This window comes from Melospiza georgiana, chromosome 6 (assembly GCF_028018845.1).
Source record: "Melospiza georgiana isolate bMelGeo1 chromosome 6, bMelGeo1.pri, whole genome shotgun sequence".
Lineage (NCBI taxonomy): Eukaryota > Metazoa > Chordata > Aves > Passeriformes > Passerellidae > Melospiza > Melospiza georgiana.
The window spans coordinates 26,163,181-26,307,359 of NC_080435.1; the positions used below are offsets into that span (position 1 = coordinate 26,163,181).

At 44.0% G+C, this 144,179-nt stretch overlaps 1 protein-coding gene across 2 annotated transcripts; it reads right to left on the reverse strand.

Annotated features, from left to right (window-relative positions):
- Window positions 1-13,520: 13,520 nt before the first annotated feature.
- TEAD1 (TEA domain transcription factor 1) lies at window positions 13,521-114,371 on the reverse strand. Of its 2 annotated transcripts, XM_058025807.1 has the most exons (11): window positions 114,360-114,371; window positions 58,506-58,566; window positions 55,497-55,559; window positions 44,998-45,132; window positions 44,771-44,817; window positions 44,268-44,329; window positions 42,160-42,284; window positions 32,918-33,091; window positions 21,590-21,730; window positions 20,344-20,496; window positions 13,521-19,311 (listed from the first exon to the last, which is right to left on the reverse strand). In XM_058025807.1, exons 4-11 carry the CDS (start codon window positions 45,097-45,099, stop codon window positions 19,198-19,200), a joined length of 918 nt encoding a protein of 305 aa, XP_057881790.1. In that variant the 5' UTR covers window positions 45,100-45,132; window positions 55,497-55,559; window positions 58,506-58,566; window positions 114,360-114,371; the 3' UTR covers window positions 13,521-19,197. The 2 variants fall into 2 exon arrangements, with proteins under 2 accessions (XP_057881790.1, XP_057881789.1); XM_058025806.1 differs by lacking the exons at window positions 55,497-55,559; window positions 58,506-58,566; window positions 114,360-114,371 and adding an exon at window positions 46,324-46,680.
- Between the last annotated feature and the right edge of the window lie 29,808 nt (window positions 114,372-144,179).

The following is a 144,179-nucleotide window of genomic DNA, read 5'->3' on the forward strand; positions in this document are numbered from 1 at the left end:
GGTAAAGCTCTTCCTCCTTTCCCTGGCTGGTTGTTCTCAATGTCACAGAAACTACTGAAAATCTAGTTTCCCCTGAAACTGTGTGTCTTTTTCCCCACCCAACTGTTTTGCAGGCCGAATTAGGAGGCTGAGGCTGTTTGTGTGGGATTTTGCAGTGAAGGAGGGGGTGAAACAGCAGTTTTGAGTGATGAGCCAGTCAGCCAGACGTATTGGCTGAGCTCTGCAATGTAAGCACCAGCACACAGTGCAGGTCCAGAGGGTCTGGAGCAGCTTTGGCTGGGTTCGACAGTTGCTGCACAGATGGCTGGAGCTGGCCCAGCACGATGGAGTCAGAGCTACTCAGACCTACCGCGTGTGCTCGACCCTCCGAGGGCAAATGCAGCAACTCAGAGACCCACGAGGGCCACAGTGGCTGGTTAGTTTGGGATCCCAGAGCCAGCACAGCTCAGCCCTCTGGGCAGCCCCCTGGTTTCTGCTTTGCTTCTTCCTCTACAACATGGTGGCAGCAACTTGCTTTGTGTCCCTTGACTTCGGGCTGGCTGCTCCACAGCCCCAGTCTGGGGCAATGTGTTTGCTTTGCTAGCTCTAAAAGAGCAAAAGGAGCAGTGTCCTGGTTTATGGCAAATTTGGTAGAGAATTTCCAAAGGAGGGCCCTTCCAGAAAGCAAACCCACACGGCCCCTTCCCCCAACCGGTTCGGGAAGAATTCCTCAGAGAGAAGTGGAAAGAACCTGTTTGTTTAACAGGCACAGCAACCCCTAGCACACAGAATGAACAATACCAGGTGACACCACTCTGTCACCGCTCTGAAAAAGATGACAAATTCAGAAAGTCTCTCTTGGGGTGGTTGCTCTGTTATCAGTCTCTCCGGTGCTGGGGCGGCTGCAGCCCAGAGTAGGCCCCACTAGGCCACACGGTACAAACTCTCGGTGTTCCCAGGGCCCAGTCCGGAGCAGGCTCGAGATGGTAGAAAAAAAGAAAGGAGAAAGAGTCCAGGAAGAATTTGGACTGTTTAGCTAAACTAGCTAATAAGCAGAAGCAAAAGCAAGCAGAAGCAGAGTAGAAGTGAGAGCAAGATAGCAAAGCAAAAAGCAAAAGCAGCGAAAGCAAAAGCTGCAGTCTCTGTGTCCCAGCCAGGCTGATAAGAAAACCAAAACAAAACTTTCACTCTTCAGATCCAGTCTTAAAGGTACAGAACATAATATCCAACATTAACAGAACACATGAATGGAGATACAAGCATCATAATGTCACCCTAGGACAAGCAGAAAGCAGAGAAAACTGCTCTCAGCTGGGCTGCTCTCAAGCTGCTCTCCTGGGGGTGGTGGTGGCTGCCAGCTCCATGTCCCAGTTCTGCATCATGGGCTCTGCTCAAGCAGAAACCTGTGCAGGGCAAGAGTCTGTACCAGGTCCCAGCCCATGGCACAAAGCAGAGCTTAGTTTTCCTCTGGCTTTGGCTGCTTGGCCCCTGGCTGTATGTCTGTTGTGCAAAGTGTTTTCAGTCCATGTGGGCTCAGATTCCTCTTCACCATGGAAACACATAAAATGACAAGTGAGCAAAGACTGATAGTGCCAGCAAGAGGGAATAAAATGCAAAGATTTTGTCCTCACCTTGGAGGATGCTGTTCCTGTTTGGTGAGGCTCCTGTGGCCCACGTGGAATGAGTCAGTGTTGTAAGGTCATGGTCTGCCCCACAGCCAGCAGCCCTTTGCAAACTGTGCACATGTCTTTATTTCATGTTGGGCTGAAGGGATTTCTGTGGCAGAGATAAGAGCAGATCTCTGTATCTCAGCCCCAGCCCTGTGCTGGAGTTCCCAGAGTGTGTTTTTCTCATGGCTCTGCACAGGTGAGTGCAGCTGCGACCCATGCTGGCATTTCAAAACCTTCCTTCATGTTTTTCCTGCACAAGCAAGCTGATAGAACCTCTTTTCCATTTTGTCTTAGTCCCACGGCCAGGAAATCATCATTTTGTGTTGCTCTTTTTAACCTCAGCTTAAACTTTTGCTTAAAAGGGTTGAGAAAATAATATACATGTTACTATTTATCACCATCTAGTTTTCTCTTTATATCATTAATAGCAAGAAACTATTGACAACAAAGCTTTTAATGGAAAAGCAAACATTTTAGGAGTAGTTTGTTTCAAGCTGTGGTATTTTATATATATGTGTTGCTCTAGAGCATGACATGGCACAAAGCACCAAGACTTCATCAGAAAGGTGCATAAGAGAGATTTATTATAGCAACATGTTGCCTTTATAGTTTTTCAAGATGTTTACATTTACTTAACAGACACGCTCACTGCCCATTGGTCATAAGAAAGAAACAAGGTTTTCAATAGGTGGACAAGGAGCCACGTCACTCTGTGAGCCAGCTAAAGTCCATATCTTTTAACTTGCTCTCTTCCATCACATTGTCATGGGGATAGCCTTGGTGTCTTCCTCCATAGAGATCTGGGGCTTCCCTTATCTTTAGGAAGCCTTCCCTGGCTCACAGGAACAGCACAAAATGCCTTTCCTACATATATGTGAATAGAAAACCAAATGCAAAGGAGTTGAAACAGGAGTGCACCTTGGGCTCATTGCTAAATGTTTCATTTTCCCTGTGTGTTTCCTTTTTACTTAGAGTTGTAGTTCAGTTAATAAAGTGGGGTTTTTTTTCTTTATTTCTGAGTGGGAGCCTGCTTTGCTTATTCCTGGTCACATCTCACAGCAGACACCAGGGAGAAGGTATTTTCATGGGGCCACTGGCATTGCTCCAGCGTCAAACCATGCCAAACACCAATCACTTGTTTTTAAAATTTTAAAAGTTTAATAGTAATAAAATGGTTATAATAATAGTAATACAATTACAGTAATCAAAATTTGGACAATTTGGATTAGGACAAAATGAGACAACAGAAACAAAGAGTTATTGATGATGCAGGTACATTTTTCTGGGCAAAATAAGTCCAAAAAAGGACCCACGTTAACAGAGGATTAACCATTAAAGGCAACAGCCTGTTGCATATTCATACACTTCATCCATGATGCATAAATTCCATTCAAACACAGGATTCTGTCTGGGCAGTGTCAGCTTCTTCCTCATAATCCTGACAGTGTCTTCAGGGCTGAGTGAGGCAGGAAGAAGTTCATTTCTTCTGCTAATGGAGCAATAAATTCTCTTTCTCTGAAAGATTCAGGTGTCCTGTGGCTGCTATCTCAGTGTGAATCCTTTCTTTAAAAAAAAAAAAAAGTATTTTACATAGCACAGTTTCTATTTTAACATTATGTTATAGCCTAAAACTATATTTAACACACTACTTAAGGCAATTAATACAGCATCACTTTCTAACACAACACATATAATACTCATTTCAACATTTGCGAACAGCCAATCATAGAACGCGCATTTTTCCCACTAAATGAAGCCCATTTCTCAGCTCCGAGGACAGCAGCGGCTCCCGGGGCCGGGTGGGGAGCGCTGCTGGCAGCCGCGCCGCTGGACCCGCTCCGGGCCAGACAAAGCGCCCCGGCATCTGCGCCGGGCGGGCGGTCACCAATTGCCATATGTCGCTGTGCTCCGCACATGTTCGGGGGCGCGGCGCTCCCTGCGGCTCGCTGTCCCGCACAAAGGCTGCGCTCCGCCAGCCCCGAGCCCAGCCCCGAGCAGCCCGGCACGGCCCGGCCCGGATTGCGCAGCCCCGAAAGGACCGGGAGGGACCGGGACCGCGCTCAGAGCGAGCAAACTGCGCGCTACAGCCTCAGCCCGCGGGAAAAATGCCTATTTTATGATTGGCTTTTCGCAAATATTAAAATGAATATTTTATGTGTTGTGTTAGAAAGTGATGCTGTATTAATTTTCTTAAGTAATGTGTCCAATATAGTTTTAGGTTATAACAAAATGTTAAAATAGAATCTATGCTATGTAAGATACTTTTTTAAAAGAGAGGACTCGCAGTGAGGTAGCAGCCACAGGACACCTGAATCTTTCAGAGAAAGAGAATTTATTGCTCCTTTATCAGAAGAAATGAACTTCTTCCAGCCTCACTCAGCCCTGAAGATGCTGTGAGGATTCAGAAGAAGCTGGCACTGGCCACACAGAATCCTGTGTTTGAATGGAATTTATGCATCATGTATGAGGTGTATGAATATGCAACAGGCTGTTGCTTTTAATGGTTAATCCTCTGTTAACGTGGGTCCTTTTTCAGTACCCGGACTGTCCGTAACTCTTTGTTTCTAATGTCTCATATTGTCCTAATCCAAATTGTCCAAAATTTTTATTACTCTAATTATATTGCTGTTTTATGACCATTTTATTACTATTAAACTTTTAAAATTTTCAAAACAAGTGATTGGCATTTTTCACAGCCCATCACTAATCCTGCCATGGCCTCGAGGAGCTCTGTCTGTGTTTGCTTTGTGCATCACCAGCTGAGAGTCACTCGGACTTCCAAAATGGGAAGGAATGGGGTATTGCCTTAAGTCACGTGAATCACATCCTATGCAAACAGCTGATATAGGTGAGGTGAAGAGTGGTGCAATATTTTTCCCAAAAATAGGGCTCACTGCAAGACTTCCTTTAGAAATCCTTCAGTTCAAGCCTAGGAGGCATTGAAATTGCCTGCACTGTGAATTTCTCTCCTGCAAGCCTTGGAGTGGCACTTGCCACTTGGTGGACAGGCCACCAAGCCCTGCTGGGGATTGCTGCTGCTCAGAGGAGCCCCAGGAAAATAAACACCTGCTCCTGAAGGACTCACATCCCACAAAGGCCTGCTCACCATACAGTAAAGGGCACCAGGGCCACCTGCTGAGCAGTGAGGATGTGATGAAGTACTGAAGTTCTGTGCCTTCAGATGCCACCAACCCCACCAGCATCCCTTGGGAGACTGTAGAACAGTGTGTGTGCACATGGAACTGAAATTAAATGAGGGTAGGGAGTTTTATTTTAGTATTTATTTAATTCTCTATTTACTTTTTTTAATATAGGTAAAACTGGGTGCTGGTTTCACAGGCTGTAATTCCTTATGCTAACTTCTCTCAATGCAAAGCACTTGGCCCTCTGGCCTGAAGTGTCTTTTGACATACAACTTGTACAAAGCCATAAAAAACCCTGATGTAGCAGCTTAATTTTATAACATTCAAACATCTGTTTCCAGTGATGGCTTTGAAGCCAAATAAAATGGCTTAGTTAGAAAAGAAAAGAGGGAAAAAAACCTCCACCATGTTTGTAGAAATATGACTAATGCCCAGACCTGCCTGTACTTGTTAAAATGTGCTAGAATGACAATGTTAACAGCTTGGCCCAACATCAGAAAATCACTGCTTCATCTGATGCTATTAGCTGAGTTGTTCAGTAAAGGCGGAGCTGGAAAAACAGTGATGCTTCCCTGGGCCTCAGGGTGGAGTGGCAGAGATCTCCCACTGGTGACAGAGATGTGGCAGGAGCCTGACCCTGCACAGGCTGCCCATGCTGCTGCCCCCTGCTCTGAGTGGCCTGCAAGGCTTCCTGCCCCACTGAGTCAGGAATTTGGGAGATGTGCACACGAGGGGCCCTTCCTGGATGGCACCCCAAAAAGAGCCAAAATGACAAAAACTTTATATTTTGCTGTGAGGCCATCTTGGGGCTGCACGAGCTACGCCCAGTGTGAGTTGCCAGCCGCTGCAAATGAGCTGCATGCCTGATAATCTTCAAATCTTTCAATCTTATCATGCCTGATAATCTTCAAATCTTTCAATCTTATCATGCCTGATAATCTTTCAATCTTTCCAATGCCCCACTTCCCTGAGGGTGGGATTGTTTTCGTAAGTCCCCATAAGATTCTGTGGTTTAACCCGGACAGTTTTATTTCTGCAGCATTGACACCAACAGTGGGATCTGTCTCTTTGGTGTTTATCTTTGCACACCTTTGGGAGCTGAAGGAATTGATATTTGGATTTGTGCCTCACAGTTGTGCTCTGCCTTCAGGTGACAGGCTCTGCCATGCTGTCTTCCAGTGCCTGGCTGAGAGAAGGGACATCCACTGGGCTGTGCTCATGGTAAATCCTGCCCACCCAAGTGTCATCTCCTGAGCAAAAAGTGGCACAGCAGAGGGGATCTGTGGTAAAACCGGAGGTGCTCTGCACTGCAGTTTCACCTGCCCTGGAAATGGCTCTAGGAATAAAGGATACTGCTTCAAACAGCCCTTGCTGCAGGCATGTAATTCATTATGCTCTTCATGCAAGGACGCATTGAAACTGAGTTCAAAGAGAAAGCCCTTCTGCACGAAGCAGAGATTAGATTATTTGGTAAGCACAAAAACCTTTTGAGTAATAACATTTCTGTGGAGAGTGAGATGGTTTCTGTATGCTTGGCAGTCCTGGTTTCCCTTGAACTGTGTAATTCAATTGAGGTGCCTCACTCAGCTGTTAAACCATCTCATGCACAGCTGTATTCCCAGGCTGGCAAAGCCACTGGAGCGTCTCTTGCAGAGCCAGTGTCTGTGGCACTTGGCCTTGATCTTGGAGGGGTACAAGGGCAGTCTGGCTCAAATTTGTGTCAGTCTCCTGCAGTGACCTGCCTTCACCAGCAGCTGGGAGTAAAATTGGCGCTTTAAATTTCTTTCTATTCATAGAGGTCTCCAGGAGAGGCAGAGCCTCTGTCATTTTATTTGCACAGGGTATCACACAGGCCAGGTGGCAGAGGACTCAGATTGCTGTACTGGCAGTGAAGAAACACAGAGAGAAAAGCAACTGACCTGAAATAGAATCAGCAGAAGTCAAGATGTTATGGTAACTGGTACAGTTTTCCCTCTTTTCAGCAGAGCTGAATGTTTCATTGATTTAGCAACTGAAAGTGACAGGGAGGGTGCTGATGGTGCAGAGGAGAGTTTTGCAAGAGGATGGAAAAGACAATGTATTGCATTTACTTATATTGGTATCTTCCTAAAAATATATATAGACTGGGGTACCAGATACAAGCTGTTCCCAAGTACCAAACTGAGTTTCTGAGCCAGATGACAGCAAGAAAGGGGAGTACAAGCAGGCTTTTTTGTACTTTTTGTTTAGGTGAATCAAATCATTCCAATCTTGGGGATTGGAATGGATGGATGAATTTCTACTTTGTGTATTCAGACTGTGCACCAGAGAAGACTGAGAAGTCCAAAAATCTTAAAAAAAATTGTACCAAATCCTTTTTGTCCAGAGTCCTGCTTGATATTCTCTTAATTAAGCAGGGAGGGGTAAGTCCCTCTCCAAAGGAGACTCAGCAGGGGCTGCTGTGCACAGTTATCCATGATAAATGCTGCAGCTCTTCTTCCTGAGCACAGATCTGAGAGGAGAAGGGAGACAAACGTCCAGGTTTGCAGCAGATCAAAGGGAGGTCAGTGGCTGGCAGGAGTGTGGGAGGGGGGAAGAAAGGTGAGAATTTTGGAATCTCTTAAAAACCAGTGACTGCCTCTGCCTACCGGTCACAAGCATCTCTAAATTAGTAGTTCTTTTCTCTTCTGCTAATTACTAGTGGCTACAGTGGAAGTGCATATTCTGTCAGCCTGAATTTATATAGCTGAGAAGGTAGACTGTGCCTTTTAGGTATTCTTTTTAGGGTAAACTCTTCCTATTGGACATGCTTTATTGTCTTGGGACCCAATGACTTTGATATTGTGGCAAATTTCCTGTGTCCCAGCTGAGATCACAAGTGTGCCCAGAAAAGCCTATTGCTTTCCAGGATATCCCAGCACTGAGGGCACACTGAACAGATGGGTCATGACTTGTTTGTACAATTTATATGTCCTATATATCTCTATGCCTCTTATTTATCTTTATATATATTTATTAATTCAAAGACCATTTACAACGATTCCCTTTATTTAAGCCTCCTCTGGATTCTATCTGCTTGTTTGTGCCTCCAGGAAAATCGATCTGTGTGGGGTGGTGAGCACAGCTGCAATAAAGGAGAAAGAAATAAAGCAGACAGTGAAATATGACGTGTTCTCTCCAGAAGGGAAGGAGAAGCCTCAAGCCAAAGTCCAAAGGTTACACATGGTGGTAATGCTCCAGTCTAACCTGGTTATACCTGCTGCTTGCAGGTAAATGGATTGAGCCATTCTGAAATGAGCACAGCAGGGCCTGATGAGCCTCAGTGCCACTCCGTGCCCCCCCTGACACAGAGCACACAGCACAGTCCTTGGGGCACAGCTGCTCATCCTGTCCTTGGGCATCCCCAAATATCTGCGCTTCTTCAGTGGAAGGGCTGAGGAGAAAATGTGGAGCCTTCTGGGCTCCTCAGATGTTCAGATCACAAGCTGGTGTGTGATGCTGTTCACAGGGGTCTGAGGATGAGGGAAGAGATGAGGATCTGACTCCATGTTTCAGAAGGCTGATTTATTATTTTATGATATATATTATATTAAAACTATACTAAAAGAATAGAAGAAATGATTTCATCAGAAGGCTACCTAAGAATAGAAAATGAATGATAACAAAGGCTCTGTCTCGGACAGAGAGCCCGAGCCAGCTGACTGTGATTGGCCATTAATTACAAACAACCCCATGAGACCAATCCCAGATGCACCTGTTGCATTCCACAGCAGCAGATAATCAATGTTTACATTCTGTTCCTGAGGCCTCTCATCTTCTCAGCAGGAAAACTCCTAAGGAAAGGATTTTTCATAAAATATGTCTGTGGTACTGGTACTTCATAAAAACACAAACCTTGACTTGGTTATCACATGGAGAGACAGATCCAGGTGTTACAGAGATTGATACAATCTTGAAATGGAAGGATGGAAGAATGGATGTTTCTTTTAAAGACATTTTGGCTTGTTTCTTGGTCTGACTTTCAAGCTTTTTCATTCACTTGCTGGCAGAGAAGTTTCTACTCCTTCGGCTCTTGCCAAGGCCTCTCTATGCTTAGTATTTCCTATACTATATTTTCTTACATATTTCCCATATTTTCCCTGGTGTGGGGCTGTGCACTCTCTCAACACCAGGGCTGTTTCCTAGTTTTCAGCAGAGCTGAGCAGCACATGCTCAGAGTCCAGAGTTCCAGCTTCTCCTTGGGTACTTTTCTAATGGCTGAACAGCACCTTTGTGTTTCACCTTTGAACAAAAAAAGCTTAAATATTATACAGAATTCCTCTATTTCTATTTGTTAAAGAAGCTGGGCACATCCACCCCCTCCCAGACCTCTCTTATCTGTACATCTGTCTACTGCTGCATCCACAGCTTTCCCATGCACAGACACACCCACCAAAGCCCAATTTGTGCAGAGAGTTGTGGTGTTGGCAGTGGTCACTTGCAAGGATCCACCTGCCCACACCCAGAGAGCTCTGCACCTGTTCTCTCAGCATTTCAGGTGTTCTCTGATGTTCTTCTCCCCTTGCACCACTCAGTGGTTGCCTAACAGCTCCTTGGCCATACACATGTTAATTCATAACAATGAGCACCCTTGTACTCTTTCCTCTGGGTTCATTCCTCTTTCTCAGATACATTTCCAGCTGACCAATACTGACTTTGGCTCTGCCTTTTCATGCCTCTGACCAGAAGTGGTGGAAAACACTTCTCTGCAGCTCCCTGGAACAGCCTTTACCCTATCTCCTGCTTCATCACCTTCATCTTCAGAGCATGGCTAATCCCTATGGCTAATTCTTCCTTCCCATTACTGCTCCAGTACCTTCAAGCCAATTTCCTCCATTGTGCTTGCACTTATTCCCTGGATGCTGCAGGTTGCAGGGGTAGAGGGCTCTCCTTCCACCTCCTCCCCAGCTGAGAAACCACACTGGCCCAGAGCAGGACACATGGGGAGCCTTCCTGGCCACCTGTGTGGCTCCTCCTGAGCCCTTGGCCTTGCTCTCTCGGAGTTCCTGTCACCTTTGTACCATTTCCAGCACTGATGTTCTTCATGGGAAGTTGTTTTGTTTGCAGGGGATAAAAGAAATGCTGAGCTGATGGCACAGCTCTGTCTGAGTGCTCTGCAAGCACTGCAGCGCAGAGGAACTGTGGAGCCTGGTGCTCAAGGAACAGCCTTGCAGAGAAGGGCCCAAGCTGCAGAGGAAGATTCTGCAAGAATGAGGTGGGGCTGTCTAAGGTCTCAAGACACCCCTCTCATGTAATTCCTGCTCACAGGACACTGTGTCCTTTGTCATCTGGGAAATGTGTGAAAGCAGGCCAGAAAAACAAGGGTTTGGAGGAAGTTTGGTGATCATTCCTGCCCCACCATTTCCCCCTTTACCCAGAGCCTGTGCCTGGGAGTCTGGGGCACCTCCCAGGTATTGCTCAGCACCTCCTCCTTCCAGCAGGAGATCACTGCAGGAGATAGGCAGAGTGAGCCCTGCTGAGACTGCTGCTCTGTCTCCCAACTTACTGCTAGGAGAAGTTTCCACCCACCGTGGTGTTCTGGCAATAAACCCTTTTGATATTAATCAAAAATATCGTGTAATCATAGTAAAACCAATACAGATATTTCACAAAGAAGCCATCAGGTTCTCTGTGCTGTGGAATGCTGTGATGTGTGTGCTGTGTCTGAGTTTTTAGTGTGGGTTCATGTTAAACCTAATGGAAGGGCCAAACAATAAGAAGATCATATTCCTCCCCTCATCTCCTCCAGTCAACATAAAGCTGTGTCAAAAAGGAAGTGGTTATAACCTGGATGCTGTTCTTGTCCATTTTGCCAAGCAGAAACATTTGCACACTAGAAAGTCCAACATCACAGGTGAAAGGATGAGAAAAGACAAGTATCCTGGAAAAAAAATTACATCTCTGATAACCCTGCAGAGAATATATGATTTAAGCTGAAAGGAATTTTTAGAAGCCGAGAAAAAAACCCACCTTATTCTTTGGTCTCTGCCAACAGAAAAAAAAATGGAGAAGTACCTTTAAATGTGGCTAATAAATTTAGTGCTTGGGGCAGGAAAAAGAATCAGTTTGCAGTTCGTCAGGCCCCTGCACAGTCAGCTGCTCATGCAGCTCAGAGCTCTGGTTTGAAGCTGCTGCCAGAGCCTGTCTGCTCTGCACTGAGGGGCACTGCAAGGCAAGGACTAATCCTCTCACTGACCTGTACAAGTAAGAGCAATCAAAAGGGACTCACATATCAATCACAGCTCCTGCACCTTTTTCTTTGTTGGCCCCAACCACTATCCATAGTGGGACACTGCCTTTAACAGAGCTGGGAGACAGCCATGATGCCAAACCAGTGTGTGTGGACACCTTTTAAAGCTGATAAAGAGGTTTAAAGGCAGATTTATGAAAAAAACATTTGTTTTTTGGCTTACTGCTTCCATTTGATAACATCAAAGTTACACTTTTATGCTCAGCTCTAGGATAGTGAGGGGGATGGGAAACAGTATTTTTGAAATTCATCAACCTAAACCTGTAATGGGCTCTGTGCATGCACCCAAATCCACACATCTGTGGGAAGAAGGTGGCTTGAGAAATCCCCAGTGATGGGTAAATTGGGAGTACTCACTTTCACTTGTGTCTTTGTTTCAGATACTCTTCTGGCCATTGCTCATTTTGCTCTTTCTCTCTCCCCAAAATTGAGATGACAGCTGTTTGTCTGTCAGGGAGGCTACAGGGTACCTTGCAGAGCTTTTTGGGCTTTATTGAATCTCTCCAGTGAAGCACACACAAATGGAGTCTCCAGCACCCCTTTCCCTTAAGCTTAAAGAGGACATGTCCCAAATTAGAAAAGGCTGATAATAAAAAGTAACACAGGAGGGGAGGGGAACCCAAACCAAAAAGCAGCAAATTATTTTTACCTAGGTGGATGTTTATCTGTTTTATTGTAGCTTTTATTTTACTCAGGTTCTCCTGCCTTCTTCTGATGGACAGTGGTAGTCTCTAAATTATCCTTTTCCTCCTATTTTTTGCTGTCTTCAGCTTTGCATTTTCTTTGAAAAGCAATGCCCTGCTATTCATTTTCTCACAGTCACTTGCACTCTGGTTTTGTATAATTTTCATTTTCCTGCCTTTCCCACCTTCCAGTGTCCCCAGCGGAGCTCCAGCTCTGAGGGAACCTCAGAAATCACAGGACAATAATTCACAGCCATTAACCAGTTCAGTGCCACACCTCCCTACAAGGCAGGGAATTATTTATGAGCATTTTGGAGCTGCCTCTGCTCAGGGTAACAGATTGTTCAGCTGCTCCTGCTCAAGGGGCCCCCCACAACAATAGTGAGGCTGCAAAAGGTCAGGGCTGGGATGAACAGCCAGAGCTGGGAGTGGGGACTGCAGACATCTGCTAACACATTGCTGAGCTCTGAGCCCTCCTTTTAGGGTCTGTCAGCATGAAATGCCTCCTGGATCTGCGGGGTCAAACAGGCTGGATGTTCAAGAAAAACTAAAACCCACCGGAAAGTCCACGGAGCACACATGGATTCTGTGCTCCATAAAAAGGCACAGGGTGACTGCCTGGCCTCCTTGTTCCCAGCCCAAGCAAACCAGCCCAGCCCCACGCTCTGCCAGGGAGGGGCCATGGCTCCCACTGACACCAGCCCTTCAGTAAACTGATGGGGACACTGCTGGGGACACCCAGCCCGAAATGCGCGTGGCATCTTCCCAAAGGTGCAAGATTTATGGGCTCAAGCTAAATTAATTAAGAAGCAGAACCTTAATTAAGAAGCAGGTTGCTTCTGAAACAGCCAGCACACTTCAAAGGGCTGAAGCCATACACGTAATGGGAACAAAGAAGAGAAAACAGGGTCAAAACAGACCATATCTGAGCCTTGTTCTCACCCCATTCATCTTGCACACAGGGGGTGCTCTGCTGACATTTTAAAAAGAGCAGTGGAACATCTGCCACCCAAAGGAGAATTGGAGAGTGTGGGAGGGGCATATGTTCATTCAAAAAATAAATTCTGCTCCCCCATAGAAGCAGAAGATGAGCCAGATGTACTTTTTTTCCCTCTACTAAGTCCTGGTCTTTTTCCCATTGATTTCATTTGATCCAGGATATCCCTTTTATTTTTTTTTTCCCCTAGCTAGGTGGTTTCAGTTTGTGAATGCCAGAGGCAAATTGATCCTGTTCCACCCTCCCACCATACCAGGTACAGCTGTCAGCGAGGGGCAGGTGGTTTAAGAAAAACAAGAAGTGAGTCTTTTGAAAACACGGCACAGTTTTAGGACCTCAGTTCCCCCAGAGCTCAGTGTCCTGGAATAAACAACCTCAGCTGACTCCCATGTTCATCACTCAGTTAATGATGTCTTTGTACCATTTATTCTGTCACATATTGAACAGGTCATTCCTGCTTCTGCAATTCAGAGAGATGGGTGGCTTTTCCCACTGTCATGGTGTAGTTTAAAGGGTGTTTCACAAAAATCCACCACCTTTTTTTTAGGAAGACACACAGGCAAGGATTAGGATGATGGAACACCAGATGTGTTCTTCCAGATGTGCCAGCCTCGAGTGCCAGCCCTCCAGGCCTCTGTAGATCCTGCTGGAGCTCCCTCACTCCTTGAGGAAGGTGCACAGGCATCTCTGCAAGCCTGTGCTATTTTGGAAAAAGGTTCTGAAAGCTACACCCAACATTAAGAAGAGACTGAGGTAAGAGATTACGACAAATGCACAAAACACTTTCATTTTCTTTATTTTCAATTGATACTGTATGAATACAAAGTTTCTAGAAAGCTACAAAAATTCTACCACTTTATCAAGAAGGCATCAAAATGTGTCACTTTGCAAAGACATGAAAACACCTGCAGTAACCGACACAAAAATAGCATTTTTAGAGTGATGAAATAATTGCACTTAACTGTCATGGATATTAAAGTTATCACACATATGTACCGCGAAAGCTAGAATACATTTTTTTTTTTTACAAAGCACTTTATAAAAAAATTCTCTGCACACAAAACCTATAATTTTCATATTACTATCATACTAAAGATAAATTCACTTTAAAGCCAACACTTAAAACATTTTAAACAAAAAAAAAAGGTACCAGTACCTACACACAGACAATAACAAATACAAGAATAGTGTACTGCCAAGAGGTTTGACTGAAACTCCTTTTGAAAGCTTCTGCAAATATGTTAAGAAAACATTGGAGAACATTCAGTTTTTTCCAAGAGCCTTCCCTCACTGTCTAACCTAGAGGTACTTTATCATCAAAAGGCAAGTTCTACATCAAAAGTTACCAGCAGCAGTACAATATTAAAGTAACCACTGACCATATATGAATATGCTTAAGTCACAAACCCATTTTATACACATTACACAAATAAACATAAAGTGAGAATTCCATTAAGTCATTTACAAATGTGAACAAATGCACATGGCAAAAAAACCCCAAAACAAAACAAAAACCCAACCTGTTTTACATAAAATGTACTGAAGAATTAAAGGCTATTCAGGTTTTCAATGTTATAAAATTCTTTTGTCTTTTTTTTTTTCAGGCACATATTGTATTTTTTGTCTGCAGTCATGAGCCTGAATCAGAGGCCCATAAAACAAAACAAAACAAAAACAAAAACACATATTCTGTAAGGAGGTAACAGGGATCCATCTCCTTTTAGTCAACTGAGTGCATTTAAGATTTAATTCATACACTAAAACTAATTACATGACCTCAGCAAGAATGACCTGAAAAGTTAAAAGATGAAGATGTCCAGAGTGTTTCTTGTACTTTGACTTATCCAGCCTCAATCTTTCTTGGGGGAGGGGGAGGGGGGGGGCTAAACATCTGGTTATGAAAGATAAGAGGGGAAAGGAGATCATCCTGAGCAAAGGACCAAGCCGGGCTCCGCTCCTCACGCCCGCCTGTGCCCGGGCACACGTATCCTCACGGGAAAGGAAAGGGGGGACAGCCCCAGGGCTCTCAGTGGGACTGACTGAGGCCTCCAGGAAACCCCCAGGGCTGCTGCTTCGGGCTGCAGGCACGCCCCGGGACTCGCAGTGGGAAAATAAATAGCTATGGGTTAGCACATCAAACGTCCTATCTGCCTTGGACTGGCCGGTTCCTTACATTCAACAGTAATGTACACCCTTCATTAGGCCCAGGAGCCCATCCCGTGGGGGCCCCGTGGGACAAGCCACTGCCACGCTGAGCTGCAGCTGTGGTGGAGAGGGAAAGAGAGAAATGGGCATTGGATCTGCGATTCCTTCAAAATAGTGGTGCAGTACCTAAACAAAATCAGTTTGGAATTCAAGTAAGTAAAACTACATTTGTTAGTAGCAATTTTTAACAGCCCCTAATGGTACCATTATGCTTGTTTGAGTGAGACAGAGGAGTAGCTTGTCACAAACATTGACTAGTAGAGCCAAAATGTTTGGCAATGACTGAAAAAGTATGTTCTGCTTGTCTCTGTTCTTTGCCCCACCTCAGTCTCATTGAGTTCAACAGGATTATTTGTCTTATAGAGGTAAGTGAGATTTAGACCTTGAAGGAATAACAAAAATAATATTTTAGAGAAAGGGAATTTGAATTATCACAATATTTACCACACAGTGTCACAATATTTCTCTATATAAAAAGTTAATCTTAGTTTTCATCAAATACTTTAAAAATCAAGTTAACAATGTATTCACAACTATATAATCCCTCTGACAGCTTTTGGTTTTGCTGATATTTGTTCTTTCTAAAATGTTGCTCCTCTTCCCATTGATTTCAGTTGTGGTGGAGATATGGCCCCCGTTCACAGAAGGTATCAAAAACAGACACATTATTAAGAGGAGCTAATTTTTCTTTTCCCCCCAAGACATCAACTGGGAGGAGAACAAAACAAAACAACCCTGTGTTTGAGTTGTGCTGGCCAGAGTTTCCCCAGCAGCACCTTCATGCACAATGCTCACCCTCAACATTCCAATGCTTGAACCCACACCATCGCATTCACCCTCGCTTGCTCAGCTCTCCTGCTCCTCTTGTTCTGTGCATCTGACCTCCAGCATGCACAACTTTGTAAACAAAATCTGCTGTCTGAGCAAAGCATCTCCACAGACACCAAAATATTGTTAGAGGAGGTCAACGAAGCCATGCTTGTCCACTGGAATTCTGTAGGATATGGATCTCTCATTATGCAGATGCGTGACTGGATGAAGAGAATATAAATGGGAATATTTTCATTTTTATATCACAGACGAATCAGTTGCTGGTTTGCAATGCTGTCAGAAATGGCAAACAGTAGATTTTTCTTCAGCAGGCTGATCATTAGCAAAATCCCTTTGCTATGAATGGTGCTCTTTTGTGAATGGAGGCCTGTAGATTGAACTTATTCCAATAAACCAAAGGCATTACGGTGATAACTAAATATTTTTGGTCTCTCTACAAATTGTCATTATTATGGCAGCACTTTTCTAAGCTGGAATTTCAAACCAAAGGCACTTTCATGCTAGAGTGCAGAAGAGTCATAATTAATTATTTGGTCATGAAATTTAAAAAGGCAGCATTCATTAATACAATTCACTTTTCACGGAGAACCAGGGATCTGTAACCTTTCCTTTTGGTATAGGCATCTCACTGCAATGGGACTGACTTGTACAGACAGCTGGTTCACACCAAGCAGTCAAAGAGCATTTTCTGCAGGGAAAAATACGGATATTTTAAAAATGGAACCAATTAAGAAAACAATGTATAAAATTTAATGTTAAGAGGCTAAAAGTTACTTCTAATATAATGCTAAGGCACTGCATATTGTAATGCTTTGGCAGCTCTCAATTAAAAGGTTCCTACAAAAAAGTAACAGTAACAAGATAAGTACTTCCAGCTTACAAAAGAGCTCACAGTTTACAGGCAGCCTGTTGGACTACACACCCCACACTCAACAGTTGAAGGATTAAGGCTTTTAAGAATTAACATATACAGGGTATGGATCATTTACAGAATTGTAAAGAAAAGACGATGGAAGTAGTTTCCCTAACGTTACATATGTGAACACCAATAAACATTGTGACTGTTTATACCCTATAGTTATGGCATATGTAGTGTGCCAGATCCTACTAAAAAAAAAACCAAACTGTACCTGGATTTGCAAATTGACTTACATACTTTATATGCCTTAAAGAGTTTGCTTGTTATTAAAAAAAAAATAAAAATCACCAAACCCACAATTCAAACCCTAAATAAAAGACAACTTTAGAACAAAAACCAAAAAGTAGTTTTTGACTTGTAACACCAAGTGCTTAGAATAAAGGGCTACCGTTAGGCTGTTACAATGCAGTGCTTTTCCTGATGTGATTGTTAGTGTTAAAAATGAGCGTTAAAAGAGACCTTGCCATGGACACGTTCCTCTGTTCACAGAGTATCAACTGAAAGATCATCAGCCCTAATATCCACAAGCAGGTGACAGCTAGGCATCACAGCAACCATCCAAAGTGTGCACCTCATGCAGCCAGACCAGGCTGAGGGGTTGAAGCAGTCTCCCTTCCCCTGGGTGATGTTGGAGCCCCAGAGCTCCCCAGCCTTAGGGATGGTCCTGCTCTGACCTCACCTAGGCTCCAGTCTAGTCCAGACATTCCAGCAGTGGGCCATTCTAACAGAATGGACTATGCAGGAATATATAATTTAAAGAAAAGGAATAGAGTTGCTTGTTTACTGGGCCTGGGAGTGAATTTGATGCTTAGACTGTGCATGAGAACTGTGCTGGTTACAGGAACAAATACCAAGGGGTAGGGAGGAGGGGCCTGCTAAGCCTGACCTTTGAGTCAGGACTGCAGAAAACTCCCCCAAGAACCCTCTTTGCTGTTAACTCATCACTGCTCCCTAAGGTGGCTTGTGCTTGGCCAGGCAGCCCTCAGCCTTTCAGACAGATGTTCTGCCTGAGAAGCCTCTGCTGGCCCAGCACCTGCCCAAACAACTCCGGCTTGGGCAGCGAGGGGCAGCAGGAGGAGAGGAGCTGAGCAACACGCCCAGTCCTGAGCGGGAGGGCTGAGGCTGCTGCTCTCACCTGTGCACACCCCAGACAAACGCTCACAGGCCTTACAGCGTTAAATATCTCCAGCTGTGCTTCACTGCCTGGAGTCTTCCCTGAATTTGTCAGAAGGATGAACGCTACCACCTGGACGAACGCTTTCCAAGAGGACAGCAGACCCCACGTGGTAGATGCGTGTTTGTTTCAGATAAGGTCTTTGCCAGACCTGGAGACACAACTGGGAGAGGTGTAAGAGCACCATGATTAAGAGGAAAAGGAGGAAAAAAATTAAATTCTCCACTTTCCAACCTTCTTTGCCTGATGCTGGTTGTGATTCTCTAGCGTCTCACAGATATTAAAGCTGCTGATCCTTTCAGAGGTGTACACACTCTTCTTTCAAACACATCAGTGTTTTGCTCTCTGTTTTGAGTGACTCGATGCTGTTGCAATGTCAGCTGTTTCCATTCATCTCTTGATTTCAGAGTTGCAAGTTTTTTGCTCAACTTATTAGAAAACATAGTTGTCCATATAAAATATAACCGCACACACAAGACTACATATAATGCAAGTCTAAATCTTCAGTATTTACCTACTTATTGCAAAATGAGCCATCTTTTTCATTAAATAATCAAATTTTCATATTAGTACAATACAACTTTATACTCTTTTAAAATACACTAGATATGTTAAGGGTAAGGGGTGATGTTTTCTTTCTCTGCAATACCTGTTTGAAAGTTTAATGGATTAGAAGATTAGTTTTAGCGTTGAGAAAAAAATACAAAATTTGCCTAATTTTAGGACCTGTCTGTTTCTATCAGGCATTTCTTAAGGCTATATTTTTCATTTGGTTTCAAACAGAAAAATGTTTCATTTTAAAAAATAATTTAGTGAATTACATTCGTCCATATCTTCCACCCTAATTAGTTACAAAGATAATTCTATAAAGATTATTAACTTTGTGTACTCATTTACAGTTATAGCTAAAGATTTGTTTCAATTTCACTTGCATTGTAAAACAAGTATTTCATGTTGGAAAAAAACCCAAAATAAATTCTTATAAATGCTGTCAGTTTTTCCCCATGGCAAATGCTCTGTCATACATTTTTCTATCAGAATTAAAAATAGGCCTCCACAGACAGAGGCATTAGGTTCTTAAATACAGTCTTCCCAAAGAACTGTGGTTTACAAATTTGAAGAACACTTAGTTTTAGAAATAATTTTTACAACTGTACCAGAATTTCACAGCTACAATTATATATGAACACATTAAAAATGACTTCACTAAAACAGGATTTAGAAAAATGTGGGTGAAAGTTGGGCCAGAGGCACTGCCACTTAGTGTTGAGGTTTACAGTCTGTGTTTTGATAAAGAAGTGAAATGAAGTGTATATATAAATAACTGCTCAGTCCTTTACAAGCCTGTAGATGTGATGCTGTGCTCCATGTTCGCTGTTCGACACCTCGAATACACAAGCCATGCAGAGCAGGGTTTCTTGTGTATCCCTGTTTGTTACCACCTGTGTGGGGAAAGGAGAGGCAGACAGAACATCACACACCTGAAAACTGCAGGGCTGTATTGTATTTGCCCCGTGGCAGGTAGGAATGATGAATCTCATCCCATGTTCTCAGAAGGCTAATTTATTATTTTATGATACTATATTATGTTAAAGAATACTATACTATGCTAAAGAATACAGAAAGGATACTTACAGAAGGCTAAAAAGATAATAATGAAAACTCCTGACTCTTTCCAGAGTCCCGACACAGCTTGGCACTGATTGGCCAAAGAGTCAAAACAACTCACATGAAACAATCTCCAAACACATTCCATATAAGCAAAACACAGGAGAAGCAAATGAGATAAGAATTGTTTTCATTTCTCTGAGGCTCCTCAGCTTCCCAGGAGAAAAATCCTGGGCGAAGGGATTTTTTAAGAAAATGTGAGTGCCACAGGTCTGAAGCAAGGAGTGACCCGTGTCACCTCGGTCCTGCCCAAATCCCCTGGCGGCAGCAGCACGTGGCTCTGAGAGCTTGGCTGGGGTGACACCACAGAGCCACAGGGAAAGCAAGCTGGGGCACTGGGTGAAACTGGCTCAAAGGCCACCACGTGGCCCATCCTCTGTGCTTTAGGTCACCTGTTGGGCGTTTGCTGCCTGTTTTCCCTGCCCAAGAACTAATTAATGCCACTAACCCCTGCAGCACTGTAACCCAGCCCCGTACGGACACATTGGATGAACGCAGAGGTTCAAAGTTACTGCCTCAGGCTCTCTGCAAACCCTAGACTCGACTGGAAAAAACAGAAGTAAGCTGAAATTTGTGGAGAATAACAAAGATGTTTGCTCACACTCACAGCCAGCTGAGCCTTTTCATCCTGAGCGTCTTTAGCGCCCAGTTCCAGGAGAATTATTCTGAAGTCAGTGGGATGGTTGCTTTGGTAAGCAGCAATGACTAAGGGATTTGGAAACTGGTTCCCAACACTACCAGCTGAGCAAGCCATACAAAGCCTGAGAGTATCTTAGAAGTGGAAAAATAAAACAGGCAGTCCATACCAATAAAATTGTGAAGTTTTCCAAGACGCTGTTCATCATGTATTTCTCTGGTAAATGCTTCAGCTTGTGTATGAAGTTGATCATGTATTCACACATGGGAGAGCGGTTTATCCTGTACACAAACCGGCCATTCTCAAACCTTGCATATTCAGTCTAAAAAACAGAAAAACCATTTAGAATGTGATCATTCAGAGACAGGAAAAACGTGATGGTAAATCTGTTTTTCTTTTTTTTTTTTTCTTTTTTGTGTAGACAGGAAAAAGACAAGAGGCTCAGACACACTCACATGCCTTACCTGTGCTATGCCTTGCTAAAAATGCAAGGCATCTTAATTATCAATAATTATAATATCACTACTTGTTCTCTAAACTGCAAAACAGCAAACTGAATAGATGAGGATTATAAAGTCCCAAACTGACTAGAAATTAATTAAGAACTGAGATAATTCCAGATTTTACAGGAATTTTGAGGCACCTGTCTGCAAAGGGAACAGCAAAAATAAGCAAATATATTTGCACTTAAGTGTGCACATATGTCCTGGGTTTCTCTGCACAGGTTTTGTTTGTCATCTCTTTTGGAGCAGCAAGAGGTTTTATTGTTTAATATTGTTTAGGTTTTATTGTTTAATAAACAGGTTTCTCCCACTTTTCTCCAAGGAGGTATTTTTCCCGCACCAGTTGGGAGGAGGGGCCAAATGAATCTGCTTTCCTAGAGGAGCCCCTTTGGGGGTTCTCTCCCAAATTTTCCCTGAACCAGGACAACATACAAACATAGATATATTATTGCATGACTTAATAGGCAATTTATGAACTAGAGAAAGATGTAGGACTACAGCTGGAAGAAAAGCAGACAGACTTAGACTGCTGAGGGAGGGTAAGGCTGTGACTCTCAGACTTGTGCTGTCCAGCTACCAATCGCTCACATGGTGGTTTCTGAGGATTTTTGGCTTTCTCTAAGCTTGGAACAATAGAAATTATTAAAACCTTTTTTGTTATGGTCAGAAAACATACTTAGTTTAAGAAGGACATAAACAGTGACCAGGACACCTGTAAAAGCTCAACCTTCAGCTCTAGGCTAAAATTCCCCCCCAAACTGTTTTGTACATGACAGATGTGGGTCTGGGGCTTAGCCCTGAGCTGCAACATCACTGTGCACCAAACCAACCAAAGACTGAACACATCCCACAGATCTGTGCATGGGAAAGGCAAGAAATGACTAAAGGCACACATCCCATCTTGACACCCACCTCTACTTTTTCTACTACTTGCTTTCCAAAGGAGCAGACTTTGGTGGAGCAGGTGATTGTCATGTTTTCCGAGCTCTCGTACTGACTGGTGACTCCGTAAAACGCCCCTGTATCATCTTGGATGTTGCAGTTTAAGTCAGCCTGTGGGGAAAAAGGTGAAAATTTGATTTTTTATTTGACAGTGTGAATAGCATAAGCTGTCACTAGCTCACCATTCTTCTCAGAAATAACAGGGGGAGCTCAATGGTGACGACAGTGACAGTGGAAAAAGTCTGTCAGGGAAGTAGCTGCCTAACTGTTGCAGTAAAAAACTTAGGAAATCAACAATTTATTCAAATTTTAGACAATAAAAGATGTCCCAGTATTTCTGTGAGCTACAGGTGACATTCTGGCAGATGGCTGATGAAATCCCTGGAGCAGAGGAATGATCACCTGAGAGGAGCCTGGCCCCTCTGAAGTGAACCTGCCTTCAGATTCAAATTCAGCCCAGCCACCCCACTCCAGAGAGGCCACAGCTCACTTTCTCTTGTCTTAAAGCAATGAAATCCTCATGGCAGAGGAGACAGCTGGGCAATAGAGGATGTGTCTCTGATAAGGCTCTGCCAGGCCATATGGCACTGGTTCAGCAGAGCACTGGGCTCCAGCGAGAGGCTGACACAAGCCCCAGGTTTTTTGTGTGCCATGCCCAGCAAACACTGCTGCAAGGCTCTGCTGGCTCCCAGCATTTCCCTGCAGCCTCAGAAACCATCCAGCTGCCTTTGATAGGCAGCATCAGAGACCAAGGCTCGCAGGATCAAGTGAGGAGCAGCTCTACCTTGAATTATTCATTATCCAAGCCCTGTGCACAGCAGGATTAATTTGGCTACAAAGCAAGCACACAGGTCACCTGCTGAATCCAGCCTCCCTGGGCTGGAGCTGTTCTGCCACTCTGCTCTTTGACATCACAGACCCATTCCTGCTCATTTCAGAGCCCTCCACTTGAAAGCACACTGATATGGGTACAGGCAGACCCTAGGGGTGTGCACAGCTGGATTTGTTGATTCAGGCAATAGCTCCACTGACATCTTCGATGCCCAGGGAGAGAGTGGGCAGGGTTTTCCTTTTATGTGGAAACAGCTGATCAGCTACTGCAGCATGACAGCAAAGAATCACCTGAACTGGAAAGTTAGGCCAAGGTGAGCATTTCAGCAGGGAAATGCACTTCTGCAGCTGCTTCACTTGCAAGTCTAGCTCTGCTTGGTTCTATTCCTAATATAGAAATAATACTTGACAGGTACCTTCATGTTTACCCTCAGACTTTTTAAAAACCTTATTTACAGGTGTGCTTACCTGTGCCCCATCCCTGGAAGTGTTCAAGGCCAGAGGGAATGGGGCTTTGAGTAACCAGGTCTGGTGGAAGGTGTTGGATTTTGGTGACCTCTAAGGTTCCTTATGACCAAACCATTCTACAATTCAAGTGTGGAGTACTCACCACAGTTCAGGTCATTTGTAACTGCTACTTAATTTTTAACTTGGCAACAACTCATTAATCCTCCTTAGTGTCTGCAATCCTCATTTGTGGTGCGGCCTTGTGAGGCAATATTCTGATAACAGCACACACTGAGCTAATCTGTGGTACACAGAAGACACAGGGCTAGGATTACTTGGGGCTGGCTCTGTAAATTAACCAGTGGAGCAACTTCCTGAGGTTTACACACAAGCGGCCCCACAGTCAGGTATTTTGTACAGGAGGAAGAAATCCTATTGCTGTTCCACCTTGCTCCTTGCTCCTGCCTCGTGCCAGGCCAGCAGTTAATGTTTAATGTGCATCTAATGCACCGGGAGCTGAAAGGAACTTGTCACATTTACCATAGCAAATTAGCAATTTGCCATCACAGCTGGCCTGCAATCAAAGCATGGCAAACATCTCAACGTGGAGAAGTGCAGCAGCCACCGCTGCTCCGCCAGAATTCCTGAAGGAGAGGGACTGCTCCTGAAACAGTTGCACTGCTGCAATTATCATTATCATCATCATCATCATCATCATTATTGTTATTAATAATAATAATCATAGCAGTAGTAGTAGTAGAAGTAATCTCTTAGCATGCACTTATTCCTGCTGCTACCACAATTGCAGTTTTACTAGCAATGCCTTTTCTTTCTTTTCAGATATAAGCAAAATATTTGAGAAATCATAACTAAACCACCCCTCACAGTTGTCAAAAACCAACTGCACAGACCTTGCATTTCGAGCTGCACTAGCAAATGTTTACAGGATAACATTTTATCTGCTACCTTCTTTTGATTTTGAAGCCTGCTGAAAAAAACACCGAATTGTTCTATTTACATGCTGACATTTAACCTGGGGAAGTAACACATGTGGCCATCTGTCACCCTGTTGTTCACTCCCACAGCTCCTCCAGCCCTTGCTGAGATCACTGGGAGTTCTGTGTACACAGCACATCCAGGCTGGGGCCTGATGTTGCAGTGAGGAACACTTGAAGCTCTCACTCAGTTTTCATGATTTACCCTTATGCAATCACAACATGGTTGCCAAAGTCCCATGATGATGATCATTTAGATGAGAATTACCTTTATTTACTTGTTTGCTCTAGGATTTTTTTTTCAGTCTAGCACACAGTAAAGGTGTTTTCAAGGAAGGAAAGAATTCTCTTTGTAAACAGTTTTCATATTAATCTAATTACTGAGATTGCTGAGAGCTGAACACTCTTCAAAACAGTCTAATACCAGCATTAAAAAATCATAGGAGTTGGCAAGAAAATGCTTTTAAATGAAGGCTTCACCAAAACCTCTTTTAGTACTATAACAACTTTAAGGACTTAAGAATATTATTATGGCTTAAATAGCAAGGCATTTGTCTAAACATATACATCTGAAAGCTAAATTGTATTTTTAAAACTGATGAAATTAAAGTAAATTTTTTGCTGGTTTTTTTCCCTTCTCCAAAAGGTTATGAGTACCCATGTGGCTGTGAGAGTTGTAGATGTGAGAACAAGGTGATGTGTCATAAATGAATGCCCTGGTATTCAGCTTTAGCTCCTAACTACAGCATTGATTCCAGGCCTCGTGTCTACATTTTAAAAGGGATGTTGGAAAATTGGAAAGTGTTCAGCAAAGAGCTACAAGAATGATTTCAGGTCTGGAAAACATCCTTTGTAGTGAATGACTAGTGAAACTCCATCTACTTACTTTTTCCAAGGGAAGTTTTTCCACAACCTTGTCATAGCCTACAAGTTGCTACATGGGGAAGAGCCTTCTCCTAGATTAAATCTTGCAGAAAAGAGCATTAAAAGGCAGAAAGCTAAAGCTAAGCAAAAGCAAAATGAGAAACAAGGCAGGGGCTGATAACCCTGATGGCCATGGAATGCTGGAATGATTCTCAGATGAGGAGAAATCGCCTTGGGCTCTTTTTTCACCAGCTGAGGATCTGACAGGGATGCTCTGGTTTGAGTAGCTTGGTACTGTCCAAAGGCAAACATTACTTAGAGAGGTTCACTGCTTGAGCCACCTATGGCAGGTAGGGCTACATAAATATAATAACAAAATTGAAATACAGAAGTTTATCTTATTAGTCTTCTCCTTATAATTTCCTGTTTCAATGATCCTTGTGAAAAAGGTGACAACAGCCAAGCCTCTGGAGGGCTGTGACTTCAAATATATTGGTGTGAGTTCAAATACTATGGCATGTCAAACATTATGGGATGATCACATTAATGAGCAGGAGTCCATTTGCTCATTGAGTTTTAAAGATCAATACAGTTTAGGGAGGAAAAAGCCCAAAACCACAAATGGAATTTCTAATTTTTTTTCCCTTTCAAGAGTAAAACTCTAATTCAGATTTATTTCTGGGCACTGAGTTTTATATGAATACACTTGGAGGTAGAAGAGGCACTCAGATTTCTGGCACCCTATCTCCAGTGCAAGAGCATGATTAATTCATTAATAAAGCACAGCTTGTCAATGGGTAGCACTGGAAATATTGCATATTAAGAGCACCAAGCGTTCAACACACTGAATGGAGAAGTCTCTGCCAGTGTGCTGGAGATTGCACCCAAAGAGAGATGGCTGCAACCAAAATAAAGAGTAAAAGTAAATTTAAAATAAATTTAAAAACCCATTCCTTTCCCCAGAGCTCTCAGGCTCTGTGCTACAGGCAGAGTGCTTGTGGAATAATAACTGGTTTGGCTAACACAAAAGCAACTCCAGCAAAAATTGCTGAGAAGAGCCTAACTCCATCCTGCTGAGTAGAAGGAAACCAGCACCAACTGGAAGCAGTGGGAGCTGAGGAGAGCCAGGGCAGTGGCACTCAGCACTCACATGGGGCACATTAATAAGGGTACTAATTACAGCACCTAGGGCTGAGCAGCTGCTCCAAGTGGGCAGGTGGGTTACCCAGCACCCTCCTCCTCTCCAGAGCTCCACCAAAGAGCAGCCATTCCAAACTGTGAAGCAATTTTTTCCAGAGGGAGCATCTGGGCCGTTGGCACACTGCTGTGCAGCTCAGGAATGGTGTCCAGGGCTGGGTTTGTGACGGACAAACCGAGCTCCTCTGATCCTGCCCTTGTCTAGGGCTGCCCCAGGGCTGGGTTTGTGATGGACAAACTGAGCTGCTCTGACCCTGCCCTTTCCGCTGCCACCCTGCTCGGGGTCCTCCTCCCTGTGCCAGGGCTGCTTTCTTCCATATCTCGTTTGTTTTGCATGCATTTGCATGCTGGCCTTGGAGCCATTCTTGTTACAGGCCCCAGTTGTGAGTGCAGATCATTTGGCAGTCATGCTGTGTGTGTGTGTGTGGAGGGAAGTCCCAGATTCTGGATTATGCAATATAAATTACAAGAAAGAAAGGAAAGAAAAGAAGAGAGAAAGAAAAGGAAAGAAAGAAAGCAAGCAAGAAAGAAAGAGAGAAAGAAAGAGCAAAAAGAGAAAGAAAGAAAGAAAGAAGAAAAGAAAGAAAGAAAGAAGGAAAGAAAGAAAGAAAGAAAGAAAGAAAGAAAGAAAGAAAGAAAGAAAGAAAGAAAGAAAGAAAGAAAGAAAGAAAGAAAGAAAGAAAGAAAGAAAGAGAGAAAGAGAGAAAGAAAGAGCAAAAAGAGAAAGAAAGAAAGAAAGAAAGAAGGAAGGAAAGAAAGAAAGAAAGAAAGAAAGAAAGAAAGAAAGAAAGAAAGAAAGAAAGAAAGAAAGAAAGAAAGAAAGAAAGAAAGAAAGAAAGAAAGAAAGAAAGAAAGAAAGAGAAAGAAAGAAAAGAAAGAAAGAAGAAAAGAAAAGAAAAGAAAAGAAAAGAAAAGAAAAGAAAAGAAAAGAAAAGAAAAGAAAAGAAAAGAAAAGAAAAGAAAAGAAAAAAAGAAAAGAAAAGAAAAGAGAAAAAGAGCCCTGATTGTGTGTGTGAATGAAGGGCACAAAGAATCTCTGCACCTTTTAAGATGGCTGGAGGCACATGGGGATAAATTCAGAGGGGGTGGGAGGAGACCACAGGCACAAGCCATTTCTGAACACTGATTACATGGGTAAATTGTTTGTTCCAGTGTATCACAAAGAGAAGGAGCATTATTTTTCATGGCACAGCTGTTTTGAATAAGAATAGGAATAAACTTAACTATCCTCCTCATGTTACTTACCACTAATTATGGCATATATTTACATCTATAAAACAGTGAAATTTTGGGAGACATAATTTAATGCCTCTTTATTGTGTAGATTCCTTTATTTCCATCCCACATTTGAATTTCAAAAATGTTTAGGACTTCAAAGCATCTTTAAAAGCTTGCCCTAATTATAATATGCATTACTTTCTAAAACTCCTAGTTTGCATTGCAGATTCCTGCAAATAGAGGCATTCATTTTAAACATCAATTAATATCATCCACGCATCTTCAGATGAGTTTGGGTCTTGGTTTCAGAGTTGCAGTGAGCTCTGGCTAAGCTTTCCTCAGTTAGAAGAATAGTTCAAGCTACTGCAAACACAAAATTAAGTCAGTGGATGAGATCCATAGAAAGCCTGACAGGCCAACATTAATTTATCAGTTTTTTTCCTATGTCACCAATGAGAGAACAACCATTCTCCTTTCAGACACATTTGCTTCCCAAACCTGCCCCTGTAGCTGCAGAAATCAGAGTTCAGGCTGGCACAGAGCATTTGGCAGAGTGAGAGACACAAAATCCCAGCAGCACTTTATTGCAAGGTGTGCTTACACCAGCACTGAGGATCCCTGTGGAGGCAGGACCCACTGCACAATGCTGCAGGTTACATGGAAAAGTCATGCAAAATTTGCCTCAAAATTTGCACTTGGGGTTGAGGCAAAACCTGAGAGAGAGATAACAAAGTTACAGCAGCACAATTTAGTCTAGGAGGCCTAAGTGTATTGCTTACAATTAGAGAATTTAGGGATAGTAGTGAGCAATCAGTGGGGCTAGCACTAATATGAACATGGATAGAACCAATAAAAGAAACCAGCACAGGCACCCTGTGCTGACTGAGCTTTTAGACAGGCTGACTGGAACTTCAAAGAGCAGAAAACTCTGGGGCTATTCCCAAGTCACAAAAGCAGTTTAAATACAAACTGACCACCAGGAACATTGACCACACTCAGATTAAGGTTAGATGGCACAAATCATTCCTGGTTGTTTTGCACAGATTGGGCCTAGTCCCCTAAGGTGAGAGAAGCAGGATTGTGCAATTAACCTGCGCCCAGGGAAGGGTTTCCTCCACAGATACTCTTCAGCCTTCTCTGAATTCTGCATCAGTGTTCTAGGACAGCTTTTACATTTGTTCAGCCACCTTTATTTTTGTTTTAATTCTATAACCCAGTAATCTCCAGTCTCATACTCCTGTCACACAAACTTCCTGTGCCACACCATCAGGACATTGCTCCTTATTTACAGCACGCCAAGTGAAACTCCCTCATTAGTGTAAAAATCTGTCTCTGTGGCAATTGCCCTGAACTCTGGGGTTCCAGTGGCTCTCTGGGATAAAGCAGAGGAAGAAAGTCACTGCATTCCAGGAGCAAGGCAAGGACCAGGGCATTGCACTGCAGGTTGTTTGAGGTGGTGTAGGAGGAGGAGTCTCTTCCTTTTGTACCTCCTGCACTGCTATGTAGAAAGAGACCCAAAAGTGTGACATCCAGATGTGTCACCAGGGCCAGGAGCTCATCCATTCCCAGCATCAGGCTGTGTTTCCCATGAGATACAATCTGCACTAACCAATAAAGCTCTGCAAAGCAAAGCAAACTTTGCTTTGTACTCCATCCCAGTGCTGCCTGGGTAGGTCAAATCCACAACTGGCAGATGTCTTCTTCCAGGATCTCAGACCTTTCCCTCCCACCTTTTTTGCAGTCAAACCTTATTACTGAAATCAGGACAGCAGGAAAAGCTGTGCTGGTGAGCAGCCTGAAGCAGAACTAAAGGGGAAAGAGCCAGAGGAGTTTTCTTTCCAGCTACCAGAGCTCAGCTGCTTTCTGCCTTAGTCCTCCTCAGCACAAGTACTCATCTGTGGTCTTCCTGCTTCCCCTATTCCAATTCCACAGCACGATTAATGTATAACAAAACACCCTTTGTGCTGCCTCCAGTGGCATGCTGACTCCCCTTAAATCCATTTGCAGGGTCACCATTCCTCCTGGCATCCAATCCTCACCTTCACTTTCAACCTTCTCACTCTCCAGCTCCCCTTCTCTGGTTTGCTTTGACTTCTTTCACTCAGACCCTGCCTTTTGTTCACTGACTCTCCTCAGAGTGCTTTCACACCTGTAATTATGTGCCCAACCAAAATTCACCTTCCTCTTTTGCCCACCCAAACAAGGGGTGCCACGATCACCTGGGATGCAGCAGCTTACAGTGCTGAGCAAATGATTGATGGCTACATGGGAATGAGGGAGGGAGACAGCACAAAGGATGGGAAATGGGAAATAAATGGTGAGACAGAGTATTGGGACTAGGCAATAACCACACATCATGAACTGAAGCAGGGAGGAGATGAACTTACAGAGTAGGAGGAGTAGCAGATGATGAGAGAGTAGATACTAATTCAGAACCAGATACTTAATTCAGCCAAAATTAATCTCTCTCCATATGAATATATTTGAGATTACTTATAGGGTCAAAAACCACTGTCAGCAACCTGTGCCAGCTTTTTCCTGGTAATATTATGACTGGTTAAAAGAGTTTTTTAACACTCCCCACAAAAAAGGGAACAGCATCCTTTTTTCCTGAAGAAATGCCCTGTTGGGGTGAGAGTAATAAAGGACAGTGAGCTGACAGCTTAGGATCTAATTCTCATTACTAGCTATCTTCTGGTTTTCCTGGACATATTCCTACACATGTTTAGGACTGGGGGCCACTGGTGTGAAGTTTTTCCTAGAAGAGCATTCCTTGTGACTCTTGCAACACTCAAACACCACCCCAGGCACCTTCTCTCTGCCTCACTCACTTGATGAGAGAGAAAATCCACTGGTTTATTTTAAGATCATGGCTCAGGAAAATGTTCTCACCACGTTTTTAATGTATAACTCAGAAGGATGTTAGCACTGTATGTTTTTTAATCTCTAAGATAATACAGCACAAAATTGTGTTAAAAGGCCATTATGTTGGAAGGCACGGTGAGGTTAGGAAATGTTGGATTGAAGTTGCCTGCACATCCTGACTGCTGAACTGTGTCATGTCACAGGCTTTAGCTACACAGCTGCACAGCCACCCTGGGAACATCCTCACAACCTTTCTTTGTCTCTGCTGTTCCCTGTGCTGCTTCCTGAGCTCCTCAGGACCCGTGCTGAGCACAGAATGGCACATTCCACAGAGGTTTATTTCACAGCATCACCTCGAGGCCTCACAGCAGCCTGAGTCTGATGTGTCAGTGAGCACTTGGGGAGAAGGGGGGGTGTCAGCCCCCCAGACGTGTCACAGATGTGGGGCTGGGACAGGAGTGTTCAAGGGGAGCACTGCTGGGAGCAGACAGAGCACAGAAGGCTGGCACTGGGATTTCCAAAGTCAGGAGAGCACCACACACCCCAATGACCCAAAGAAGGTCTCTACTGGCTTTAGGTACACCTTTGAGCATTCAGTGTGCCTGAAAAATCAATTTCCACGTGGAGAAAAAGCAGAACATACAATTCCTCAGTTACCATATCATAAATCTCTGCTGCATCCACATCTAGTATAAAGTCTGAGGCTTATCATCCTCTGTGGGAAATGAGAACAGGCATGTGAAGTGACATTCATTTTTGCCAGTGTGCTCTGCAAATATTTATTACATAGAGTGGACTGGTGAAATGATGGCCTCAGCTCAAGCCAAATTTCTCAAGGAAATGTATTTAATGGTCAAAGACCCTTAACTCCCAGCTCTGCTCCACTGCAGCCAGATTTCTCCTGCTGTTATGTTTTTCCTTTTCTCACCTCCCAGAAACTTTCTTTGCTGTTCTTCGTCCCTGTGTTTCCTTATCCCAAATGCTCCCTCTTCCCACTGCCTCCCTCTTTTTGACCCCACATTCTCACCTGCCTGTTCCAGACCACGGGTATCACTGTGTTTCAGCTCCCTCTGCTCTGTTCTTTGCTCTTTCTGGCCTCTTTGCTCAGCCAGCCCTTAAACACTCGGTCTACAGCTCACAGGCCCAGTTTTAAGCCCTGTGAATTTCTCAATGGGTTTCTTCTGCAGTCCAACACAGCTTCTGCTCAGTGGCTTAGTCCTTCTACATCCAGATTTGAGTAAAAAAAGAGTTTCCCTAATTCCAGTTTCCACTCCTAAATCTGGTGCCACAGAAGCTCTTGGAAAGATATGAAGTCTGGGGCATTTATGAGGTGTAGAGTATTTCAAATCCCATAGATAAGCTCAAGGAAATACGATCATAAGCAGTGGTTCCAGATCAACCTCTTCTGGTTTCAGCCTCAACCTGTCCACCCTGTAATTAAACCCTAAATATGCCCCTTTTAGTGAAGTTCTACAAGAAAAAATGTAAATGCTTAGATGCTAACTGCTGCTAGGAAAATGAGCATGCCACAAAAAATACCCCAACAAATTAGTGAGCATAAAAAGCTTTAGTATAAGCATGAGGCTCAGCCTGCAGATTTGCTGATCCTTTTGGATGAACCTTTTAGTAGTTTAGTGGTGGACTTGGCTGATGGTTGAACTCAATGATCTGGGACCTTTTCCAGCCTAAATTATTTTATGACTATGTCACTAACATGATCATTTGCAAATACAATAAGAAAAACCTGGCTTATCAATGAAATTCATCACTACTCGATCAATATGCAGCATCCCAGCTCTCCATTCCAATTATTCTTTCACCCTTGCTCTGAACATGACAAGCTATGGAGCAGAATCCTGTGCCTGACTAACAAAAAGGCAAGGAGAAAGCAGATGTGCTTCAAGAAAGCAGCTCTGAGAGCCTCCCAGGCTCAGAGCTGCCTCAGCTTGGATGCCTCTGCACAAGCAGGGGCTGATGGCAGGGATGACCCTCACACCCTGCACCTGGCAGCAGCTGCACCTCAGAAATACCCAAAGCAGCCTCCATGGACCACTAGATGGCAGTTCCCATCTCCAAACGGGCTCTGGGTACCTGCTGGCTGCTGCCCAGCAGTGCAGGGCCAGGCACAGCTGGGGCACATCTGCCCTGGCTGCTGGGAGCTGCCAGCTCTGTGCCAGGGAAGGGAAAACAGCTCTGCATGGTAACAGAGGGGGAAACACCTCCCACAGCCCTGCTGGGCAGCAGGGTCCTTCCCTCCACGCCTTATGTGAAAAATGCATGTATTTTATGATTGGCTTTTTGCAAATATTGAAATGAATATTATATGTGTTGTGTTAGGAAGTAATGCTGTATTAAGGCTCTTAAGTAGTGTGTTAAATATAGTTTTAGGTTATAAAAAATGTTAAAATAGAAACTGTGCTATGGAAGATACTTTTTTTAAAGAAAGGACTTGCAGTGAGATAGCAGCCACAGGACACCTGAATCTTTCAGAGAAAAAGAATTTATTGCTCCATTATCAGAGGAAATTAACTTCTTCCTGCCTCGAAGATGCTGTGAGGATTCAGAGGAAGAAGCTGACACTGCCCAGACAGAATCCTGTGTTTGAATGGAATTTATGCATTGTGTATGAAGTGTATGAATATGCAACAGGCTGCTGCTTTTAAGGGTTAATCCTCTGTTAATGTGGGTCCTTTTTTGGGCTTATTGTGCCCAGAAAAGGTACCTGGACCATCTATAACTCTTTGTCTCTCTTGTCTCATATTGTCCTAATTCAAATTGTCCAAATTATTATTACCCTAATTGTATTACTATTTTTATAACCATTTTATTACTATTAAAACTTTACAAAACAAGCGCTTGGCGTTTTTCCCAGCGGACTCACCCAGAATTTGACGAGGAAGAAAGCGTTCTGCGGCCCCTTCCCAAAGAGCTCCTTCAGGCCGCCCTTCTTCTCGGGGAATTTGTCGTAGATCTGGCGGATGTCCACCGACTCCAGCAAGGGGTCGCTGTAAGAATGGTTGGCATGTCCGATGTGCACGAAGAGGTGTTTGTTGTACTGCAGGGGAGAAACAGGGAAATCAGCCAGAGGAACAGAGCTGTGCTCCCATGGACTGCATCACTCCCTCCTGGCACTGGGATTTTTGCAGCATGGTTGGCAGGAACAGCTTCACTGATTGTGGCACACACCCTTGTGAACAAGGGTCAACATCAATAAAAACCCCTGTGTCCCCTCTGCAAGCTCCAAAGCCTCTGCAAGGGGGTCATTTACACTGCAAGGCCCAGCGGCAGCACGGTGATAAAGAGCCCTTCACTGAGCATAAAAAGATGAATTGCTCAGGAGGAAAGTTTATTTTTGCTCCTTTAAACAGTGAGTTTTAATGGCCTGTGTCCTCAGAGCCTGAATTTCTGCTGGTGCCACAGAGCCCGCTCCTGCACATTGCAAACCTCTATCTCAACTGAAAAGAGATGGAGGGAATTTCCTTTTGACTGCAGGATGACAAGAAGGCCAGTTTCTCTGCACTGCTGTTCCTACAGACATTGTCCTCGTGTATTTCAACCCATGTAATATTCAAGAGCCCAACTTTTCCCCCCTTCCCTCGGGAGCCAGCTCTGTAGAGGACCATCCCTGCCAAAACACATTCGGCCTCAATTTCCCATTTCTTAACTTCATCCCATCACACCTCACTATAACCACAGCAATCACCTTGGCAGTGCCTCTCCTGCCTGGGGGACAGCCTTGGCCCAGTGAAGTCCACCCCAAAGGAGCACAACATGATCTTTTAGGGGCTGCCATTCCCCCAAGAGAACCTTTCAGCACCCAAAACGAAACTGGAAGGATGAACACCAGGAAAGACCCTCCAGCAGTCAGTCAGCATCTCCCAGGGCCACCAGAGCAGAGTGAAGGAGCTCCAGAATGGCAGGTTTAAACACTGGGGCTTTCCCCACGCAGATCACAAAATATTTTGCTAACTCAGTTAAGGGAAAACTGACATGCAGTCAATGAACACTAGAGAACCCTGTCACACTGAACAGATGCTGTACATAAGGGGCAATTCCCAAAAGCTAGGCACAAATAAAATATTTAAAGCCCCAAAGCAAACCTCATTTAAGCTATTTTGTTTACAATGTACCTGCTGAATGAACAAATTGAAGTGACAAATCTAAATGAATTGGGCAACCACTCAGAGCCTTCCTTCGGTGCGAGCAAAGTCTTCCCTAGCAGATGTCCAAAACTCTGGGGAAAAGGAAATGGACTGGCTGGATTTCTGCACTTAGGAAATGAAATTGAAATCTATTAAAAATCATCTAGCACAGTGAAATCTGAATTTAAAACCAGAGAACACTCATCTGGGTATGGGGCCAAAAACGAGATACAGCCTGAGTTTTCTCGCAGGGTTGTATTTCTTTCTAAATTTTGTAGAAGGAAAAAGGAAAACATAACATCTCATTAAGGCATTTCCACAAGCAAAAAAACCCTGGGGATTGTTTCCTCTCAGTCTTCTCTGCTGGAGTTGTTCCAGGTTGTATAAATAACCACATTTTTATGGAAACAGAATCAAGGGCTCAGATTGTCCTGTAAATTGTCCTCCTCCCCAAAAGGGTGTCTCTCTCCCAGCCCAAAGATGGCTGGGGAGGCAAGGGGGAAGGGAGAGCTGCATTTTACCGTTTGGCCACTGCAAACCCCCAAGACAATTCACACACTGTGCCTTATTCTGCAAGCCAGGCAAATATACAAATTGCTCAGGATCCAAACTTCAGTAAAAGCAAACACATTTATAGGGGCATGGAGCATGAAGTCTTAATACTCTTTAAATATAAAAGCAGAGTTGGAGGCAGCTGCAAAGCTGCCACAGTTGTCTGCAGAGCTCGCCAAAGCACCAGATGCTGCTGCAGCAAAATTTCTGAGCGGGTACAGTAGGACAGATGGTATGACATCACCTGACAACATTCTTAGGACAGAAATGTTTATTTTGATATTGCAATGTGTGATTATTTTCTCCTTATGTTGCTGCAATTCCTATGCTAAGTACAATCATTACTAAGCTAATTAGACACGGCATATTTCTGCAAACTAACAAATGATAACGCAGTACTGGAGCTGGGTAAATGGGTACTGAAATGATCCCTATTGCTTTTAGACAAACACGACAGCAACTGAGGCATGGATAAAGGCAAAGGAGCAAAGTTTTCTGCCTATATTTTTGAGCCCATTAGTGTCTGAAAAGCTTAAAAACATCCTCGTTATATTGATAATTCACTGTTGATTTAGACTGAGTATTCCAGAGTCATTGAAGTGCATTAGTTGCTGAGGAATTTACTCACACCGTAGCATTTAAAGGATTTGCATCTGGCATAGGGGCAATAATGTGCTTTAGATGCCATAAACCAGCACAAGTCAAATCCCATATTTTCTAAGTACACAAGAATAGGAAGAACATTTGCAGCTCTGTCTCCTGTGTCTGCATTACACGACATGCCCTGGAGATGGCCGCCTCTTAAAGCTGAGCTCCTTCCCTTAGAAAAATTCCAACTATCCAAAGAATGCAGTAAAGCCATGAAATATGACTGTTGTCAAATAATACCACGAGAAAAATTATAATCCACTTAGGAATTTAAAAGAACCGAGACAAATTGCCAATGGCAGGGGATGCAAGCATTTAAGCTGGTGCAGAACAAAGACAAACCACCTACACCTGCTCTATCAGCCAGCACGTGTACTTGCAAAAGCTCCTCACCAGTTTTGCCCTTATATCCTGGCACAAGCACACAGATCAGCACATGGGTGGGTGAATGGCTCCCCATGCACAGGGTGATGTAGATGCTGAGCAGGGAGGAAGGCAGGGGGCAGCTGTTTCTGTGGGGATGACCTTGCTCATGGGCACAGCAGCTGAGTGCAAGGGTGCTTTAATGCTTCCAAATCCCACTGGCACACCTGCCCTGGCAGGGACTGTGCTCCTGGGGGGAGCCAGGCACTGGGGTATCAGCAGCCTGTGTGCAGCTCTAACCCAAACCCTGCCCAGCCTCTGCTCTGCTGCTGTATCTCATAAATCTGAAACGCTTTAATTTCCTGCTGATGTAAGAAAATCACTTGGTCTGCCAACAAGTTTTCTTATTTCTACCAAAACACACTAGTAACTGAATATTTAATTCCTGCTGCTGTTGTCCTCCACTGAAGCAGATTGGGAGTTATAAACATGACATTTTAATGCTGTAACTGGAGTTTGTACCAAGTCCTGTTGTTAAGGTTTTTAACACATTCCTGTGAAATGTTAACTGAACTTTCTGTGATGTATGCTACCACACAGCTGCATGGGCAACCTGGTTTTTCATGCACCTCCCTGCATTCAGACTCCTGCCTGGACCTGCTCAGGGATTGAATCAGAAATGTGAAGTAAAAGGGGTTTTTGGGTGACTTTATGGTTGCAGAAGTGGAGAGGTAGGTGATGAGGGAAGGCAGTTCCCTGACACCTCAATGTTGCCCAGCACTTCCCAGTGTGAAATTGGGACTGCCTGCTTGGGCAAGGTGCTTACACAACGTTTCCATCAGCTTTTCTGCAATAGGGAAGATGCATCTTTCAGCTCTGGCCTGCCTGATTTAAGACCCTGCAGCCCCAGTTCCAGAAGTGCTGAGTGCTCAGATGGGAAAATTATGCCTGACTATAGGAAGCTCTCAATAATGTTAAGTATTCTGCAAAATCAAGCTCATGACAAATCAAAGGGGACCCTCAAAATCAGTGGCCCATTCATTCTTTTGCACCTGAACTTCTTGGTTTGTCAATTGTGAGTAATAATGCTCCTTCATCCAAAAAGACTGCACTAGCACATCTGTGAAATGCAAATGGAGGGAATTATTAATTCCATTTGGAAGGGAGGTTAGACAGTGCACAGCGAGCAGGGCACGGGGCCACGCATTTCAACAGCAGAAGAAAACAAACTACTGAATAGTTGCTTATCAGAGAAGGGCCATCTACATCTCCCCTGAATGCAGCAGAGGAACAAATGAGCACGTGAGCATGTCATTATCTGCTCTCTGCAGAGCAGAGCAGAGCAGAGCAGAGCAGGGGATATTGCCCAACTGGTGGGAGCCAGTTTTGGGGTGGGTGCAGGGGAAGCTGTAGGACGAGTTGGGGACATGCAGGGCAGAGGCACAGGCAGCTGCAAAGCCCTTGGGGCGAGCCAGGACAGCTGCTGGGGGCAGGCAGAGTGGGGAATTCACAGCCACAGCCCACCCCACGTGTCCCCTGCAGTTCCAGTTTTGCTGGGAGATCTCCCTGGAAAGGAGGAGAGGCCCATGGAGGCAGCAGGGAAGCAGAGCCAGGTGCCAGCAGCCTTTCCAGCTGAGGGCTGGCTTTGGGGATGAATGGTGCTGGGCTCCCAGCACCCCTGACCCCGCCCTGGCCCCAGGACCCTCCCTGGAGAGCCCATGTCCTGCCACAGCCGGGCTGGGGAGGCTGCCCTGGCATTCCAACAGGCATCCATGGGGTGCCCCAGGAATCCTGCTGGATGGGAAATCTCCTGCCATGCCACAGCTTCACAACTGTGCCATGTGTCAACACTGGACCTCTTCAAAGTGCTTTCTTGGGACTTCTAGCTATGGAGACCCAAAAATGAGCATTTCACAGAGATGAACACTTGCATCCCACGGCCAACGAGCAGCTCTCCAGCACGGCAAAATAAATGAGCCTTGTGCTCAGCAAAACTTTCTGATTCCAGATTAAAATGACCTCCAGTGCAGAGTCTGCAGCTCTTGAGACATTCATCCTAATGTGAGTTTGCTTTCTTGTCCTTTCACATCACAAAGACACTAAACCAAGGACTTCCTTGTGACTGAAATGCTGGACTGCTTTTTCTACTGTTCACAGGGAGTACAGAAAGGATAAACAATCCTTGCAACAATGGATATTGTTCAAGGATGGAGGGCTTCTTTTGAAAAGATCTCATTTATTTTTCATCACTTAGGTGGTTTGATTAACTTTGGTGAGTTTTACTGCATTTGGCTAATGATGGCAGGCTGTTTTTATGGCCCTTGAGCAATTGCTTTCCCTTTCTGGTTCTCAGGCACAATTCTCCCCGGGCTCACAAAGTCTTTTTACAACAACAATAAAACCTGAATTAAAACATAAAGAATGTTTTATTTCTTCACCACTTTTTAAAATACATTTTGAAATTTGGACCTAACACCATCAGTTTGGATGGGTGGACATATACTGAAAATGTCCATCAGCCATGTTCTGTATAGCCCTATATAGATATTTTAAATATAAAGTTGTCTGAAGTGCTCACAATTTAAATAAATGTGACAGCAAGAGCAAGAAGCCTCAAAAAAGAAGAAAGGGCTTTTTTTGTTGGGTGGTGATAGGGCTTTTTTCTCTGATTGAAAATCAAGCTTGACTATGTGTGCATATGTATATATATATAGATATAAAGATTTTGAATTATTTTCATTTCAGTTATAGTCTTTGAATTTTATATCTACTTGTGTAGCAGTCAGTTGCTTAGATCCTTTCTAACTTGCCTGCATGCTCAGTTTATATTTGTTAGGAAACATGGGATTGCTAGGTTTAAGCATTTGTCCTGAACTTTCACAGAACCACTGGAATAAAAATGGAAAGCCTCCATTAAGGAAAACCTGTCTTGGAAGCAACAGATGGGCACAAGAACTGCTCCATCTGCTGAGAACAGAGTTATACAGGACAGGGAATAATCAAAGGTGGCTGAAATGCTGCTGCTTGGGCCTGCAAGGGAAACTCCTATGCACCATTTAGGAATTGTACTTAAGCACAAAATGCCACAAAAACAAAATACAGCTTGACATTTGTAAACAGCATTGATTTTCATGGAAAAGGTGGAGCAATTTTACCCATCCTCACTGCAGAGTCAGTGTTCCAATATTTTGCCATCTTGTGTTTCCCAGACTATCTTCTGCCATGCAGAGTTACAGTGAGGGGTCCTTATTGTTTCCTTTCTATATTTTTCTCTTTTGCAAATGGAATAATTTTGTGTCTAAACAAGGAAAAAGATCAACAGATTAACAGCTGTCCACAAGTGAGAGGACTCTATGGAGCTGATTTCCAACCCTTCAGAATACCCAATCTAAACTAACCTCTGAAAGTGCCTGGCATTGAGCTTATTAGAAAGCTTTTAAACAGCATTTGCCATTGGAAGAGCCACAGAAATGCTGCAGGCCCCACTCCCACCAGGAATTATTCCCTGTGGTTGGACCTTCGTGCCCATGCACAGCCCCACTGCAGGCTGTGGGAGCCACCACAGCTGACAAACCCAAATTTCTCATTTCTGGCCAGGAATAGGGACTGCAAGGGGTCTGCCAGGATCAAGTCCTGATCCTAATAAACCAAATAAAATGAACAACAGAAGTTCAATAAACTTCCAGGCTACAGTTTGAGGTGGAATTGGTCTATTTGCCTCTAGTGCTATGAGACTTTCTGGCCTGATTTTGGGTTGGGGGAGAGAGGGAGGAAGGGTCACCTTTGTTTAATGAAATGTTGGAAGCACATTTGATGAAGATGCTAATGTATGTAATTTTCTGTGAGAAGTCAGCAATGCAATGAATCTCTAAGTGTCCTTTTTCAGAAGATAGAGGAGAACTCCCTCACGTGTCTCCTGTAGCAGCACACAAACACATTCATTTCTGAGGCCAGCAGAGGCACAAAGGAGATGCTGCAATCACAGCACATGCCTGCAGGACTTCATGGAGCACAGTGTGGAAACACACTCAGGTCACCTGCCTCGCTGATTCCACGTGAAAAGTAATAAACCTCCATTTTTCCTCTGCTGTGCAAACTGTACCTGCAGTAAAACAGCCCCACAAAGAAAGGTGTGTAAAGCTGCAGGAGGAATTCACATTTCTGCAGTGGCACCACAGGAGGCTGGGGTTGCTCTCACCTCCAAGGAGAGCTCTTGGTGCTTGTTGGAGAGCTCTGAGCACTGGAGACAGGGCAGGCTGGCAGCAGCACAGAGCTGCCCCTGCACACCAGAGCCTCTCCAGCAAACACCCTGGGAGCTGCCCACACTGCCCTGGGGGCTCTTCCCAATGCCCTTTCAATGCCAAATAACCACATTTACTGAATTCAGTGTAAGGAACCCTTCTCCTGCTGCTGACTGCCCTTTCCCAGGCAGTGATGCTCACTCAGTGCCACAGGGGCTCATCCTTTGGGTGCCCATGGATGCTGCAGGCTATCCCCATGCAGAGCCCTGCCCCACCTTGATGAGCTAAACTGGGAATTGACTTTGCCTAGAGTCTCATTTTTGCAGTGTTACAGCACACAAGTAACTGCTTTTTTTAAAACAAGTCTGGGTAGTTTGATGCTCCTGCTTGTCCTGTAAACCCTCCTGCATAAATGCATTTGAAGGGTGCATTTCTCAGCAGGCTTCTTGCAAGCTGGGACAAGACCCACTGGGCCTCTGCACCCTCAGGAATTTCAAATAATATCAGTTTGCTCCAAAGAAGGCTTCACAGTGCTTGTGGGGCCATCCTGGGTAACCATGCTTCTGTTCACAACTCCACTGTCTCAGCTGCCCAGCCCTGTTTGCTCCCTCTGACACAAACACCCAGATACAGAGGCACCCCACCACATCAGCACAGGAGCTTTGTATATAGATTTATGTTATAGAAACCTCCAGAAAAGGGATAACTGTGGCAAAAGAGCCAATGAGACTGCACAGAAGGAAGATTTCATTCACACACAGACAGCAAGGCTGAACGTCACATGGCCACATCGTGTTTTCCCAGTAACCTGGAGCGTGCACACACACACACACACACACACACACACACACACACACATGCTGGTGTGGGGCAGGCTGGGGATGGCAGAGCCCAGAAATCAGCAGGACACGTTCCATGGGGTCAGCAAGGGCTGGAGAATCTGTGCATGGATAAGGGTGACTGCTGGGGAGACCTGGATGTGGTACCCAGAAATCCAAACCTCTGCCCAGAGGGACTCAGGGCTGGGGTGGACGGGGTGCTCCAGAGGGGCCTGGAGCACTCTGAGGTGAAGCCCACCAGAGGCAGGGCTGCCATGAGACCATGGGAAGGCAAAGGGATTCCAGGGAAACCCTGGAAATTCAGGTGAGCACTGAGAGAACTGTACCTGCTGCCAAACATTTGCTGCCCTCAAAGCCCATGCAGGCTGGCAAAGCTGCCACTCAGCAAAGCAGCACCCTGCCACGTGGTGGGTGCATGGACAGCTGAGATAGGGTGTGTTTTCACAGGGATCTGGCCCTGCCAGCAGCATTCCTCTGTTGTAAGGTTTCTGGGCTATGTCTCCAATCCCCACAGCGCAGGGTAAACACTCCTTGGATAACACCAGAGCCCATTAATGCTATGGTTTCCAGTGCTGGATTATAAAAGCAAAACGATAGCTTGTCTCTTCTCCAGGCTACTGTATTTTGCCAGGAATCTGAACAAAAATGGCCTGTCCATATCACCCATTCAGGACAGTATTTGCTTTTCAGAAATTATCTCAAAAAACTTCTCAGGTTCCAGCTGAAAGAAGTTCTTTCCATTTATTTGCAATGCAGTAGAATCAGTGCTAGGCTACCTAGCTCTTGGTAAATATATGGGGATTAATGTCAAGGTTCAAGGCTTACTGGAGTAATGACACATTACAGTCAACTTCAGAAACTACCCTTAATATACCCTACAGTATACAGACTAAAAATTAAAAGAAAATTTAAAACTTCATTAAAAAAAAATGCAATATGCACGCTTTCTGGGCAAGTCCTTAATTTTGTTTTGGTTAGGAAACAGATTAGGCTTTAACTTAGAGTTCAAGCACTGAATTCTTGCCAAGAACACAATGCAATTTGGTACACCTGCTAAACTAGGTCAGCAGCGAGACAGGCGCCAGAGCAAACCCTGCCTGCTTTCACAGAGGGCCCTGGCTGCTGCAAATGGGGAAAAGGAGGGCAAGAGAGGAAAACACAGTCCTGGGGTGAGAGGAATACTGCACAGAGCAGCAGTGAACACAGAGATACAGGAGTATTCCACCATACATGATGGAAGGCGTGCCCAGAGGGTGGGGAGCAAAGGAGAAAAGCTGGAGATCAGGAGTAGAGGAGCAAAGCTGAGGATCAGTGGACACAAGGGCAATAAATACTCACTGATTCAGGGTCCCTCTGCTGCTCAAGGAAAGCTGAAAACTCCACCAGCCTGAGCTTGGTCGTACCGATGGATCGGCCCTGCCACGCAGGCACGGAGGGCGCTGGAGCTGATGTGGGCTCAAAGCCTGCAACACAGGAAACATCTGCATCAGGAAGCTGACACTTCCTCAGCTCATATCTGCTCAATTAAAAATAATTGGGAATTATGCATGGGGCCCTTGGATATTTATATTAATTTTAGCAAGTAATTAATTCAGGATGAGTTAAAATTGGAAAAACTCAGGGTAATGTGTAGAAAAAGAGGTGGCAGTCCAGCAATCTAATAGTGGCAGAAAGAAAACTACTACTACTACTTTGCTTCCTTGGGGCTGTAACTCACTGTAGAATTTTTGTTTAAATTATATATTAGATTACAGAGATTTATAGAGACTTCACCTGGACCTACAGCTGCATCCTTCCTTGGAAGGCTCACAGGAGACATTCCTGCCTTGGGAGGCAAGAGAACAGACTCCATTTCTGGCTCCTAATGTGCCACATGGTACAGGTAAATCACCCCTCTTTTTGCCTGTTTCTGCTGCCACTCTCAATTCCCCTCTCCTATTTAGAGCACAAGCTCTCCAAGGCAGGGACTGTCTCTTACTATGTATTTGCACATTGGGTCTTGACTTCTTTTGGAGCTTTTAGGCATCATTATGATACAGCTAATAATAAGTAATTACTGTAGAGAGCTGAATCATACCCTAAAAAGAAAAAAAAAAGTTTCAAATTGATAATAAAGAGAGAATGACATGATCTAGATAGAGAAGGGATGTTAACCACCCTCTCTAATTCACCTCAAGAGAAGGAATAATTGCTCTCTCTTGGTCCTCATTGTAGAAAATTGGACAAGAAGGAAAGAAAACTGTAAAGAAAGAGGAAAAGGCAGCAGCTCGCAGGCAAAACTCATCTTGGAGACACACGGGCACAAGAAAGGCAGGGGAGAGGCACCAAAAGTATGAGAATAAAGATTATCCTGGACTAGGCTGAGAAGCGGGGAGAGGTCAGAGGCAGTGTGTGAACATATCCCATAAAGGAAATGTGGTACCTGACCCCAACCCTCAAATTCAGGCAATGAAGGTGTGAGGCTTGTGCAAAACAGGGAATTACAAAAGTCACTGGCTAGACATGAACAGGAATTCTAACGGAGCAAAAACTCACGCACGAGTTTTGTTTGATTTAGAAATACTGATGCTCCTAATTCTGAGAGAAAACATGGATGGCTAAATGAAGACAACAGGAAATACCTGTCTTAGAAAATAATGTTATAAATTAGGGATGTCAAGAAAAGAGCATTCTCATGAATGCAGAAAAATAGCTTTAGTTCAAAGCATTAAATAGCAGCAAGTTAGAAAATCATAAAGAATTGGGTAAGAGTCAAAAACTTGCTACACAGAGTCAGAAGCATTGGGGTCATTTGGCAAGGGAGACATAACATGAGAAATCATCTGCAAAGAAATAATGAGCTTTCATGAAGTCAGGCATGGAAAGAACCTGGGAAAAGTAGCAGGGAAGTAGCCATGGGAAAGGCTTGATCAATTTGAGCAATGAAATTCAGAATAAAATTAGGTACTTATCAAAGTGGTACCAGGCAAAGCAGGACCTCCAGGAGGGGATGAGTTATAAACAACCTGATACATAGAGAAGTTTTACACTTATGGCTAAGTGTATATGATATTGGGAGGGGTTTTAGGCTCAGTTTAAAATAAATTAAGGTGTATTCTTGTTACAGAGCTATTCTAAAGGAAACATTCATCCTATTACTCATTTTTTACAGTAATTCCTACAATACAGAGCACTGACTGGAAATCACACATCACAACTCCTTGCATATGCATTAGTGCTTCCTACCTAAAAAAAGCCCAAACACAATGATTTCCCCTAAGATATAATATAGGACACTATATATATATATATATATATATAATAACAGGACACTGGGATTGATGCTTCCTTTGGCTGGAGGACACATGAGATCCTGAGCAGTGGCTCTGCCCAGGGCAGAAGTTAATAAATCACATTCAGTACAAAATTCAAGTATTTTTAAGGCAGAGGATAAATGGGAGGATTACCTGAGATGGGAGCTGTGACTGATGGCTGTATAGGATAGGCCTGCTGAACGAATGGCTTGACACTGCAAAAAAGAGATGCACAAAAATCACACACTGTGCCATGCACAGGAAATTCCATCAGAGACACACAGTATAGGAGAATAGGTGCCTGATGACCTTACCCACAAACATATCTCTTCCTTGCAAAGCACATTTAACAGACAGACAGCACAGAGGGAATAGAGGGAGTGAGAATTACAGCCAGGGGTTGGCACTGCTGGGACTCCCAGAGGACACAAAGCAGGGTGCCCATCTGGCATTCAGCCTCAGTTTTGAGGTTTGGGATCCCTTATAACTTTTTGAAAGTGAGTTCACATCACTATAAAGGCTCTTTCTTTCCCTGAAACTGTCTTCACCTCCTTTTTGGAAAAATTTGCAAGTTCTTGCTTTGCTGATCTCCCAGAGTGCACAAGCCACCCTTCACACTGCACAGAGAAAAAGCACTTTGGAATTTTCAGACTTACTCTTGCGAGGATCCAGGCTGCCCCGTTTGGATCATGCCGGGCCAAAACTGAAAGAGGAAAAACAAACAAACAGGGCCACAGTTGTTCTCTTTGTTGGAAGGACTTGGGGTATTTTTGAACAAGCAAGATTCCTTTTGCACACTCAAGTCAAAGCATTAATCCACTCATTCCATCTTAGTGTTCTACTGAACATTGTTAGGGAATACAGGGATTTTTTTGGGACTTACCCCAGGTGCCCCAGGAAATGTAGGACGGGGAATTCCTGGCAGGCCCAGCTTGTTGTGAATAGCAGTAGCTGAGACTATCTGAGCTGATGACATTGCTGCCATGTGCTGGAGTGCTTTGTCCTTTGCTGTCTGATCCTTTAATATGACAATTACACGGAGTCTTAAAACGTTTGGCACAACAAATGGCATTAAATAACTGCAGCTACAAGCACAAAACTAAAAACTTAAAAAGCCACACAGAAAATGCAAAAATAGCAAACCATGCAGGAAAAAAAAAATACAGCACGGAGGCTAACACTCAAACTACCTCAAGGCAAAACCTCCTCTCAGACATGCAGGGTAGACCTGAATTCTCACAGTCTGCTCTGCCAACACACAGGAAGCTCTGGCACAGCAAACTACTGCCCAGTTGTTTATCTGGGCAAATTCTGATTTTAAATCAGGCTGGGCTAAGCAGGGCGTGCTCCTGAGGCTCAGCTCTGCCTGCAGGACAGGGAGCACTGAGATTAGAGCTCTGTCATTTCCATCTAAGAGAAGTCTGCCTTTTGTATTGTCCTGTAAACGGAGAACACAGAACTGCGGCTGACTCGCAAACAGGGACAGCTTTCTTCATGCTTAGGGACATTTTGGATTCAGCTTTACAACAAGCATTTCCAAAGTTAGGTCACAAGCATGTAAATGACATCTTAAATGTTGAGTTGTGGTGTTTTACTGATTTACAGTGTTGCCACAGAGAGCTACCAGCCATAAAATTCCTGCTTTTTTGCAGCACACAGGAAGGAGTTTAGGAAAAGGTGGGCTGTTATCAGCTACTTGTGTTAGAGCAGCACTTGGAGTCCAGCCACTGCCAGTCAGGGATGGTCACAGGACAGAAAGGGATGGCCTCTTAATGCAACAGTTAACCAGGGGGATGCCTTAGCTCAGGGGAGATGAGCAAACAACAGACTGCTACACCTGGTACAGCAGGGTTCCTCATCCAGAGGTACTGGATTAATAACCACCAATATTTAGGTGTGTCACTTGGAATGAAGGAACACAAGCAGTATTAGGCAAGGATGTTTTGGGTTGGTTTTTTTTTTCTGCTTTTATTTTACAAGCAAAGTAGCAAGCATGCTGGCAAGAGGTGCATGCTCTTATGTATGATATATGACTTTGCACATATGCTCCCTCCAAAGCTTGTATGTAGTAGTACTATAGGTGAGCAGTTTCTTCCTTTGAATAGCTCCTTTAGAAACAGCACAGGCTGAAAGTACAGGAAAAGCTAGCCAAAAAATTCTGCCAAGCACAGCTAAGGTACATAATACTTGGTTTAGTCAAAATACTTACCATGCTTGTTACCTGGATACAACAACAAACAGTTTATTAAAATGCTTGTGTAGAATAGCAGACTCTTAGCAAAATATGAACAAAATAGTAAGAGACAAAGGAAGAGCAGTTTGCTCAACATTAAATATCAGCTTTAAACAAATGCATTATTTTCACCCAGGGTCTGATTCATTAAAAGGGGGGGAAAATGGTTTATAAAGAAAAAAAAACAGCAAAGCCCTGGGGAGAAACAACCCCCAGCTGCCTGTGTGAAAGCTGTGGATACTGGAGGAGAGGGATTGTTGCTGAGTGTGTTTCCCTGAGCTGTGCAAGGAGCCCCTGTGGGACACAGCCTGGAGAGCAGCAGGTGGAGCAGGGCAGGAGCTGCTCCAGCATCATTCCCTGTGCATCCTGCAGGGCAACCCTGTGCTCAGCACCATTCCCTGTGCACCCTGCAGGGTGTGAGCCCTGTGCCCAGCACCATTCCCTGTGCTCAGCATCATTCCCTGTGCCCAGCACCATTCCCTGTGCCCAGCACCATTCCCTGTGCCCAGCACATTCCCTGTGCTCAGCACCATTCCCTGTGCCCAGCACCATTCCCTGTGCTCAGCACCATTCCCTGTGCACCCTGCAGGGTGTGAGCCCTGTGCCCAGCACCATTCCCTATGCTCCCTGCAGGACAGCCCTGTGCCCAGCACCATTCCCTGTGCTCAGCACCATTCCCTGTGCCCAGCACCATTCCCTGTTCTCCCTGCAGGACAGCCCTGTGCTCAGCACCATTCCCTGTGCCCAGCACCATTCCCTGTGCCCAGCACATTCCCTGTGCCCAGCACCATTCCCTGTGCCCAGCACATTCCCTGTGCTCAGCACATTCCCTGTGCTCAGCACCATTCCCTGTGCCCAGCACCATTCCCTGTGCCCAGCACATTCCCTGTGCCCAGCACCATTCCCTGTGCCCAGCACATTCCCTGTGCTCAGCACCATTCCCTGTGCCCAGCACCATTCCCTGTGCATCCTGCAGGGTGTAAGCCCTGTGCCCAGCACATTCCCTGTGCTCAGCATCATTCCCTGTGCCCAGCACCATTCCCTGTGCCCAGCACCATTCCCTGTGCACCCTGCAGGGTGTGAGCATGCAGGACAGCCCTGTGCTCCGCTGCCTGAGCAGCTCTGACCCCTGGGCTCACCTGTGCTCAGGGACCCATCTCTCAGTGCAGGGACCAACTCAGTCCTTTCACAAAGCTTGCAGCTTTCCAATAGAAGCACAGGAAGCAGCTCTCTGGCTAAGAGCTGGAGGTCAGCCCTGGCTCTCAGCCCTGCCTGCCCCAGGTGGGAAGGTGTGCACAGGAGGTTTATGCATGGCATGTTTTACTGGCTGCCTTTGGATGTCTGCAGGCTAAAGAGATGTTAGCTGGGTGCTAAGAAGTGGCAGAATCCTGAGGTTCACGCAGCTCCCCAGACCCCTCTACACTCTTGCACAGCAAGAAGGACCCTCCATCACGAAAAGATGGAAGGGAGATTTCCTGAAGCAATATGGAGATCTAGCCCTTCCAGATTTCTCTGTTCCACCCTTTTTGTGTAAGCAGAGCTGGCTTGGAAATGCCAAACCATGAGAGTCTCACACAGCCTGCTGAATCCTACCAAAAACCAACATTCAGGGGATCTGAGTCCTGTGTGTAAAATAAATGACACAGGAGAACTGTGCTTCTGGCTCCTAGCAATCTCCAACACCATGTGAAGCTGCTTTTGTCCCTACCTTGTTGTTCTCCAGACCTGCTGGGGCACTGCAGGCTCCCCTCCTGCTCTGCCTCCTGCCTGCCTCAGCCATGCCTGTGCCACCACATCAGGATGTGCCTGTGCTTTGCCAAGGGGACAGACTCTTCTGGATCCACTAGCAGATGGAGCTAAACTAAAGGAGAATTTAAAAGTAAAAGCTTTGTCAGGCTGTTAAAGTCCATTCCTGGGAGTTGAGGTAGGTTATGTCTATGAAATTGTTCTTCTTGCCTTGCTTTATCCCTCCAAAGTCTCTGGCTATTTCTCTGCTGGTGTTAGTGCAGTCCAGAAGGAGCTGCAGTTGTTTCTGCCCTGTGAGGCACTGAAACCAGCTAAAGTGCATTACCTTCTGCAATGTTATTGCCATCCAAGGACTAGAACGGGAGCCTGGCCACTCAGCAACAGTTACAGCAGGCAAATCCCACCCTAACAGGTGAACTAAGAAAAATTACTGAAGATTTACACTTCCTTCAAAATCTTCTGGGGAGCTCTTAGTCACCATTACAGTGAACCTGCTGATCCTGAATTTTAGGGACAGTGACAGGGATTTTTGGAGGGAGAAAACCTTTTTTTCTTTTGTGACACAAAATGGTACGCGCCTTCCTTCTTACCAATTGCTGCTTTTCACCCTAGAATGATCTGTTTTTTGTGGGGCCATTCCTCTCATCCTCTTTGGCTGATTACATTTTCAGGAGGGTGGAGAGATAGGGAAAAACCTTTAGAATGACAGCTCAGAAAGGCAATCCTTGCAACAGGGCTGGTTTTGAGGTGTTTCAACAACCCCCACAGAGTTTCCCACTGGTGACAAATCTGATCTGGTACATCAGGCCAGTACACTCCAACGGGAAGTTTCACCTTTTGTAGGCTTAGGAATCTTTGCACAGTGGAAAGATCAGCTTTTCCCAAAGAAACTTTACATTCAAACATGACAGAAATCAAATTCAAAGTCAAATACAGTCACTTTTGAGGTGCTGAGTTGCACTGGCAAAAAAGCACCTTCAGCTCCAGGTTCACTTGGAGAGCTGCAAGCTGCCTGTGCTTGCATAATCAAGCAGACTTCATGGTCTTCAAAAATAAATGGGATAGCCACATTTTAAAACTGATTATTTAGATTGCAACATCAGCTTGTCTGCCACTTAAAAACAAGTGTATGTTGGGGATTTTCGTGCTGTAATAGAGAGCACTCGTAACCAGGAGGGAATGAGGCTCTCTACCCGTCACTTCTGGGATGAAAGCTGGTAACTGATTAATAACACACAATGGTATTACATCACACTTCAGGCAGCAAGAGAAGGAATATATCCAATTAAAACGGCAGGGGTAATTTACACAGGCAGATTACAGTAATTACCCAGGTTGGAATTTGGCCAGGACAACTGGGTTAACACCCCTACTCTAAAACAGGAACGTTGTGGGATTTTTAATGACTGCAAATAGTTAAGATTTTGATTTCCTATCTTGTCCAAAAAGGAGTTTGTTTTGCTGTCACTTGTGCTGGTTTGTAAAGCTGGAATAATTTCTTTCAGCTCAATGTGGTTTACACTGATGTAGTAAAATAAAAGTTTGGCCCAGCAAGCTGCAGTCCCGTGCTGAGATTCAGCAGAGGCTTGGGCGGACAGCATCTCCTACTGGATCATTAAATCCTGCTGGAGCTTAAGGTATTCCTTGGATAGGTCCCATCTGGCCCTGACCTGGTTTGACCCTACCTAATTGATGGGCTCAGATGGGATTGCTGCTGCCCAGGAATGACACTGGAGTGAGCAACAGGCTGCACTCACACCCTGCCTTGCCCTCCTCTTGTAAAATTCTTCTGCACTGTGGTACATAATGAGTAATGAATGTTACCAGGGTGGGTTTAGAGTCCAGTCAGTGGAAAACTGGTCTAGTTCCACTAAATCCCTAAAATATCATCTCTGCAGGGGAGACCAGGATGTGCCTCGTGGTTTAGCTGACTGCTTCTGGAATCATTTACCCAGTGAGGTGGTGGAGGCATCATCCCTTGAAGAATTTAAAAAAAGACTGGATGTGGCACTTGCTGCCATGATCTAGTTGAACAGTTAGAACATCGGCTGGACTAGATGATCTTATAGGTCCCTTCCAGTCTTGAAAATTCTGTGATTCTGTGATTCTGTGATTCTGGCTGCAGTTGCACACACTTTGCTTTTGGAAGATGCAAGCTCTAAGCATATAATGCAAGAAGACTACAACTTTTAATGAATCAGGCCCTTGAGGTTTGCTTTTCACAATTCATTTTGGAATGCAAAATACATAGTTAAATTAGATAATAATAATTCCCCAGTATAATTAATTTATAAATCTTAATATCTACAAAAGCCCTGCATGAAACAAGAGTTTTACATAACAAGCACAAAAGGATTTGTGCTTGACTTTCTTTTAATCCAACATAAACAGAAGAATAATTCAATCAATCAGTTCAAACAAGTTCTTAAACAAAAAAATAAAAACTATTATCCTAGAATGATACATGGGGCTTTGAATACCATGTTATCTATGACTTTGGCAGTAAAAAAAAATCTAAGACAGTATGAGGAAAAGTAAGCACAACAGAGCAGTATTAATTCAAGAAGCCCTAAAACCTGTACCAGTATTTAAAATGCAAAACTTTTCATGTAAGAAAGAAAAAAAGACATAAGAAACAACAATTTGTTCACAAAATGGATGTTACAGTAACACTAGCATAAAATAGCTTCCTAATAAGCAATTTTGCAGATGTTATTTCTGCTCAGATCTCGTATTGATTCAAATAACCTTTACAATAATTAGCTGTAGCTCAAAAAAGATAAACAAATCATGACAATATACAATTGTTCTGGACAAAAGATAGAGAGCACTTCAGTGTTTCTAGCCCTGATCTCCAATTTGCTTATTATTAGAGAAGACAGGAGTAAATACAAAAGCTGGCTATTTCAGCCAGGCAATAGCTAATGCCAAGAAGAGAATGCGCATTCAAAGCTGTCCCAACTTGCTGCCTAATGAGTAGCAATTAATCCATCTTATTGTATTTCAAAATGCTGAAGACTCCATTCACATCAAAGGGAATTTTTCAAGGCTTTTATCATTGTTCATTTAAAAAAGTATAGAGCTATCTTTAGCATTTTATAATTGACAATATTTTCTTTTTATCCCTAAATGTGGAATGTAGAATAATAGATTTAAAAACATGTAATAGATGTGAACTGTAGGCATGTTAATGTGTCATTTTAATTTTTTGTCTCTGTCTAATTAATCTTGCACTATGAAGAAAATCTGATATGAAAGCCTAAGATAGATGCACATCCTGCTGTGAACACCTTTACTCTCTGTTTATGTACAACTTCCAATCCATCTTTTGTCCTGAGTGGACAGAGGTGACTTTGGCTCCCTGTCAGTGCAAAGGTGGGAATGCTGTGAGCTGACGCTGTGGACTGGTGTATTTGACACAGAAACACAGCACTGGAGTGTGAAACCTCTGCTTTGCCTGCTGCAGCCTCTGTCTGAGAGGAAATGCCATGAAGAGGAGCTGCCTTTCAGATCTGTCTCCAAGGACAACTTTATCTCCGCCTCTCTTCCCGTTTTCATGAGATTAAATTTCTGTAACTTCAGGAAGATTCTAATGACCTCAGTATATTAGGATTAAAATCTCTAAAATAGGTGTGTTTTCAAGCCGCAAAGAGAATTAAAATGTGTGACATCCCTGGAAGGGCTGGGGGACATTCTTTACTGGTGGTCTTGAAAAGCAGCAATAGCATTTATGGGTGAAACTTCACTTCCTTGCAGGCTAAGGATCCATCCTTCCATCCTTCCTCAGTGATTGCAGGCACTTCTCATTGAAGAAAAGGGACTTTTTGCTGGACCAAGCAGAGTTGATGGCATGCAGGTGAGATTGCTGCCTCTCAGGACAGCTTCCAATGCCATGTGTGCAGATACCTCTGAGATCCTTCCATCCTTGTGGATTTTTGCAGAAGATTAACACAAGAAGATTTGCCTGAATCCTCTCCTCTCCAAGAGCAGGTTTCAGACCCAGGCAGGACAGTAAGGTCTCTTGGTACAAAATAAACTCAGCAGCTACTTGGGGAAAAGGGTTATTTGTATAAACACTGTCAAACTGAGAGGACAGGAGCAGGGGCCAATGGGACAGATTGGATCAGACACATCCCAAAAGAAAGCTGACACCAGATCCATAGGGGATTTTTTTTTAAAGTAGTAACTGCTTCCCTGGATGCCACCAATCACAGAATTTGAAAGTGGCAGCTCACTGTTAAAAGGGCGAGTTGGCCTGGGTGGGAAGCATAGGATCATAGAGTGGTTTGGGTTGGAAGGGACCTGAAAAATCATCTAGTTCCAAGCCCACTGCTAGTGGGACTTTTATAAAAGGTCACCTCCCACTAGACCAGTGGCTTCAAGCACCACCCAGCTCGGCCTTGAAGACTGCCAGGGCTGAGGCAACCACAGCTTCTCTGGGAAACCTCTTCCAGAGCCTCACCACCCTCACAGTAATTTTTTTCTCCTAATATCTAATGTAAACCTATTCTCTTTCAGTTTGAAGCCATTCCTCCTTGTCCTGTCAGTACATGCTTGCATAAAAAATCACAACTGTAAAAAACTGTGCATTTAATCTTCTCCTTGGTCACCCCTTCACCAGGGAATGCAGACAGCACCCACTCCAGGACAGCAAGAGCCCATCATCTTTCCAAGGACATTGATGGGGCTCTTCAGGCTGCTGCCAAAATTGGTCCCTGTTGAAACAATGAGCACTCAGAGGTGCTGGAATGTGTCCACCTTGCCTTCCTTTTGCACCAGTGATGTCCTTCTCAGGCAGCTTTTGAAGTTCTCTGCAAACTGCTTTGGCAGAGGGGAGTTGGGCTAAATGATCTCCAGAGGTGCTTTCAATCCTAAATAGTCCATGATTCCAGGTGATTCTGAGTGACAGTGGGCCATGCAGGTGGTTCAACACAGAAATAGTAAGCAAAAGGGGCAGTAGCACAAACAAAATGTCTGAAGAAGCGAGGTTCCATCTCAGGTTCAAAAACAGCGGCTTCTGCCACCTCCAGGGAGCAATTGCAGCCGGCAAGGGGAAGGAGAGCTCTCTTCTTCCTAAGGCAGCTCCCTTATGGCACCTTCCTTCATCAAAGTTTCACCTCTTCCGTGTGCGAGGACAAGGCCTGTTGGAGGCTGTCCCTTCTCCAAGAGGGCCCAGAGCAGGGGACAGGGGCCATGCCATGGCTCCTGTTCACTGGGACCAGCACTGGCAAGGCTGAGAAGAGGCGGGTGGGGAGGGCCTGGCTCCTTAACCCTTGCTGGGCACTCCTCAGCTGGGCTGGGGCTGTGCAGGAGTATCTGGGGAGGTGTCAGGGCTCTGAGGGAGCTCATGGACACTCGGCTAGGACAGGCAGCTCAGCACCCACGGGCCCACCAGCCCCGCCAGGGAGGCCTGGAGTGGCTTTTGTCAGCAAGGACAGGGGCCAGCAAAGCTCTGTCACCTGTGTGCAGTCTGTCCCCACCGTGGTGTGGCAGAGAGGTGAAGCAAATGGCCCTGCAGAGCGTCGGGGCCTGGAGCTGGGGATCTTCCTGAGGCCATCAGTCCCAGCAGTGACACGGCCGCTGCTCCGCTTTCCACTCAGCAGCCCATGGGCAGGTGGGAAAAGGGCAACCAGGTATGAAGCCCTTACAAAATATCTTGTTGTCCAAACAGATCTTCCCTTCTTCAGGCGACTCCTTAAAATGAAAATTCCTCCCAGATCTCTATTTACTGAAAATGCCACCTAGACTAGATGAAATGTTCTTAAGAGTTGGCTACCTCTCTGTTCTTTGGAAAGCTTCAATAAAACTACAGCAGGTGCAGTATTTAAAATGTTTTTTAATGCTTTGTAAGTGTCTTCACATTTTAAGGTATTTTGGGCATTCAGAAAGGGAAACATTTTAGAGCAGTAAATCCAATAATTGTGTTTGACTCCTAGGCCTGTATTTGGTACCTATGTGGGCTTCCTGATTTTTGCAGCCCTGAGCTCTCGCCAGTCCTCTAAAACTCCAGGAGCTGCTGGTGCTGAGCACCTCTGAAAGTAGGACCACCTACTTACATACTTAATTTTAGGCATCAAGGCTTGACAATTTGAGCTTAAAATGCTACATATCTCTGTATTATTGCACTCTGGGTTAAGAAGCAGTACGTTTAAGTTGTCTTAGTCGTTCTTTACGAAACCCAACTGCTCAGCCAGTGCAGCTAAAAAGCCAGCCACCAACAGCCAGACAAGCTTGCCAGCATGCTGCCCATGAAAAACCCAGTGCTTCTGTCAGGGAGGCCTGTTACAAAGGCAGGCTGTTATTCCTACTCTGCACTTCCAGGATGGGGGTGAGCATCCGCAACGCTCACCACTCAGGGCCTGGAAAGCACGGCCCGAAACGTTCTGCTTTCCAGCCAGAACAAAAACGTGATTTGTTCTCATATCTGGGTGAAGAAAAAAAAAAAATCCACTCACACTAAAAGGAGGAAAAAAAAAAAAAAGGGAGGGCAGTAAGAGATTTATAAGCTCTTTCACTTTTTATTTAAAAAAATTGACAGCAAAAAAACTGCAAAACTCCCTCTTCCACTTTTAAATGGCGTGGGAAGAAAACCCAAAAAAATCTCAAGATCTCTGCTGAAAAACTTGAAAAAACAAGCAATCCAAGAAACCCCTATTAAGCATTTCCAAGAGGTTCTTTTTAGCCTTAGAATATATTTTATGGAAGGCAGAGAAAACGGGGACATGTACAATTCATCATGTCAGATTAAGCAAACATACTTAATATTCCCTGAACAGGACTGACTGAGGCTCTCCAAAGATTAAATGTCAATAATTTACTTTAAAAAAAAAATTAAATTTCAGGGAATCTTGTAAATAGTGTGTAACTTGAGGTGATACTAGTTTGTAGTCTAGAAACACCATAGAGCAATCTGGCTAAGCTGTGCTCTCTGGCACTTGGAATAAATGATCTGGTTTAAGTATTCCTGATATCAGTTCAGAAGCACAGACAAAAAACATTTGGGAATGGAAAACAATTACCCCAATTACTCCTCTGGAAAAAGCAAAAAAAAAAAAAAAAAGCTAAAAAGCATCTACACAGCTATGCAAAACTCCTGTGTACTTAAATAGACTGCTAGGATCGTTAAAAAGCAAAACAAAAAAAGGGACTAAAGGGTTAAAAATGAGGTTTAGGTGCTGAGCTGTTACAAAGAGGAGTTCACTCGGCATTTGGACAGTGTTAAAACAACGTTTTTAATGTGGATGCTAGTGCAGAACCCCGGGGTTAAACACAAAGAGACACAGAGAGCTCCCACAAGCAGGAGAAGGAGGTTACGCACAGCAGCCCCAGCTCGCCCATCACCGCGGGAGGAGGAGGAGGGACAGGCATAGCAACCACAAGCCCAAAAGCAGAAAAGCGCATACCTTCAGCTTGGAATGAAAATCACGAGATTTCCTTCTGGCAAGAACCTGAATGTGACTAGACACCTGCAGGGTAGGGGAAGGGAGGAAACAAAGGAAAAGCCTGTAACCATGGAGATGAAAAGCCCCCTACAACTGGGCAAGCCAAACGTACCTTAATGGCGGCTTGAATTTCTCGAACTTTCTTTCTTGCTAAGACCTGTATGTGACTAGACACCTACATTGTTCAGGTTTATAGGGGGGGAAAAAAAAACAACAAACAAAAGAAAAACAAAAAAGCAAATCAAATTTTAAATGTCTATTTTTTTTCTTAAAAAAAAAAAAAAGAAAAAAAAAAAAAAAGAAACTTTTCTGAGGGGAGGAAGTTATTTGCACCTTCAGTAAGCTCTGCTGTTAAAGATACCACATTCCCAGCCAGATACCAAGCTCTTAGCACCAAGGCTTAACAATACAGGTCAAGTCAGTGCAGTGACTTGATTAAGGAAATTAAAAAAAAAAAAAAGAGAAAGGAAAAAAAAGAAATTTAACCCACCAGGTTGTGCATTCAGCTACAAGACAGAAGACACAGCTCACAGCTGGACAGCAGCCCATGTGCTTTGGTACTGATCCCATCCATGCCCAGGCCCTGAGCTCTCATGTGGGGAGCCCATAGGACTTCCACCCCATCTGCTGGGGATGCAGAAGCCCACTCTGACCATTTGCCACTAGGCTTGAGATGTATCTTGGCACCAAGAAATTTTATCCATTATTTATTGTGCTCTGCAGCTCCAGTGAGGAGATTCGGGCTGCATTTTGAGCCCACTGAAACGTTTTAAATTCTGGCACAAATGACAAAATACTGGCACAACACAGGTCCCTGAACCCCTGCTGGTTTCCTTGGTAATCTCAGCATCAAGTCTGCCCACAAAACATTTGTGTAACTGGGGACCAGCAACTTGACATCAGCTTGAGTGATGCCCAGGCCTGGCCCATGGCTGTGTTGCTCAGAAATTTGTGCAAACCCAGTCCTACCCTACACCAGTTACTGGTCAGATGTTGCTGCCTGTGCTGTGAAGGGCCTGGGCCCAAATTTGCATTCCTGTTTACCCAGGGACATACTCAAATCCATGCTGCTGTTGCTGAGGGTTTAATGATGCGGCCCAGCAACACTTGGGAGCACTCAGCATCCTTCATCCTTCTGTGTGAAGGTTTAAAACCTGTAGTGATGGCAAAAACCACTAAAGGGAAATCTCTGATTCTCCTCTGACCCCGGACATACCATATCAGGTGGTGCACATTTTTCCTACATTAGTTACAATTCCTGTCTGGGAAAGAACAAAGCAAAAGAAAAGGAGAAACAATGATTTCCTCCTCTGTAAGACTATTGTGTGACAATAGTACTAAAAAGCCTATATTTTAGTAGGGAAGCAAACCACGATGCATCAATGAGCACAGTCCCTGAAGGCCACCTTCAAGAAGCAGCTCAGGAACCAGCTTGCAGCAATTCAGAGTTATACTGCTGCTTACTGAGCAATTTTGCAGCCAAACACCTTGACTGAGTATTCACACAGGTTCATTTGTTTTGCTTTCAGTGGAATATTAGTGGTGTTAAAGATTATACAAGAAGAACAATCATTAACATTTATTCACTCTGTTAAAACTCCAGAGCAGCCACAAACCAACTTTTGTAAGCAGTCAGTTTTAAGTGATTTATGCCTCACTACAGAGGGATGTACAAGCATGGAGGCAGACACTGCACACATCACAGCCCTCCTGCTTTCTTGGTACATGCTGGCCAAGGATCTAACCCCAAGCTCTGCATTTTGACTCCTGAGGCAACTTTGTGATCCCAGCATAACTTACAGCTCCTGGAGCTTGCACGGGCAAGGCAGGGCAGAAGTGGGGACTCTGCCTTTAGTCTGTGATTTCTGTGCCAGCCTTTGGTTTGCTCCTTTTCCACGTGCTGCAGTTCTCCTCCTTTCTGATGCTTTTTCCCATCCCTAGCACACATGCTTTCCTCCTGGCTGACAAGGGACACCCCCCAGGGCAAAGCAGCACCCAAAGTGCTTCAAACCCGAGTGCTGGCAGCTCTGTGTGACCCAGTGCCACCTTCCTCTGCCCTGCAGGACATGCACAGCGTGCCATGGGCCAGCCTCTGCCTGCCCTTTGTCACACACCACAAGGGGAATCCCACACCTGACCCTAAAGCCAGGGACCTCTGCCATTTGTGGAGTAACCACTGCACAAACTGCACACAAACTGTGCTCTCTGCAAGGCTGCTGATTGCTGTGAGTATTATTAATTAAAGGATTTAGATTTAGTAATAGGAGATAAATTAATGGTTATGTGGTAGTCATGTAAAACAAACTTAAGGTAGTTTTAAGGTTTATTCAGACTCTTACATGAATGAAATCTTACCATGGTCAAAGACGAGGAGCCTGAGGGCTCTTAGGGAAATTTTAAAATTATTTATTTGATTATTATTTTATATTTTTATTTATTTTAAATTATTTATTTTTTATTATTTTATATCTTAAATTATTTTAATTATTATTTCATTTATTTATTTTATGGCAACTACAGGCCATAACCTGAGAGCATGATTATGATTCATTAATTTTTATATATTTACCTCTCATATCCAAGAATCATAATCTCTATTGTACAGCCAAATTCTCTTAACTTTTAAGAAGTTCCATTATTTACATCTCAAAATAATCATTAGATTATAATATTATATAGAAGAAATAAGGCATAATGCTTTATGGTTTTGCTTCAACTTTTGAAATTTTCTTTATGAAATATTGGGGGATAATAGCTTCATTTACAGACAGATTAATAAAAAATGAATCCTCACACCATCACAACATAAACCCCAGAGTGTTAAATATTCTTTAAGCAGCATGTGTTTAATCTGAATAGTGAAGTCAATACATCATCCCATCAGAGCTGAAGCACAGACAGCCACTGCAGCCAAAAATGCCAAGTTTTGTCATTCATTGACATGCATACTTCCCCACTGGGTTATTTTACCTGCTTCCTGGTCCGTGTCTTCCCTGTCCTAAGTTTGATGTATCTGGCTATCAATTCATTCCTACCTGAAACAAAGAGAAATTCATGGTAAGGCACAAGCAGCATCACAGCCACCAAAAACCACATCTGAACACACGAGCCCCATGCACATCAGGTTTGTTGTCTTACATGTACTCCACTTTTCTGTGCAAACAATTTGCCAGTATTTCTCATTGTTCACCAGTATTTCTCTCCCATCTCCTTCTCCTTCCATCTCCTTTCTCTCCCTTACATTTGCAGTATTTCTCATTGTTCACCAGTATTTCCCTTCCATCTCTCCCCGTGCCACAGGAACCGTGCAGAGCACCACGAGTTCAGTGCCTGCCCACCCAAGCCCTGCAGCCCTTTACAGGCAGAGGCACCTCCTTGGCCAGCAGCAGTGCCCAGCATGATCTCTCACTGGAGAACTCCCATCCTGGGGCTGACACAAAGTCTGGGCTCCTCCAGGTGTTTTTTGTCCCTGTGGGGAGGAGAGGCTGCTCCTGAGAAGGTCGTGTGCTACCTGAGCCTGTGCCAGTCACCCAGATGTGCCAGCTCCTCTCCAAGTTCTAATTCTGCAAGGAGGACAGCAAAACCTGTCCTTCCTGCCAGAAGGGCTCCTCCAGAGATGGAAATCACTGTCCCAGTCCAGCAGTTATCAATCAATAACTCACAGAGTGGCTGCCCTGCAGTGCTGATGCTCCTGTGGGAGCAGGGCCCATGAACACGGTGGTTTGTTATTCAGAGCTCTGTTTCTCTTAGAAATGTGAAATACTTCCAAGTCTCTAAAATGGCTATTTGACTCTTCTTCAGTCACACATTATGCTACCTAATGCAAACTAACATTTTCTATCCAAATAATTTCCTTCCCAAGTATTGCTGACATGGAAGATAACATGAGTTTTATGTGGTGTCCTGTTTATTTTCACTGCATATTATGTTTCTTCTCTATGGGTTGTAATAACTTAAATATACTTGTTCAACAAGTTCTAAGTTACAGAGCTATTTGCATTCAGCACAGGGGAAAAGCAGCCCGTGTGTAGAAAATGAGAAAACTGATTTAGCAGTGAGCTGAAAATGGGGAGGTTAAGAAAATAACTTGTCACCCACCAAGCTATTTTGAAGTGGATGAGTACACAGCTGGGGAATGCAGAAAATTATTTTATCAGCCAGGGCTTCAAACCCTTACAGCTTTAATGTTGTGGGGGAGAGACGGGGACGTTTTGAAGCAGCCTGAATATGTTTGAAGTGTATTTTGTCGACTGAAAGACTGAACACATTTAATCAGACTAGACTTTTTCTTCTGTCTCCCCCTGTAAGCCTTATTGTATCAAATGCCTCGTGGCTCCTGTCTCTTTCATGTTTGCCAAATGGGTACCAGAACATGAAATAGCAGCTCAGAGCAGAGCTGCGTTTTTGTTTTGGTCTGGACTGTGTGCCATGTTTCCCACAACATGCCACTGGTTTGGAGCTCTCCAGCAGGTCTCTTCAGGACAAACTTCAGGAGGTAAATTTTGCGTGAGCAAACAGTTACACAAACCAGCCACATTTCTGCACACAAATGAGGGATTTCCGTATGCAAACAGACGAGCAGGTAGTTACCTAATTTCATGCAAAGGCCTTGTCTTTAGGCTGAACACGAGTTCTGCAGCCTGTTGTGCTCACAAAATCCTTGCCATTTGTAGTGAGCACATGCCTTTGTGTTCATGGGGTGAAACCAGGGCAAGCTCCACCTCTGTATCTCCCTGGTCTCGTGCTCTTTCCCATAACCCAAACAGAAGCCTGCTTGCAAGGGCAGCCCTCTGTGGCCTGCTGAGATGCAGAGATCACCACATTCCTGCAATCACCAGTGTGATAGGTGATATGGGCATTTTCCTATTTCTAAATGCACATTTTGATTTAATTAGGGAACGCCTCCCATCCAGAAAGTACCTGCTTTGCACATGTTTAAGTATGTACACACATTAATACCCAGAATGGGCTTTTTTTGCTGCAACAATATTGTCAGGCTGTTCTGATCAGCAGCCAGGTGTGCCAGGTCAGTGACTGTGCCAGGTCAGTGATGCTGTAAGGTGATGTAAAGGATGCAATGCCATCTCTTGTCCCTCTGCCTGTGCTGCAGATGTTTCAGATACCTGGGCACAGCACAGGTCACTCCAGCCACCCTGTGCCCATTAAGGCAGCCCTATGCAATCCCTGGCCACAGCTGAGGTGTTTCACAGCCCTTCTCCCAGACAAGAGAGCTAAAAAGCTGCTTTTAAAGGAAAGTTCAGGTTCCCAGGCAGCCGTTTGACAGGAAAAGCATCTTTATTAAAAACACCAAGCGCTGAAAATCCAGACTGTATTATTTGAGTGCTGTCTCTGGTTGAGCCCCAGTCCACCTATGAAATATTCACAGGGGGTTTCTGTAGCCATTGTCTGGCTGGCCAGGGCTGTGACTAACAAGCCTGCAGCTTTGGCAAGTGCCTGCTTCCCTTGAGCTGAAGGCTACCCAGAGCCTAACTCCACAAGAGTCAACAGGGTGGAATAATTTGCCTTAACTTGCAGGAGGGGGGAACTCCACCAGGAGCCATAGAAAGTGGCAGAGGTAAAGCCCAAGCCATGTTTTCCTTACCATCATGTTTTCAACACAGCAAAGACACAAGCACCAGGTTTAGCCAGAGCAGGAGATACTGAAGGCTCACTAAATACCTTCTCCCTGGCCACAGCAATCTGAAAAGACACAAATTCCTTCTTGGGCTACCAAAAGCCATAAACACAAACAGAAGCACTGCCTGATATAAACAAGATAGATGCCCTCAACTAAAAGTTTACAGCCTTAATGTTATCTACCAAACAGTGGTGCTCTTCTTTAGCAGCTCTGACAGATAGGGACAGAAATTATCTTATCTCCAGATCAACTGAAGTCCAAAGAGGATTTTAAAGAAAGGAAAGCTTAATAATCCTAAAAACATCCTTTCCTGTTCTTGGGAATGAGAAGAGTCTGAAACAAAAGGAGACTCATGGAACTTCTTTAACTGGCCATTAGAAACCTTAGGGTGAAAAATGCTCATTAATAAATAGATCTGTTTCGTCTAGAAGAGCTCAGCTGTGGAAATACTTTCCATACACACCCTCCCTCTGTCTCCTTGTCATATAGACCTGGGAAATTGCCTGGCAGAAGAGAAGAGGTCAGATTTATGAACTGTAAATTTTCAGCTCTTTTTTCCTGTCCTTTGCTGTGACAGTCTCCTGCTTTGAATGTTTTGGTTCAGGTATCAAAGAGAGGCATGCGGAGGTGCCTGGTTAGATAAAACATCTTCACAGCCGAGGAATCTTTTCCAAGGATCTTGAAAAGATCAAGAGAGGACCACAACAGAGTTTGCTTTTTTCCCTGTTAATTCAGGCTTTATCCATCATGTCTTTCTGTGTCATCAGCGCATTGCAAACAATAATTCTCCCTGGACTGATGCAGTGGAAGAGGCATTTTGTCCAAAGGAACATCTTTTCTAATCATGGCATGGAGTAAAAAGCGAGTTCAGCTAGAAAACAACGCAGATGCTAAAAACTTGCGAGGCTTTGTGGACAGCCAAAGCTCTCAGAGCTCCACTGTGGCCCCTCCAAGGGCGCAGCCCTGCTCCAGCCAAGCCTTGGCACACAGGCTCCCTCCACCTTCCCAATCCCCTGCCCCATCCCTGAGCACCCTCAGCAGGGCAGCATGTGGAGATCCTGGACACCTCCCAGGCAGCAGGGAGCTGACATTCTGCTCCTCTTGCTCTGAACAAGTGGGAGCAGCTGCAGAGTGGGGCAGCTCCCCTCCCGCTGTCTCTGCCTGGGGGAGGCAGTTGTTGCTCTAACAGAGGGCCCTTGTGCAGGGAGCCTCCCCCAGCAAGGCTGTCTCCAAGAACAGCCCAAAGCAGCCAAGCATCAGCCCCCACAGAGGTCTGTGTCAGGCTCCTGGCCTTGCCGTTGATGCCAATGGTGTGTTTGTCCCGCTCACCCAGCACCAGCAAGGCCCTGAAGGTGAAAATCCACCCCTGCCTGAGGAAGGCATAGCTGGCTGCTTCATGGGCCAGAAACAGCACCAGCACCAGAGCACCACAGGCAGCTCTACCAGCACCTGCACAGCTGTGACATGCTCCTGGCCACACTGTGTCCCTCCTGTCTGACCATCAGTACTCAAAGCCAGGCAACAGGGCAGGGAGCTGGTGCATCACGTCCCTGAGCAGCCGTGAGGCCGGCGGGCGTCTTTATTTAGAACATTAATGGCACAAATTAAACCTCTGCCCTCCCAGCTCCCAGTAATAGGCACTATCCAAATGGGATAAAAATAGGCAAGTGTGGGAAATAAAGCCAGCTAGCAACTTGAAAATGAACAGCTAATTTTAAAAAGTTTTCATACTCAGCCGCATAATTCAAGTTACGACCAAGTAGAAAAGCTTACTTTTTTTCAGATAATGAAACAGTATTAATCTCTTCAAATTTGACAAGACCGTGGCTCAGAACAGGTATCTCCCATGCTGACTGAGAATTCTGGGGACAGACCTGCACAATTTCATCTCCCAGTCATTCTCACAGCCATGTTTACACCATAACACAGGTTTGTTCAGCCAGTTTTGGTCAGCTCCACTTCTGCTTGGCCTGCTGAATGCACAGTGCTGCCCATGTGCCTGGGGGTCAAATTTGGAGAGCTGGTGGGACTTTTGCTCCATGAGGAAGCAGCTGTGAGTGCTCTCCTGGGAGCAGCACCCAGCTCTTTGTCTAGGTACCGAGCAGGAGCTGGATGCAGATCCCAGCCTGGGCATGGACACCGTCAATGGGGATGTGTTGCTTTGAACCCTCTCCGCATCAGAAAGTGGGCACAGAGCCCTTGGGCAGCAGAGCTCACAGCCTGTGTGGGGAAAGCTGCTCTTCATGGTGCTCAGCCCCAGCAGTTTTCCACTGTGTTTTGCCAGAGAAATATCCAGGTTTGGGAGACCTTGCCTCAAATTCGGCAGCGCTGCTTCCCGAAGGCGCCTCACAGCTAAACGGGCTAACAAAAAGCCTCTTGTAGATAAAAGAGTTCTGCGAGTCAACAACTGGCTAAGCAGTTTAAACCTCTAAGTAAGGCATCCTCTATTTAAACGTTATAGGCAAATCTAATTTAAGCTTTTAAAAATATTATGGGCAGGTGTTTAAGTGGTGGGCACAGGGCTGGGCCGGGCGCCGCTTCCCAGGCGGGCAGCATTTTGTTCAGCCAGGCTTTCTGCAGAAGGGCCACGTGACAGAGGCCAAATAAACAGCATCTGGGGATTTTCAATTACAGACCTTCACCCAGCATGCCTGCACTGTAGTCTCTACCAGATGAGGCTCAGGCCTCACTATTTTCAATAATTCACACACTGTGTACACATAACATGACAATAAGGGCATTCATGCAACCGCCTGATTCGCACATCAAAGCTCCCAAATGGCCAGCTGTAAGCATGCTTACTGCTGAATAATTCATTCTTTTCACAGGCTTGAAAAAACGCTCAGCGGGAGTTGGCAAGCTTGTGTTCTTTCCTGTGTGGTATGCTAAACTCAAATTTTGAAAGAGGTACAGCCCCACTAAAAAGAGTCAGAGATACAACTACTTAAATGTGCATATGCGAGCTTTCGGATGGCTGCTCACAGAAAAAAAAAGGGAGGAAAAAAACCAGCTCTACATTTCTAAGTGGATAGCAGAGATAAGAGAAAATAACCTCCACCTCCTCTGAGGCAGGTGGTTAATAGAAATAAAATTATAAAGCTGTTTTCTGGCTGGTAAAGTATTTTTACACCTATTATTCCTGGCTAAAAATCTTGGATATACCAGGCACATAATAGTCAACAAGTTCAGCAGACTTGAAATTTCCTCATACTTAGCATAAATTTTCTAGTAGATGGCAAAAGCAGTTTTGTTAAGACTGACACATGTGGAAAAGGCAAACACAGAAACACCAAAGCTAATTCCGTAACTTCTATTTACTGTTCTCACCGATATGGGTTGAATACTAATTCCTACACGATATTTTAACAACTTCAAACTTGCAGCTGAATCTCTGAACATTTAGCTTGCAACAAGTGAGAGTGTTCCAGATTTTGTAATACTTTGACTTAACACAACAGAAACATATTTTCTTTAGGAGATTAAAAAAAAAGGGGAGAAAACAGAAGGGTCTGCTTCATAATATCAAGTTTTCTTGACTGTCAATCAGTGCCTGAACCAGCAGGATCAACTAGTCATGACCTCTCCTTATAGCAAACACATGCTGCTTACCAGCTGTGGGCTGTGTTTTTTACATCCTTTTCTCTATCATTCAGAATGGCTTCCTCCTAATCACAATAATCCCAAAAGTGCTAAAACATATCAATCGTCCTCTAAGCCCTGCCTACAAAAGGCCAGCCGTCCGACCTTTATGGGCTTGTCCAACAGCAGCTGATACTTCATTCAACTACAAATCCAATTTAGCAGTTACAAGAGGTTTAGCATCACTGGAAAAATATTGGTGTTGATCCTGCACTCTTAAGTCAGCAAATATTCCTTTGCCATATTGTTTAGCTTTTTCTGCCATATTTACACTTCTGCTGGATTTCCCTGAGTGACTTTAACAACAGCATTTAACCTCTGAACTGGTAATATTTATAGCTGATCAAACAGCGATTTTTAAAATGTGTTTACCACAAATACAGAAACATAAGCCTATTTGAATTCCAACTGTTATAATTCTGAAAAATCCCCAGCCAACAACCCTAAAAACAAACACAGTCATTTCACTCAAAACCATTGAACACCCTTTATGTACCAGTTAGGCAGGATGTTATTTATTATAGCCCTTCGGGCAAGTTCATGGCAATTCTCTCACTTATGTATTTTTAATTGCCAAATGAGCCGAGGCAAACACTTCCTTGATCTCTCCCCCTACACCTTAGCTTTTTCTTTTATTTTTCCCTCTATTTTTCTGGGTTTTTGTTTGTTTGTTTGTCTGTTTGTTGTTGTTGTTGTTGTTTTCCTCTTTTTTTTTTCTCCTCTTTTAGCAGCAGTGTCAGAGGGCTGGGGCCCAGGACACAGGCAGCTCTCACAGTCCCCAGGGAATGGGATAGGAGCAAAAAACAATTAACTGTGTGTCTTTGACTTGTTGGAGCTTGCTGGTGCTCTGGATCATTTGGGAGCCCAGGGTCTGGCTCAGAATTTGGGTAAGGATCATGTACAGAAGTGACTGCACAAGGACAGGACCAGAAGGGGACAAAGGGTTCCTAAAACAGGTTTTAAAGGCTGCCCCAGTGTAAGGGCTGTGTGCATGCACACACACACAAAACTACAACAACCCACTTAAATATTATTATACACAAATTAACTGCTTGACAAGGCACACCCTAACTGGGCTGCCCAAGAGGAGAGGGGAAAGAAAAGATCCCAGACACAAAATAACCGAAATAATCCCTTCAGATGCTAATGAGCGAACAATTACAATGACTCATTTAAGTTATATCATAATAATACTTCCAAAGAAAAGAACTTTTTGTGCATTGTATTAGAACCAACAACAATAAAATGATCCCAGATTGAATCAAGACCACAATTTAATTTACACAGCAAAAGGGAAATGACCTAATAGTAGCACAGAAAGATATTCTCCTCATGTCAAGTCTTAATCTTTGGGTTTTTTCCCAGCTTCAGTTTTAGAGAAAACAATGAAAAAGACCCACAGACACATCTGGTTCAAAAGTGTTCATTGACATTAATGCAATGCATTAGATTCTGTTTGGCAGGTCTTCATACTGGGAAATATTCCACACAAGCAATGTTTATTAATTTTATTCTGATTTTTTAAAAACGAGGCAGAACATATTTCAAAAAGAGAGGAGTGATCCAGAGAGCTCTCTGAATATTCATTAATTAATATTTTGTCAGTGTCAGTTGTCTCAACAAAAGAAGGTCTTACAATTTACTCTAAGACCCATTTAATTAAAATTTAAATGCTACAAAAATACATGGCTTTTTTTTTTTTTTGCCCCTAGTAATAATTTTCCACTTACAATAAACTGTATTTTACTGCAACCAAAAATGCATTTCAAAACAAATAGCAATTTTTAAGCTTCTGAATATACAAAGAAATCCCCACAGGAGAAAAAAAAAATCCCCAAACTTTGACCTTTGCCATATCTCTGGATCAGCTACAGATGTTTAGCAGATTATACAAAAACCTAGATGCCCTTAATCTGACATTGTGGGGTTTTTTTCCCCTGCTCTGATAGGAATTGTCAGTAAAACCTCTGCAAAAATCCTGTGCGAATTCCTCGTGCAGTTCCCGGGCTGTTTTCTGAGGTGGCTGCAGGGACATTCAGATTTCTCAGGGACAGGAGCAGCCCGAGAAAGGAGCAGACTCTTGCCCAGCAGAAAGTCTGATTTGGACAGGAATCCTTCAAACACACAGACAATGGGGCTGGCTGACCTGTCATGCATGATGGATGAGTTAAGGGGATTAAAACCACTATTTGCATTCAAATAGATAAAAATTAGCAAAATAGAATTTCTCAGTAGGTGGCTTCAGTTCTGTTTGCTCTCATAGGCAAAATGAAGTTCATTTTTAAAAGGAATTACGGCTGTTTAAGTAACGCTTGTTTGCAGAGAAGAAATTCTGGGTGCTGGTTTGCTTCCTATTGTTTATTCTTTAAGAAAGACACTTTAACTATCACAAAAGTATCCTTTTCTCCCTGTATTTATTATTAAAGCATTACACAACCACAGTGTTCTAACCACTTTAAATTCTATATATTCCTTAATGCTTACACGCTTCTAAGCTGCATATACCCCAAAAAAAGTGGTTTGAGTTCAGGGAGAGATAATCAAAAAGACCAAAAAATTACATTAAATTGTGTACTGATGCTTCAGTGAGGTCCTGAGTACGAGGATGTGACTCAGGAACCGTAAAAGGCAGATGCTTGAATCACTGCATCACAAAAATTCCTTTTGACCAGATTCATATTGCACACAGTGATGGTACTTAAAAGACCCAGAGATGGCTGCACAAAGAGGCCTAATGAAAGGCTGGCCTGGCAGAACAGCATGATATTGTTTATACAACATATCCACCAGAGAAATCCATACGGACAAACGGGCGCACACAGGCAGGCAAGCGGGTGCAGGAACTGCAGAAACACCCATGGACCATCTGGGAGCAACCAAGCCCTGTCTGTCTGTCTGTCAGACCACAGCTGTGGAGGTCCTGCTCCTTGCAAGGCTCTCAGAGCCAGGAGCCCCCAGAAAATCCAGCACTTTCTAAAACACACATCTGTGCAGTGCCAGATACGCTGCTGAGCTCTGCCTGCTGCACCGTGAGCTGCAGCCAGACCATGAGATCCTGCACCCTGCCCCACAGCAGCACCAACAGACAGCAAAGCTGAGCACCAAGGAGGCACATCTATGTCACAAAAGAATGGATTATTCAGCACGTTTCTTCCCGAGATGGCAGCAACCAACAGCAAAAGCTGTGACACGATTTCTCAGCTCAGCACTGGCTGTAAGGAGATTTTAAGAGAGCAGGGCACTCCTCCCGCTCAGTGATGGGGTTCTGGCCACATCCAGAGGCTGTCTAAAACAGGGCAGTGTCAGAGCCTGCAGCCACACAGCTCCATGCATCCACAGGCAAGAGAACACCCGGAGAGCTGCCTTCATTTTCAGCCCTGCACTGGGATTTCATGCAACTCTTTGCAAAATTGTGTTTGTTTAACTCACGACTTACGTGGTGTCTGCGTCTCACGCAGTTAAGATGCTTTATTTTCACAGCAGGTGCAAAGAGGTATTTAAATTTTCATTATGTCCAGGGTATTTGGCCTTGGTTTCTGTTAGATGACAGCTTCTGACACCAGATGGGCCAAGTGGAGAAACGGCATATGAAAGAGCTTGGGACACATCCAACACCAACCTTGGTTTCCAAGTTATTTCACAGGCACAAAGTAGCATTTTGTGGAGATTTTACAGCTAGCACTGTACAACAAACATTTTGCACCAATTACAAACCCACAAGAGAGACCTACAACATACTTAAGTTACAGGGTAAGCCATTTCTTACAAACTCAGTCTCAAAACATGTTTAAAACTGAGACTCCTTTAACTCCTTTTTTTTTCAGCCAAAAGAAAGACCTGTCCACAGCTCCTTTCCATTGGATCAGCTGCCTGTTCCTGCCTTCCTGCAGAACCCAACTGGGTCACTGATGTTCCAGCTAAAGTGGAGGAGAGCAACATTGCTGCACTTCTGAAGGATTCCCAAGACACCAGTCTAAGGGGAGAAAAAGAAACCTTAATGTCATCATAAACTTGGGTATCAGAACACCACAAGCTGTCAGAGAACAGAAGACATCACTGCTTATTTTGAAGCCCAGCTAAGAGATACAATAATGAAAAGCTGAGTAATCAAATAATCCTGCACCATAATGCATTTTGTTTGGAAGTGTTCCTCATAACCTACCCATTTGTCAGAGATAAAAATGCCTGCCTGGCTCTCCCTGCCTCTCTGCCCCAGGCTCCAGCATCCCACTGCACATCCCAAGCAGGGTAAATACCATGATGCTGATTTCATTATCACTGAAAACCCCCATTCATGCCTTTCAAAATCTGCAGGGTTATCTTGGAGTATCGTAAGAAAATTTTGCTTTGTGTAGCCACCAAATGTTTTAGAACCCTAATATTTGTAATCTTTGTGACCATTTTGCTTTTAGTCAAAGTGGATGCTTTGGTTGATGGGAGGGCTCTTTAAAGAAAAATAATTTAAGAGGTAGGACATGCCAGAAAACAGAAAGAAAATCACAGTTATTTATAATCTTTTTACCATTTGTTTGTTTCTATGGTAAATGCTTTCTTTTGCTTCTCAGCTCATGGCTTAACTTTACATAACATTTATTCAAAACATGTACATTTGGAAACCTTTTCTTTGTTTGTTTTGGATAAATGAGTAATGAAGCGCAAACACAGTTCCACACGAAATTCTTAATTCCTAATCCGACTTTCTTTAGGCCTGATGCAGAGGGAGAGAAACTTTACAGGTTGTTTTGTGCCATGGACATGGGGCTGGTAGAGGAGACTGCAGCTCTGCCCAGTGCCTGTGCTCCCCTCAGTTTTGTGTGTTACAGATGGAACTGTGTGTTCCCCTCTCAGTTTTGTGTGTTACAGATGCAACTGTGTGCTGCCATCACAGTTTTTCCTGTTACAGGTGTAACTGTTGCTCCCCTCTCAGTTTTGTGTGTCACAGTTGTAACTGTGTGCTCCCCTCTCAGTTTTGTGTGTCACAGTTGTAACTGTGTGCTCCCCTCTCAGTTTTGTGTGTCACAGGTCTAACTGTGTGCTCCCATCACAGTTTTACCTGTTATAGATGTAACTGTGTGCTCCCCTCACAGTTTTTTTGTCTGTTGCAGGTGTAACTGTGTGCTCCCGTCACAGTTTTTTTGCCTGTTACAGACTTTAGCTCTCCACATATGCTGGTGAAAAGGTCCCTGAGAGCTGCCTGCCCTCCACCCACACCCATGGCTCTCCTATGGAGCAGCCTCACTGGTTTCTAATCCTGACAGCAGCAATGGACATTTCACAAGGAGCAGAAGGATTTTGCTTCTCAATTCCATCACAAAGTCACAGATTCATTAAGGCTGGAAAAGATCTCTGAGACCCCTGAGCCCAGTGCTGCTGTGCTCACCACCAAATCTTGTCCCCAAATGCCACATCCACATGCCTTTAGAACACTTCCAGGACCTCAGGGCTGGATTGGGGCACATGCCCCAGCCCAGCCTCACTGCTGGCATCTCCAGTCACACTGGCAGGAGCCATGAGCAGGGGCAGCTTCACACAGCAGAGGAGCAATGTTTAAATACACACACACACACACACATCTGGAACTGAAGTCAGCATCTATTAATGTAGCTTAGAGATTTCTGCCCCTACCAAGCTCCCAGTTTGCTCATAAGACTTTATCATCTGTTTAGTCTAACCTGCTGGTATGGTAATCAGCAATCTCCGGTGCATAAAATTATTTCATTTCTCTTCTAATTGTTGGCACTTTATGCATTCTTCCCTCCCCCTTTCAATGTGCTGCAGTCTCTCCTACTGTGTCCCTCCCTCCTTCTCCTCCCCCAGCCCTTCTTCAATGGTAAGGACAAGTAACACCAATCCTTCCCCTTTCCTGGCTCTTTCCAGGATAACCCTCCATTCCATATGGGTTCACCATGGAAGAGCCCTTCCCTTCTGCCTGGCCCATGGTGTGCAGTCTCCACACCACAGCAAGGTTTGGGGGTGTTACTGTCTGCTGGGCAAAGCCCTGCCCAAGACTCCTCCCTTGGCCAAGGCTGGCTGGATGCATCCTGACACATGGAGAACAGTTTCCAGTGAGGAAAAGGGCCTGAGCTTCACCACAGCTGAGAGCAACAAATGAAAAAGGGTTTTAAAGTGTTAAATACTCCACATTTGGATTCAGCCAAATATTGCCAAAACACAGGCACTGTACAGACCACTACACTGTACCTAAACTTCTGCCAACTCCACATGGCACCAAATTTCTTAGTTTTACAAACTCCGAAGCACTGCACTGTATTTTAAACTGTATATGTTTTGGTTGTAAAGGCATTTTCCCTGAGGCAGCTGGCAAATCCATTCCAAACCTGGCTACGACACCAGTATCAACATTTTAGCACCCACGAGGTTCTTGCTACTAAAAGACAAAGAAATGGGCGTTGGGTCAGCCAAAGGAACTCCATCTGACACCAGGCTGAGCTATCACATGTGCACAAAGAGAATAAATTAGTGCTGCAGAGACTTATCAAGAGTGTTTGCCAGAGTGACACCCTTTCATCTTTGTGAGATGCATATGAATACGTCAGGACTCACCACTCCAGACACTAAATTGAGCTATAGACTGATTTTCCATAAGGACTGGTGGACATGGCAGTGTTAGGTTAACAGCTGGACTCCATGCCCTTAGCGATCTTTTCTAACCTAATTGATTCAGTGAGTCTATGACATAAGAACAAGAAGTAAAAATACACTTACTTACCTCAGAGGCTCACAAACGTTTATATGAAGCTATTAAAAAGCTGAGATTTAAAAAAAACACATCCATTTAAAAGAAAATGAAAGGTTGTTTCTGGTACAGCTGATGCAGTTACATGTTTTCTGCTGGGGGAAATTTACAGCCACATTATTGCTGTCAAGGAGGGTAGTGAGCCACAAGGATTTCCAGATGCCATGTGTGAAGTTTCTCATTTCCCCTACCATACTGAAGTACATTATCACCCAAACACAAACAAGCTTTAAAAAGTGTCTGTCACTAAAACATGTGTGGCCTTTCCTGGACTTCAGAGATTTTGGGTTTTTTCTTCTCCTTTGCTTTCTTTTTAAGCCAGATGGGAGAGGGCAGTGAAGCAGTGCCAGGGGCCCAGTTCTGACCACACGGATGCTGTGTCATGGTTTGACTCCCAAAAAACTCACTTCCTTTTCAAACCAGGACATGCTGACAGCAACACTTTGGGCTGCACCCAGAGTGAGAGGCACTCTGTCACAGAGAAAGCTGCTTCTGCTAAACACCAACATTTCACTTGCTGAAAGTCAGGCAAAGGAGGGGCAGAAATTTTAGAGCCTGTTTTGCCCATGACAGAAACTGGGGAGCAATCCCTCCCAGTCCTTATGTCAACTCATTAACCCTTTGTTATATTTTCTCTCCCCTGTCCAGCTGCAGAGGTGGGTGATAGACTTTGGTAGGTGCCTGGAATCCAGCCAGGTTCAACCAACCACAAGAAGATAAAAGGAAAAACACATTCAAGTTTCTCCTGTGCCTATAAACCAAACTTGCCACAGCAGCAGGCAGCTGAGGGACCTGTCCCATTGTAGGCAATTATTTCAGGAAACTTAGGACAATCCAATTGTATGGACACCAGTGAGCAGCTGGGACAGGTGCCTGCACAGCAGACCACTCTCACACCTACAGAGAAGGGAATCCCCTGCCAAAAGGACTTTCAGATGCTTCTGCAAACCTGGACAGAAGGATCTCTCCCAGGGCTGTCTGGGACTGCAGCACACAAACGTGAGGCTTTCAAGGGGCAATAAATGCAAACAAATGGCTTGCAATCAATCACCTTCTCAGCTCTTAGCAGAATGGTAAGAGAATTAAAGGTAGAAAATCTTGTCAGTGACGTTTTGCTGCCAACTGGAATTGTTTTTAAAAAAGGAACCACAGAATTCATGCGACGGTCCAGCACAACGGTGCTGAAAAGAGGATGGAGGGGGAAATATCAGAAGGCTGATGCCATACAGTTCCCACTGATTTCTTCTTTGTTACATGATGTTAACTGGAATCTTTTGCTGAAAATGAAAACTAAACAGGAGATATTGAATTCAAAGCAGAGCCGACCCTTCTATCATATCTGGGAACACACCAGCAACAAGAGGGGAGCACGGTTTGGAACGGTTTTGCTCAAAACAATGAATCAAGAAAGTTAGAAAGAAATGTGTGTGCTAAAGTATGAACCAAAGTTAAGGAAAGAGGGCATGCTGGAATCCCTCACTGCAGCTGGAGAACTTCCCCTGTCCCACAGGCCATGGGCACCAAGTGGCACCTGATTCTGACACAGAACAGCCCCGTGCCAGTGCCAACCAGACTGATTGAAAGCCTCTTTTATGACACAGCCTTTCATCCATCACTGCCAGAACCATCTCCCATGCCTTCACAATCCTTTCTTATGGTCCTCCCAAAGAGGGTATTTACAACATAAGCCTCAGCTATCAAAAGGGCACTCTTAGAAACACTAAACAAGTCCCTGAAGCCACACCAATCACATCAGATGCTTGGCTTGAAGTTATAACACAGCATTTTCTGAAAGAAATATAGATCTGAGTAACAAAAAGAGAGTTCCCTCAGGAACTCACACTCTCCACATTAATACTGCAGAAAAACTGAATTTCTGCAATAGCAACTGCTGCTGAAGGCTCCAGTGCAAGGTGTGCATGTGATGGAACAGAAACAGCCAACACAATTATTTCAGGAAACTTAGGACAATCCAATATGGACAAATCCCTTTTCAAACCTGCACAGGGTGAATCACTGCCTTGCTGATCTGCCTGAGACTTCATGGCACTCACTCACACAGGAAAAAACTCATCCACAGTGTCTTCTGCACCTGTCAGTGCTTGATACTCCGACTGTGTTAAAAAAACAAGTTCATAGATTGAAAACAAAAGCGTATTACAGTGCTTTTGAAACAATCACCCTGGCTTCTCCTTCATCTTTTCATTTCCACTAGATTAATGAAAGACTTCAATTAATATGTAAGCCAATTTATAAAAGATTTTAAAATTCAGTAACTCAGATCTAGCACTTATTTTCTATTGTAACATCTGCCATTCCAGCAGGCTTTTGTTTGCATCTTGTCCTATTCTTACCTGGACAAAAGGCTCCTTTTTATTCTCCAGAATAATAAAAAAAAAATAAGTGAAGATGACAGACATTTCTGTGTGCATAAGTAAGCTCATTCAAGAGCGAATATGAGCTAAATACTCTTAGCAGCTATAAAGTTAGACCACAAACTTTTATGCCTGAATTACTTGCTGATTCTCCGAGCACTGGAAACACTTTGACTTGTGCACCTGAGCGAGTGAATCTCCACAGAAATCAGATCTCAGTCATTTTTCTTTCTGTATATTCTTAAGCAAGACCCCCAGAAGAAGACCTCTGGGTTAACTCCTTGTTGGGTTTCTCCCCCATCTGCTTGCCTGCTTTCAAGAAGTCTCTAAAGGTGTTTCCTAAAGCACATCACCCCTCCAGTCAATGTTTGAAAGGGATTTGCAGAAGTGACTGGGGGGAACAGGCAGGCAGACACTTGTGGACACTTTGGAGCTGTAAGCAAAAGGAAAATCCAAGCAAGGGAGTCTTGTTTCACTGCTGCATTCAAATTTGAATCTGAAGCCCAGCTGCTCTTGGCATTTGAACGTGAATGCAAACAGCGGGCTCAGAAAATTAATCTCAGCCCTCTAGATCCTCTGTCCCTGTGGCAAGCAGTAAAGATCACAGGAAAAGAACAACAGGGACCAAAGTGGATCAAGAAGTTTTCCTCTTCTAAGCTTGTAGTTTCATGGTTGTGCTTGAACAGAGGAGGCAACAGAAACCTGCAATAAAGCTCTTTATGCTGGAGACATTAGAGGGCAAAAATAAAAAATTCTGTCCTACTTCCTACCTCTATTCTTCTATATAGCTGATGGCTCATACTCAATCCATACATTTTACTAAACTTAGGTTTAAAATAGTTTGGGATTAAGCAGAAATTATTAATATTTTACCATGGCAAAATCTTTATGGGTTAAAAGATTTGAGTTGGTAAAATTGTTGACTTTTGAGGTTAAATAAATATTTACCTGGCTTTAGGAATTAGTAAATTGCATTAAGCTAAATTAGTAAATTGCAATAACTATTACAACTTATTCTAATTTGAGAAGCTTTAAACCAGTGCAAATTATATAAATTAGGCAAACTTAATCCCTGTTCTTAAGCTTCCTTAAAGTCAATTGCATTCCTTAGTATTTGAAAAGCTAAATTGAAGTTGTCATCAGTGACATCTTAAGGTGTATGTAAAATAAAAACCTTGATTTTAGATGTAGGTTAATTTTCACTGCTGTATGAAATAAAGTATGCTTTTTAAAAAGTTCTGTTTTCTTTCACATAAATGTCTTGTTTTTTTCCTAAAATGTGGGAAATAAAACCAGCTAGCATTCAATACTGGGCTCAGCAGAAATCATTGGCCTGAAAGTTCAGCATTGCTTTCTTCAACATAAAATCCAATACCTCCAATAGCAGATCACATTAAATTTGACCTAACCTGTGGGCAGGGTTCTTTACCCAGAAATAACATCCCTTTGCACAAAATCAGTGCTCTGAAGGATCATAATCGTAATGTGACCTGTGGGAAATACAACACCTCCTGTCTGCCCAAGAAGATCTCCCTTCCAAAGGATGCTCACATCCAACAGGGCAGACACACCCTCTGAGCCATGCAGGACCATAAACACCCAGGGTTTTTTTCAGGAACAAAGAAACCACGCCACTTCATCTAGGAACAGCCTCATCTGAATGTAGCTTAGTCTGTAAAAACAGAGAAATGGGCCCATTTCACAAGAAAAAGGATCAATTCCCAGAAGATTTTCTTCAGTCAACATTTTTCCACTTTTCCTGTACCAACCCACTAAACCTGCAACACAAATGCAGGTATCAATTCCAAAAATAAAAAAAAAAACACACCAGCACGCTGAAGGCATCTGGGAGAGCAGTAAATTACTAGCAGATTGGAAAGATTGATTTGTGAAGAAGTTACAAGGAAGTGCAGACATTGCAATCAGCATGTACATGGTGCAAAGGCCGAGTTTCCCAGCAATCCCTGAATGCCCTCAATTCCCACCAGAAGGCTGAAATCAGTGGGAGCTCAGGACATTCAACAATTCATAAAAATTAAAGCAGGGCAACGACTGGTTTTATTGTTTGTTCTTGGCAGTCCCCACCACGAGCGCGACGCCGGAGGAATGCATGATGGATGTTGTGACAACTTTGCAATTTGGAAAGATTTAAGCAAAAGGGATAGGGCAGTGAAAAGGGGTTGTAGCAGGGAATGAAGTGATCCAAGCTGATGGTGGCTGGCATTCTTTATTAACCCAGCAATCTCTGCGTTTTGGGTAGAGACTGTTCCCAGGGCAGCTCAGCCCACCTGTTATGGGCATCCTCAATCCCTACAAATCCCCAGAGACGCCTCTCCCGTGCTGCAGAGAGCTGTAACCCACAGGGGCATGTGGGGAGGCCTGTGGGGCAGCTCTGGCAGGGCACTGCACTCATGCACACGCTGCAGGTGGAATGAAAGGGGCTGATAAATGGGCTGGGAGAGCAGCACAGGGGGCCAGGGCTGCCTCGTGGGCACAGGGAAAAGTGCTGCAGCCTGCAGGGGCAGGAAAGAAATCTGAGCTGCATAAAGACAGGAGAGGAACTGATTTTTAACTGGTTTTTTGGTTGTGTTTTTTTTTTTTTTTTTGTGAGAATAAACACAGAGTAATGATCTTAACAAAACGAAATTTAAACTTTAAGCAAGAAAATACCTTCCAGATTTAAAACAAGCTCCAAAGAACATCCCATGCTAAGGCACTAAAAACTAAATTGGCAATATACTGATAGAAATAGAAAATACACTGATAGAAGGAATGTTTGACCAATTCTTTTTTCCCCCACTAGATGTAAGTTTGGTATTTTCTTTCTGTATGACCTAAACACCTGCAAGCACAGCCCCAGGTGATAGGCACACCATGAACTGTGTGACAAATACCCCTGAACCACTCCAAACAGAGCCCCCAGGACACCAGCACTGTTCTTTGCCTCAGCTCAGGTGGTTCAGTTTGGGTCATGCTGTGATGAGCAGGGAGTTCAGCTCCACCATCCTTATGGGTCCATTGAACTCAGAACATTCCCTGACTCTGTCTCTTTTCAGTCACATTCCTGTAACCTGAGCCACGCCCCGCAGACCCTCCCGGCTTATCTTTATGGTTTTCTTACACAAAACAGAGAGCTAGAAAAGCAGCTGATAAATCACTGAATGATTGCTCTTCAAGAGGAGCTGTGGCTAGCTAGTATTGTTTTGAGTCACTTTTCTTGTTTATCTCACTTTTTCTAACAAACTACACTTTTTATTTGAGCACAGGCTTTGCATTTCTTGAACGCCTGGAATATGTAAAAATAATCCCACAAGTTATCTCCTTTTCAGGGAGGGAAAAATAAAATAAAATAAAATAAGAGCTTTCTGTAAATGCAACCTTTAACTTCCTTCGAACACTTAACACCAGGCTTAAAATTGTACCATATGAGCACAGAGAAGCTGAAATACCACGAGCAGCCCTTCCACCTACTTTGCTTTACAGCTTAAACCACGATTCAAGCAGAGTCCATTAAGGCATCTAAATGTGACTTACCACATGTGTTAATTGGGTGGGGAGGAAAAAAAAGAAAACACAACCCTTGAATGTGGACATTTATGTATTCTCATTATTCAGACCCTCCTGATGCCACAATCTCCCACTTCTATAGTTTATAAATGTTTGATTTAAAATATAGCCATTTTATCATTTGTACCACATTTACCTCATCTTACCACTGCTCTGACTGGATGAGAAGCTAATGTAGCCTACACTGTCTGGTCAATTATTGCATGGACACCAGGGACCAATTAATGCCATCCATAAAAGCCTGAATCATTCTGTCAATTAACTAGAACTAACTATGTCATCAGATATATTACTGGTGAGCAAGTCTATTTGGTTGCAATATGTCTTGAAGGAGAGCAGTATCAAATGAATCACAATTGACTTGGACAACTGCTAGCATAATTTCAGAAGATGAAAAGACAAATGTGGTAGTTATTAGTGGTCCCCTGAGGAATTACGGCCAAGCAATTGTAATGTGCTAAGACTGTACTAGCAGGTGCCCACAGCACAAACCAGGCAGAGGGTTAAATCAATATTTTCAATTTCTTGGGATCAATTCAGTGTTTGAACAAGATGGAAACTTGTTAGCAATTGGCAGAATGTGTAAATGAAAAGCCAAACTTCTTATTATTTGTTAAAAAGGAATCAGTGCTCTGCATCATGCCCTTGGCACAAGGTAATGCTTTCATGATCCAGTTGCTTGGGCATTCACTAAAAATCTAGCAGTTCTTAAATTTTAATAGAGTGCAAAAGGTTACTTTAATACATGCTGAACATTCAGGATCTTTAAAAATGATTGAAGTGTCAATAGGAAAGTTTTTGAGCTGTGACAACAGCATAGCTATTAACGATTAGTGCAAGAAGTAGAAGAAATCTTGATTGCTTTAGAAAAGTCTCACCAGGAATGCAGCTTGACACCCTTGGTACAACTTCACATTTATTCTGTTTCATGCAGGAGAACATTTGGATCATCAAGCCATCCTTTACCAATTAAAGAAAAAGAAAAAGCCACCTTACACAAATTGATTTCATTTATCACTGCTGGGCTTAAGGATGCCTGTAGCAGGACCTAAAGCATTGGCATCATATTCTTTATTTTTAACACAAAGGTGTAAAAATGAACTGCTACATCTTAGCATTGGTTTACAAAAAGGCACCTCCAGCCACCCTGACAATCAGGGTTTGAAAAATACACCTTATTTTGAGTGAGGGAGGCACACCCTTAAAATGACACCTTGGACAGGGCAGAGTAAAATCTCTGGGATGTGGAAGCAGAAAACTGGCAGGTAATGCTATTGTACCTGGGGAAAACACATGTGATCTCAGGGAAAGCTATTTCCATGGTGCTCACCCAGTGTAAGTCAATTATTTCAAACAGATCAAAAACATGAACCATTTTTCATGCTACAAAACTACAGCATTATTTATTAGGAAAACAAAAAGAAAGTCCTGATGGTTAATTAGAAAGAGGAAACTTGACAAAACACTTCTGAAAGATGCCTGAAGAAGGCACCTATGCTTCAAACATGAGTACATTTCTCTCTGTGTTGGGCTGGCATAGGAATTCTTTGAACTGTCTCCAGTGTTGGACTTCCCCTCATGGGCACAGACAAGTGAAGAGGTAGGTGAAGCTCCTCTTTCACAATTGCTTGGCATAGAGACATTCCTTTTAATATACTTTGTTCTTTAATTGTGGAGATAACAATGTTTACAACACTGGAGAGATGGTTCAACTGTCTGAAGCATCTTCATCCAAAGGACCTCGAAGCACTCTGAACACAAAGCAGGGAAATGCCCCCTTGCCCAGCATATGCTCAGCCTGGGGACTCACTGTGACACAAAGTTATTACCAGCAACTCTCTAGCTGCTGTTTTTAAATAACAGGAGCAGTCTTCACTGATTCAAGCCAAAATAAAGAGCACTCGAACTTCAAGAAACTGCAAACCCTCTTAAATCTTTACATTAGGTGCTGCAGATGAAGTAGGAGATATTTCTCATTTCTCAGCCTTTTCACAGGAAAAGAATGGTGCCAAGTCAAGTGAAATAATGAAAATAATAAAATCAAAATGGATTTCCCAGTTTCAGGGTTGGCCCAGATAATCTATTGTCAGTGTCTAACTCACTGCAGCTTTGTCTGATTTGTGCAATACATTTGTCAAGAAGACCTTTCTCTTGAAATGCATTTAGCACAACATGGGGGACATGCTCCACACCACGGGAGAGCAGGTCCAGAGCAGGCAGACCCAGCATCAGTGCCAGGCCAGAGAACACAGGGAGCACAAAGCATCCTACAGAATTGGCACACATTAATTGCAAAAATAAATAAGAGAAAGAACACATTAGAGTAATGTTACAGTGAATTTTTTGAAGAGTAACCCAGGAAAAATAAACCTTTTCATCCAAGACACACAGCCAATAGATTTTCCCTTGCCCAGCCCCTCTACCTATGCACTGTGTGAGGGACACACAGCCCCGCTGACCATGCTAACACTCGGCTGTGTGACTGCAAGGACACACTGACGGCAGGGAGGACAGAGGGACACACAGCCCTGCTGACAGACTCTGCTGTGTGACAGCAAGGACACACTGACAGCAGGGAGGACAGAGGGACACACAGCCCTGCTGACAGTGCTGACACTCTGCTGTGTGACTGCAAGGACACACTGACGGCAGAGAGGACAGAGGGACACACAGCCCTGCTGACAGACTCTGCTGTGTGACAGCAAGGACACACTGACAGCAGGGAGGACAGAGGGACACACAGCCCTGCTGACAGTGCTGACACTCTGCTGTGTGACTGCAAGGACACACTGACGGCAGAGAGGACAGAGGGACACACAGCCCTGCTGACAGACTCTGCTGTGTGACAGCAAGGACAAACTGACGGGCAGGGAGGACAGAGGGACACACAGCCCCGCTGACAGTGCTGACAGACAGACAGGCTCTGCTGTCTCACAGCGCGCTGGGCGCGGAACAAGCGCCGCGATTGTTCCTGCCAGACGCCACGGGACCCACGATGCATAATTGCAGTGGCTGCATGTCCAAGTGCAGGACGTGCTGGCAGCAGGACAGCAAACTGGATGTCAGTGCTGGTAACATTTTTCTCTGCCGGAGCTGCTGAGACAGTGCAGAAGCGGGGCTGGTTCACCTCTGCCACCAGCTCGCACACCTGCCCGAACGTCTCCCCTCCCTGCACACTGAAACAGATTTTCCTCTTCACAAAGTGGCTTTTTTTTATTCCCCATCTAGGAATTATCTTCATTAACTTCCTCTGTAACAGCCCCTGAGTTGTGGTTTCCACAGAACCAGAGTAAACAAAGGCAGTCTTTGCAGACTGAAACCGATATGCCGCTTTTACAGCGTGATTTATCTCAGAGTCTTTCTGGTTCTGACTCAGTAAATCTCACCAGCCTGGAGGAAACTCTGGTGCTGGGTCTGTCTGAAAGCTCCTGGTGAGTCCTGTGCCAGAGGAACACCAGGAGAACACCTCTGCAGTGGTGATGGATGCAGGGGCTTTCCCATTTCATCTCTTCTGAGCCTTAAAGGCAAAATGGCATGACATGCACTTCAAGCAGAGCAAGAAATGTGCTTTGTATCCACGTGGCAATCTTTCTGCTAAGCAAAGACATCAATCAATTTCACTAATGATAAAAGGGAGAAATTTTATGTCAGAGCCCATTCTGCAAACATGGAATTCAAACACTGCTCTTGGATCTCAAACACAACAGAAGTCACTGTTAATTAAGAATAAACTATATAAAGCTGTGTACTAAATAAGCCTAAAAACACAAGGCTATGATACCTTTGAAATGTTTTTTTTCTCCAGAAATAATAATACAAAAAAATATGTGGTGTGTATTTATTTTGTGTACAAAAAAGCCATATTTAAAATTCTGAAGATCTTAAGGAAAAACCATACAGCAGGAAATAACTCCAAGCCACTTCACACACAGTCATTGAGCTGCTCATGTGATTATTTCTGATTTAAATATGGAGCAATTTCATCAAACACTGTAACAAAGTCATACTGATGTAAAACTGCAGTTTGTCCGTATTTATCTATCAGTATTTATCAGATCTCACAGTATTTATAGATTTCACAGATTTTGGACACAATTTATAAACCCCACGAATACAATTTAGTAGGGAATCAGCAGTTCTCTAGCAGATAAATATGAGCTAAGGTTTTGGTCAAGCTAGAATTGAATTTTCAGGTCTTGGCTGAATATACTGAGCAAATCCTAAAGGTAACAGTAGCCCATGAATGTCACAGCCAACAAGAAGCAATATCTGGCCAGAAGTCCCCATGGACTTCATGAGAGGATTTTGGCTCTGGCTCTCAGTTATCCCTGTCCCAGAAATGAGTGACTTCTCCTCAAGTCAGCAGCAATGTAACAATCTGATTCACTGAGTTCTGGCATACAGTTAAAATCAGACAAATTCTGCAATAAAGGCAGGGCTTGAGGGTCACACCACAGGCAGAAATACCTACATGTTGCACCTGATCTCACACTGCTTTGAGCTCACTGAATTCAAAGGACTTGGTGACAGTTTGGTGACAAAAGAGGGAACCTGTGTTTTCCCTTCCCTTGCCTCTTTGCTCAAGCCCCTACAGCAGCAAAGGGCTCCCCTTATAACAACAACCAGCAAATAGGTCTCCACATCCACACCCAAAGGAACATCAGCAAAGAAAATAAAGGCAACATTCTCAAGCTTGCTGCTGCACATAATCCATTATTTCTCATACCTACTGTTATTATTACTATAGTTTTCATTGCGTTACAAACATATTTCTGCCATGTAAAGAAATACACTCAAGTAAAATGATTTAAATATTTTGTTTCTAACATTACTTGTTTGAAAAGCAGAATCTCAACTCTGTACACTTGCCTTCAACTAGAATTTCCCTCCCATAGTGCTGCAAAGCAGAAACTGGCATTTCACCACGATCTCTTAATTTTGCTTGCATGTGGTGCTGCTGTTATCTAAAATGAAGCACCTCAGTGGCCCTGATCACTCAGAAAAGACACCAGAACCAGGAAAACCATTGTAGCCATACAGCAATAAAAAACTAAACATAACCATCTTGTGATCAATTTTATTTCTAACATTTAATTAGAAGAGTCACAAAAATGTATCTGATTATTTACAATTAAAACCTAGCATGCAAGGTAAAAGTGGAACCTCCTGTGTCCAAAATGCTGTAGCTTTGAAATCAGTTGGGAAGTTACTCCTGCTCCTACATGACTGATCCCGAACTCTCTCTACTTTAGATCATGCACTCGGTCTACAAACGCTGGTTAATCCTTATTTTTTTCACAAGGCAGTGCCAGATTTAAACAAACGAGTTGCAAATGATTTTGGTGAGGATGTTGAATTGCTGCACCATGTTTATGATGTACTGCAAGACAGTTGTGTACAGCCCCAGTGATTTAGGCTTAGCATAATAAATATTTTATTCCTATGTTAGATAGGAGTACCTCAGTGAAACCTATGGTAATTCTATCTAAGGCAATGAAATCATCTGCCTGGGTTATTCATGGAAATATGAGTCCAGCCACTTTTGGACTCATGCAGATTTTATGCTTATGCAGAAGAGGTGACTTCCATAATCCATAATTATAGGTGCAATACCATTTGCTGAGCAACACAGCTTTTCAAATTTAATTATAAACCCCAAACGTACTTGGCTAATCGGATCAATTGCAAGTCACAGCAAAGCACATTCTAATTTTCAAGACAGATGAAATTTTGCCACCTCTCAGCTGCTGTGAGAGCCAATGTCAGGTGAAAAGTAAGAGAAAACAGACAAGCATGTTTTCCAAGAACCATTACAGCAAATTTTATGACTGTGTTTGTAGACATGTTCCCTGCAGATCTTTGATTTGCTAAGGCTGCTTTTATCTTGCTGAGCCTCTGCTGAGCAGCAACCACAATTTCGAGGAGGCAACAATGCCTTTTTTGACAGGTCCCATTATCCTTTCCTGCCACACAAATGCAACAGGCCAGCCCTTAAAAGCTCCTTTATGAATTTATGGGGATGAAACGAAAATTCTACATGGAAAAATATAGGTTCAATCCCAAAATAGCCCCTGAAAGGCCACAATTGCTGCTCTTACTCTGACAGACCTGCAGCAGAGACTGAAGTCAGGGACTTGCTCCGGCACCCTGACTTTGCCCCTGTTCTCCCCATGCTGCCAGCCCAGCCCTGTGGGATCTCTGCTGGGTTCAGGTGTTGCGACTCCACATCATCCAACCCTTCTGCCTTCCCTTGTTTTTCTGTCATACAAACCCTCTCTGTTCTTTGCAGCAGTGAGTTCTTTCAATGAGCACCATCTCCTCCCTGTGAGGTGCAGTGATCAGTATAATGAAAAATAGGGCTTAGACTACAGCAAAACAGTCACATTTTCTGTGCTCCAGCTACCTGAGGGGCCAGCAGAACGTGGGATACACAGCACCTCCCTTCAGAGGCCTTTGGTTGCACATACTGTGATTCACATGAATGGTCTTGAGAGTACTCTGAGCAAAAAAGGCAAATTCCAGCCCAAAACAACAGGTTTGGAAAGGCTCAGATCAATACTGCAGTCAGTACACTGGAAATAGAAGGCATAAATTAGTATATACAATAATCACCAGTTTGTTCTAGGGTTGGGTTTCCCTTTGCTGTAAACATAATCACAAAAGCTCCTGATGACACAACAGCTGCAAAATGAACTGCTTGGGTCACAGGCACAGCACATTCTCCGGCTGACCCTTATAAGGAATTAAGTATCATGTTATAATTGCACAGCTATAACATTATTTATTATTTGCAACATTTGCAGTTACTTTGAAGTGTCAGTTCCACGGTACAGGCTGTTTAAAACACAGTTTCTCAAAGAGCTGGCTTAGCACAGAAAATCAGAGACTACAGGTAGGTGTAATGGGCTGGTGAAAGGCACAGCAGAGAGGAAAGAGCAACCCAGCAGCTGTGCCACATAAAGTAACTGGTATTTCCCTCTCTTCAAATAAATTTTGGCACACGTAGGGGCAGGCAAATCAAAGCAATTCAAACACTGCCAGAGCCCTATTGACATCTATACAGTGTGCAGCTTCTCTGTGAAAAAACTGAATTTCCTCTGAAACACTCCACAGCCTCCAAGGACAGGGAACGTGTCCTGCCACCTCCTCCCCTCATCTCTGACAAAGAGGATGGGAGAAAGGAACTAGGAAAGGAGAGGATCCTGAGGGAAGACAGGTGGATGATCAGGAGCAGAACAGCAAGGAGACCCCTGATGTAGAGAAGAGCAAAATGGTCCCAGAGAGAGGAGGTGCCAGGCCTCAGCAAAGCCCAGCAAGGGCAGCATCTCAGCCCACACCAAAGCAGGGTAAATGCAGGGGCAGCTCGAGAAAATTCTCCTGCGTTCAAATAAGTTGCAGCTCAACTGTGTCCTGAGTCAGAAACGTCTGTTTTTGCTTTCTACATAAATATACAGCTTCCACTGTATTTTTCAAAGGGATTCACAGCTGCACCAGAGCTTGTCCCCAGAGCTCGTGCCTTTTGTTTGCTTTGAGCCTCTCACCTAAACCTCAAACTTGCTGCAGAAGAAGCAGTGAGCAGCTGCTCCTCATTCACCTTCTCTGCGCAACTCAGCTCTACAGATTTCAGCCCTGCCTGCCCTGAGTCACCATCCTGGACAAAGAGCTGCAGTCCACTGAGTCACTGCTTGGGCTGAAGCTGTTCTCAAGCAAATTCTTTGATCCTCCTTGTTACACTCTTTGAATCTCATCCAGGTCTGCTGCTCTCCTTCTTGAGGGAAGGAACTGAAGTGCACAGAGCATGCAGGGCTGCCCTGGCTCCCACACAGCACCAACCCTCACTCCTGCAGCACCAAGGAAAAGCCAGGCTTCTCAAAAAGAAATTCTGCAGTCCTGCCACAAAGATTCAAATTTCTATCACCTAATAAAACTTAAGGCTACAAATCAAATCATCACTTGCCACTTTTATTTCTTCACTTTTTTTTTTCTTTATTTACTTGCAAGTATGGGAGCATTAGCATGGACTGGAGCGTTTCAGGTTTTGAAATGTGAAGTCCTCTCACAAGATCTTTTGAAGTTTTATGGACTGCCAGACATGCACAGACCACATGCTGAGTGACACTGCTGCTCAGTGCTGCAGCAAACAGCCAAACAGGAGCCAGGGGGACAAAACAAGTTTGACTCCAAGTGCCCTCCTCAGTGCGAGCGACTGCTCAGGAATTCCCTGTGCACATCCAAACCCACCTGCACAGCAGCTGACGATGCTCACTGCCCATGCTGCAGCTCACACGTGTGTGCCCAGGAGGGGTTCAGTGCCCCAGACCTTGCAGGGGATGGGGGGCAAACCCCACAGCCATGGGGTTTGGGCTGAACTGGCTCTGACCCCCAGACACAGCATGAGGGACACGGCCAAGCCCCTGAGACACCTCGTGCCTGGGCTTCCAGGGCAAATTCCAACAAACAGCAACGATTTTCTCACAGTAGCTGACCTATGTGCAGTATTTTATGACTCATGGAAAACTTGGAACAGCTGTAAGGAACAGTCAGTAAATTTAAGCAAGACCAGAGTGGGTCAGCAATTGTACTGAAACAAAAAGCTGCAAACCTGGGTGATAAATGGCATGGCATGCCCATAATGGAGGGCTTGAGGCTGCTGCTGCAAAGGATCACCCATGAAGACAGAATCACTGGACAAGAGACAAAGCCAATATATTCCTACGGATTTAACTATTTTACTGCTTCTAACTAGTCCTGCCTAACTTTCTGTATCATAAACTGCAACCACTTCAGTTGCATCTTCTTTATGACTGAAAGAATGAAAATTGAGCATTTGCTTGAATTTATTACTAACTGACATCACAATCTCAGCAATTCATAAATTTCCACAATGGTCAGCAAACTGTGACCCACAGAGAAAATGTCATGCTGACCTCACTGCAACAGCAACGCTAAAACTAAAAGACACAGAGTTATCAGTATTTTAGCAAAGGCTTTTAGATGGATTCTACTAGTTGAAAAGCTAGTATGATACTCATAAGTAAATGCTGAGGCTATGAAAATATTAAAAAAAATTAAGATTGAGTCTCCACATTGTGGACAAATACACAGGATACCAGCTCCTTGGGAGAAAGGCTGCAGAGACTAAATAAGATACAGTCTATGTATCTAGAGTTTATAAATATTCATTTTACATTATTTAGACTGTTTGTAGATCTAAGGAAGCTGCAGAAAATAAATTTATACTGAGAGAAAGTTGGGTGAAGGAAAACAATCCAAACAAAGTCCCCAAACTCTACAATGGAGGAACATGGTAAGACTTTTAGCATTTGTTTTCACCAGTACTTGAAAGCACTGAGTTTTCCCCTTTCTTTCCTTGTTTTAGTTAGCAATACTTAATGCTCCATAAGTGATTAGATGCAATTTGTCCCAGCTATAGCTGCAAGGTTCTGCAGGCCCACTTTGGGTGAAGAGGCAGTGAAATCAGAAATGCTCAGCCCACCAGAGCAATTCAGTGAACACAGCTGCCAAGAAGGAACCAAAGAATGAATGCACTGGAGACTAACCTTTCAGGAACAGGGCAGGTTTACTCTGAGCATTAATTTTGAAAGTAATGAGGTTGTGGTTTTTGGTTCAGTCTTTAATAGTCTTCATCATAAAAGCACTACAGTTAATATCCCATAATCAGTGCTTTCTGATCAGGAGAGTCCAATAAGCAATTTTCCATCACATACTGGAACTCAGCTACTGCTGCAATCTGAACAAAACAAACAAAACGATGCTCCAGTCTACATCTAGCAACGGGAAACACAGACAAAGCAATTTAAATATTTCGGCTGTGGAGCAATTTGAGGGTCTAGCCACATCTTCCATTAAATTTCGCAGCCAAAAACTCCAGTTCTGCTTGGGAGTCTTCCTCATTTAGAGTTTTTAGTGTGTACAAACGTTATCTTTTATTGTTGCTTAGCAGTGGTGACTCCCTCGCCACCACTCTTGGTTCAGAAAAGTAAAAGTATTCCAATTTAACATAAATTAGTTTTTTATCTGTTTTCCTGGAAAAACTGTTGGGAAAAAAAACCAGTTTGAATTAAAATCAGTTCAGCAGGAAAACTCAATTTTATGTCCCCTCTTTAAAATTAGTGTATATGGTTATTATTAATTTCTGAATCACACCATGTGCTCCTTCCTACAGTAATTGCTAACTGAAGTCAACAGCAGTACTGTCATCCATTTTAATGGGCTGGGATCATGCCACAAGACACAAAATAAAGACACTTCTTGTTTCAAAATGCTCAGGATCAAAACAAGAAAAACACAAGAGACACGCTGGGAAACCCAAAGGGATGAATTACTAGGAATTTAATTTCTCATTTATTGCTAATATTATTGTTGACTCGCTTGTTAATGTAATGTAGCACTTACATTAAGGGATCTGTGTCAGAGTGACCCACTAATGATGATTTGTATCTGCTGCCGGGGTAGGCAGACACAGAATTCGGTGGTGTTCAGGGGCTATTTCCCTGTCATTTAGGGGATTTAAGGCTCTTAAGCAGTTACAGGCTTGTTTATTTTTTAATAATTAGAGCTGGTTGAATTGTAAGTCAAAGAAGACAGGCAGGAAAAGGGGCCTCTGCTCTCTGTAGTGCAATTGCTGCACAAAAGAGGAGGCAGGAGGCACAGGGCTGATTTTCCTGCCCTGCTCACCAGCTGGGGAGGCTGGAAGAGCCTCCCAAGCCCTTTGCACAATGCCCCAGGCAGCCCAGCTCCATCCCTCTGCAGGTACAGCAGCCCCTCACCACCAAAGCACCACGAAAACCAGGATTTCCTGAGCCTCAGCTCTCTCAGAGTGTGTGGCACTGGTATTTTGTCCTCACCCAGGGGCCACCAGAGCTCCCTGCTGCACGCTCCTGCTGTGCTCTGTCACCAGCCATGCTCTTGGCCCTGTGCACACAGAGCTACTGGAGCTGGGCTGCCACAGGAGCACACCCCGGAGCAAGGAGCTCCCTGCTTGCAGATTTCATACCTTTTGTATGAAAGGTATGAAACATCTGGATGGACGCTGACACATACTCCCAGCTTCCAGGGTAGCTGGGCCAGCCACTGGGAAGCCCTGGCAGAGGATCAAGGGCAACTGGGGAAGGGACCATGGGGGGAGAGGGAGAAACCTCAACTTTGCATAACTGAGCTAGACTCAAGATGGGATCTCATGAAGCCACAAATACTGGCAAAAAGGGACTTAAAAAAAACAACAAAGCCCTACAGCAGATCTATCTTTCCTGAAGTAGAAGCATCAGGAGCATCAGGTTCAAGGAAACGCCCTGCTGTGCCAGAACAAGCTGCATTCCCTGTGAGGGCTTACCAGCGCGGTGTCCCAGCAGAGCTCTCCTGGTGTGCATGGACTGAGAGAGCCACGGGGATGCTCCTCCAGCCAGGCTGCTCAACACCTCTTCCACCACCTTTATTCTGTGTTAGGGGTCAGTGATCCTGACTGCACAACAAAGAGCACACATTTAGAAACACCAGTTTGTAAGATGAGGCAAAAACAGCTGCTTGTAATGGCAGGCATGGCTGGATGCACAGGGAACACAGTCCTAATTCCAGTTTGGATTGGTTTTGTCTGGTTGCTTTTCCAAACAGTTTCCACCAAGGAAACTGGAATTGCATCCTGATGGCATGTGTAACCCTTTCCTGCACCCAGCATTGGTGGACACCAGCCTCCAAGCAGAGCAGGCTGATCAAAATAGGCACAACTAAAAATATTGGAGCGGCAAATAAACAACTGCTGCTTTTAATCATGGGTGATGTTTCTATCTCTGCAAGTGGGAGTAAAATTCTTCTGTTATTAAGGCAAAGCAGTGAGGAACCAAGTCTGTGGCTCACTCTTGTTATCCTGTCTCCCATCCCTGGCCTCTGCTACGTCTGTGAGAGCCAAGACCAGCAACACATCAATAACTCCCTACCCTCCCATCTGGGTGTTTGTTTGTTTGTTTCCCAGTCAGGATCACACAGAAGCCCTCACATTATCTATAGCAAACCCTGGAAGGAGAACTGGGCAAGAGACACTATCCAGGCCCTCGCAGAGCAGATGCAAAGCCACAGCATTTCTTGCTGCTCTCTCCTCGGCTGGGCTGGGGCTTTATCCTCTCCATCTCTGACTATTTAGACTGCAGGGCCAGGGACCACCTACTGCGTGCATGTTTCTGCAGCCTCCAGAACAACACTTCCATTTTTGCTGCTTCTCCCTAGGCTAGACCATAATAAATATGATTGCTTTAACAATAACACACATTAATAATCGTTAATGCACTGCTTGGATTTTCCTTTGAAATGCAATCTGTGCTCTCCTCCCTCTCAGCAGCCTAATCGCTGGCTGAACTTTCTGAGCTAACTGAAAGTGCCATAGGTAAGATATTTTTCCCACTATCAGCACTTTCAATCTTTGTGCAATTTAAAGCAAATACATCTTTCTTTGTGAATGCAAATGAGCCCAACTGTTGGGGGTTTTCTTTGTGGCTTCTGTTTTTGTTTTGGGGTTTGGGTTTTTTTTTTTTAAACTTTTCTGAACTTTAAAGTTATTTTCTAACAGTAACCTGGCCTGGCAGCAGTAAGGCAGACATGACATAATGCTGGCTGTGAATGGCTTCCTCACCCTGGCTGTCAGCTCTCCCAGTCAGTGAGAGCTCTCAGAGCCTCTCGTGCCTCCCAAAAACTCACTGTGCTCCTGTGCTGGGCCTGAATCCCAGCTCTGCACAACAACCAGAGAGGGGTTTAGACTAGAGAGCACCTTCAAAGCCCATCTAGTTAGACCCCTCTGCAATAAGGGATTCTTAAACTGGAATAGATTGCTCTGTCCAACCTGGCCTTCAAGGTATGGAGCATCTACAGCTTCTCTAGGCAATCTGTTCCAGAGTTTTGCCACCTGTCCTGGTTTGAGAGGAAGTGAGTTTTTTGGGATGCTGTGGTCAAACCAATGGGTGCTCAGATTTGAATACTGGCACCTGGTGTGGCCAGATTGCCACAAGATTCTGGGCAGTGTGAGCACAGTGAGTGCTTGGCAGATTCAGTTTAGATGTAGTGTAACATAGTGTAATATAGTATAGAATAATATAGTAATTAATTAGCCTTCTGATAAATTGACTAATTAGCCTTCAGTGTGGTGCAGTGCAGTTGTGAGCAGGGTTGAGCGCTTGGCAGATTCAGTTTAGGTGTAATGTAACATAGTGTAATATAGTATAGAATAATATAGTAATTAATTAGCCTTCTCATAAATTGACTAATTAGCCTTCAGTGTGGTGCAGTGCAGTTGTGAGCAGAGTTGAGCGCTTGGCAGATTCAGTTTAGGTGTAATGTAATATAGTGTAATATAGTATAGTATAATATATTATATTATATATAGTGTAATATAGTATAGTATAATAGTGTATAGTATAGTATCGTATCGTATAGTATAGTATAATAAAGTAATTAATTAGCCTTCTGATAAGATGGAGTCCTCCTCATCGTTCCTCTCTGCCATGGGAGTCATCCTGTTTTGACAGGACACCAGCAGGGAAAACAGCCAGACCCCTCCAGGAGGAAAATCCCAGATTGGAGCTGCCTGTCTGGCCTTCAGAGAATGAGCTACCTCACACAAAGCACTCCCCTCACCTTGCCTCACATCACCGTGATTGTTTCTCAGATGGGATGGAGAGGAGGGAGCAGAGCCCCACTGTGCCAGCACAAAGCACAGAGATGATCCTCTCCCCAAAGAGCTTACAACTAAGCATAACACCGAAAAAATCTCATTATTGACAGATTAATGGCAATCTGTCAGGGCATCCGCTCCTATTAGCAGTTTCTTGAGCACAAAAGAATTACAGGGCCCTTATAATTAGCTAAGGATACCTAAACTGATCCAAACATTGAACAGTTAAAATTAAGGACTCACCTCCACAGAAATAGTACATTAAAATTGTGAGTGTGGGATGAGTACACGGGGGGAATATTTTAAACAGAACACACAGATGGGTAACCCCCAGGGATGAGGTCAATGCATAGATTTCTTTTGTGGACTTCATAAAAAAATGCAGCATCTATGATCTTAGAATGGGTGTTTTTAAATAACATCTGGGGATGTTCCTCTTTCAACCCAGTTCACAGAGCTAGTTTCAATACTAATACTAGAAAAACGATTAAATCACTGACAGGCTGTGAGCTGGGTTTGGGTTTATTTTTTCATATTAATACCACCTTACATACATTTGTGAAAAGAAGTTTTTTCTCAAATTAATTCCACTTTTGCTTGATCATCTATAATTCATTCATAATTATTAAATATTGGCTATCCAGACTGCTTAACTTCCTGAGTCAGAGAGCTTTCCTAATTGCAAGAAGTTAGCACAGGAAAGGTCACAAGTATTTGCTCTGCACGTACAAATCACATCCACACATGGGTCTCACCACAGCCCAACCAGCCTGGTGCACTCTGCCAGCTGCCACCTGAGATGGAGGAGCCTTTTGACATGCAATACAATATCTGGCAGGGCCAGCACTTAGATGGTATCTCAGTACACGTCAAGAAACACAACCAGAGGGAGCTTCAGAAAAAAAAATAAAAACCAACAGCTTCCATCCTCCTGCGGTGTAAATGGCCATGCACTCATGCATGCCAGTGAAAATCACACTGATTTACATGAGGTGAGCACCTGGCTCTTTTCCAAGGGTAAGGACTTGGTGCCCAAGGGCAAGAAGCAGCCCATAACATGACGTTATTCCACATGGGCAGATGATTTCCCCTGCATTATTACTGTGCAGCTCCCACGTGCCTTCTCCCACCCTCAGGAAGGAATGATTCTGATCTCAGCTTCAAATGGAATTATTCAGATCAAAGTGAGCTTGTCCATGAAATGTTCAGGCCCCCAGCCAGGGCCCAGAGAGCTACAGTTGTACCATCAATTCCTGCTTTTAAGCATTAAGATTCTGAATTGTCACACATTTATTTATTGTGACCAGATTTGCTCCTTGTCCTGTTACACAAACACCAGGATATACAGGGTATTTAGGCCTAATGCTGCAGCCCTGACATAAAAAAAATCTACCCCGACCTACCTCAAAATTCTATTTCAGTGCTGCATTTAGTCATCCACTACACACTTGGGAAAAGTGGCCAAAACCAAATACAGAGTCAAGAAAACTCTTTTGGACAGAAATGCAAAATAAATGCATTTTCGATAGTTTAATAAAACCAAGACAATCATTACAAACTTCTTCCTGGCCAATAGGGTGAAATCAGGTTTTTAATATGAAAAGAAGCTTGGAATTAACTGAAAGCATACAAGGGAACACAAATGGAGCAAATTCTACTTCTGAAAACATTAAGATCTGTAAATTCTGGAAATGACAGCCATTGGTACTTCTAGAAATCTACTTAGGGCTTATGCGCTGCTTGAAGAAACTCCCAAAGCTGGATAAACTGTTCCAGATTTCATAGAGTTAATGTATTCCGCCAGAAAATGTCTATTTCTGATGTTTTTCATTGACACACACTGATATACATTATGCCATTTGAAAAAATGGCATCTTTGTCTGTACTTAATAACTACAAGGCGTGGGTACAAAACAACTAAAGCACAAAACCCTAAGGACAAGGCTTCATTGTAAGCATTAAATAATTATTACAATGCAAAATTAGTCAGAGTAATATCTCTGTTTTACTTCAAGCCATATGAAGTCCAATCCAGAGCTGAATTTACTGTCAGCTCCTGTCACAATGGCATTTCACACTGTACTTTTTGCTTATCATTTAAGGGACAAAATCCATTTTGATTTTTAACCATCCCTCTTCACTTACTAAATCCAGTTTCTGATGTATTTTTAGACTTCAGACTTACCATGGCATTATTTGTAAGTGTATTCAAATTTGTTTCTTCTTATGTGAAAAGCTCTTTACCATAAGAAATTGACTGCACAGGGGAGAAACTGTGGGGTTTCTGTCTGACTTCCCCCAAGAGTGACAAATAAATACTATTAGGAGTTATAAAATTAATAATTTTGAGAGGAAAATAATGTTCTTTTAACTACACATTTATAATTCTTACACAATAGGGTCTTGCAGCTGGCACTGTACTTTCAAATAATGCCTACATTTAAATTCAGTCAGCCAAAAGAAAACCTGCTACATAAATTCTCCTTGGCAGAGGAGCTGTGGAAATTATTAATAAAAGATGCTGCATTAAGCTGAATGTTAGCACTGAGAAACCTGTTACATACCTATCTGATTATTATTTACATTAAATAGCACCCCCATTCCAAACCCAAGAGCAGAACCTCGCTGTGCTATTTTAAAAAAATGAATAAATAAATGAATAAATACACCAATTGTCAGGGCCTCCTACTCCTGCCACAGCGCTATAGAATAGAAAAGCCCACAGTGAAAACAAGGCAGAAAAATCCTGCCAGGATCTGCCATGAGTGGCCCAGCACCCAAACCCTACAGTGGAGGGTCTTGCCATCCTGCAGCCTTTTTCCTGGAGTGCACAGATCCAAAGGGGTGACAGCTGACATGTGTGTCATTCTAATGGGTTCTGCCACAGCTGGGCACAACACAGCAGTGTTAGAAAGCATTTATCAAACATATGACAGGGCTTCCCAATGATGCTGCCTTTCAACCCACTGCTTAATAAAAATGTGCAAAATGATAGAACACTTTAGCTCACCAACATCACTGGCAGCAGCAGACTTTCTTCAGGGAGCAACTATTCAAAAGTAGTCCCGCTGAACTTCAGAGCCACAATTACAGAAAGTACAGGGATTCAAAGAGAAACCCACCTGTGCAACAAAATAATTCTGTAATTTGCTTTAATTTGTCCTTAAAGCAAACATTGCGGCTCTAATGAAGTTGCTTGCTTTCCTTCCCAAGAGGGGCAGGTTTGTGTCAGTCTGTGTCAGTCCTCCTGCAGCTCCCAGGCAGGAAAGGGGAGCCTGGCCTGGGCAGGGCTGGAGCAAGGCAATTCACCTGGATGGCAAACCCTGCCGAGCTTTCAGCTCCACTCAGTGTTTCTTTTCTTCTGAAAATGTACAGAAATGTATTCTCAAATGTAGAGAATACATTTCTGTACGTTTTCAGAAGCTTGCCATGAAAAGCACACCCTTCAGAGCAGTTCTTGCACTGATTTGAGCAGGGTCAGGAGGAGCTGCAGAAACTCATGTGCCACCACAGACACTGCCAAATTTCCACTGAACTCAGCTGCAGAACAAGCCCCCACCTTGAGCCATCCTCCAAGCACACACCAAACATCACTCAGCTTCCTCACACACACAAGAAATCTCCTCCAAAGCTGCAGATTTCAGTGAAACCAGGAGCTCAACAACAGTGCTTTGTTTTGATAGACTGCAGGTCAGCAAAGTATGCAAGAACATGTCCAGCATTAGTTGCTTGGAGGTTTTCTGGCTGGCTTTTGGGATGTGGAATGACCTCAGCTACAACCTTCTATGAGGCAGCTGTTTGTCAAGCTCAGGTTGCTGAGGTGGCACAGCAATGTGCTGTGAGCATCTTTGTCAGGCAGGTCCTTTTTCCTCCTTGCCTGTTAATGGATTTAGAGGTCTGAATTTAAGCAATTTTGTATAGATATTTTGCCTTTTGGGTCTGAATCTAGCTGTTACTGCAAATATTCACTGTGATTTAAAGGGTTAAGGAATACAGCTCATGAAAAATCTGATTATTACCTTATTTTTTATATAAGAACTCCACTGCTTACAAATACTCATATGCTTCCTTACCTAGCAACTCTGTGTGTTATGGACATCTTCCTCTGTCTGTTTAGTATCAGCCTGGATAACCAAACACCAAATTTCCATTGCTTAAGCTCCAAATGCTTTACATTTCCCTCATGACCATTCCACGCTCTCTCTTCTACTTACAGCACAAAAATAAAGTCAAAATCCATGAAATTTCCTCCTCCATCCTCTATTTCTTTATTTCTCTGTTACTACACACAGAGTTGCATTAAAATAAATTCACCAGCCATGTGTCTCCTCCTGGCTGATTCCTCCCAGAGCTCCCAATGAATGTTCAAACACACACAGAGTGCTCAGGCACACACCCCTCTTCATTAGGCACAGTGCCTTTGTTTTTAAGGCAGCATCTCAGAGCCCTGCACGGAATTTTGAACTCCTGCATCAAACAGTTACTTCTTTGGCAAGAAAAATGGATTTGAGCCTCCCTTTTCAACAGGTTGTTGATTTTGTGTGAGTTTTCCAGGGGTATTTCAGCTAAACCATGTGTGGCAGAGGTGTTCAGTCCCAGCTGCCTGAAGGGAACTCCAGCAGAGCAGCAGCTACCCAGACACAGGATCACTGTGTCAAAAATCAAATTCAAACTCTGATTTGAATTGCACAGAGCGGGCTCATGCATGCAGCACCCTCATACCCACCAACCTGATTTGGATGGAATGCCATTGCAAATAACCCATCACCTCGGTTCTGCCTTCCATGGCCACACAGCCCTGCCTCAGAGCGGTCTTTTTCTAATATTCTACATGTGAAATAAAATAAACCACCCTCACAGTTTTCAGGACAAGGTGAAATCCTGGCTTGTGACTTGCCAAAACAGAAAAGGAAGAATATATGCAAAAAATCCTTGTCAGCACTCTCCTGAGTGCAGTGGCTACAAGCCAGATTTTTCATGATGCAATTCCCCAGAGGAGCTGCTTTTCTGGCCAGAGCCTCACCTCATCTGTGCTGAAGAAACTCTGGGGAGCCGCACAGGTGAATCTGGCTTTTCATGTGTAACCTGCTATTACGTTTTTGTCCAGGGAATTTTGTTCTGTATTTCAGCACCATTCTTCTTAACAGCCTGTAAGGACAATTTTCTACAAGGAAAACTCTTATTAGGCTTTATATCGATGACCTTGGGTTATCTTTTATAGTTTAATCTACACAACCTCAGAAATCAAGCTTTGCCTGTGGTAGCCAGCCCATCAAGTCATTCGATTGTCCAGCACAACTTTCAATTCTCACAAGCAATTTGACAATTGCAAGTATTTTGCAGTGCATATTATGAAGTCTAGTGCTGCAAAAATAATAAGACCTGAAATTACACACAGCACCAAAAGTCTACTCATTTAACCATGAATTCTCAGGTCATTTAGATGTTTCAATAACAGACAAGCTATAGGCCAAGCTGTCATATTACTCTTATCACAGAAATGTTCCCTGGCTTGCACACATGCCAGCTCTCAGGCTCCCATCAAACCTTCCCTAATTCCGAGGACACACGAGCAAAATACATTATTTTAATGGATGGTTTCATAAACAGCAGAGCCCTAGAGCCACTAAATAGTGCTCTCAAGTCATTTGCTATGGTTTGTAATTTATTAATAGGGATATATGAATCTTCCTTGAGGGGAAAAATGGAAGGAGCCAGCTCAGCCTGCTGGAGGCACAGGGCTGGATGCAGCTCCTGCTGGCTTCTGCCTCCAGCAGGTGAGAAGAGGGTGCCTCACCTTTTCCCCCCACGTCCCCTTGCTGGGCTGTCCTGGGGTGAAATGTTCCAAAGTTCCCACTGTGCTCATCCATGTCAGCCCCCTGCCCCAGGTTTGGACACTTGTCACAGTGACAGATGTCACTGCTGGTGATCAGACTGGCCACAGCACACCTCATGTACTGCTGAGGAAATAATGACTTAAAGGTGACCCAGGAGGGGACAGGAATGGCTGGGGCCTCAGTCACCACTGCAGGGCAGCAAGGCCCCGCTGATGCAGGGACCAGGGCAGGAGGTGGCAGGATGGGACCAGGGCAAGAGGAGGTGGCAGGAGGGGACCAGGGCAGGAGGAAGAGGAGGCAGGATGGGACCAGGGCAGGAGGAGGAGGCAGGATTGGACATGGGGAAGTGGCAGGATGGGACAGAGCAGGAGAGGACCAGGGCAGGAGGAAGAGGAGGCAGGATGGGACCAGGACAGGAGATGGCAGGATGGGACAGGGCAGGAGGAGGTGGCAGGATGGGATCAGGGTAGAATGAGGTGGCAGGATGGGGTGCCCAGGTGCCCCTGGTGAGACCCAGGCTCCCAGCAGCAACCACAGCTGCAGGTAGCAGCATCACAAGCAACAGAAAGTGTAACTGACCATAAATCACACGATTTATGGAATGCGAAGAATTCGTGAAATGTCACATGGCTATAGGAAATCATAAAATAAATCCCAACTAAATAGAAAACAATGAAGAAGGCAGCCCTGGCCACAGCCAGGCAGGGGTGCTGGCTGTGCCCCACCAGCAGCCACAATTCCTCTCCCACTTTCTCCTCCTTCAGCCTGTGCCCCAGTCACCACGTGCCCCGTGGGTGGGAGCAGGACAGGCTGGCTCAGCACAGCTCCAGAAATGGGACTTCACAACAGTCTGCAGAGCCCACGTTTAGCAGCCTGTAACAATATCTCAAATCCCTCTCACTGCTGTATTTAAAGTCAGCTTTCCTTCTTGCTGCTTTTATTTCTGCACCTAATCTGCAGCTTGGAGCCTCACAGCATTCTATGGTATGGGGTTAACCTGCAGCAGCTCCTTAAATTACACAGATGGTTTAATACAAAGAAAAGTGAGCAGGTACAGAAAAGCCAGCCTGAAAGCAGATTGTGAACATTGCATTGCTTTCAGCAAGTTCAGTTCACTTCCAATTCTGACCTGATTCTTTCATAGATTTAATGAATCTGTCAGGTTGATACCATGAAATGGGACAAGTGAGCAGTCAGCTTTGTTGTAAGGCTTTGTTTTCATGTTTCCAATTAAAAACAAAACAAAACAGAATACAAGCAATTAATGGGAAACATTAGGATGTAAGAATGCAACAGCTTTTAAACATATGGGAGATTTCATCTGAGCAAGAATTTTTGCTGGAAAAGACTGAGGTGAGCTCACAACTTTCAATCAAAGTTCTGTGCATTGAAAAAACTTAGTTGAAGTTGGACAGGGTTGTCACGTAAGAGACAAATTTACACAACTCTAGAGACTGGCTTTACTAGAATGAATTATTGATGTCTCACTTTCATAAGTGAATGACTTGCAGAAACCAGCACAGAGTACGTCACACCGCTGCAAGATCTGCAGACTTAATGCAGCTGTGGCAAAGCCAGCCAAGTTCTTTCTCTGAATGGCACATCAACAAATACAAGACTGTAAAAGACAGAGTTGCTTTGGAAGTGGATCAGCCTTTAAAGCACTAAAAACAACTCTGTACCTGAAGCCCACTGATATATCTGTGGTCTTAGAGCTGTTTTTCCTGTTTTCAGAAGTTTTTCTCTTCCCTGCTAATTGCCAGAAGCTGAACATCTATTTCAGTGGAGCTCTGCCAGTTTATACAAGCTGAGGATGTGGCCCATATTTTTATAAAGGGAGGTCCTTTCCACTGTTTTGCCATCTGCCAAGCTCTACTTTCAGCTAATTAAATAACGTCAAGTTCTAGCAGGCTTTTTCAGGCCATTAGAGTTTTCCATTTCTGGACCCCTAAGGGTACCTAGCAAGTCTGGCTTCAGGAGAACTGAGATGTGGATTCAAAGGTGCTGACAGTGCTAAGAGCAGTTCTAAAAGCTGGAAAACACCCCGACAGTTTGGACACTCTGTGGTTTGCACACAAAGAGAGTTTGTGGAGGATCTGTGAATGTGAGCAAACAACCTTACACACTCAGAGGAAGTGGGGATTGACTCCAAGCATCTGCTGTTTCACCATGCCAGTGACCAGGAGGGCTCAGCAGAGCCTGTGTGGCAGCCTGGACGTGCAGGCACAAACACTGAGGCCATTTATCACAGGGCATTTCTATCCCCACTTCAGCAGCCCTTTTGTGGCCAGCCTCACCCACCCTTTGGCCTGGCACCTCCTCAGGTCCTCTGCCCACCCCCCTGCCCATCCCAAGCCCTCCTGCTGCCCCACAGTGCCCTGTGGCCACGGTGCTGCCTTTGGGGAGGAGCAGCAAAAAATAAAAGCATTTCATTTATCTTCAACTCTACAGCTACAAGTGTAACAGACACCCTCCAAAGTCCCTGAGATACAAAAATGAGCAGTTCCAAAAACGTGACCAAGGCTGTCCTGTGCTTTGTAGCATTTTCTCTCCCTCTCTGCTACGCCTATGCTAAACATGACTGGTCTTAAAACAGATTGTCACCAGCCAGAGCAGAGATTGTCTCTTCTTGTGAGCACAAGACCTGCCACAATGGAGCCTTTATCCTGCCTGCAACTCCCAGCACTGCTCTAATTCAAACACCACTAGTAACTATGGGGAATGTGCAACAGCATGAGCAGGACATGAACACAAGCAGGGAATAAACCTCTATCAACCAAAAGCTCCACAGGATTATTGGACTGTTATTATTATTATTATTATTAGTAGTAGTAGTAATAGTAATAATAATAGTATTTTTATTATATATAATATTTAAATGTTTGGAGGTGCCTGGTGTGGTAGTAGTAGTAGTAATAGTAATAATAATTGTATTTTTATTATATATAATATTTAAACGTTTGGAGGTGCCTGGTGTGGCCCAAGCACAGTGTGTGTGAGCTCTTGCCCACCCCACAAGCTGAGCAGGAACACACTCTGTGAGCTGGAGATAAGAAATTGGAATTATTATTATTATTATTATTATTATTATTATTATTATTATTATTATTATTATTATTATTATTATTAACAATAATAACAATAACAACAATATTACTAATACTAATAATAATATTAATAAATTATTAAGGATTACTGCTGGACCACACCAGCAGTACTGGCAGCCTTTGCAATCTTCCTGCTTTTTATCCCTAGAGAACCCAAAATACCTTCTCATGTCTGTGGAGAGACTGTTTCAGACAGGGAAAGGGAAGGGAAGGGAGGCCGTGCATGGTGGTGTGGCTGAAGGACAAGTTCTGATTTCTGCTCTGCCTAGGATAAAATGAGAATTACCTCAGTCTAGATCAGCCTCTCATCCACCCCACTGCCAACTTAGGGAAAAAAAAAAAAAAGACAACAAACAAATCACAACAAATCAAGGATTAATGAGCAAGAAAACAGTTCTTCTCACATGGCCTCTCATGCAGCACCATCCTGGTGTGAGGCCAGACACAAATACTGGATTGAGACACCAGTTAAATTGCACTGCCATTTCAATGACACATCACACCTCCCAGGCAGCCTCTTGAGAGGGGTGTGAATATGTGGGCACACCTCTGTCTAAAGTTCAAACACGATTTAAACACGTCATCCTACACCAACAAAGTGGTATTAGTACAAATCTGAGCCCATTGTAGCTGCCTGAGTCACAGGAGTACACAGCAGGTATTTTAACACCACTGCAATGGCTGGCATGAATAAATCTCAATCTCCAGCATGTTATATGACCACAATAGATCTTCCCTTCCTAACTAATTTATCATGTGGAACCAGCACTCACAGATTTCCCTTGAATTGTTACTAATATAAAGGAAAATGGATGGACACAGCTGACCAGGGTACAGCAGCATCCTCCCAAAGAACAAGCTGGCGCAGCCGGGAAAGGCCCAGGTTTGGAGTGACACAAGTTTCCTGATGGCCCTGATGAAGGGCTGTGCCTCTGAGGGTTTGAGAGGATGTTACACCCTGTAGGGCAGTCTGTGAAACAGGCCCACAGGTACAGCAGTATCTCAAAATGCACTGTATTCCTGGCAAGTCACGTGCCTTAAAACTGGACACAAATCATTGCAAACTTCAACTCTTGTTTCCACAGAACTTATTCAATGTTTTTGGTTCCACACAGAGGGCCCTGTTCAGCATCTTGCTGCCATGGTGTTTTTCTATCTTGACAATTCACTTCCACGAGCAGGCACGTAGCCAACTCAAATGAGACTGAACGCAGTGAAAAGCCCTTCAGGTAAACAGTGTGATAAGCTAAACTGCAAAAACGAGACAATGTTTTTGTACTATGAGGCAGTTGCTATGGAGACTGTTGCTAATTAACTGCATTCAGCCAAGAGAACAAAGGGTTTAAGGGCAGGCAGGACTCTGTATCTTAGAGAGAGCAATGCATAATGTCTTATGCAATCTGCACATCTATCATATCTGGAATACCTGAGCCTGTGCTTAGGCTGCAAAATACCTCAGTGACAACGAGGGGGGTTTATTCCTTTAAATTTCAACTCATTTTTAGCTAGTTAATGACTTGCCACTATTTAAAAAAACAAACAAAACCCATACTTAAAAGTAACAGGTATCATGAATCAACGCATCAAGTCAGGACTGCACTAAACACTGAACTGTTTTATGTTCATTCAGAGCTACTGTTTTCACAGGGTCTGCGTGGCCAGGTTGGGCACTGAGGGGCTGCAGGGGTGGCTGCTGTGGGAAGCTGCCAGGAGCTGCCCTCAAACCTCACAGAGCCAATGCCAGCTGTGAGACTGGCACTGCTCCACCACCAGTGACAGTGCTGCTGCTCCTGAGAGAACAGATTTGGGAGGGAGAGCACAGGGATGCTGAGATTATCCTGCAGCCCTGGGGCAGCTCTGAGCACAGGGAGGGCACAGGGATGCAGAGATTATCCTGCAGCCCTGGGGGAGCACAAGGAGGGCACAGGGATGCAGAGATTGCCCTGCAGCCCTGGGGGAGCACAGGGAGGGCACAGGGATGCTGAGACCCACCATGAGGATGGACACTGAGCAGGTGGATGCCTGAAGGAGGCTGTGACCCCAGGAGAAGCCCATGCTGGAGCAGGTTTGTGGGCAGGACTTGTGACCCCCCCATGCTGGAGCAGCCCATCCTGAAGGACTGAACTCTTCCCAGCCTATCCTCCAGGGATAGGCTGGGGAAGTTCAGGAAGAACTGCTGCCCGTGGGAAGGGATCCCTGTGGAGAAGTCGTGTCCCATGGAGCAGGGGCAGAGTATGAGGAGCCTCCCCCTGAGGTGGAGGGAGCAAAAGCAAAGGTGTGTGATGAACTGATCACAACCCTCATGCCCCATCCCACTGCACCACTGAGGAAGAGGAAGTGGAGAAACTGGGGGCAGAGTTACAATAATTTAACTCTTCAATCCATTCCTAAATAAAGCTCCTAAAAATGTACCTTGGACCTAAATACTGTGTTTAAATTAAGACTGGCAATTCTGAACAGAGGCTGAACAACATCATTTTCAAGGGATCATATTCTGGTTTAGTTTTCTATTATAGCTCCTTTTGATGCCTACAATGCACTACAGCCCTCTAGAAAAAGCATAAGCTCATCAGAAGTGCTGTAAATCCCCGAGCAGCAGAGCTGCAGCTCCAGAATGTGTTTCTGGGGAAGCTGCCCCTGCTCTCAGCGTCCCCTGCAGCCCCCAGCAGGGACCAGGGCCCCCCGAGCTGCTCAGCCTGTGGGGTGGGACAGGGTTTGCTCACACACTGTGCCAGAGCAGGCACCTCCAAACAGGACACAGCACAGCCCAACTCACCCCTGAAATCCTCCACAGCTCAGCTCTTCTCCTAAGGGGAAGCTGAGGAAAACAATCAAGAGCCCATTAGAAAGACCCTTCCTTTAGAGATGACAAGCCAGTGGATAAAACAGATCTGCTCTAACACTAGATTTCTTTAGGTCTGGATAAATAAGGCAGTATTTTTCTTTTTTAAGTCATTATACACATGATTTAAATAAAACCAAAACTGGGATTTTATTTTTTTTAACAGGATTTAGATGCTGTCAGGCTGTAAAGAGTCACATTCAATTTTGAATTTAAGTCCTTACTAAAGGGAATGGGATGAGTTCACACCTCATATGAGGGTATTACTTCAGCAAAGCCTGCTGCACACTGAACACACAGTATATTAATTTACTACATGAAGGCCTAAGATTTGGGGGTTTTTTTGACATTTTGAATTATGAGGCATCTGCAAACAGATCCTAAATCTGAATTGCACATGGATTTTCCACACCAGCCAACTCGGATTGCCCCTAGACATCCCCTCCAGCATTAATCACTCACCCACACTACTGTAGTTCATATTTCTTTTACAGAAACAGAGGTCTGCAAAATTCTTAAACTCTTGCCTAGAAAACAGGAATTATTACTTCTGTGGCAAACTAAGTTTCAAACATAAGGGACCCAATTCTGCCTTCAGTTATACTGCCATAAATCTTTAACAATTCCATTAGATTTATAACAGTGCAACTGAGGAGGAAATTGAGCCTAAGATATTTTCTAAATCGGTAATTAAATAGCAGAATTTTAGTTTGGCACAGAGTAAAGACCTCTTAGGTTACTTCTTTGGATAAGGCTACATACTTTTTTGTTCCTTGAATAATCATGTTATGAACAAATTAAATCATCCTATTTTCAGCAGCCTCTCTCTTATTCTGTACAAGGACCACATCATCTCAAGGAGCATCAATATGGGGCTAAATATTGCCTCAGTTCCCATCCACTTTCTCTCCCTCTTCTCCATATTTAGACTCCTTGTGGCTCTCCTTTATTTGAACATAGTATACAGCACCTCAAGGACCTTTTCTTGTTTGGTTTCAAAGAACTACTGTATTAAGCAAATGTCTAATAATAATAAAAATGGCATTTAGTTATGTCCCTTATTCCAGGAGCAAGGCATCCTGTGGTCACATAATGCAGAGGTTGCACTCTCAGGAAATGCAGCTCTCTCCCCACACAGGATGTGGAGCAGGAACATGGATTGGCCACAGTTGCCCTAAACCCCCCAAGGGTCACTGGATAAGCTGTGAAAGGACCCCCTTCAGCATTAAAGCTTAGATGGCACTGGGGGAAAGAGGGCTCAATTCCCAGCTCTGCTATAAAACCTCTGATGACATCAGACAAGTTATTCAGTCCCTCTAGGCTGCTTTCCTTCATTGGGCAAGGGCACTTGTAAAATTTCCTGTCTCAGGATTTTAACAGAAGTGGGTTGTTAATGGCTATTTCACCTCATTTTAATTTTTGCTCAGCATTTCCAGCCCTAATGCATCTCCCCCATTATTGCCCACTTTGCTGACCCCCCGTGCCAGGCTCAGGCCGTGCCCTGCGTGTGTCGGCTCAGGGGGAGGTGGCACCTGGGACAACTGCTCCCACATGGGAGATCAAGAGCCAGGCCAGAGGGCTTTCTGAGCTGTCCCACCTGTCAATGGCACTCCTCTGGCCACCCAGCTATGCAGCTCCGGTGGCCTGTGCTCGCTGCCTGGCAGGATGGAAAATTCTGCGGGCGGCTCCTGCGAGCGCGATCCCTTACAGCAATTCTCCTCAGCACGCTGCTGATTGGGCCTCCTGCAGCTAAAAATACCCCTGCAGCCTAAATATGCATCACACAATGTATGCCTGCATACCTCACCTATCTAAATATATGCCCACACGCCTACCTAATAACAGCTACAAATGTGAATCACACTATTTCTTCGCAGAGCGCTCTCGGGGGAGGCTGCTTTCAGTTGCCAAAGCAAAGGAAGGTCCCAGCTGAGAGGTAGACAATTCCTTGTGTATACACCTCCTGCTTGAGGACTCCTAAATACATTTTAATTGGCTGGAACACTTTTTATTCACATACACAAACCTATTTGCACATATAGGTATGTGCATATATTTATATACAGCTATTAGGAAACGCTTCTTTCACCATTAATTGTACTGAAAGGTTTATTGTTGACAGCCCATCCAAGGAAGAACTAAAGAAATGAAAATGCAATTCTTGTTCAAAGAATTAAATGCTGAAGTTACCAGGCCACATGAAGGCACCTGCTAAAATGATCCAAAGACTACTTTCACTGCGGAAAATTATTAGTTGTCAACTGTATCCAGCCTGCTGTCCCCAAGTCCCTGAAATTGGGACCCAGCTGGACTAACATTTTCCTGTTCTCAATGTCTAAGAGAGCAGCATTACCTGCTAGTTTAGGAGTAAAACTGCTGCTGAATCCAAACAGCTGAAGATGAGTTTCTCATCTGTGTTCCCTACTCACTTGCATTGCTAGCATGACAAAAAACACAATTTAAACTGTGATTTTTATTTCATTAATCCTTTTCTTTTCCATGTTAACCAAACACCAGTTTATATTAAGGTAGAAGTAAGAAAAAGCAAAGCAGCTTCAGGCAAGTAAGCTTCAGATGTTTTAGCTCTGCTGCAATGATCAGGCAAACTGAAAAAGCATTTTCTTTGTTATATGCAAACTCAGCATACTCTACCTCACCTACTTCCACTCAGATTACTGGAATATGCTCCCTCACACCTCCAGGCATGTTGTTTGTGCTGGTGTTCCCAAAACTGTCAGGCATCAAGGCTGATGTGGTTGCCTACAGAGAAACCAAGACCCAACCCAAGCCAAATCCATCCCTGCCTGTTGGGTCCCTTCCTCCAAGGAGGGCAACCAAACAAGGGCTTGGATTGATGACCTGATCTTCCTTGAAGGCCCAAACACCTGGAAACCTCTGGCAAGCTGCCTGCCCCCTTCAAGGTAGAAAGGAGATCTCAATAAAAGCATGAAATGCTTGGGAGGCCTGGCCCAGCTGGGATGGCTGCTGGGGGAGGCTGGAATTGTGCAGTTGCAGTAGTGACACCAGACAAGGTGTGTGTTGGTCACAGTTCCCACTCACAGTGCCTGAGCACCCTGCAGGTAAAACTGTGCTGGTGTTTGGCTGACATCCCAGCAACTCCCACAGTGTGCAGTGCCCTCTCAGGGCTCCAATTCCCTCCTGAATTTGGGATGTGTTGCTGTCCCTTTTACATTAGCTTTAACAAGTCATCCCACTTCTGTGTGTTTAAAAGAGCATTCATGAAGTGGAATTATCACATTCATATCCCAAATTTGTATTATTTTTGCTTACAAAAACATGTTCCTTAGTCAAACAGTGTAAACACTTTTTATGCCTAGAACAAAACCAGAAAAATTGCCGAGGACCCTTTTTCTACTAACTAAACCATTACTTCTACTGAAAGTCTGTAAACTCTTAATCCATTAGTGTCTAATTTCTTAGACTCAAATTCCAGACTTGAATCATCTGGAAGCCCAGAGCCTGAAGTGTTTCTGTCTGATGTTCCAGACCAAGTGCCCCACATGAAATTGTTTGTAGGATAGGAAAATATTCATACAATGGTATTAATGCAACTTCTCAAGGGCACCACAAAAAAAAGGAAGAAAATCCTTCATGCATCTGTTAGGAAATCCCCATAAGACCCAGATAAGATACATATAAATTTTGAATAGCAGGCCCTTGGGGAATTGTGTAAGACTCATGTCACAACTACCACAGCATTTACTCTCCAAGAATTAGCCCAGGATCCCCCGCTGTGGGGTGTGGGGTGGGACACAAACCCACTTCTCAGGAGACTGCACGTCCCCAGAAAACCAAAGATGCAGTGAAATTTCTTTGTGTCCCCACTGCTCCTTGTTCCCCACAGTGTTATTTTGTTATCACACCAGGAGCAAAGCCCCTGAGGGAACAGTGGGAACATTAGGATGGAATTTCCCTTCCAGCATGGCTCAGATGTCTGGTTTTCACCACTCATCTCCCTGGCCCCTAGTCCATCCTGAATAGCCATCTAGGACTGCCCAAATCCAGCACTCTTAGGTGCAGGTGCAAACCACGGTGATGGTGCTGGCAGCTAAGGAGTCAAATTTTGATCAATATTTTTTTCTCTTGCTGGTTATGTGAAATGCTCCCTGCACTGTCCAAGTCTCTCTCTTCACTAAAAACCCCAATATTTAAGTTTTTCACGTCTTCTGCTTCCACAAGAGGGCCCAGAACAAGAGTGTCAGCATGGACATAACTTACCCTCCCCATGCCCATGTCAGGTGTTGGAGAAGATGAAACAGGAAAGCCTTATAAATATGATTGTCTGGCAAAAGATTTTGAGAATATAGAAACTATAAGTGAGATTGAAATGAAAGCAAGCTTTGAGATCCCTCAGTTACTGAACAACTGGAAAACAATGGTGTGGCTGGCTGAAGGTAATCCCTTTTTGATGGAACAACACCCTCTGCTTGCAGACAGACCCAAGGCTCAGAGCAGACCCTACAGCTTGGCAGAAGGGGTCCAAAGAGGAGTTTTAAGGGTTTAAAATGTAACACAGTATGGTAATGTAATGATTATTATAGGCTGTGTGTAAATGCTATAGGATTTGAATATAGTACTAGATTGGTTAGTGAGAATTAGAATATTCAACACAGAAGATGATTTATGGTATTATAAAGGGGACCTCGCTCTCTCCTATCCTCTCATCCTCTCTTTCTCTCTCATCCTCTTTACCACTGTCTTCTGTTCTCTGGGGCCTGCTCTGAGCTGTGGCTGGCAGCTCCCAGCAGGACCCTGCCCCCAGGCCCTTGGCAATAAACCCCAAGTTCCAGAGCTGGCTGCAGAGATCTCTCATCTCTGTCCATCTGACCATCCTACCCCCATCGCTCCCACAGTCAGGCCTTGCTGGGGATGTGGGTCACTCACTGCTCTGCTCCAGGACTGAGTGACATAACTCAGCTGGTGTTTGAAGTGCAGACACTTCTACCACAGTCTCATACTAGCCCCACGAAGAGGAATTCAAACCTTACAGCCCATCATTAATGCCCAAGTGGGCCTTACTTGTCCAACTCAAGCTGTCCCCAGATTTCCTCAATGAGAAGGTGTTTGCCCCAGGAGCAAACCCAGTTCTACAAGGAATGAGATCAAATCAACAAGCCAATTTACTTTCATGCTATCTACATGCAGGCTTTTCAATTATCTTGATCTCTCAGTACTGTGCAACCAACTAACACACTCCATCAGCCTGATCAAGGCTGTTTGAACTACCTCCTAGCACGACAGCTATTTCTTAAAGCTGCAAAACTCTGCCTTCTGCAATGGCAGCATCACAAGTTCACCTTGAGAAACCACTGCTGGGAGAAAAACAAGCTAATACAAATGACACTAGACAACCACCTAAATGTATCCTGGATGTTCCAGTGAGGTTGCATCACTTCAGTGCTCTCACGTTAACGTGTGTCAGTTCTAAACAAGGATATTACCAAAGGAACAACGTCATAAAGGAAAGGCACAGCCTTACGCTGCTTTGTATGGCTGTTTAAATAGGATTAGCCACGAAATTACTCTGAAGTGGACAAATGCCTGATCTGAACCTGCCCTGGTAGCTTCTACTCAGTTTCAGGAGGTCCATGCAGTGCCCACTGAGCACTGGCAGGTTGGGGCAGCAGCCACACTTCTGTCTTTCCCATGAACAGGCTACACACGACTTTCTGCCATTAAGTTTCCTCTAAAATATGTGACTGAAGTGAACACGGTTAGCAGAGAGAGGACAAAGCCCAAGTGCTAAAAATCACTTTCAAAGGATGTCCTGCTCTTTCTGATGCGTAATTTTTCTGCAAAACTTTTTAGTATACTTCCCCATTTCCTTTGGGATACATCATCCTCCCAACCCAACACAGCCAATGGAATACTCAATCCATGGCTGTGCCATGTACCTTCCACAACATTACTGACACTTTCAGCTGTGCTGCTTACACAGCCTGCTCCCCAGGTAGGAGTTGAGACCCTCATCACACACAGCTCTCACTGTCCCACCTCGATTTTCTCCTTCGGATAGCAGGTTATGGCAGAGAGGGAAGAAAAAAAAAAGAAAAAAATATTCTCTGTCTTATGAAGACTCTGCCTCTTTATCTCAAAGCACCGACAATTTACTCTTGAAAGCCCACGGAGAAAGATTAAACCCTGTTCCCCCACATTTCAGAAATCCTTGAGATCGAGCAACAACCCCTCCTTTGCACGGGCTGGGCTCACAAAACCAGATCCTGCACGGCCTGCTGATGTTGCAAGAACATCAGCATGTTGCAGAAATGATCTGAGGCAGATTTGCTCCCAACCCAAGCAATTTCAGTGGTGACTTCTCCAGCAGACACCTCTCTGTGGCCCTTCCTGCCCTTCCCTGCTCAGCACGGGCACCGAGCAAGCCCAGAGTGCTTTGGACACTTTTGTTTACAACCTGAAACACCCAAAAAATGGCTTTCAGAAAAGGAGTCCCATCTCCATTGCGTTCATTGGGTGCATGTTGTTGAGAGAACAAAAAAGGAAGGGGAAAAAAAAAATAAATACAAGAGCGTATCTTTGTACAATGATTGCAGGAACAGATGAATAAACATGAAACCTGATACTTCACATCTGGTATTTCATCACTCCAAATACCTTATTCACATTCAAATATATTTAACACTGTGGAAACTTTATAAGGTAACAATGTCTTTATGGAGGCAGCAACTTGCATGGAACTTTAAAATTAAAGTTTTAAAATTAAAAGTAACAGTAAAAATAATTTGTAACATGTTACTGTACTCTTCATAAAGCTATTTACCTCACAGTTTCCTAACAGAAACTCAGAAAAACACCAAATAATGGCAGTTAGATAGAGAATCAGGCAAGCCCACAGAATAGGATTTCTTTTAGTCAATGTTCTAGTTCAAAGTTCAATTTTAATACCCAATTTGCACAAGGTGCTTTGGAAATGAAGACTATTATTACTCATCATACAAAAATTCTATTATCTGAGCAGAAATTTTTATGAAAGTATCCTTTTCCCTTAACAGTGCATGCCAAGAGATTTTCTATATAACCTAATAAACATACAGAGTCCTGAAAGGCTGCTGTGCAATTTCTCACATTAATTAGTACTCATTCTTTTCTGTAAAACTACTAAACATGCTAAAAAACTTCCTTTTAATAATCACTACATACTCATAAGCACTTTTGTTGTAGAGATGAATACCTTCAATGGAAATTTGCAACTGAAAGGCAGTTTACAGGTCTCAAATTTTTTTATGAAATTATTTTCTTGTCTTAAAGGCAAAAGCCACCTTTACTACATTGAGGCTAATTTAGCAGTGCTGATAACAAGATGTCTGGGGGCATATTCCACTTGTTAGCACTTATGGCACTTTGGTATTGTCCCTAGAGCTGCGCTAAAGCCACATCTTGCTCTATCTAAATTTAAAAAAAAAAAAGAAAAAATAAAGAAAAAGTGCAGACAGAGCCAAATCCCAAATCCAACCCCGTGGTAACTCCAGTGACTTCAGTGTTACACCAGGGATAAAAGTAGGGCTGCATTTCACAGCAGCTTTCATTCCTGTAATCTTTTCCAAAACACTCTCAGGAGCAAAGACAAGCACAGGCAAATACCTTGCCAATAAGTGAGTTCACAGGGATTGCTACAGGTTACTAAACTGTCAGCAGTAACAGACCAACGACGGGAACCAAGCACAAACACAGGACAGCCAATGCCCTCTAATGGGCTGGAGTTTCACCATGAGCTGCACAAACAAGGACGTGGAAATTCACTGGAAGGGATCTCTGAGGCACAAGGCAAAGCACAGGGTGCCCTACTTGCACCAGAGGATGATATTTGTGTTTGATCAATACTGCTCTTGACACAGTGCAGATGAAAAAAACCTTGCCAATGCCTTGGCAAGGCAGATGAAAATGTGTCTAAGGACTCAGTCTTTCCTCCTCCACTGGACTGCTTCCACAAAGAGTGTGAGCATCAAATTATAGATGTGTTCCTCTATCCTCCTTCAAGCCTCCACATTTATACCTCCTCAGCATTTTTTAATTGTACTTACTTTTAGTCAATACTGTGCCAGGAGCAAAACCAACACTGTAAGACCTTCACAACCTCCCTCTCAAAGGAAAAGGGAAAAGGAGTGATGGATAGAGCTTTCCTGCAGGAAACTTATCACATGTCTTTGGCTTTACCATGTACTCCCTTTCTCCCTCAAGAATTTATAAACTAGTTTCTGGAATTTGTCCATCCAAACCAAAAGAAGTGTCTTTGCTTCTTACCCAATCATTTCCTACAAATTTAAAACCAAGAGTTTCCTTAAGCTTTCATTTTGTTTTGAGGGTTCCTTCAAGGAGCCATAACCCTGGGCCAGCCTGAAATGCTCCTGGTCTTGCAGAGGTCACAGCTTTGTCTTTGCAGCCTGAGGATGCCCCAAGGCAAGAACTAAAATGTTAGGACATCCCCTTTTCTCTCCCCAGCCAGGGGCCCCTGCAACCCTTTACTGTGGGGATAGGATCGAAAGTCTTTTGTTCTTGTCATCCTCTTTTGTCTTAAGTTACATTTTCGGGAAGGCACGGGGAGAGGGAAGCATCCTTCCCTCCTTCATCCGAGGTCTCAGCTGCAGAGGAGCAGTGAAGTGACTCAGGCTGTCTGGAGGAGGCACAGATGTCCCCAGTGCCACTGGGGCAGCTCTCCCATCCCATCCCTGCTCTCACCCGGGGCAGAGAGCCCCTTGGCCACCCCTCACCCACAGATCCCAGTGCTCCCAGACCTCCTTGAGCAATCCCCTGGGTGCCCTGCAGCCAGCTGGACACAAACCTCTTAGAAACGCCAATTTAAGGACGATTTTTAGACCACCACAAAGAACAGTGAAGAAACTCTGGCTGCTTGCTTACATGAATGTCGCAAAGCCCTCATTAAATCAAAGGCAGAGACTTAAAATATTTCTTCAAGCAAAATCTCTGCCCTTCTCAAAGTCCCCCTCCAAAGATCAAAAACTACAATTGCTTAACTTAATCCACACAGAGTGATCATTATATTTGCTTCCATGAAGATCAGATTTGTTCTGGTGCCCATATCTAAAGGTAATTTCAGTTAGAAAATGAAATGGTGCTCTCTTGACCTTCTGTCTTACGTGGCCCATGAATTACTGACACATTACAGTATCCCCCAACACTATGGAAGCTTGGCCATATTGCAGTGTCTCTCTTGTAAGTGAAATAAACTTGGTATGCCACTAAAAGGCATTAAATTATTTTCATTATGCCACACAGAATGTAAAACACTTACACTGTTTTGATTTCAAAATCCTTGGAGAACAATTATGCTCTCAGGGCCATAAGACTCTATTAGGAAGTCCTCAGAAACCTAGCATGGTTTCAATAAATCCTGAAACACTACAAAGCAGTCACTCAGTTTGAAGAATGAAAACATGAGTTCATCCACTGCAAAGTCAGGATGTAAATTCTGCTCATACAGTACCCCTGCACTTCCTGACACATTTCTTCCTGCTCAGTCAGGGCAACACTTTAAGTGAAGTTTTCAGCATCAAGCAAGCCTTGCTCCTTTTTTGATTGAAAATTAACTATATTTGATTTAGGATTAGCATAAATAGGAGAGATGCCCATGTTTATGGTGTTACTAGCCACCAGTATTAATCAGCAATTAGATATGCACAAATAGTTTTATATATATAATTCAACAAATGTTAACATTCAAGGATTAGGAACGATTAAATGAAACCAGAGATTGTTGCAATGAATGGATAAATATGTTAATTTCTTTAATGTATACAATGGCACCAAAAAATGCTTCAAATCACCAAAATGTAGATTTCAGGGGTGACTAGTGTGGTTGTAGGGATCCTGATTAAAAAAAAACAATACAACCACCCTTACTTTGGCTGATGGGTTGTTCCAGCCTACGTAAGGCTTTACAGCATAAATACACAATGAGCCTGTTTGTGTATACATGCTCATGCACTCCTAGAAGGAGCACAACCTCCTAATTAGGCAAATCATCTGCCCTTTCCATAGGAGAATAGCCCAAAAATAGCAGCTTTTCCATAGGAAACACCGAGAAGCAATCCCAACGGGGGGAGAGGGGTGGGCAGGGAGCACGGCAGCAATTCCATCCCCCGGGCCAGGGGGCAAGGGGAGAGCGGGAGGAGGAGGAGGGTGAAGACGAGCAGCCAGCAGGAATCCCGGCCCGGGAACTTTCTGCCGAGGGCAGCTGAGAGCTTCATCCCGACCCTTTTTTACCCAGACAGGACGCCAGTGTGGCCGCGGGGGTGACACGGCAGCTGCGGAGGGACCAAGCGGGGCACCCGGCAGTGGCTGGGCACAACTGGGGGCAGCTGCGGCAACATCTGGCAGGGGCCGGGGCCATCTGCCCTGCCAGGTAGCGGTGAGTGACGGGGGTATATCCTTGGGGCATTGCCACCCACCCCCAGGGCATGGCCACCTATCTCCAGGGCACGGCCACCCACCCCTGGGCACTGCCACCCACCCCCAGGGTGCTGCCATCCACCTCTGGGGCATGGTCATCCACCTCCAGAGCATGGCCACCCATCCTCGGGGCACTGCCACCCATGCTGGGGCACGGTCACCCATTCCCGAGGCACTGCCACCCATCTCCAGGCATGGCCATCCATCCCCAGGCATGGTCACCCATTCCCAGCCATGGGCACACGGGCAAGGGCCCTGCCGGCCCCAAGGAGGAGTTTGGAAAATGGAAACGAGGGAGGGACGGGGCGAGAGAGAGCTCGGAGCAGCGGTCGGGAGATGTCACACAGAGATGTCACACAAGAGCTGTCACACGGAGATGTCGGCACCCCTCCGCTGTTTACCGAATGTTGGCATCTGATTGAGAGCAGTTTGCACGCGGGGAAGGGGGGAAAAACCGGTGAGAAAAGACACAAAAGCACCCCTAACTTGCCTCATTCATAGGGAGGCTCCTGAACGCAACAAGAACTTCATTACTTTGCAGTTCAGGACTGCATAATCTGCCACATCACCACACAGGCTGCACTTCCCACTTCCCTGTCTTCACTATTCAGTGAAAAATAGAGAAAAATGCCTGATTTTTTTGTGCACCCGAGGAGCGACACAATTAAATGCCTCTTTTAAATATTCACATTTGGCCACGCCGCTATATGAGGTAAATAGGACAATTCTGTATCAATGCTGCCTTCCTAGTGCCAGCGGAGAGGAAATGTCTTGGACAGTCCTGAACACAGCACCAGCTCAGCTGAGCTCTCTCAGCTTCACAGATTTACTTCAAAAGCACCAAAACCAGAACCAGGAACATTGTGTAGAAACAAGCTGGGCTTTACAGTTCTCACGTTGGAACAATTATTTCCAAAGGCTAAATGTGCACCACTTACCATACATTTTGCCTTCATCTGATAAGATGATTTTCCTCCTCCCACACGGTGGATAGATAGCTAGAGCCTCCTGGAAGCTCTGTTCAATGTCAGGGCTCCAGACACCTTCTGCATCGTTGTCAATAGGTTTATCTGCAGAATCACTCATTCTTTCAATGTCCTCGGCAGGGCTCTCGCTGCCGCTCCAGCTGCTGGGCTCAATGGTGATGGCTGGGGTCTCCAAGCCTAAGCCTGGAGTCTTCAAGGGAATAAACCTGCAACACAAACAACCAACCCAGAGAGGCATTAAAGGCATGGAACTGCAGGCAAACATTCCTGCCTGCTTCTGATGCTAACAGTGAACAGCAGCTGAGCAGTAACGGCAGCAGGGCGAGCACGGGATGCACCCAGGAAAAGTGAAAAATTAATAACCATGCTACCTCAAACGAGCTGAGGTGGAGCAATAATGCTGTCAGAAGGGCAGCTCTACTGCATTTTCTGTTGTAATTACACGAGGGCATAGAGAAGCAGATTATTTTTCACAAATAGTTGAAGTGGGGGGAAACTCTACAGCCACATTGCATCTGGCTGAAGACTGGCACCCTTAAAATAAAAATTTTCCCCTGCCAGATCCTCAGGCAGGGGGAAATCAGAATACTGCCACTGCTGGAAGGGGAGCACACTGGTTTATGCCAGAGTGACCATCAGAGCTTAAAACCATTTGAACCTAAAAGCAAAAGCAAAAACTATTGTTCACATTCATCCGGATGTCAGTGGATTAAATGGAATTATAGCAGTGATACCACAGCTCAATGCAATTAACTGGAAAAAGCTTTAATTTTCAGATGTTACCCAAATAAATAATACAATCAGAATCCAAGCTACATACAAAAAGAAACCTTTAAAATGATAATACCAGAGCAAGGAACTACAAGAGAAGATATATGCTTTGCCTGATTTAAAAGGTCCCTGTCACAGAACCATAGCAGAACAAAAATTACAAGCTTCAAGTTGCTGAATCAATTTAATAAGAAATAATTTAATATAGCTGCACCTGCTCACACCAGCAGAGCTGCAGATCTGTCAGTGTTCCTTTTATATTTTTGAGAGAAATACAACTCTGCTGTAAAGACTTGCTCCAGGCAAAAAAGCTGCTATACCAGACCACGTTCACCTCTGGTGTAATTCTTCGGGAAGTCAGTGAAATAACACCAGGAACAGATTTGGCTCAACATGTCTAGGCATAATGCAGTTTTATTGTGAAAAAAAGAAGTTTGGTGACTCTAACTGATCTAAATGGATGGGAGTGTTCAAACATGCATGCACGAGCTACAAACACAGTTAAAAATCCAGTTCCCTGGCTAAACACCCAAAACCCCTAAACCATAAGATTTTTATTCTGCTAGGGCAGAAGAGAGGGGCTTTCCCTTGCACAGACCTCCATCCTCCACGCCTCTCACTGGGGTCTCAGCACAGGTGAAAAGCAGCAGAACAGCACTCACCCCACGGAGGAAGAAGGGGAAGGTGCACGTGGAAGGCCATGACACCTCTGACTAAACACCTTTGGGCTGGAGAACTGCCTGAAAGGGGAAATATTTACAGCAGCCCTCAGCAGGCAGCCAATCACTGGAGATAACCAAAACCTGATGGTCCGGTCCCTTGGAGGCCAAGGTGTCTTGCAAAAAAACAGAGCTGCAGCTGGGGAACCTGGGAGCAGGCTCTCACAAACCAACAGGACCAGTTTGACATCCAGAGCACAGGGAATTTCCACTTCTCCAGGCTCTACTCGGAGCACAGAGGGATCAGTAGGTGTGAAATGGGCTCCCATTAACTCCATTTTCCCTGCTTGCCTGTCTCTACAGAGAGGAATCGCTTGACTTTGCATTGGTTTGAACATTTCAGCACAGCTCAGGAAAATGTTAGTGCCTTCCCACCCTAATAGCCAGGCTAATCATTGTCTCAAATGCCTTTTAATAACTGATAATGAGGGAGCAGATGGATTCACAGGGAACCACACACATGTAATGGGTGAGAACTCTGGCCAAATGCACCACTTACTGTCCAGGAAATCCAAAGGACACAACATTTTTGAGTTGTTATCACTCAAAGGGAGATGTAAACCTTGGTAAAATAGTGAAACCCCATCCTTCATAATCCTCAGAAGGCTGAAGGGTTGATTCAAGCCCTGGAAGAGTTGAATTTTGTATGCAAGACTTACCCGAGCATGAGCACAGCGATACTGGGAAACAACTGACAAAAACAATCACATCCACTTAAGCCTTCACAGAGAAGGGGAATCTTTGGTAAATGAGGGGTAATTGAATGTTGATAGGGATAATTAGGGGGAGGGGTCAGTTTTATTGCAATAGTGCAGGGGAAAATGGCTGCTGGAGGATTCATTGGCCTCACATGACCCAACCACAAGGAGCACTTCAGCAGAAGACAGCAGAGGGTGGGACACATCACTGGCTCCGCTTTCCAAAGGTGACTCCTGCAGGAAATCCTTCCCCTCCCTGAGCCCTGCATTGCACAGCACAGCCACGGGCAGCTTCTGCCCAGCTCAGCCACCTCTGCTTACAAAACCTGCCACAGTCATAGCCTCAAGTCCCATTATCATCTCACAAACCAGCCCTTGTTATTACATTATACTGAAATAATAATTAAAATGCACAAGGAACACAGTGAGGCTCTAAAGTAATTAATGTTACTTGATAGTCATGTCATATCTTGCGTGATGTTTACGGGTGAATTTTCACTTAGGTGCTATCTCCCTTCCCATTCCTCTTTACCTACTTGGATATCATCTTGAGGCACTCATAGCTATTATTCCAGCCTCTAAAATATAAGATAACCAAGTGTTCCTTGCAGAACATCTCTACAATAGGGGCGTGGAAGAAAACCTCTCATATTAAAGGTTATTTGGAGCAATTTCCATTTTGGTGAATGCTGACACTGCAGATCAAGCCAGAGGGCCAAGGAGGAAAAAAGCTTGTATTACAACTGCTAAATGGCTCCCTCTTAATTCAGGAAAAAAATGAGCTAACTCAGTTAATAATTTCTAGCTCAGTTCTATGTATCAAAAGGCAATTCCACCTCCTCCTCAGCTTGAATTCTGAGGACTCAGCTGTGATGAAAAACTTCAGACCTGCTATGCTGGAGTTCAACACGATTATCAAAAATAATACAAGCTGTCAACAGATGAGCTCTTTTTGCACATTTCTAATGAGCTCTAAATCTCACATGAAAAATGTCAATTTACAATCCAATTTAAAACTATAAAATACTTTTAAAAGTGAGACTACTTTGTATTAGCAAATTCCAACTCTTGCAATGCCAGCCTTCAGCAGAGAAAGAGCTGAGCTCCTGGGGCCAATTAGCCCCACCTCCCCTGGCCAAAATCAGAGATTGTACACGTGACTGATCAAGTTGAAGAGATCTGTATTGGCTTTTTATCATGTTAACTTTCAGAGATCCAATTCCCCGTTTGCACTTTCTGTTAACAAAATTAAAACACATCAACACTACCTAGAAAACCAACCAAAAAAAAAAAAAGTCCCAAACCCACAAAAAATAGAGAAAAAAAAAAAAAACAAACCCACAAAAACAAACAACAACCCAAACCCAAAAGATTTTGGCTCACCTTTTTGTACATTCTAAGATTAAAGCACACTGGTGCAGTTTTGGTGGTCTCTCTTCAGAGTTTTTCTTTTAACAGCAGCTTTACACATTTCAAGACAGCTTCCCCTGTGCATAAAACTCTTTGAGCCGCACATCAAATGCATCTGTCTTGCAGTTGCTTTCTACTCTGTGCAGTTAAGTCAGTTCTAAATATATCTGCTTTCCTCATGCAGTTATCAAGACACTTTTTCTCTGTGTGATGGAGGTATGTCCCCCTGTCAAACAGCACAATATCACAGAGAAACCATTAGGGGCAACAGAGGATTTTATAAACATGTTTTATAGCCAGGCCATCCAAGATAGCTTGGTGAGCTGTAAGATATGACTTACTGTCATTGTGTTCACTCACTGCAGAAACTTGAGAAATTACTTTAAAATCTCAGAGAAACCAGCCTAGCTGTTGTCAGAGCCCATCAAACCAAAGTGTTTAACTCAAACCAGCTGCAACTGCTTCTCAAGGGAATGGCTTCTTTACCTACACAAAACATTCTCTTATGCCTTTCACTTTATGAGCAATGCAAACCTGGACTTGCCCAGAAAGCGGCTGCTCACACACCAACACCTGAGATCAGTGGCTCCTCACAGGAGCGTACAACAAGTGCAGATCCACAGCCTTGATACTCTCGTATCCTCCAATATCTGCACAATGAACTAACATGGAAATGCTCTCTTTCAAAAGTCACTAGAGCTGGGTCTTATTTTACAGTGTCTTCCAAAAGTTAATTTGTTTTCTCTGTTTGATTAATTTACTTCCTTGAATTTCAGTGTGCAGGTGCCTTCTCTGTACCATCAGACAACTCCAGCCTGGAAAATGATGAATGCTCTGCAGATATTGCAGCAGGAATTCAAGAATGACTGAAAACATGCCTTGATTCTGTGAGCTGACTGAGGAAAAAGTCCATCATGTCTCCCAAGTCTTCTAAACTGTGTGTGCTTAAAGGGGATCAAGTTCAGGTGTTTCTGACACTGAACACCAGTGTTGTTATCCACACTGATCTTCTCACTATAAATAGATGCAGATTGCTACCAAATCATTCTTACAGCCAGATCTATCCTTCTAAAACCTGTCTTTCAGGAAAAAAATCTTAATTCTCGAGGTAGAGATTGTGAGTGTTGAAGGGGTAAATTACATTTTTAAGAATACATTATATTTTTAGTTCATGAACAACCTCCTCTTAGCCTCAGTTATGTAAAAACAATGGAACGAGGAATCCAACAAGCTTTTTTATAAACATTAAGATGGCAATGAGCAGATGAGTGCAAACCAACTAATTCTAAATTTGCAGATGGCAGATTTTCTCTGAAGGGCTGAAAAGTTGCAGGCCCATGGGATTTTCCTTCTGCTTTGTTCAGCAGTGCAAATCCACAGCTGGAGCGCCAAAGCTCTGGAGAGGATCCAGAGGAAGAAAGTTATCAGATCTAGAAAACATGACCTACCAGGAAAGGAATTGGGTCTGTTTAAATTTAGAGAAGTCTGATGTGAGAAGATAACCACTTTCAAATAAGGAGAAGGTAAGAGCAAAGCAGAGAGGCAGCTCTTAGCCATTCCTACCAAGGACAGGACATGAAGCAAAGAACTTGGACATTTGGGGGATTGTTCTGACCCCCCAACAGTCACACACCTTACTTTTTTATTTACAAACAAATTCAGAGTGGATTTTGTAGCTGTGTAACTGTGTATGGATTTTTATGATTCTCTAAGGCATTCAAATGGCATTACTTTTAGGAAAACACTATATTTAAGACAGTTTATATCAAATTTCTTCTTATGAGGAATGGATATAGCACAGTACAAAGAATAAAAATGTAAATAATTTACAGAGCATCCAATGGTGAAATAATTAGATTAAAATTACTTCATATTGTATTTTTGTTACAAGTTCCACTTATCAGTAATTATTCCCTTTAGGAAGAAAGAGCACAGGAGAGAGAAGCAGCCCATTTCTAGGATAAAGTATTCCTTTAAAACTCAGTCAGACTAATTCAGCCATTCGCATTTGCCACTGAAATGAAAAAAAAAAAGGTTTTCTCTGACTGTGAGAACCCTTCAGGAAGAAATTCTGATGCTTTGCTTTTCTGGTGATCAAATACTTGCATGCAGTGGTGCTTCCACATCCTTCCTAACATTCATATAAACTAACTATGTTGTCCTAAGACTGAATTTTCCATTTCTTGCTTGGGATTCAAGCTGTTTATTCACTGCCAGCTGCCTATTTCAGATTTGTCTTTGGGATCTGTGCAGGAATAACATGATTAGTCCAACTACAGCCACAGAGCACCTGTGAAAGGCACATGATGGTTTTTCCTGAGGTGAGTGCATTATGCAGTGAATTTGGATGCCCTTCCTTCTCCTCAACTACCACACTCAGGGTACAAACAAAAGTAGTAGAGAGGACAGTGCCATGGTAGTGTGTAAAATAACAAAAACATGCAACTTAACATCAGTAAAGTGATGGTTTTCTTTCAGCAGAAGTCAGCAGCCTGCTCATCTGAGAAGATTTACACATGTACTTTCACAAACCATGAGGAAACTTACTGAACAAAGGGTGACTTAGACCAGCAAGAGTAGGCAGCATATAGGCCTAAATGTGAAATTAGGATTGTAGGGACTATTTATAAAGAGAAACAATGCACTCTGCTTGAATTGCCTTCTTTTTTTTTTTTTTTTTTGCTTATAGAAACAGATTACTCAGCAAAGAGTGGGTTGATGCTAATACATGGGAATTTTTCTCTTTGGAAACAGCTTTCATCTCTGCACTCTTTATGCAAGTGAAAAGTCTATTTGGTACCACTCTGAGAGCTTCATTTATTTATTTTTCCAAAGGCCGCTTTTGTTGATAGATATAATTATTGTCATAAGGATGTTGAGTCATTAGCTCCAACCCAGTTTTCTTGTCCATTAGTTTTAATTTCATACCATTAATAAAATGGTTCATCTCCTCAGTGGGGAAATGACAGGATTCTGAGTGTACCTACACCACACTCACGGGCTTGGGAGGCTTTGTGCTCTGCATTCTGCAGGCAGCTCCAGCTTCAAACCATGTGTTATTGGGCTAGTGACCAGCAATCCAGCATGTCAAGGTGCTTCCTAAGTGGCTGCACATCTCTTGTGGTCCATGGTCCTTGCTGATTGCCACGCTATCAGCGGGGAGGTGAATCTCAGCATACCACTGGTGAATCCCCATCTCATTAGGGTCACAGCTGCTCCTTGCCCATGTGACACTGGGGCAGCCACACTGATCCTGGGTGCTAGTGCTCATTTACACCCAGCTGGTGTCAATTATCCGGGGTGTTCCTGGGATTTAACCCAGCTCCAACACCGCACTGTGGTCCCAACCAACAAAGATTATTCTGAGCGCTCAGTGGAACGCAGAGCAGCGAGCAGCACCACGTCTGCCTTGCTTCTGCTAATTGCCAGCACAAAGCAAAGGAAAGGATAAAACATTCAGCACCTCTCAGAAGGAGAAGCCATTCTCCCTGCACTAACCCAGCTGCTGTGCAGCTCCTGTCACCACGCTCTCTGTCACCCAGCGGGTCGGCTCGAGAGCAGCAACATCCATGGCCAGTGCAACACCATGGGCTGCTCAGCCCAGCTGTGCTCCAGCTGGGCCTTCCTCATGGCAAAAGGTGCCAGACTGTGCAGTGGGGATTACCAAGATTTCACTCATGCACCAGTGATCCAGCTCTGAGGAGAATGGTCCATGAGGTGGGTCTGTCCGTGTGGGGCAGGGGGCTCTGCTCCCAGAGCAAGTGAAACAAGCTTGGGCTGGCCAAGGGCTGTCCTCTGGTCTGTAAGAAACATTCCCAGCCCCAAAACTCAAAGGTAGAGGTGACAGAAGGTCCCTCAGGGCAAGGTCTGCAGCCACAGCTTTGCTTGGGTCATGCACATGGAGTGTGTGTTTGGCAGGGCACTGTGATCCATCCCGCTGCCATAAAAACTGGTATGTGTGACTGTCAGGACAATAAGGTTTTTTGGTGTACAATAACTGGGAAATGGGACAGAAAAATAGGTGCAATAACTCTATTTTCTATTGATTACATGCAATAATTCTATTTCTTGGACGCCTTAAGTTCAGTCAGCCCATGGAGGTTGAGGCAGGGTTCAGAGTGCACAGAGGCTCTGTGCCTGCCCAGTGGCTCCACAAATGGCCAGTCACAGCATAAAAGCCCAAAGAAAAGAGACACTGGCCCTTCTTCAGCTCCAGTCCTGTCTACCTCTCCATACACACAGCTTTGGGATCCAGACCTGGATCCAGGCACAAACACTCAACACCATTGGAACTACCCATCTCCTGCATCTACTGGTGCTTTTCCCATCTACCTGGGAGTAGATGAATGATGCAAATACAGTCCATGGCTTTCACATGGGCAAACAGAGGATCTCTTCTTTGTAGTTTGCTGTAACTGCCTTCCCACAGGCATCACAGAGCAATTATTTTCATTTTGTACCCCAAAAGGCAAACTGGAACTATTAACACCACCTACCAAGTGTTATAAACACCAGAAAGAGGTACACCCTTGATCTCTGGTGTGTCACTAGCTTCCTTTTGGGGCCACGTATGAACCATGGCTCACAGAAATGACGGACTTGGCAGCGAGTTGCTCTGTCTAGATGTAGCTCTGAAACTCAATTTTTCCCCCTTACTCCCTGAGCCTCACTAGTTTTGCTGGAGTTCCCATGTCACACATTTGCAAAACCAGGTGGAATCCTTCACATTCATAGCTTTCTCTCTATTTCTGGCATATGACTAACTGGGTTTGTGTTCCAGCTTTAGATTTTTCTCTTTTCTTTTTTTTTTTTTTTTTTTTTTTTTTAATGACTTGTTTTCAGGATGAAAGGCTTTTTTCCACAATGGCTGCAAAAACATGAGAGTTCACTCTAACAGCTCTGAGTGAGGTGGGGAAAGGGACAGAAAACCACCTGCTTGAACAACTTTATCTAAGTTCAGTCAGGAAAGGGAAAACCAATGCTATTTGAAGGGTGGTCCAACATCTGACTGGTGCATATGTAACATAAAACTGTCACCTATATAAAAAATATTTTATATAATGATTTAAGTATTCTGTTAAACAGGTACAAAAAAGGCACAGTAAAGTAAAAGGTTCATTCATTTACTCAGGTGCATTTGTTTAAACAAGAAACAGCCACAAAATTAACCCTTTCCCTATTCCAAGCTGAAGAAGATCCCTTCTCCCTTTATGAAGGAGGAGAAAAGCAAATTTTGGACAAACTGCAACCTCCAATTGGCCAAAGCCACCCCTGGAATCCAGTGCTGGCACCTTTTACCCCTCAAGCCCACTTGTTCTCTGCTTTGCAGATGTTATACAAACACTCCTCTGTGTAAGTGCAAACACACACACGCACGTTCAGACCTTCTCAAACATTTGTTGGAAGAGCTAAATTGCCACTGAAATTCATTTTACAAGCTCAGAAACTCTACCAAGCACTCTCTGTGAGCTCTATCCCTCTAAAGCTCCTGCAGAGCCTGTGAATGTCTCATGCTTACCTGATTGTGCTGGTTTTGTACCAGGCAACACCAGGAGAAAACCATTTTATTCTGCTTTGGTGTTACTGCTTGAGCTACAGCCCCGGGCTCTGATTCTGACAACACAGAGCCATTTTATACATATGAATAATCACTCCAAGTTTAATGAAGCTCCTCACATCTCCATTAGCAATTGTTTTGGCTGCAAAAAGGCCCTGCCTATCAGCCCTGGAGGAAACAGAGGAGGGATAATACTGGGAGGCTCACTTTGGGAAAGGCCGTGGTTTTCTGGTGATGGGACACGGAACGGCAAGACAAAAAAAAACCAACAAAAAATCCTGAAGGGGTGAAATCTCAGTGCCACAGCCCTCCACAAGGCTAAGATTTAATCCCAGTTTTCTGGCCTTGTCCTCACCAATTCTAAACAGAAAGGGATTTCAGAAACCAGCATGTGAGATCAGATAGGATTGGGGTCCGCGTCAGCCAGTCACAACACGTCTACAGCCTTCATCACACGCCAGCACTGCAAAACCCACCTCGGGTTTTTGTGTATACAGAAAAATCAAAGCAACAATTTTGTTTGCAAGTGCAATAACTGTCAAATAAAAGTATTTTAACTCATTTTGTTTTCCCAACTGCTAGCAGTGGTGTTTTGGGCAAATTACCCACCAAATTTAATTTTAAGTCTGAGTTGTTTGTCTGTCTATTACAGAGGAAGCCTTCTCTGCAAGGAAATGAGCATTACTAATAGAGCACTTCTACACTGCAGCTTCTTTCTTCCATCTCACTCTTGCCTCCACCACCTGTCCTCCCACAGGTGGGGAATGCATTGGCTCACTAATGCCCATATGACTCTTTCACAGAGATAATGACAGATCTGTGGATTGCACTTTGCCCATAATGGAAAATTTATTTCTAGCATCTCATTTAAGATGAGAATTTAGGATGCTGTTATGCAGCAGAACTTGCATCTTCTGCAAGGGAGTAGCAGAAAACACTTTCCTGCTGAGATCCTGAAACAATCCCAAACTGTGGCAATCTTTAATTGCTGGACATAAGCAAAACCTGCAATAACAGGCCATAGCCTTTTCAAAACTCAGTACAATAGTTATGCAGTTATTCTGTACTTCTCTTGTAGTTATTGCCTGTTGAGGAAGCAATTTCTGTCTTAAGCTCTGACTTAATATTTCCAGTCTATTTCAACTCCTTGTTCACTGTAGTTTAATCCTGCTTCAGGGGGTGTCAGTCTTCCACAAAAATAACTTTGCTGGCAACCACCAGAATCGTGAATTCACTAGACGCCAGTGGAGCTAAAGAAGAAAACAGGCAGCAGAAAACAGAACATCACCAAACAAAAAACACAAGCCTAGGAACTAATCCTGAAGAGAATTACCTCCTGGACTTTAAAAATCTCAAATTTAACAGACGCAGTGATTTCTCAGCACACTCATTTCTGCCACAGCACGCCTTCCTCCCCTGCGCTCACCATTCCCATTTCCATGAGCAATCATCACCTGCCTCAGGAGCAGACCCTGCTCCTGGCTCCCAGCTCTGACTCCAGCCCTGGGTGTCCCATGAAGTATCTGAAGGTTACTATCAAAATCTGTTTAGGAAGAACAGTTAATGCTCATGCATGCACACAGTTGTATTCAAAATGTTTAGTCAAGCTCAGAAAAAGACCAACTCAATTATTTATACATTTAAATTATGTTCAATCACACTAGCTCTTCAAAATTACCTCTGATTTTCCTAAAATCTATACACAAGTGTTGATTTAAGGCCACTTATTGTAGTGAAAACTGAGCACCTGTAGCATGGCTTCTCCAGTATGTTTGGAATTATAGGTTCTGCGTGGCTTCATGTTGACAGCTGAGACTTCAAATTACACAATTTAATTCACCACCACCAAACACCACTAAAACCCTGCACTTTTTTTTTCTTTTTAAATTTCAGGCTGCAATCTTTTCAGTTCCTTGCAGGGCTGGCTCTCTTCAAGCCACAACACTTTCTAAACTTGGAGGGCAAGCAAATGTCAGCATGAGAGATCTGACCATCAGCCCTAAACTGTGAATCCAACACTTCAGGAAAAGCATTAGAGTGCTCCTGGTTCTTCTGCTCAGCCATCGATTTGCTGTGTGGTTCTTTAAACCTTTCTGTGCTTTACCATTTGTCACATCCTCTTCACTGAGAAGCTCAGTCAGGCTGTGATCCAGTAGCCTCAAACCTTACTGCTAGTTAAATCCTTGGAAATCTTGGGCAAATATATTTCATTTGACTATTCTTGCTATTATTAATATTAAATGAATACAAATAAGAAGGGGAGAGTGATCCAGGCAAAAAAGGATGACCCAGAAAGGGAATGAGCCAGCAAATGACCCAGAGAAAAGAAATTATTTTGGCTTTCTTCCGGACAATAGCTGTTGGTTTCCTCAAATGACATTTTTAAAATTTTATTTGAAAGCATTAAAAAATGCTGATGAACATTACAGTAGAAGCAAGCTTGGCTCTTGCTAGAGAAACATTATGACTTAGATCCAAGGACTTATTTTTCACATGTGAATTATTTTTTGAACAGCATTTCCTGGCTCAATGTCACTGCACCACAGATAGATATGACAGCAAATAAGTGTATGAGATTTTAGATCAACAAGAGTGTTACTTTTACAATGAATACATTTGTAGTCAGAGCTCAAAAATGGATTTATTTCTCCTGCGCATGAAACATGTATTGCACACTGTTTTATTAATACACTTTTCTTTTTAAAATGGAATGTAATTCAAATTTTCTGACACTGCAGCTGCAATTTGATGGTTGGGTTTCCTAACCATGTGGATTTACAGCAACAAACTCTTCCATTTTCTTTCCCCCTCTAGCTCACCTTTCTGCCACCTTGATTTATTTCTTTTTCACAGCTGTGCCTACCAAATTATTCTTGCTCTCACTCCACACTTTTCCTTCTCTTCCTGCAGCTGATCCAAACTAAAACACAAATTTTCTGGGAATGTGAAATTAAAGAGCACTCAGAGCAAGAATACAATATCCAGAATTGAAGGGAACAATTTACCAGAGGGTGGGGGGAACAGCCTGAACGCTAGAGGTTCAAACTAAGAAAAATTTTAAAATTCTCAGTTCTGATTCCACCATCAGTAGTCACTACAACACACCAGAAACTCTTCTTTTCCATGAGATTTACCCACCTCTTGGATTTACAGCACTAACTACCATCAGCAGCAATTGCTTGAGTTACATAAATAAAGCCCCAAATACTCTCAAAATCAGTGCTACTGCTTTTAAAACTGGCACCAGAGAACCTCAGTAGCACAAACATTATCCAAAAGGCAAACCAATTCAAATAAACAATGAAAACCAGACCGAAGCAGAGAACAAGGGCACAAACCAAGGACTAGCAAAATTAAATGAATGGGTAAAATAATGCAGAAAACCCAGGGAGCCTGCCCTCACTCAGCTCCTTCCCCTCCATAGAGCAGCAGAGATGTGAAGGAGGGCTGGGTGCTGTGCCCCATCCAGCAGAGCTTCCCTTTCCTAGTGCTCCACAGGGATCCAAAGCACGAAACCATAGCCCTGTGTTTATGTATTAATTACTGAAAAGTTACTTAACCTTCAGCCATATCCCCCTGTAATGAGCTAAATTCTCTCAGAACGGGGGCTGAAGCAAAGCCTGTGGCTGGTCTGTGCTCAGGAGCACCCATGCCCTGGGTGCTGGTGGGGCTCTCTGGGCACTGGGGGAGCAGCAGGGTGTGCACACTCCAATTACAGGGATGCTGCACTTCCAGGGCAGCCCAGCTGCCAACCCCACAGAGATCTGCAGCGATAACAATGGTACTTAAAAGCCTCACTACACGTCTGAATGCATTTACACATTCTCCTTTTACTCTCTATTTATTATTAATGGCAGCTCAGCTAATATCAAGACCCCAGTGTGTTTGGCACTGTAGGTGCACAGAAGGGCAGCAAATTCTTGCTCTGAGGAGTTTGCAGCCTAATTATAAATGACAGCAGATGGAGGGTAAACATTGTGAGCCCTTCTGCTTTTCATTAGGAAACTTAACTCAGGTAACAATTTCTAACCAGACAGAAACAATTGCACCTTCAGCCATGTGCCACAGGCCAGGCTGCAGCATATCCCAGCCAGTCTCACACACTGGGTGACAGTGGCCACTCCCAGGACAGAAAACCGGGTCCCAGGAGACTGGGGGCTTCACAGACCACCCCCTGTAAGGAGATTTTGCAGGAAGCAAACAGGAAAGCACGCATTTAAATCCAAATCTGTTCACCAAAGGACTTCATGTGTAAGCCCAGGACATGCCTCTGATGGCATTTTACCCTCTTGATCAGAACCTCCTGTGAAGCAGAACCTCCTGAGCAGAACCTCGTGTAAAGCAGAACCCCATGCTCACCCTTGCCCACAAACCACAGACCCTCAGGCACAGGAAGGGCCAGGCCCCACACGTTCCCCTGGAGCCCCCCAGTGCCACAGGGGACTCACAGCCCCAAATTCAGAACAAGAAGTGCATTTGCTGACAGGAGGTACAGAATCCCTTCCCAGATCTGACAGAAAATGGGCATGGAAAGCCCAGATTCCCACAAGGGCACACAGCTGTTTTAGGAAGGCAGAAGTACCTAGCAAGCTACTGATTATCAGCCTGTTCCATGTGGAAGACAGGTTATTTATTGCACCACACTGTGGGGATGACTGCATCAGCAGAGTCCTGGGCTTCAAAATCATTTTGTTCCCGTTAGTAAATTCACAAACAACTCACAGAACAGGAGCAAAGGTCTGATATCACCAGAACCAAACCCGTTCTGGTAATTCTCTATTTCTCAAACAGATGAGGGCTCACACAGGAAGATGGGCAGCTCTCCCCAGGGAGCAGATGCAGGCACAGGGGAGCTCAGTGTGTGTGGAGGGTTGGCTCTCACACGCAGCCTTCTTCTTGTGGAGCCCAAACAGGCAGCCCAGCTATTGTTCTGGAGTAAAAGTACAAATTGGGGATACATTTCACAGCACAAAAGGGTGAGAAAACCATTTTGCTACTGCAAAAAATTAAAAAGTTTACTTAGAATTGCACATTTAATCTTCTCTGATTTGGTCTTGTCAAACACAGCCTCTGTGTTTTATGGAGATTCTGCAAACTTCTTTATGCCACAGCCACTTGAAATATGAGGAAAAAAAGGAAGACAAGTCAGCAATAAATACTCTGTATTTCAGACTTCTCCTTCCTAATGAGCAAAATCCTTGAGCCAGGCTACAAGAATGATGTACAGGGCCTGCAGAAACTCTGAATGCCTCTTGAAGATCCTGATGATTCTCCCTCAGAGAAACCACCATGGATCGGCTAAAGAGGAAATCTGAGGAGGAAACTGCTTCATGTCCAGATTACACTCCTTTCTAGATATTGTGCAGAGGGGGAATAAAAGGTTTACACCCTTGGAGGACAGAACAATAATTTGAATTATAGGTCTCTCTTCCCAGGCAGCATCAGGATTGATGTAAAAAGCAAAAGATTTGAGGATGGTTTGAGATTTTACCACAGCAAATCTATAGCAAATTTTGAAAAAAATCCTCAAGTCATTCTTGTATCTTCTGCTCCTTTCTTCAAATAATTTCAGATATTCCAGCAGGCCAGGGGGGAAAGCAATGAGTACATGGGCACTGGTGGCTTCAAGCTTGAAAGTACCAGAAAAAGAGGGTGAAATCTCAGAGGCAAGGAGGGTGCTTTCTATCTGCCACACTTAATGTAATTTAAACCAGATTTTCAGGGGCTCCTGTCTCTGCTGTAACACCCACAGCAGCTGGTGGCAGCCCAGGAGGGATCCAGAGGCAGAGAAGCTCCACTCCAGCAGCTGAGGGTGAGAAGGATTTCTCTCCAGAGCTCAGAGCAGAGCTCCACAGCAGCACTGGGGGATGCAGATGAAGGAAGCCACAAGTGGTTTCTTGTTGCCCTGCACCCTCCACTGCATCAGTCAGGAGCTGGCAAAAAACCTTCCCCTCTGGCTTTCTCAGGCTTTCAGCATATTCCAAGCAGGGGAAGGGCACCTTGGCTTGCAGCCTGGCCTCCTCTCAGGTAATGGAGCTCCTGCAGGATGCTGGGCTCAGGGCATCAGCCACGCAGCTCTGGGACAGCTGCACAGGACATGGCTGTCCCTGGGCTGCTGGGGCATGGAGAGCTGGTCCTCAGGGGCTCCTTCCCATCCCAGAGTGAACTCTGCAGCTGACAGGACACTGTTGGCAAGCAGCTCCCAGAGACAGAGCACTCCACAGGGATGGTCTCAGTGCTGGGGACTCCACAGCCTCACCCAACCTGGGAGATCTCTAGGGAGGCACACGGCCCTGGCAGCACACAAAAGCTCTCTTTAACATGTGCTGTGATTTCGTGGGAAACAAAGGAAAAAACCAAATCCATGGACACATTCATGCACAGCTGGAAAAGATGAGTTTAATCTTGCAAAGTGAAGAAAGTGTCAGATCTTGTCAGTGACTTCATACTCGTTGTGAAGCACAGAAGGTTCAATTTCTACATCCTATTCCAACAAAGTTGCTCTGATTTTCAGGGAGCTTGGCTTTTACAATTGGACCAATGTGATTATGAATGATTTGCATGAGGGACTTTCCCAGGCATGCTTTATAAGCTCAGTCAGACTGCAGAAATGGTGTCAGTCTTTTCTGCCTCACAGTAAAACTTCAAGATTTCTTTCCCAGGCACTTGAAACTGTGTGCACGGTATTTTGCTATTTAGTGAAAACCTTTCCTAAAAAAAAAAAATCAGAGCATCTGGATTGCTGTATCTTCCATATCTTCCTAGAATCTTTCTCCCACCATGTTAATGTTGTATGTTCTGCAAACAACAGTTCTTTGGGCAAAAAATTAGGAAATGTTCTTTCCAGGCATTTAGCACTGAATTGTTATCTATGTCTATGAGCCCTCTGAGAGTTTCACATAAATTCCAATTGCTTTTCCACTTCATTCTTTTTTCCATTCTTGAAGATGGTTGTTGCATAAAGGTCTTCAGGATTCTATTTTTTATTATTATTTTTGATTTTTTTTCTGTTCTATAAATTATCTATCTGGTAGACTTTTCCTTTCAATTATTTACTTTCCTGTGAAGAGGAAGAAGGAAAGAGCAAGTCTCAAATATGCAAGTAAATGCCTAGATAACTGCAGAAATAGTCCAGTAACTACATGCTGTGAGATGGAAATCAGAAATAAAAATAAGAAGAATTATGTAGATAATAAAAACTGTCACTTGTTAGCACATCAGGAAACTGCTGTGACCTCAGGCCTGTGGTCACAGAAGCCAAAATCAGTAAAAACCTGCAGAGAGCATTGCAGTTTTTATTCAAGATTTCCACTGAGAACTCCACATTAGAAACTCTGCTATTATTTTATTATTATTCAATCATCTTGATTGATGATTGAATGTCTAACTTCATTTTGGCTTTTGCTGTTTTGAAAATGAAACCTAACTAATGGTTTCACTGCAGTCTTAAGGAAGGCTTTGTTCCACGTGCAAAGCAAACAGCAAAGGGTACGATTAAAGCCAGACAAGTAAATCAAGTAAATGTTTTACAGAGATAGTTTAGAAGCTACAGCACAGCAAAGCGTGTATTTAGTTCAATGCTGAAAATCTGACCTGTGTGCATAGATGTTGCTTTTGTCCCTGCATCTTCTTTTTTTTGTGGGGGGAGGTTTTGTTTTGGGCTTTTTTATTCTGTTCTTTTGTTTTGGATTTTATTCAAAACCACAAAGATATTCTCTACAGCCCCAAAACAAGTTCTGGTGCCCAGTTTTTTAAGAGGATGTTACCAGTAGTGAGCAGGCTAAACACAGTTTACTGCAACTGCCTTCAGCAAGTATGGCCAAGTGGAAAAGGGCACCAAGGGGAAAAATCTGTGTCTTGAGACTCTCTGCAACTGCTGGGACAGCAGAGGGGACAGCAGAGCATCATTTTACCTCAAGTGCTCACCCAATAACTCAGCAGGAAGCAAACAGGCCTCTCAGATGGGCACTCATGCCCAGACATCAGATTAGCAGAGGGCATTTGGGGAGGAGCTCACAGCCATTGCTCCAGGTGCAGACACATAGAGCCAGGACACGGAGAGATGCAGTGCTAAAAATAGGTTAGAAACTGTTGTAAAATAGCTGATAGATCGTTAGTGTGGTTATTATATTGTAAAAGGGTTAAAAGGGTAGTTACAAGAAACAGGGTACTCAATATACCATATTACAACTAAGTGAAGTGCACCACCCCCAGTGAAATGAGCCAGCCTGGACAGAACTGTAATGGGCCAATCCAGCGCCTTAAACCTTCATGCAAATGAAGGATCCAAACAGAAACCAATCCAACGGGACAAAAAACAGGATAAAAAGGGGCTTCTGACCCACTGAATGTGTGCTGTTCCATCAGAGACATGGCTCCATTGCTGCTGGAAAGAGCCATGGCATTGCAGCATCCTCGATGGGAATGCTCCTGCTCAGCCTAGCCCCCCTGCTTTAGGCCTTTCTTTTTCTTATAATAAAAGCTGAAATCCCTTTAGTACCGGGAGCCTGCTCTCGTTTTTATCACGCAGCACACCCGGACCTTTCCCTGTGGGTTTTGCCCTTCCCGGGAGCATGATCCCTCTCCTGCGTGATCCTTCTCCGCTACATTTGTGTATGATGTTATACAAAGCAAAGAGGCAAAGGGACAAGGAGGTGACAAGAGCAGGGCAGAGGTAGGGACACGCAGCTCAAGAGCATTAAATTGGCATTCGAATAAACTTCGGGACGCTTGGCAGCAGCGATCCCTGAGCGCTGGCACTCGGGGCTGAGCTGGGGCAGTCCCAGCCCAGGCTGGGCCATCTGTGCCTGCAGAGCCCCCTTTGTGCGGGAGCAGCGACCCAGGCACGATCCTTCTGCAGGAAAGGCTGGATTCCCGCTATTAACGGGGGAAGCAGCACTCGGGAGCAGCCTGTGCAAAGCCACTTGCTGCACTTTTACATCTGAGGGGCTCTCCACTCTCCTCGGAAGAAAAAAAGTTTCTGAGCAATGCTCGCTGCTGCTGTCTGTAAATGGTGGTTTATGGAGAGGAGGGGAAACGCAGGACGGGCAGTAAATCAGGCACTAAGCAATCCAGAGTCCATCACCAAATTTTTTTCATTACATGTATGGCTTCACTAATTTCTGCAATGCGTTGTAGGCTATTTCTGGAAGCTTTAAAAATGCATGATGCTTCTGCATTTTAATACTTAACAGTATGGCTATTTTGGTTTAATGAGCAAAAACAAAAAAAAAGGAAAGAAAGGGGGAATCTGCTTAACTGCAATTGGCTTTCATGCCACAAAAGGACTAAGCCAGTGCAAAAGCGTCCAAGCAGGAACCCTACTTAAGTCCAGCATAAAGAAAACCTTTCCAGCCTCTTACACCAATTAGGATAATCTGGGTCTTTTGATGTTAAAATCCCCAAGAATCATATGGAAATCATAAAAAGCACAGTACTTAAAACAGACTCAGAATGCAGATAAAATCATTTTTCCTCCTTAACATTTGGATTTGCTCTCGGACAGGGACGGTGAGGAAGGCTGTCCCTAAAAGCAGCCAATCCTAAAAGAACGGAGCACCTGGGAGGCGAGGCTGGGATGCAGCTGGAGCTGGGCCAGGCAGGCTCAGCCCCAGGCCCTGGCTGGGAACTGCTCCCACCCAGGGAAAGGAGGCTGAGCAAGGACACCACGAGATCCAGAGGACAGCCTCTGGAATCCCAGCCCCTGGATGCCTCGGTGGGCTCGTACAGCCTTCCCTGGGGGAATGGCATCCTCCATGGCCATAAACCAGGCCGAAGGAATCGGAATAACATGCTTGAATCTGTGCAATCAATTATCTTTAGGTGAAAAGTACTTCAGCCTAGCATTGCTGCTTTATACTGGACTATTTCTGAGGCATCCAAATTTCACCAAGTGTCTTGCTTCCAAGGAATCTCAGGGCAAGAATTCTGTTTGCCTTGACAATTTTAAAAAGAGACCACGGGCAGGAAAACAAGGGATGTTTTGCTGGATGCAATTTTGCAACGCTGATGTTTTATTCTCTTCAAATCAAATCCTGATCAACATATTTTGCTGTGAAATCTGACACACAACAACGAACCTTTATCAAAGGCATGTGCATATTGAGAGAGACAGAGAAGGTGATTTTACAATATTCTGTCAGACCATAACATTGTACCGTCTGGAGCTGGTTACGTACCACTGCTACATTTGTGTATGATGTTGTACAAAGCAAAGAGGCAAAGGGACAAGGAGGTGACAAGAGCAGGGCAGAGGTGGGGACACCCAGCTCAAGAGCCTTAAATTGGCATTCGAATAAACTGAAAAGTAAGCAAAACTGTCCGTGTTTATACAAGCAACTTGACTGTACTCTAAGAGAGGACAAGGGTATGAAACTATGTCCTTATAAAGTAACGCTCATCTTTTACTTATCTAACAAAAAGAAACACAGGAGAAAGGTCAGAGGCTGCTGAAGGAAAAAAAAAACCCAAAGTGTTAAGGCCAGAGAAATGGAAAACAAAGTTTCACAAATATAGGAATATTTGTGGATGGAGCAGACAGAAAACCTCTTTAAACACAGCTTGTTTTTCTATTAAAATAACCATGGAATATTGTTGTCAGTGGCATGCACACCTCTGTGAGAACCTGATATTGAAATTGCCAGTTTGACAACAAATAACAAAAACAGTAAAAAAAAAAAAGAGTAGCATTACAGTTCTCATACATCTATAAAAAGGAAATTGGTATTAGTGTTAAATATGAATGTGAAATCAGCCTTCTAGCTAATCATCACAAATTTGAGCTATGTTACAAAATTCTCATACAAATTTTGAATTTACTTTAATATCTTAGAGTAATACCAGAACCGTAATTACTATTAATTACAACTTCCACAAAATCACCATGCCTGAATTGCTTGCTATTCCTAGTATTTGTAGGAAACAAGCCACGCAATTCCTGGCACAAATATTATTCCTTATTAGTTTTGTAGCTGAATAATATTCAGCCTGTAACAGAATCCTCCTAGGACTGAAAAGTACTCTTGTGCACACGGATACACGCACAAAAACAACAACCGAAAGCTAAAAGCAAACTTGCCCAGAACTTCTGGGTCAGCTTTTGACATCACCCATAGGAATGAAATCAGACACCGACCAATCCGGCACCATGAGGCTGGCAGCACAAAATAAACAAAAGCCGGGCCCAGGGCTCCACAATGAGGAAGGGAAGTGGAAGAGACCATTGTTCCCAAAGCTTTCAAACGATGCTGCTTTGTTTATTTCTTTGGACAATGCCTGAACTGAATCTTTAAAAAGGGAAAGGAGCCTGGCCGCCCTGACCCCCGGGGTCTGTTCCAGCAGAGCCTGGGGGTTCTTTCTCTGTTGGGGGTTTTTTTCCCCCCATTGTGGGGTTTTTCCTCTGTTGTGGGGTTCTTTCCTTGCCATGGGGTTCTTTCCCTGCCATGGAGGGTTCTTTCCCTGTTGTGGGGTATTTTCCCTGTTGTGGGGTTCTTTCCCTGCCATGGGGGGGTTTCTTCCCTTGTTGTGGGGTTCTTTCCCTGTTATGGGGGGTTTCTTTCCTTGTTGTAGGGTTCTTTCCCTGTTGTGGGTTTCTTTCCCTGTTGTGGGGTTTTTCTCCTGCTGTGAGGTTCTTTCCCTGTTGTGGGGTTTCTCCCATGCCGTAGGGGTTCTTTCCCTGTCATGGGGTTTTTCTCCTGTCGTGGAGGATTCTTTCCCTGTTGTGGGGTTCTTTCCCTGCCCTGGGGGGTTTTTCCCCTGTTGTGGGGTTTTTCCCCTGTCGTGGGGGGTTTTGCCCTGTTGTGGGGTTTTTCCCCTGTCGTGGGGGGTTCTTTTCCTGCCGTGGGGGGTTCATTCCCTGCCATGGGGGGTTCATTCCCTGCCATGGGGGGTTCATTCCCTGTTGTGGGGAGTTCTTTCCCTGTTGTGGGGAGTTCTTCCCCCATCATGGGGGGTTCTTTCCCTGTCCTGTGTTTTCCCCTGGGCCGTGCTATGAGGGCGAGCCCCGCAAGGCACATGGCGCAGGCCCGGCATGAGGGAAGGCCGCGCTCCTCCAGCATCCCCAGCGAGCCCCAGCTCTGACACTCGCTGCCAGACTCTCTGAAAAGCTGCCCAGGCTGGGTGCTAAGCTCTTTTCAAAACCTGACCCTTATTTAGGTGCCTTCCAGGAAGCGGAGGTCTGTAGAAATCTGGCAGCGAGCGCAGATCGAGAGCGTGTCGGGAAGCTGGACTGGTGAAACCGCTGGGCCTGGGTGATCCTCCCGGAAAAAAGTGACACAAAAAGGCTCTGCTGGTCCCTGGGCTCCGTGCAGAGCTGGCCCTGCCTGAGCTGAGCCCCCTGCATGAGCCCATGGGTAATTATTGACACGAGTGGGCCGAGGAGACAATGCCCCGTGGCACAGCCCGTGGATGATTCACTCCTTGGGCACTGGAACCTGTCACTGAACTCCAAAGATTCAGCGTTCGGCCCAGAGGTCACTAAAAGCACACATGGCGTGGGTTTTTTTTTTTTCAAAGTTCAGCTCAGCTAAACAAAGTTGGCTGAATAACTTCAATCCTCTCAGTGCTTCTCCAAAGGAAAAAGGGAAAAAAAACCAACGTGTGTCTGCAGCTCGGAGTGAGCCTGCTGCCCCTCTCCCATCCCTCACCACCCTGCACAGACAAGTGCACAGGGACAAGTACATGCATTCCAGAGGGAAAAGATAAACCTGGAGTTGTACAGCTAAAGGATATCAGTCATTCTTACATCTTTAATAAAGTAGACCTTTTTCTACTCTTGCCAAGAAAATTAGTCCTAAGGTGCACGCAAATAATTACATATTGTGGAACAGTAAATTATTACAAATGCCACAGAATTCAAGCAGCCCCAAGTCTGGGCCAGATTTTCAAATGTTTTGCAGATGTTTATGGTTTGCTGCAAAACTTTTGTCAAGTTACCCACACAACACAGCATTTACTGAAGGATTTTGGCACGTGGTAATTCATTTTCTTTGCACAGGTGTTGCATTCCAGAAATATTTTGTCTGGTGGAATTCTACTTTAAAAAAACTCATTATGAAAGAAACCAGATCCTCTCATCTGGGAGAGGGAAAAAAAAAGCCCCCCAAAATCGGTTCATTTCCCTGTTCTTTCTTTTCAGGTAAAGAAAACCTCTGTAACAGGTAAAAATACATTCAAAATATGTTGCAGAGGCCTGGTATTTCTGCAAAACCCACAAACTGGGAGAGCACAGGGTGATTAAGAGATATTGGAGTACCAGTAGAGTCCCAGGGGTTAATTCCATTCCCTGGAGCTCAGAGCAGGGATTGCGGGGGTTTGCCATCACTGGAGCTCAGCAGAGAGCCAGGGAAGGAGGCTGTGCCCAGCCAGGCACAGGGGCACAGTGCAGGGTGGGCAGCACAGCAGCAGCACCATCCCCACTGCCTCCATCACCTCTCCCCCTCTGTCCCCCCAGCAAGGCACCACCCACACCCTTTTGTCCCCAGCTTTTATTCCACACCGCGTGGGGCAGGAAGCAAAACACAAAAAAAGGGGCTCTGCAGCACTTTTGGACCTTGCCTGGACTGAAAGGTTGCCTGGAGGCGAAGTGAAATGAAACCCTCGGGATTGGACAACTTTCCCTTTTAAGCATATGGAAATTAAACATTAAGCCTAAAAAATTTTCCAGGAGCAGATATGAATCCAGATATAATATTGCTTTGTAGATATGGAAAAATACAACCAGCTATCTTCAACTTCCTAGGCGTGCAAGCCACTAAGTTTTCCTTCAGGGTAGGAAAGCAAAGATGAAAATGCCAAAGGACTGTTAACCTTTAGAGACACATTTTAAGAGATAACATGACTGAACACAGATAAATGGGAATTAAATTTAATCAACCTCCCACTCCTTAGCTACACTATCAGAAGAGAAAAATCTACAATTAGGGAAGAAACAGAAGGAAATTCAAACATCTTAAACTGAGCAAGCTTCCATCTCTGCTGTGCAACTTCCTGATGATACTAAATACTGCAATTCCCATGTGCAGTATTACAGACTTGCTGTCTTAACAGTCCTCTTATGAGTAATCAGTGGAAGGGAACATTTAAATAATGTTTTGGAGTGCATATTATCTAGATTTGGTTGTTGTTCTCTCATTTAGAGCAAAATGAGTCTAAATTTACAATTTAAATACTTTGCGTCAAATCCTTAAACCAGCCTTCTCTCCTTCTGTGAATGGAGCTGTTAACATTTTTGTGCTCCATGACAGCACCTAGGAGTAGATAATCCTTTAATCTTTTGCTCTCTGACTCCACCCCCAAGTCCCTGGCAGTAATTTCAGAGTACAGACTGGGATGTTTCTAATGAGCTGAGCATTAGGGCAAGATGGACTGTCACAGCCAGGAACGTGTGGCCAAAAGTGCTGCCATGAAATTAGGTGTGAAGATACCTACAACAGGAATCTTGGTTTCTAAGGGATGGATGAGGAGTGTTCCAGCATGAACATTAAAGCCTGTATTAAAAGAAGTGTAAAAGAAGTTTAAATATATATTATTATCCCTATCCACTATCCACTGCACTTTTTTGTTTTTCCAAATTAAACTATTAAGTTATGATAACCTAAACCACTTCTATCTTATCCTAAACTTGTTTTTAAAAAAAAGTCACATGATTTCATGCATGTGTCACTGCTCACTCTTAATTTCTCTGGAGAAAGCCAGGCCACTGAGTGGACACCTTTCACTGCCTAGGCATCTAAAACAGCTTACTGAAGCTTTGCCCTGGGGTTTTTTTTCAACAGTATTTTTTCCTGCAAGTTACAGCAACAGCTCTCCTAATTTTCAGGTAGTTCAGTTTATAAGTAGTTCACTGTAACTTAGGAAAACAATTAGAAAAGCAGGAACGTTTGTTTTCCTCTTTGCATTCATGAATAAAATGGAGATGAGCAATTATACACTACATAAGTGGCTCACAAATTTTGAGGCACTTGGTGTTCAGAACCAATGGGCCCAATGCCATAGCTGTAGATATTAGCTTGATGTAACAGATCAGCTTTAAAAGCACAACATATTTCAGGAAAAATGTTCACCTTGTATTCTGAAGCATCAAACATAGACGACTAAAGCAGTCTTGAAACATCACTCTTGAGTATTTTAATTTAATTCAAATTACTATGAATGAATCACACGAGACTAAAAAGATCTATTATTTCTACTAAGAAATGTGAATCACTGTTTTCTAGCAAAAGGAGAGTGTAAAAATGTAGAACATAAAGGTCCACACGTGTGCCTAGAGAAACCCAACTGTGAATAACAAGCAGCTCTGACTAGCAAATTATATTGACCAATAAAACTGAGCCTTTGTTTAGGAAAGTAACTGGAAAGCAAAAATGCAAAACAAGATTACACTTAATTATTTAAATCAAAGTGCTCTGCTTGTTGATTTAAATTGTGATTAAAATCAGGGATTTAAATTAATCCACTCCGGATTGCATAAGCACCACCTTAATAAGAGAGAGCAGTAGCTACATCACCCAAGTCATTCAGGAAGAGAACTGTGATGAAGCACAAAGGAGACTGAAGAAGTTCATTCATGGACATCCCTGTGCTGCCCAAACTCTCCCATTTTGCCCAAAGAGAGAGAGAGCAAATGTGTGAGTGGGAGAAGTGTGGACAGGAGTGTGCATGTGGAAAAACATGCACAGGTACTGTGAGGTAAAATAATGGTGGTAATTTTGCATTAAAAGTAGGATTTCTCTCTCACACACAAAATAAAGCAATTACTCATGCATTCCAATTACTCTTCCTTGGTTTAGCACTGAGATCCCTTGGTCAGTCCATGCTCACACTTGTCCATCAGCAGGAAGATGAAGCACACTCTGTCTGCCTGATAGTGACATTCAGTCAGTGTCATTCCAACAGCAGTACTAAATGTATAAATAGTATATAATGTATACTAAACCAGTACTAAATGCTGTACTGAAAGGATTTAGCTCTGCACTCAGATATCCACATCCAACCTCTCTTCCAGCTTCTACCAAACCCTGGACTCAACATTTCTTCCTAGAGAGCAGGGAGGTGAATAGCACAAACCAACAGTACAACTTACTGACAAGGACTGCAATTTCACTAAACATCCAGTGCATTGCCAGCATGACCAAAACACCAATATAACAACAAAGCAGCATGAACTCAGGTACTTGACAATGCAACCTACAGCACATTTACTCCAAGGACGCTTTAATATCTTATATGAGAACATCCTCCCAAATAATATGATTTAATTTTCAGCAGAGGTCCAATTACAACTAAATAAAAAGCAGCTAAGCCTTTCTCCTTTCTGCTTCACAGCTCCATTTTGAAGGACAAACTACTCTGGTTGAGCCTACTTCTAAGGAACTACTTTTCTTCTTTGATTTTACAAGAAAGTGTTTTACAATCCAGAGAGGATGAGTCATCAGAAAATCCTTGTCTCGTTGCCAAAAACCTGCCCCTCTTCATTATGAACATAAAGATAAAAGCTCTTACAGTACATTAGCTGGCATACGCCTACACAGACAGTACAAATAAATTAATTGTGCCTAGCCTCAAACATCCAGAGAGGTGTAGTAGGAGCTCAGTCCATCTTGTTTCATTAACAAATTAAACTGTAATAGAGCATCAACAAGTTCTCTTATGTACATAAGCTTGGCTGTTGTATAGAAAGGTTTTGCAGGTATCATGAATCCTTACAAATGTACATGGCAACTCTTCAGCTATTCACATTAGCTTGCATAGACTACAGAAACACCAACAAAAATTGTATATGCTGGAAAAAACTCATTAAAGTTGGAGTAAGGGTATGGGATGTTGGTCTATTCAGAGACTGCACAGGAATTTGGAACCCAAGAGTGAGGTAGCAGTGTTTATTAAAAAGAGAATTTTGAATATGACGCTATTGCACATAGGAAAAATGTACAAATTGTCCCGCATCTGACAAGAGTGGCAAGTGTATTTGGAAGTGGGAACTGGACTGTGTCCACTCTGCTACATTCAGGTTTATAATTCAGAATATGAAAATCTGCACTACCTGCAAACATCAGGGTTATTTCATAAAAATATTCACACAGGTGTATTGTGCAACTCAATGAGAAAACAGATCAAAAGGGAAGCCACTGAGTAAAGCACTGTACATGGACCAGGGGCCAGAATTACTGGATAATCAACATTTACCATCAAACTTCTGCTACAGATGAACTGTTTTCCTTCTGGAATGCTCACAGTCTTTAGCATGAGAAAGTTATACACAACCAACTTGAAAAACAAGTTTAACTCTACTTAGCCACAAGCTAAGATTACACCCTCAAACACACCTTTCTAAGATTTCTTAGGAGAGGTTTGTTTGTGCAATACAGTTAAGGGCAATTTGTTAAAATTGCTCTGTGATTTTCTTTATCCTTTAACTGCATAATTTAAGCAACCTGCATTTTATAAGTTCAAAGAATTTTTTTTGTTATTATGTATTCCTGCTTTTACCTCCTGAAAATAGAAAAGCTGTAGAGAGAAAATGCAGAAAAAAGAACAGATGAGAGAAGCTGAGCTCAATCTAGCACAGAAAATGACTTTTTAATTAATGAGAGCAGAGAGTTAACATAAAGCACGAGGGTTCAAAAATACCTGCAGTGTGTGCTACTGCTGCTCTGCCTCTCTGGCCTCTGTCCCCAGGGCCGGGAAAAGCCAGAGCGATAGGCAAGGTACAGCACCTGCCTGAAGCCCCAGTGACCCCTCCACAGAGGATTTCAGCCCCTGTGCCTTGGCCAGGCAGGGTCCACCAGGGCATGGCCATGTGGCTGGGACACTCTGGACAGCTCTAAGCTAGGGAGAGCTGAGAGAGATTCCAGCTCCATCCCTCCTGGAGCTCCATTTCAGCCAGGGACATTTAAATTTCCCTTATCCTCCTGGCTGAGAGAAGCACACTGCTGCTACCTGATGTTAGAAGCTCTAACGTGGCATTGCACACACGGACACAGTTCCCAAACAAGCTGCAAACCCCCTTTGCAGAGGCCAGTGCTTTTCCTGAGGTGTGACCAGAGGCACAGATGCACACCTTGGAGCAGGCTGGGGCTCCCTGCTCCCACTGCACATGCACTTTGGTTTTTTCCAGAGATCAGTTTTGACAGTGCAGACACACTGGCCCAGACTCGTGACATCACCTGATTAATAAATCCAAGGAAGGTTTGGCAGCTCTGGCTACGGGCAGCCAGCCCGTGGGAGAGCAGCAGCCACACATCAGATAATGCAGAGCTAACTACTGCCCTGTGCACCGCTTCCCTCAATAAACAACTTTCTCACCAGCCCCCTGCAACCACCTCCTTACAGGGCCTCTTCTGCAAGCCCCAAGGGCCCCTCAAGCAGCCACCAAACCTTGCTGTCAGAGCTCCCACCCCTGGCCCCGGCCAGGGGGACACAGGGGGTGCTGAGGATGTCATCCTGACCTGGCCACGGCAGTGCCACAAGAGGGAGGTGACACAGAGTCTGTGACTATCACTGCACAGAGCCCAGCCCCTGCCCAGCACCACAGCCTTCATGAGCACCCTGCACCCCACAGAGCACAGCCAGGCTCGTGGCCCTCAAAAATGAGGCCACTGTGAGTCCTTTTCTTTCCCCACTCCTTTATGAACAACACCTCATTACTGCAGAGTGATAGAGTGATAGGAGCACCTAATTACTGCTATGGGTTAATCACCCTGCCCAAGGAGTTCCCTCTGCCCCATGAATAAAGGAAGCCAGGCCTGGTTCCCGTTACCCAGCTCTAGGAAAGCTCCATCCCCAGCCAAAGCCAACCACAGTCATCACACAGATACACCATGACTGATGCATAACTGGTGATATCCTCTCTTTTATGGGGTTAATACTTGCCCTTGGGGATAATTGTGCAGGACTTGAGATGAGAGATTCCCATAAAAGGCAGTAAGAGTCACCCAGCTCAAACCACACATAACTCAAGCTAGTTTACCCCTTTGCATTATTTAAATGTCTCTCTTTAATGTGAATGCATCAATTTAAAGGCACAGTGCTGCTCCAGGCAGGCAGTTCTTCTCTGGCCACCAAATGTGTCTGTTCAGAATGCGCATTTGCATGCATGTCAGAAATGTGCCTATCCTTAGGCCTCCTGGCTGCCAGGGAGGCTCCTGCCATTCCCCCTCTCTCAGGGAGAGCCAGGGGTTGGGTTTGCTGTGCCTGGGTGCCAGGCAGGTGGGGCTGAGCCCCTGTGGCTGCTGCAGACACTGAAACCCAACACGGGCTAGCAGCTCAATCACTGGTGCTGGCAGCTCCCCTGACTCCAGGAGAGCACCTGGACACCCCCAAGAGCACCCAGAAAAGGAGCTCCTGGCCCTCCCACCCTCCTTCCCTGTCCCTGGCTCGTCCTTGCAAGAGCTTCTGCTGAATCAAAACTTGCACCAGTCCATGCAGGTAACCAGAGACTTGTCCCAATCACAGCTTGGCCTTCCATCCTAAGATTACAATTCTTTTTTCCCCACAGGTTTCTATTTACCACAAGGTTCAAGTTACAGCAATTAATGAAATTTAACTACATTAATAGGGAGAGAACCTTTTAAGAACAATTTTGGTTTTAATGTTAAAAAATGCAGTAATAAGAGTGAGGGAGAATATTTTAAATTGATTGCCTGCTTCTTTCTCTGACTACATGGATGAACTTGTTTCCTGGTCAAGGGGAATTTTTGCAGGTAGAAAAAATTATTCTGTCATCCACTCAGTCCTTGAGTGCCTTGTTTTTACAAGACAGAAAGGTTTTGTCAGCCAGGTTACCTAGGAGTGAAAGTTATGTCTCATAATCCATAATTCTATTGCCCATTACACACCATCTGGTGACACAGTCAAAGATAATCTGATTCTTGTCTTTCAAAAACATCACATAGCTCTATTGTATGGTACATGCAACATGATAAATTACTTATTTAAATATGCTATTTCTATGCAGTTTACAATTTCATGGTCACTCTCAGCTAATGTGAAAGGAGCTTTGAACAGGGTTTTTATTGATTGGCATTTCAAATATCTGAATCCTTAACTGAGGTTTTTTACCTGCTTACCATTACACCTAAAATTGTATGATTAAACAGCTAACATCTAGCCAACCTTTAAAAAGCTTTGATTGGAATTGAAAGTTTTGCATCTGTGATGGAACAAACATCATGACTTAGCTGTTCCATGTCCCAAAAGCAGCAATGCCTTTTCACAGTGTCCTTACCAGGAAGGGCCTGATATAATTTAACTCCAGACTACTCAGCCTGATGCAGGAGTTCTCAAGTATTTCCACAGATTCTGAGAGTCTACCCAGAAAAAGCTCCAGCTTGTAAGGTAATTGTCCATCAATACATCTGTGGGTTTGCAGCAGGTTTGCTTTTGTCACTTTATTTTCAGTCTCCAAAATAGTCAAGTGAGCTGCCAAAAGCTGAATCCTCACAAAATAAATCAAAAAAAGAGAATCAATCATGCTGGGCAGAAGAAAGCTCTTACACAACTAACCTGGTGAAAGGAAATAGGCCATTTGCTGTTGCTCAACTCCTCTGCCAAACTATTTCAGTGGCCCTTGCATTCTCCAAGGCCAAACCTTCAAACAACAATCTCATCCCCTTCTGAT

What these genes read in the sequence shown, in the direction of transcription:
- TEAD1 (XM_058025806.1), bottom strand. An exon ending in AAGTAGTAGAAAAAGTAGAG is followed by an intron (nt 20,497 to 21,589) that starts GTGGGTGTCAAG and finishes TCTGTTTTTTAG; the next exon opens with ACTGAATATGCAAGGTTTGA. An exon ending in AAAACTTCACAATTTTATTG is followed by an intron (nt 19,312 to 20,343) that starts GTATGGACTGCC and finishes TTCCCCACACAG; the next exon opens with GTGGTAACAAACAGGGATAC.